This window comes from Esox lucius, chromosome 20 (assembly GCF_011004845.1).
Source record: "Esox lucius isolate fEsoLuc1 chromosome 20, fEsoLuc1.pri, whole genome shotgun sequence".
NCBI lineage: Eukaryota > Metazoa > Chordata > Actinopteri > Esociformes > Esocidae > Esox > Esox lucius.
The window spans coordinates 17,809,952-17,953,839 of NC_047588.1; the positions used below are offsets into that span (position 1 = coordinate 17,809,952).

Sequence of the window (143,888 nt, forward strand, 5' to 3'; positions counted from 1 at the left end):
GCGTTGTCATCACCATGCGACTGCAACGACAATGTGGGTATAGCATTTAAAGCCTGACCTTATATCAAGAAGAAAAAACAATTCCACAGCATACTAACCTGTTCATCATTAATCTCTTGGAGGATAATCTCATTTTTGCTGGCCCCTTGGACGAGGAGGAACTGAGGAAGAGGGCATCCGGGAGCAGGTATGGAAATGGGTATCCGAAATAGAGACACCCTGGGCTGCAAGAACGTTGTGCTAATGTGGATGCCATTGGTCGAAGTCAGTGACTGGGTGTTCGGTGGCCTGGATGGCATTTCAGTGGCCACCAGCGACCCTGCTGTGGTTGGGCTCGGAGAACTGCTCCCCAACAGTATCTCTTTAAAGCTTGTAGGCATCCTAGTTCTCCAGTTGTTCAGAGTGTAAGAGACAGGCCCGATCGCCTTCGCTTCCCCAAGTCGCCGGTCACGATCCGCTCCGTCATCGGTGTGGGTCACAGTCCCGCCAAGAGACACAGCGAGCGGCAGATCTGAACAGGTGCTGCCCGTGGCGACGTCCACATCCCCGTCACAGGCAGACGCCACGACCCTGTCCCCAGGATCCACCTCAGTGACCGTAGAGGTGGGCTCGTTCTCCCTGGCCGGACGGTCGGGCTCACTGGCCTGGCCTGACAGACTAGTGGGAAGGAGGCCTCTGTCACAGGGGGAGTCTGCCAGGGCTTTCACCGGGAGGACGGGGGCCGGGTTAACACAGGGAGACCCAATGAGGATCCTCAGGGGCTGACACCTACTCGGATGCAGGGCCACGGTTAAAGTTTGTGAGGATGCTAGGTTTGGGACAGAGTTGACCATGGCTGAACGAGGAGGGACATTCAGGGTGTCCGCAGAAGAGGATTGGGGGGAAGGTGAGAAGCAGTGCTTGCCGGGCGAGTATGCGTGGAACGTCCAGGATTTTCCATTCTTACCGCTTCGAGACTGTCTCGATCCAGGTGGCGGGGAAGCTTTGAACTTCCCGTAAAGTCTGGGTGTGGCCTTGGTTGGTGGTTGGGCAGATGGGGAAGTGGGAGACTGAACAGAGGAAAGCTGGGCGTCTGGGGGCACTAACGGCGACTGGACGGGACCCGCAGGGGCGTCTGCCGGCGGGGTAGGGTTCGATGGAACACAACACAGCGGATTAGGATCCAGGCAAGGCTTTGAAGGGGCTAATGTAGACAGGCAGGTCTTGGGGGGCACAGGACTGCTCACTGGAGGGTTGGAATGGGATGGATTACGAAGTGGCTGGTCCTGGGAGCGGGAGGCCTGGGAAGTAGAAGGCTGATTGAGGAGGCTGGGTGGGGCAGGGGAAAGACAAGGGACCTGGAGGACAGGGTTATGTGAAGGAGGAACCGAATGGATGGGCACGGGAGCAACATGGGAGGGGTTTTGGTCAAATGGACTATTCGGACTTTCTTGGGTTCTCTCAGGGTTTCTGGGGGACTCGTCCTTTCGAACATGTGATTTGGCAAAGGGGACAATATCCCCCACAACTTTACCTGGGGAAAAAGGGGGAGGATAAAAGGTTAGGATTGTTGTAGCATTGATTCATTTGTTACAACAAGGGACTGTGTGGTTAATCAGTGCTAGCATCAATCAGTGATATTGGTAATGACTGCTCTTATTCTCCCTTGTGATTCTTCGGTTGGAATGTGCTTACATTATTCCAACACAGAAAAGCAGCATTGAAAAATTACGTAATTCAAACGTTTTAGAAGAAAACCTAAATGAGTGAAACGTTTTGGAACAGGAAAATAGGAGACTTACAAAAGGAAGAAACATATTTCTTGAAGTCATCACTAATCACCAGCTGCAAACTAAGCATGGACTCTGGGGGTGCAGTGTTCTGAGATAAGATATGCTGCAACTGGGTTACAATCTGTGGAGAAAGGAGCATGTGAGTTCACGTAGCAATGATTATGAAGTGTGTTAGGGTGAGACGAGGGATAAGGCACTCAGATTCCCCAAGAGAAACAAAATTGTGGGTTAGCAGCCTTGCACATTCAGAACACGTGAGATCCTACCTGGCTTTTGCTGGAGAGCAGGGCAAAGAAGTCCTCCACATTCAGGGCTCTCTCTGCAAAGTCAGCAACATACTCCTGTCTTTCCCTCAGTCGGTTCAAGGCACTCCTTCTTGTCTCAATCCCCGCCACCTCTGAATCAAACATATTCTGGGCACACAAATAAGCGTTTTATCACCTCAGTGAAACACAGAACTGGTTTGGTTTGTTAATCTCGGGTCGCTGAAATACCTCTATGTAACTGTAGATTGATACAGCTCTCGATTTCAAGAGTTGGACAGTGGCAATAAGCATTCTTCTCAGGCTCTCCCTCAACTTAGACTTGAGTTCTATTATGTCCAGCAATCTGCAAGTAGGAGAAATCATTAAATATGTATAATGAATCGTGCATTGCACTTCAAAATGTAAGTTTTTGTAACAGTTTGAAGATGCAGTTTGGGAAAATCCAATACAAACTTCCAATTTTAGGCTGGATGAGTAATAGGTGTTTATGTGCGTAATCTATAAGTAGAATGACTATTAGGCTATATCTCAGTTAGCCATGAAACTCGATGACACAGGGAACCCATCACCACATACATGATATTGGACCTAATTTTCAGCAACCCTTTTATATTCAACAGTGCCACTTTTACAACCTGTGGCAAAAGTTGCAGACTGTATCCTTAACTCAATTTGCATTCCATAAAATATGTTGTATAGATTCTGCTACAAACCTTCACAAAATGTGTTAATGGATATACAGTTGTGCTCATAAGTTTGCATACCCTGGCAGAAATTGTGAAATTCTGGCATTGATTTAGATATTTTTTTCTACTTAAGAATAGCGATCATATAAAGCAATTTATTATGACATAGTTGTTTGGTGCCCTTTTAAATCATTATGATAGCAGAAATCATCCAAAATGGCCCTGATCAAAAGTTTACATACCTTCTTACAGACACAAAAGGTGAGACACGCAGGTGGAAAGGGCAATTAAAGGTGAATTTCCCACATGCGTGGCTTTTTAAATTGCAATAAGTGTCTGTGTATAAATAGTAAAAGAGTTTGTTAGCTCTCACGTGGAGGCAATGACCAGGCTAGATGCTGACCATGGGGAGCAAAAAATAACTGTCTAAAGACCTGCGTAACAAGGTAATAGAAATTCATAAAGATGGAAAAGGATATAAAAAGTCATCCAAAGCCTTGCAAATGCCAGTCAGTACTGTTCAATCACTTACTAAGAAGTGGATCATTTGGGGATCTCTTGATACCAAGCCAAAGTCAGGTAGACCAAGAAAGATTTCAGTCAGAAGAATTGTTCTGGATCCAAAGAAAAACCCACAAGTAACCTCAGGAGAAATACAGGTTGTTTCAAGGAGCACAATACGATACACTCTGTACTCTGTCATTGATGCTAAAGGGGGCAATACACAGTATTAAGACTTTTGAACAGGGGTCAGTTCATTATTTTCTTTGTTGCCATGTTTTGTTTTATGATTGTGCCATTCTGTTATGAATCCCATTAGAAATAAAATATATGTGTTTTGCTGCTCACTCATATATTCTTTAAAAATGGTACGTATGTATATACATACATACACACACACAAATACAATTCTCCAAGGGTATGCAAATGCTGGAGCACAACTGTAAAACATAAATTACATCTAGGTATTGGAGGAATGCGCCTAAGGACCAACAGGCCATACATATACTTATCTTGTTACATATAAACGTATAACTCAATGGACCTGCTATGGTAACTAAACCAAGCTAATCTTGCAAGTTTAAATATGCAACTGCAGACGCTAACCCACAAACCTCATTCCATTTATTCTGAGATGCAGAGGGCCGATGGGAAACAATAAGAATGATGCACTTACGTGACAAAAGGCTCATGCCCATATGACAAGAAACTCCTACTCCAACATTATATTTAAATACCAGTTTAACTAGTGTTTACCTGCCATCCATGTCCTGGAGGCTCTGCTTCACTGCCTCTCTCTGCTGCCACACTCTCTGCACCAGGAGCTGAAGCTGCTCTTTCTGGCTTACCAACGCTTCATGAAGGAACTGAAAACTGGATGGAATGGAAGAAAAGGCTCAAGAGAGCAGAAGACTACGGTCCCTTAAAAAAAAATTATATATATATATATATATATATATATATATATATATGACTGTATTTACAAGGAAGTAAACAAACATACCTGTGGTTCCTGTGATCCATAAGTTGACAGTCTCGACAGGTCAGCTGATTACAGGTCAAACAGAAGAGCTTGATTGGCTCATGTCTGTGGGTGACACAAAACTTTGTGGGGGTGGGGAATCCTGCAGAGGAATATCAAAAGATAAATTATGTTCACACGCCTGAATGTATTGACTGTGTCCTGGTGTGATAAACACATCTGAATCCTAGGGAGGCCCAGGTCTTCTCTCTGAACTAGTTATTCTAGATTTGTGAGGGCCAAATGGCCCCTTAAGTTTAGTAAAAATCTGAGGAACTGTGGACATTTGGCAAGCCGGTCAGAGTTTTTTAGGCTTAGGGTTAAGGTTCTGGCTATATTTTTGGATTTAGTTTGGGAAACTTTTTTCAATTGAACAACATTCTCCTTTCGTAAAACCAATGTGTGTCAAAGTGCAACGCCCAAGCAGAACATAAATATGACACTGTGTGTGAACAAGACCATATGCAGAAAAGCATTTAGTCTAATTCTACAGAAGTCTCTGTAAAGGACAACAATAGTGTTCAGAAGCATTGTACTGAGGAGGGTATATCATTGCAAACTGTAGATGTCAAGGACTGACCTGTTGGGGGTTGCAGTAGGATGGTATGGTCCCTGGTCACCTTCACCCTCCTGTGGGCTGATACGCACTCCGAACACAGTGCTTCTCGACACTCTATACACCAGCCACTCGCCACAAACCCCTCACAACAGGTACACTACAGTAAAGTAAACAGAATGAATGAGTTTTAATGAAAATAATCCAAATAAAATCAGAAATGCAACATGTAATGTCTTGGTTCTGTGTTTCATGAGCTAAAATGAAAGATCCCATTTTAATATTTACAAAAAGCCTATTTCCTATGGTGAAATCCAAAGATTCGAGACTAATTTATGCATTTAAATTGACTGATGAATTACATTACAATCTCTCACCTTGACATTACCATTCCAAAGTTCGTTGGATGAGTTTTTAAGAAAGACATTATCAGTGACTTCCAGAATGTTGAAGGGCAGGTCACAGGACGGACAAGCAGGGAATAGAGAGACATCTGTGGAAAGATAAAATTAGTGTGTGTGTGTGTGTGTGTGATTGGCAGTTTTCGGTATTTTGTCTGGCCTTCCTTCTAGACCTACATAATAAAAACGTGACCTTGTAGTTATAAGGTTCCGTCTGCCAGTCTAGTTCTAATAAACTCAGCATGAACATGTTGCATTAAACAAGTTTAGCTACGTCGTTTTTGACATCCTGCCACTACATTTGGAGCGACTGTTGTCGGAAATCAGCCTATAGTCGCTCACACTCTCTGTGATGCAACTTTCTCTCAGCTTCACATAAGTCTAGTTACTGCAGTTCCTGCGTCACTACAAGAGACTGCGGTCTATAGCTACTTATCAACAATAGCGAGCTAGCTTTGGAGAAAGATATTTAACGTTGCATTTGCTGCCCTGTTTAGCACCATGCCTTTCGTTTTATATGAAATAGCTAGTTGCTGATTCAGCTAACGGTAGTAACATTTTCAGAAAACCATGCTACTTTTCGAGACATTATCACACTTAAATACGATTACCGACCACATAACTCATTCATAACCGCCAAATTTGAAACAATACCTACTAGACAAGCGCACCAGTAAAGACAACAAGAAACAATTCATCTGGAGAACTACGCTAAATGTATATTATTCAAGGTTATTTATGAAATGTGGTAACCGTCTTTTTAAAGTACTCCTTCAATATTGTCATAGAAGACACAGACTCTCATCTGGGTCTTTAGCGCGAGCCACCATGTACTTTATTTTGGAGGTACAATGCAGATGTTATGGTCATTAATCAGCAATTGGGTATAAATAATTGCTAAAGACGGTTAACTTCATAATGATATGAGAAATCAAGGACTGATACGGTTCTCTTTACAAAATGTATCGTTTGAGTCTTAGAGAACTGCAACTTAAACTTACATGCAATAATTTTTATTTAGAAACAAGGATTATGTGATTGTATCAGTCATCTTTGCGATTCGCAGATATTAGTTATTGCAAAATCTTACGCCAAAACTTCAGGTCGCAAAACAAAAACCGTCGAGTTTAATCGGCTATATTATGTCACCAACCCCAGTCATGGTTTTTAAAAAGCTTGCTTTGTAATAGTACCTTTATTTATCTCTGACTTGTTCGTGGGCAGACATGCTTGACAAATTGAATGCAAACAAGGAAGCAGTTGGGGATGTCGCTCTTGATTCAAGGTAATCCCACATCGTACACATTTTCCATAGGTTCCTGATTCCTTCACTAATTTCGGGCCTCTTTCGGTCGGTATACTACCGCCACCTCCGCCATGGTTCATCTGTGTGGAAGAGTTGGACGGTAAAATAGCATTTAAGGAGAAAACCTGCCTTGCACTATTACCCATAATATTTTAATAATACAATATAGACATACCTCTGTTGATGATTGTTTTCACGAAAACCAGAATGCCTTTATCTTTCGATGTTGAGATATATCCTACCGTAAGATAAGCACTCGTGCTCCATAAAGTAGGCTAGATAGCATGACGCTACTCCGGATATTATCTCCGAAAGAAATAGAAGGACGGAAGAAGTTCAATTGGACATTGTACGGTTATTTTGAGCAAGGGGTTTTTACCTAACCACATAATCTAGCAACGGATTACCGATATTTCTGACATTACCACGTGGAATTAAAATATAATATCCAGTGGTGTCCTGTCTAGATACATTGTAAATTGAAGAGATACATTGTCTATTCTAGAGTAATCTACTTCCTATACACTTCCGTCATAGCCTGGAAACGAGGTTAATTCTAGAGTTGCTAGCTAGCTTGCCATGATAGGACAACAATCATGAGGCTAAACCAAAATATAACAAAATTAACGGTTTCATTCAAGTTATAAAAAAATGCAAAAAGTTGTCAACATTTCCGCATTTCACTTGTTGGATTTATGGAACCCCGAATGCTTATGCTATGCATAAAAGGTAAACATGACAATGTTAGGTTATTGCAGATATATCAATGATTAAAAACTTTTATTTAAAGTCACTGCTCCGCGAAAATTAAATGTTACTAATTAAAAAGTTACTATTCTGTTAACTAATATCCAACCAATGTTGTGGACTTGTAAGCACAAGCACTGTGTAAAACCAGAGTTAATCCCCAGTCTGGTCTACCCTAACCTTAACCCCTACCCTAACCTTAGCCCTTATCTGAATGTGACCCTAAGCATGAACTTAAATATGCAGTCCAAGACATTTTCAAATAACGTTTTCTTAAACCTCCCGTTTTGGGCTGTATGTGTAACATGATGTTTATATTGTAAAATAACTATCATGTCATAGAACATAAGGGACCCCATTGGTTCAACTGAGCCACATTAACAACAAGGCCATAAATCGATTTCTTCAGGGCAGATCAGCAAAATGTATTTCCTGTAAAAAAAAATACTTTTTAGCATACCTTTTAGTGTCTTTCACGAAAACATTTCACAACACTATTAGCCTACCTCGATATTTCAATGGTTTCCTTTTGTGGTTGTCAAAAAGTGTAGCAGGAGGGTTCAACTAACCTTGAATAGCTATTATCTCTTTGTGATTCGGTCAAAAACATTTTCTTAAATGTCCTTGTCTAGTTGCCTGTGTTTTCATTTAGAAAATGTGCCACTTTTAAAAGAGATACAGTGGATATAAAAAGTCTACACACCCTTTTTAAAATGCCAGGTTCTAGTGATGTAAAAGAATGAGACAAAGATAAATCATGTCAGAACTTTTTCCATCACAAAAACCTGCCATTTTAACAGGGGTGTGTAGACTTTTTATATCCACTAAAAATTGCAGAGTTTCCCCATCTGGTGTGAGATTTAGAATGTGCCATCTTTCATAGGCTCATTTATTTGAATTCATTTTTTGATGAGGAAAGACAATGAAACTAGAATTTGAAATAAACAGCTTTTAAGTGGGTTTCAAGTAAACACTATAAAAAATTCTAATCTAACCCAATTTTAGGGTGGAATGGGTGTCCACCCTGAATAGTTGCATGTCATGATAACACTCAGAGGTCTAACTGACTCAGTGCTAAAGGTTTTAAAACAAGAGATAAGATGCCAAATACAATTTGTTGGAATATTTCAGGAAGCAAATAATTGATATTTTAATAAAGAGCATTTAAAAAAAGTGTTTTTTGACAAACTAAAGGAGGAAAAGATAATATCTCCAAAGACAAGTTATTTTAACATTCTCATTTATAACAAAACAACCTACATAATAAACTTGACTGGAAGCCAGTCACATATTGAGGTATGCTAATTAGGGCTGGGTGATATAATCAATCACAGTATTGCAATAAGTGGACCCAATTACCTCGATAACAACATATCACAATAACTTTGTGTTAAAGTCTGAGTACAGATGTGCCATATTCCAATGCAGTTCAGGCATTCTGCTAACTAAATGAGTATAATTAACATTATGTACCTTGATAACAATATATTGTTATTAAGGTAATTGGGTCCACTTATCACAACACTGATGTTTGTTGTTATTGCCAAGCCTTAATGACAATAGTTGCAATCAAAAGGCCTCCTGCATTTGTGGGCAAAGAATTAACTGGAGAAATTAAAATACATAAAAAAAAAAAACCTCAAACTTGTGTCTTAAACCCTTAACAAAATGCTCAGGTATATGAACATATGGTAAATTTGAACATATGGAATTACTACAATGGGGAATAAAAACAATAGCACTTATATTGTAAGTAATCGTAGCTCAAATTTAAATCTAGAAATGCTGGGCAGTTACTTAAACCATCCAATAGGCCTAGTAAAACTCCAACGGCAGACAGCATTTGTATGATAATGAGGTGTGAACAGCAAGGGGGTAGGGGTCAGGATGTTAGAAGTATAAGATGAGCCCCATGATTGAGTGATTTTATGGGTGGGGTGTAAACGGTTTCTTAAAGTGGTAGGTTTCCCAAGAGAATGTTTGACCAGGTCCTCACTGTAGAATGCAGTTACATTTCATGGTTTTTTCCTGGTTCTTCTGCCCGTATTGAATGGTGGCCAGTGTCTGGACAAGGTTCCAAAAGTTATCAAAAGAGACCCCTTTTCCATCCTCCACTCCAATCTGCTGCAGCAGTTGGCTCAGATCTTGTTCATCTCCTGCTGCCTATTTGGAAAGAGTAGACAAATGTAACATAATTTATTGTTTATGGTTAAACAGTTCCATCCACATAGCTTTTAATAAGCCTTTACCCACCCTATCCATGGCCTAGTGGTTAGAGATTGGGTAGAATCTTATTAAAAAGCTTACTAGATTGAATCCTAGGGAAGGCAAGGGGGGGAAAACATCTGTTGTTTAGTCCCTGAGCCAGACAGTTAACTTCAATTGCTCCCGGGAGGGGGGGGGCCAAAGTGGCAACCTCCACACTAGACCTTGGAGACTGGGTGAATATAATATCCAGGTGGACTTACAACCTGATTCCAGTCCTCTCAAATCCACAACGTGATCAGTACATAAAGAGAATGCAAAAGGGCCATTTTGGATTGGACTTTTATTTGTTTTGTTGTGCAAAAGGGGTCCTTTCTCAGGCTCTACTTAATGCATTCTCATTTATTTTTCTTTCCCTGGTATAATAATTGATGTAGCATGAATGAATAGGTTAAAGCCAGGGATCAAATTCAGCTTAAATTCCCTTCAGTGATTATCGGAGAATATATCAAGGAAGGAAGGAAAGGACATTTTATAGTATTTGAGCAGAACAGTACTACACTGCTCAAAAAGATTAATGGAACACTTAAAATCACACATCGGGGGTCAATGAACGAAACACAAAGATCAAAACTCTTTACTGTAAATCTCTGTCTAATTCGTTGAGAACAAAATAACGTATGGTAACCAAAATCACCAACCGATTGAGGGCTGGATTCAAACTCACACCGAAAATCAGAGAAAACTATTTAAATCACAGGCTGTTCCAACTAGCCTGAATTTCATCACGGCAACTCATTATGTGATGCGACGACAGATGGTGACCTTGGGGGATCTCCACCTGGATCAGGGCATCAGTGAGCTTCTGGACAATCTGTGGAACAACCTGATGGGTTTGGATGCACCGACACATAACGTCCCAGAGGTTCTCAATTGGATTCACGTCTGGAAAACATGAGGTCCAGTCAATGGCATCAATACCTTTGTCATCCAGGAACTGCCTACACACTCTGGACACACGAAGCCGGGGATTGTCCTGCACCAGTAGGAACCCAGGGCCCACTGCACCAGCGTAAGGTCTGACGATGGGTCTAAGGATTTCATCCCTGTATCGTTGGCTAACACGTGGAGGTCTGTTCGACCCTTACAAGGAAATTCCTCCCCAGACCATCACTGACCCACCGTCAAACCGGTCATGCTGGATGATGTTGCAGGCAGCATAACGTTCATCATGGCTTCTCCAGACTCTTTCACGTCTGTCACATGAGCCCAGTGGGAACCTGCTCTCATCTGTGAAGAGAACGGGGCACCAATGGCAGACCTGCCAATTCTGGTGTTCTCTGGTGATTGCAATCGAGGTCCCACTAGACTCTAGTAGTGACTAGAGGATGTTGGGCCCTCATGGAGTCTGTTTCTGAAAGTTTGCTCAGAAACATGCACACCAGTAGCCCCAGGAGGTAATTTTGTAGGGCTCTGGCAGTGCTCCTCCTGTTCCTCTTCACACAAAGGAGCAGATACCGGTCCTGCTGCTGGGTTGATGCCCTTCTATGGCCCTGTCCAGCTCTCCTCATGTAACAGCCCGTCTCCTGGAATCTCCATGCTCTTGAGACTGTACCTGGGAGACACAGCAAACCTTCTTGCGATGGCATGTATGGATGTGCCATCCTGGAGGAGCTGGACTGCCTGTGCAAACTGAATGGGCTGCTGGTACCGCCTCATGCTACCAGTACTGAAAAGGACACTAGCAAAACTAGAGAATAATCAGTCAGGAAGGATAAGGAGAAAGCAATTGTCTGTGACCACCACAAGAAAAAACATTCCCTTTTTAAGGGTTGTCTTGCTGTTGCCTCTCCAGCGCAGCGGTTGTCACTTTCATTTGCACCAACAGGTGACATTGATTCACAATCGCTTATGCTTCCTAACTGGACAGATTGATATCCCTGAATATTCATGGACTTGGTGCTATACCGTGATGATTATGTGTTCCCTTAATTTTTTTGAGCAGTGTATATTGTGGGGTTCATTACCTTGACATGGGTTGGTAGCTGTGTAGAGACCAGTGTCTGAAACTCCTCCGTGGTTAGCACGTTGCCATTATTGGCTGAAGCACCATGGAACTTTGTTACCAGGGTGTTCAGTGCCAACTCCAGATCTGAATACTGGGGTGTAAGAGGTAATAGAAGGTTACAATTAAGAAAGTACACCACATTTTGTAAATAGTCCCCATTTTGGAAAGACAACATTATGTACAATAAAGTAGTTATGTTCAGTATTTGGTTTCATATTCTTTGCATGCAATGACTGCCTGAAGTCTGTGATACACACGCCACCAAAGTCTGGGTATCTTCCCTGGTGATGCTGTGCAATACACTGGTGATGCTCTCTATCTTCCCTGGTGATACACTGTAATACCCTGGTGGTGTTCTGTATCTTCCCTGGTGATACTCTGCCTTTTTGTTTTCAGTATGTGAATGGAATGCTCAATAGAATTCAGAACATACCACTTTTTGGAACTCCTTGGTATTCTTAACTCATCCAATACACAGGTCTTCCTTGGTCTATCAATCAATCAATCAATCGTATTTATAAAGCCCTTTTTACAACAGCAGTTGTCACAAAGTGCTTTACAGAGACACCTTAAACCCCAAGGAGCAAACAACAGTAGTGTTGAATTTCAGTGGCTAGGAAAAACTCCCTAAGAAGGTCGAATTTTAGGAAGAAACCTAGAGAGGACCCAGGCTCAGAGAGGTGACCAGTCCTCTTCTGGCTGTGAGCTGTCTACCAATTAACTTGCAATTGCTTAGCTCACCAGTGCTTCTTTCCTCTTAATGTACCAAACTTTTGATTTTAGAATGCCTAATTTTTTGAATTTTTTTCTGATTAATGCAGATTGATCTGCCATGTTGACCAGCTTACTTGCATTTACACTTACTTGGTCCTCCAATTTGTCAACAACAACATACTTTAAATGTCAATGCAAAGCATTTAATACAACATCATATTGACAGCTCACTTGTGCATGTATTAATGCTGCAAACAACCACGCCTGCTTCATGATAAACAGTTGTGATGCCAATTGTCCAATTGCTAAGATGGACTGCGTAAAACTTGCTGTAATTTCTAAGTGGTGCACCCAATATTGATGGAAATACACTACAATTAAAGCTGACAGTCTGTACTTTAAATCACTGTATCATTTTTAGTCATTGTATCATTTCAAATTTAATGACTGCAACTGATTGCCAAACAATACAACAAAAATGTGTCCCTGTCCAAATACTTTTGCATTTCACTGTCAGTTGTAAGTACACTAAAATGCACCACACAATCATGAGTAAGTTACTCATTTACAATGACATTAGGATCAGTATCCTTTGTAGTGCACACCTGATAGTAAAAATGTCACCCATACCACTGGCAACTAATGTTTACTCAAGAACAATACCACTACAATAAACTTCAGGTTTAGTCATTAACATTTGTTTAGGGCTTGCCATTTGACACACCCATGGAATCAAATTACCTGTACTTTTTTTTGTAGTATCAAAACTGTAGTATATTGAACTGCTATTACAACTTCTATATTCCAACAGATTTAAAATTGTGTGCACAATATCTGCTTCATCATGGAAAAATATATACTGCAGAATATCCATATCCATATTCAGAATGAAATGGAAATATTAAATGAATATTTAGGCCTACAAAATTCAGTTGAGCTGGTATGTTAATCTCCACAAATGTTTAATTAAACACCCATTCAAAATCTTAAAATCAGAATTTAAATTTAAACTCTTTACATTTAAAAGAGTTCTCATTCTATTAACCTGTACCCCAAAAAATATATTGATTTGTCCTATTTTCTTATTTGTTACCTAAACGTAATTTGAAAAAAAAAAAATTACACAACAAAAGGACTGAGAAGTCCTGAGGAGTTCAAACTGGCAGTTTGAAGGATGACCACGTAAACATGCTGATTCAAACTGAATATACATTCTGAATATACACCTATCGGATGCCAGGAGAACAGCTCCAATCCTTCTTGGAATACTGTCATATAAGTCCTGAAACTGTGTGTATTGGTATATTGCAGCATTCTTCAAGAAAAAAAACATACTACCATGCAGATCAATCTTTGGAGCCAATTACTCTGACAAGAGTAAGCTGCCCGCACTATTACAAACCCCCCCACCATGTTTAAGTTGGCAGCAGACATTGTAGGCTGGAGGCACCCTTTGTCCTTCTCCAAACATAAACCCGCCCAGATAAATAAGGTGGAAATAAGGTGAAAGATGATTAATCAGACAATACTTTTTTCAATTGCTCAGTTGTCCAGGTTTTGTGCTCTTTACACCAAGATAAACATCTTTGTGTGTTGGCCTTGGACACAAGCGTTTTCCAAATAGTAGCCCTAACATAAATTCAATTTCTGTGAAGTTCATGATGTACGGTTTTTGTACAGATGTATTAATTAGATTTATGTGGTCATTTTTAGGGCTGATTTTGAGGCTTTGAGGAACTATTCTGTTAAGTTTCTGTCTATCCCTGTAGCTCAGCTTCGACTTGTGACCACTGTTCCTTGTTGGTGATGCAATTTGTCCATGTTTTGGCATGCTGTCAGGATTTGAGACATTGAATAATTATGATGCACCTGCAATTTGGGCAACAACTATTTGTCCTATTTGTAATTTTATTTCCTCATGTTGCTTTGAAAGCTCAAATATCTAACTTAATTATCAGACCTATTTTACAGCTGACATATATGACACAGTTGTAACTGACAATCAACCTAATGTCCTCTGCTGCTGTGTTTTAAATTGTGATTTAGTTACTTAAAATGTCCTTTTTCATGTGGCGTTTCAGTTTTGTCCACCCCGTTTGTGCCAATGTGACCCACATGCCATCAAAACCACTTGCTTTAAAACTTTTACTTGGCTGAGGTATGATAGTCATTATACTTATAAATTATGCACATAACACATATTGGCCAAAACGTCATTAGTTATTCGCAAGGCACCAGACTGCATCTTTAATCGCGTTCATAATGCCTTGACTTGCAAACACCCAGCTATTCAGTTGTTAGCCCACACCATCACTAAAAAACAAAAAAGCTGCTTTTTAACATAATTGTTTCTGGAAGGAAATGTCTGTGCGTAATTACACACATTTCTTTATAACTTAGCCTATAAATCAATGTAATTCAGCTAATGATTGACTGATATTCAATTGTCCATATTCAAGCTGAACCCCTGTCCGTCGACGTTCTGACAGCGCTGACCTGGGTGTTGGCCACCACCATAGTAGTCTCTACTAATCACAGGTAGACTTTTTATTTTTATTATCCGAGCACTGAACTTTGGCATCTTAAAAACGCACAAACTGAACATATTCTGTCAGGCGACTAATGCTATGATTTCAGGGATTCGACCAATTCAAATAACATCTCAATTTTTTCCCCTGTCTATCGAAAGTGTGACGTTTCGGGGTGCTCGAACCTAAACGATTCCCTGTGCAGTCTGTTGCAGCGGGGCTATCGAGAACCATAGTGGATTAAAGTGATACTGGGATGAGTGCATTCCACGTCAAAATAAAATGCCCAAACCACACGGAGACTACTCCAAAATCAGAGTTAACGTTGACGTCACCGTTTGTTCAATAGGCTACATGCCGGTGCCAAATAATTAACGTTTATAACTTCACGGCATTCTTTGGTGTATTTGAATCACAAAAAATTCTGAAGATCAAAATTAAAATAATATAAAAATACAATTAAGTAAAGTAACAAGACACCAGAAAAGTTGAAATAGCTTTATATTTTTTACCTTCGTCGCCATTTGAATCAGCGTTTTAGGTTGGTCCAGTTATGAGGAAACGGTAAAGGAGCGGTGGTGATAAAACTTTTCTACTTAACGTCCCATAGACATCCTGGCTGGAATACGTATCCTCCCACACACAAAAAACAACCCATTACTGGATTCCACCTTCCGCATCAAACAAAGAATGTGAAGGCTAAGCAATGTTATTCCTAAGAAAAGTACTGAAATATAACCACGGCAATGTATAATGATGTAAGATGTAGATTTTTCAGTATACTTAACCTAGTCTTATACAAACCTGGTGTTCAATTTATTAAGAGTGGCAAGGTTCGTAATTCTCTGCAACTTCCCACAGAGACATACCACAATAACAAAAAAATATTGAGTCATTCTTTACTGTAAATCCTAAATATTGTAATTATCTCATAATCCTTGGTCAGTTTGTACATACATCCAATAACTCCCACTGACTTAACATTTTAGTATGAACGCAGTGCTTGAAGGCTTGTAATTCATGTAGTTGTAATACATTCCAATTGGCTCTAAACCAAGGGGGTGGGGTGACCCAAATCAAACGAGCTAATTTACACTTACAGCCACCCTATTTTCATCACATTCACTCATTAAAAATCATGGGTAAAAATGATGGGCCTTTCCTTGATAAAGAAGCAAATATCTTTAATAAGGAAATCAAAATCACTTAGCAAAACAAACTGGCATTTGCACACTTTTGACATTTTACTTCTATCACAGACTGCAGTGTTCTGAGCTGTGCACCTTCTGTTTTTTATGATCGTCAGTGAAGCTCATTGGCTGGTGGTTGAGAGTTACTGTCAACTCTGTGGACTATAACTGTCTTCAGGTATCCATCCTGGGAGTGGTCAGTACGGTCACATGTATTATTGTCAGGGAGGAAACTCTTGAAACCTTGGGTCTTGGTGGCTGAGAGGGACAATGTTGGGTGACCATAACAGTGGTCACAGTTTTGGTCACTAGATCCACAGTTGTCCTGTTCTGAGTAATCTTGGTAAGTCATATCTGGTTCACTGGAGGGGATCACAGGCAGAGACACATGCTCAAAATTGATACATCAGACTGTCATTATATAGAATTGTATGTACTTAAAATTTTTCAGATGGTGTAATTACATCAGATTATACACTATATGGCCAAAGGTACGTGGAGACCCGACCATCACACCTATATGAGCTTGATGGAAATCCCATTCCAAAAGCATGGGCATTAATATGGAGTTGGCCCCTCTTTCAAGTTCAAAGCTTTATCAAACATCAAATGCACCGAATAACACAGCATCATTCTGAACAGTGAAGTTCTTGTGACATGGCACACAACATCTACGCAGTTAGCAAAAAATAGAGCAATAATATACATAACAATGTAAACTAGCATCAAATTTAAAGTGAAGAATGGGGAATATGAACAATATGGGTAGAGGCATTGCTTTTCTAAATGAGTGTGATATGCCTATGAATGGTACATACAAAATAACATTCTAATGTACATTGAACGACATCAGAGCATTTGGAATGTTCATGTGTGATCAATATGATCATAGATCAGTGTTGCTGGTTGAGGAGCCTTATGGCCTGAGGGAAAAAACTGTGAGTCTGGAAGTGCGTGCCCTGATGCTCCGGTAGCGCCTACCAGACGGCAGCTGTGTGCAGAGACCATAGCCTGGGTGGCTGTAGTCTTTGGTGATGTTCCGTGCTTTTCTAAGGCATCGTGTATGGTAGATGCCTTGCACGGAGGGTAGATGGCAGCCGATGATGTGCTCCGCAGTCTTCTCCAACCTCTGGAGGGACTTGCAATTCACAGCGGAGCAGCTGCCGTACCAGGCAGTAATGCAGCCTGAGAGGATGCTCTCAATTGTGCTACTGTAGATGTTGGTGAGTTTTTTCAGACATGTCAAACGTCTTGAGTCTCCTCAGGAAGTATAGTTTTCACTGCCGAGTTTGCTTGACCAAGTGAGGTCATCTTTGATGAAAACACAGAGGAACTTGAAGTCAGAGACTCTCTCCACTTCAGCTCCATCGATGTGTATGGGGGCATGACCCCCCCTCAGCTGCTACCAGAAGTCCACAAACATTTCCTTAGTCTTGCATTGAGAGAAAGGTTGTTTTCCTGGCACCATGTAGCCAGGTTCTTTACCTTCTCACTTTAAGCGGTCTCATCATTGTTTGCAGCTATAAAGGCAACCACTCTTCTGGGAAAGCCTTCTGCAAGATTTGAGTGTCTCTGTGGGAATTTGTGACCATTCAGCCAAAAGAGCATTTGGCACTGATGTTGGAAAAGATGGCCTGGCTTGCAATCGCCATTCCAATTCATCCCAAAGGTGTTCAATGGGGTTGAGGTCAGGGCTCAGTGCAGACCACTCAAGTTCTTCCACACCAACCATGTCTTTATGGACCCCGCTTTGTGCACATTGGCACATTCATGCTAGAACAGGGCCTTCTACAAATTGTTGCCACAAATATGGATTGTCTAAAATGTATTTGTATTCAGTAACATTAAGATGACCCTTCACTGGAACTAATGGACCTAGCCCAAACCGTAAAGCACAGACCCAGACCATTATCCCTCCTCCACCAAACTTTAAAGTAGGCCCTATGCATTCCAATAGGTAGCGTTCTCCTGGCATCCGATACACCCAGATTCATCCATCAGACTGCCAGATAGTGAAGTGTGATTCATCACTCCAGAGAAAACATTTCACTGCTCCAGAGTCTAGTGGAGGCGTGCTTTATGCCACTCTAGCCAACACTTGGCATTGCACACGTTGATGTGAGGCTTGTGTACAGCTGCTTGGCCATGGAAACTAATTTAGTGAAGCTCCCAACGCACAGTTCTTGTGTTAATGGTGCTTTCAGAGGCAGTTTGGAACTGTGTGGTGAGTGATGCAATAGATGATAGGTGACTTTTACGTGCTGTGTGCTTCAGCACTTGATGGCCCCGCTCTGAGTTTGGGCGGCCTATGACTTTGTGGCTGGGCTGTTGTCGCTCCTAGACTCTTACACTTCACAATTATAGCACTTACCGTTGACCGGGGCAGATCTAGTAGGGCAGAAATTTGACAAACTTACTAGTGGCAGTGGTATCTTATGACAGTGCCACGTTTAAGTCACTGAGCTCTTCAGTACGACCCATTGTACTGCCAATGTTTTTCTATGGAGATTTCATGACCATGTGCTGGATTGTATGCACCAATGAGCAATGGGTGTGGCTGAAACAGCTGAACTCAATAATCAGTAAGGGTGTCCACAAACATTTGGCCATAATGTATGTTTCATTGTGTCAGATTACGTCATTATAATATGACATATTATGCAACTGTAATATCAGATTGTCATTTCCAATCAAAATATCTAATTACAATATCAGATTGTCAATATAGTTTGTAGGTTTATGATACATAGAGTGGTGATGATTCAGATCTTCCCTACCTGTGTTCAGAGCCGCTGGGGGCAGTGATATGACCACTACTTCCGTCACTGTCCCCGCTGTCTCCCTCCACCCGATCTACACCGCTGGCCCCACGCTGCACCCTGCTCTCTGAGGGCCGCCGCCGAATTATCATAGAGATTCTCCTCTTCATCAGTCTCCTGGTGCCTCTATCAGCGATGTGGGGGGAAGTCAGAGCGGCGGACCATAGGCTTAGCTGCTCATCGTCACTGGAGTCTCTGGAACGTTCCGGTTAGATAGTCTCAACTCCCTACTCCCAACTCCTGGTTCATTAACTCATTTGAATTCAATATTAGGACAAAATAAATAAATAGAGATGACGGGTATTGTATCTGTAGTGTAACCAGAGTGTAATATGATAGTTGAGTGGTCAGCTAGGGTAGTCTAACAGGTTTATCAGGCTTTGACAGCAGGATATCATAAGTAATGTATCCTTATGTAAGACTCACAGCTCCTCCTCATAGTCCTCCTGGAAGGTCAGGGGTCCCATACACAATGCACACAGCTGGCCTACACACTGAAAGCACTGCTTACAATATACCCCTGGGGATCATTAAAACAGCACATGCGTAAGAGTGGGAAAAAAAAGTATCCTCATTCTTAAACAACAAAAGAGACAACTGAAGAGATACCCATGTGTCTTTGAGAAATCCCTGAAAGTGTAGCAGAATTCTTATGCTTCTACACTGAGTCAACAGTTTTACAATGAACTCCCTTACTGTACACAGTAAGATCAAACTCCATTTTATTCCACAAAACATAGCTATTGTTATGGAACTTGTAAAATGGCAGTTAGAACATGAAAGGTAGTTAACTTTCCTGAGCTTGTAGAGTTTCTAAAGTTTGAAATGACCCATAAACATGAACAGAAGCAACATTAAAGCAAGGAATCAACCCAAAGTCCTGATTTAGGCTGCTGCACCTTTACATTGAGGAGTCAGGCATGTGACCATGCTGGGGTCCTCCTGTCCTGCTCCTCCCCTTCCACAAGCCATGCAGGAGACAGAAGACACCCCTAGAAACTGAGCCAGGTATGACCCACATGGGAGGCTAGAGAAAAGAACATGTCATTAGCTGGAACAACAATAGCGATGTGTACACACCTGTTGTCAATGAGGGTTTCATCTGTCACAGTCCTCGGCTAGATTGGACTAGTTAAAATACTAATGGTGAAAATATGGGGCGTTGATACGGTGGGGAGTTGTTTACAATTACATTTTGTGTCTTCATAGAGTTTTCTTTACCGCTTTGTTAGTGTCTGCAAAAAGTTGGTCCCCTCTGCGTCAGCCCTGCTCCTGGCTATAGACCTCAGCAGGGCTTTACCAAGAGATGTACGCTGGCACTGGATCTTACTGTGGAGAAGCTGCACCCTCTCCTGCCCCGAGCGGAGTCAAAAACACTGTCTTTACCTGCTCATTGTTATGTTGGACCAATAACATGTACAGTACCAGTCAAAAGTTTGGACACACCTACTCATTCAAGGGTATTTCTTTATTTTTACAATCTTCCACATTATTGAATCATAGTGAAGACATCAAAACTATGAAATAACACACAGAATCATGTAGTAACCAAACAGCCTTTCATACAGCCGATTCTTCAAAGCAGCCACCCTTTGCCTTAATGACTGCTTTGCACACTCTTTGCATTCTCTCAAACAGCTTCATGAGGTAATAACCTGGAATGCATTTCAAGCATTAACAAGTGTGCCTTGTTAAAAGTACATTTGTGTCTTTCCATTTTAATGCGTTTGATCCAACCCGTTGTGTTGTGACAAGGCAGGATTGGTATACAGAAGATGAACATTATATCTTTACTTCTGCAGTCCATATTATGGCAAGAACAGCGCAAAAGAGCAAAGAGAAACAACAGTCAATCATTAATTTAAGACATGAAGGTCAGTCAATCCGGAAAACTTCAAAAACATTTGCATAAACCGTCAAGTGCTTTGATGAAACTGACATCTAGTTTGCACTTATTAGGACTATCATTTATTTTTCAACAGGATCCCAAAACACACCTCCAGGCTGTGTAGTGGCTATTTGACCAAGAAGGAGAGTGATGGTGCTGCATCAGATGACCTGGCCTCCACAATCACCCAACCTCAACACAAATGAGATGCTTTGGGATGAGTTGGACTGCTGAGTAAAGGAAGAGCAGGCAACAAGTGCTTAGAATATGTGGGAACTCCTTCAAGACTGTTGGAAAAGCATTCCAGGTGACCAACTAATGATCCTGGTTGAGACCCTATCTTGTGAAATACCTTAAGAATCTACAGTATAAATGAATTTGTTTGTAAAAAATAAAGAAATAGCCTTGAATGAGAAGGTGTCCAAACTTTTGACTGGTACTGTAATGTGCACTGCAGCCTGGCTCAGTAGATTGTTTACTCTACTGGTATAATTATCCCCTGATCATGCTTTGTCAGTATCAGAGAGGAAATGGGATTGTCATGATGGCAATGAACGAACAATAGACAAATACATGGAGGTATGTGTGCACAGACAGTGAGGGAAAAAAGAATTTGATCCCCTGCTGATTTTGTATGTTTGCCCACTGACAAAGAAATTATCAGTCTATAATTTTAATGGTAGGTTTATTTGAACTGTGAGAGACACAATAACAACAAAAAAAACCAACATTTTATAAAGTGATTTGCATTTTAATGATTGAAATAAGTATTTGATCCCCTCTCAATCAAAAAGATTTCTGGCTCCCAGGTGTTTTTTATACAGGTAACGAGCTGAGATTAGGAGCACACTCTTAAAGGGAGTGCTCCTAATCTCAGCTTGTTACCTGTATAAATGACACCTGTCCACAGAAGCAACCAATCAGATTCCATGGCTAAGACCAAAGAGCTGTCCAAGGATGTTAGGGACAAGATCTACACAAGGCTACAAGACCATCGCCAAGCAGCTTGGTGAGAAGGTGACAACAGTTGGTGCGATTATTTGCAAATGGAAGAAACACAAAAGAACTGTCAATCTCCCTCGGTCTGGGGCTCCATGTAAGATCTCACCTCGTGGAGTTGCAATGATCATGAGAACGGTGAGGAATCAGCCCAGAACTACACAGGAGGATGTTGTCAATGATCTCAAGGCAGCTGGGACCATAGTCACCAAGAAAACAATAGGTAATAAGACTACGCCATGAAGGACTGAAATCCTGCAGCGCTATCAAGGTCCTGTCTGAAGTTGGCCAATGAACATCTGGATGATTCAGAGGAGAACTGGGTGAAAGTGTTTTGGTCAGATGAGACCAAAATCGAGCTCTTTGGCATCAACTCAACTCGCCGTGTTTGGAGGAGGAGGAATGCTGCCTATGACCCCAAGAACACCATCCCCACCATCAAACATGGAGGTGGAAACATTATGCTTGGGGTTTTTTTTTTTGCTAAGGGGACAGGAAAACTTCACTGCATCAAAGGGATTATGGACGGGGCCATGTTCTCGTCAAATCTTGGTTGAGAACCTCCTTCCCTCAGCCAGGGCATTGAAAATGGATCGTGGTTGGGTATTCCAGCATGACAATGACCCAAAACACTCGGCCAAGGCAACAAAGGAGTGGCTCAAGAAGAAGCACATTAAGGTCCTGGAGTGGCCTAGCCAGTCTCTAGACCTTAATCCCATAGAAAATCTGTGGAGTGAGCTGAAGGTTCGAGTTGCCAAACGTCAGCCTCAAAACCTTAATAACTTGGAGTGGGAAAAAAAATCCCTGCTGAGATGTGTGCAAACCTGGTGGCCATCTACAAGAAACATCTGACCTCTGTGATTGCCAACAAGGGTTATGCCACCAAGTACTAAGTCATGTTTTGCAGAGGGTTTGAATACTAATTTCACTAATTTAAATGTGAATTAATTCATAACATTTTCGACATGCGTTTTTCTGGATTTTTTTGGTTATTGTTGATATAATTTTTTGTTATTGTTGTTATTCTGTCTCTCACTGTTCAAATAAACCTACAATTAAAATTATGGACTGATCATGTCTTTGTCAGTGGGCAAACGTACAAATTCTGCAGGGGATCAAATCCTTTTCTCCCTCACTGTAGACTGCAGTACACAGATCTAGTGCTAATGCTGAACATTCTCTAGATGTTTTTTTCTAGTTCAATGTCTAGTAAAAAGCTGCTGGAATTGTCTATGAACATTGCCCCGCAATCTACAATGCTGTTGTTTTCATCTGGTTTACCCGTTATCTATCGTGGGCATGATAAAAATGTAACATGGTCACTTTGTAAGAACTCGATTTGCAGCCAAGTATTGTAGTGCAGTGCTCACTTACTGGTCCCCCTGAAGTCTTGACATCTTTTACATACTATGCAGGGTCAACAATACATGAACACTACATTATGTAGTTAAGGATGGTTCAAGATATTGGGAATATGCCCCTTCCTAATCCTCTACTTTCCCAGTCACTCTCCCAACAAACTATTTTTTGTGTGAAGACTGGAGGTCTACAGGTTGTCACTACACCAATGCTAATTAGCATTGCTGCAGCCTTTGACAGCAGCTTAGTATGGCATCCACAATTTTGTGTGACAGGGCATTACGTAAAGGGCCTCATGACTAATATCCATAACTATCACTTTAATGACAATCCACATTTGGACATATGGATATGTAATCTTCACTTCCAACACTATTGGCAGATAAAGATAAACTAATTACAACAAAATATTATATTTAGTCTTTTATTCATCAAAAATCAATATTAATGTAATTTTATAGTCAAAATAATAAATACTCCTAGGCAACATTTATAATATTTATGGAAAGCTAGACCTTTCGAAGTCACTCTCTAATATTTTTTTACAATTTGCAAATATCCATGTGTCCAAACTTTAAAGGGAGTGTACCTCTACATGAATATGTACATGTTTTGGTCAGCAAATATACTGTATATGTGGGAGGGGTTAGTCTAGTAGGACATTTTTGACCAAACAGGGAAAAAGAGGTGTGACAGGCTCATAACATACCCCTTCTCGTTTTGGGTGGTACCTGGCACACACAAGCCTACTTAAACGTTTCGCATAGCTACCAGCGAACACAATGAACATCGAGAGTCCATACAGGAATCCTGTGGCATACAAGAGACAATACCAAAACAAGTGATTTCGGCCACTGGATGTCAGTGTTAAACAGCACAAATCTTCCTCATAGCATTTCTCCATTATTTACCCCCAGTGAATGTACTCCACACCCCTAAGCCAAATATATGTTAATATTTGTGGAAAGTTGTGCCAAATAAGTCATTGTTATTTCTATCTGATGTCCAGCCCTAGTTTGTGTTACCTATGAGCATGTATCCTGAGTAGTCCGGCTTTGAAGGCTCCATCAGACACTTCTTACTCAGGACAGTAATGTTGACCTTCTGCAGAATGTCAAAGGAAGACACTACGTCCTTGAAGATATCTGAAGCATAGCCTGTGCCAGTCACCTTTACCACCACTATGACTGGTGCTACAAAGAATAGAAAATAGTATTTTAGCTAAGGTTGTCTGATAAAGATTTTGATGGATATACAATATAATTCAAATACGCAAAATACTGTAGTAGTTAATTGGAAACGGATGCCTAAAATAACATCACAAACAAATTAACTGGACAAATACATTTGTTGTAAAAACATATTTTCATGTTCAGTTTTTTATTCAGGTAAATAAAATAAATAAATATTAGCAATAACTGCATTCATTATACCTATTTTCTATTTCTGTATTTAACTACAGACCTGGGAGTTGCCACCATCATCCATTTCCCTGTTGTTCTGCCTCACCTCTGGCCACAATGTCCCCCTGGGCTTGGTGATGCACCAGGTCAAACATCCAGAACACCATCAGGTCCAGCGCAACCACCACAAAGCCTATGGCCATGTGCCTGAGGATGGACACTGCGCTGAGGGAAGCCACCCGCCACTCCCTGGCTGTCAGGTACACTGAGACTACAGGGCAGAAGGCATGGGGAGGAGAGGCTATGTGGGTGGTTCATCTGCCATGACATTGATGTATCAATGACCCTCTATTTTCACCTTTATCATCTTAAATTATTTTTGCTCTCTCCTCTTTAAACCTGTCCTGGTCCTCTCCTCTTTAAACCCTTCCTTGATCCTCTTTAAACCCTTCCTCGTCTTCTCCACTTTAAACCCTTCCCGGTTCCCATTAATCACATCCTGGTGGTCCCTCCTTTGAAACCCTTCCAGGTCCTCTCCTCTTACTGCTCTACTCACATGGTCTGATATAGGTACAGGCCTCTCGCTGGCTGAGTGGTAGGACAGTGGGTTTTCCTTCTCTAGCCAATTGCTGGTCAAGCTCCTCAAACTGTTCTGTTATGTAAGTGTTATCAAAGTCATCCTGGTGGAGGTACTTATGTTTGTACAGGACAGCCCTTCAAAACACACACACACACATGTACATTATATCTTTCCATGCCAGATCCTATTTGAGTGACCCATGAGAAAGAATAGAGACTTACTGGAGGTACATAAGTAGCAAGAGGAAGAGGCCTAAATAGGCTAGCAGCCCCATAACGCGCTGGAAACGTCCCAACTCCGATGAGACTTCCTTCATGAGTTCCTGTGACATCTGCTGCAGTGAAACACTACTGTTGACTTTCACGTCAAAGTGCATTGAGGCTGAGATGTTGAACTCAAACTCTTTCTTCATCTTCTCAAATGCCGCTATGGTTGCTTAGAGGAGAGCAAATTCAGAGGCAAGCACTTAAAGCAGTTAGAGCATCAGACCAGAAACTGAAAGGTAGCTAGATTGAATCCCAAACTGAAACATTCTGTTGTTATATCCTTGAGCAAGACATTGAACCCAAACTCTTGTCACTCTGGTTGGGAGCTTCAGCTAAATTGCTAAAATGTAAGACAGTGATGTGGCCCAAAATGGCCATGTACTCCCAGGCACAGCCAGAAGAGGACGGGCCACCCTGCCGAGTCCAGAACCTCTCTAGGTTTCTTCCGAGGTTCCGGCCCTACTAGGGAATTTTTGTTAGCCACTATGCATCAATTCCTACTTATTTGCTCTTATGGGTTTTTTAGAGTATCTGTACTAACACTTAGTGACAACTTAGTGCCTTCATAAAATAAATGTGATTGAGTAAAAACTATAATCATTTTACTTACAGGCAGCTATCTTGGTCTTCATGTGACCAACAATGTAAGAAGGGATTATACAAAACACCTGGCCAGCTGAAATAAGAAGGATGTATTAAGAATTACTGTCCTAGTTTCTATTAATGATTTAACCATTATTTTATTTATTTGACAAGTGTTTCATTACCATCACTAGCTCCATTCATGACCACATGCATGACCCATGTTATACGTGTATGTTTTATAGTTCCAGTCACACCAAACTTACCTTCACTCAGTGCAGTCAGGCAATCTGCCTGATTATACAAAATGTTTGGACTTATTCCAAGTCTAAATCTTACACCTGTTTCACAAGTTACATTTCCCTATCCACTTTAGAGAAGCAGGAAATGTATTTTATCTGTTCTTTCTCATGTTTGGGTTCGAACGTCTGCAGTGCTACGTTGGATCCTGGCCATGCTAGAGTAGCGGCAGATATGAAACAATAATTCATTTGAAAAGACAACAGGGAAGGCAGAGCGATGAAGGTTGACTCACAGCTGCTCCCCTCTGAGGGAATGTGAGACGAAACCTAAGAGTGGTGTGATTTCAGAGTTTTAACTAGGCCATGGCCCCTATCATGCACTACTCGGCTAAAGAATAACATTAAGCATAACAGAGCTGCCAGAGAGGGTGGTACTTTAGCTCCAGTGATGTCAACCTCACTACAACGGCTGATGTAGTTTTCCATGAACTATCATATCTGTAGCATTTTTTCAGTTAAAAAAGGAACGTTTCTACTGGGTTATACATTATGGTTATAATGGAGGGAATACAAAGTTGTCTGTTAAAATGGTTCAAAACAGAATGTTGAGCCAGGACTACCATAATGACAAAAAATATGGAACTATGAAATCTTAACTAAACCCAACACAAATACCTTACAATGATTGATGTACTGTTCATATTTCTTTTATTCTATAAATCCCCCCCTGCTTTATTCGGGTCATTAATTTATGGCACTGACAGTCAAAACAGCTATTCTACATCCACTGTTGACCGCTGAGAGACATCAGTGTGATTGAGGAGACTGAATGATAGAACAGCATCTCAACCAACCTCGAGTGAGCCCACAGAGGGGGCGAAACCCATCCATGATGTGACACAGGAAGTTGAACACGGACAAGAGCTCCATGCAGTCATCGCGAGCATCATCAAATAACTTGTTACATTTGCTGTAAGGGGTGCCCAGTTTTTCGTTACACACATCGCCAATGCCACCAAGGAAATGTAACACATTTCTCAAGGAACGAGCTGTAACAAGGGGCGAAGATTAATGGTTCATATAGAATTACATTTTTGAATAGAATAACATCACATACACGGTCTATGAATAATGACAGCGCTAAAATAGGCGAGCACAAAGACGTACCCAAGTGACGGACAGACTCAGTCAGGGCCTTGATGAAGTTCTGTACCCTCCCGGCCACAATGTGTGCATTTCTGGTCAACTCTTTTATCTTGTCCAGCACAGCTGCAACAAAAGGACATGAGGTGATAAGGTAATGGCATCTCACTCTGATAAATTATATGGAACAGGATTTGTAAAAGGATTCAGTCATCCACCATGTTGTCTTCATTCACCCTGCCCTTCTAGTTCAGCAGCCTTGAAGGAAACAATACTAGATCTAATTAGCTAGTTAACCATGACGGTGATTACAGCCATTTTGTGAGGATTTTATCAAACCGCTTCACTCACGGAGGAGAGGTGTAGCTACCCGCTCCATCAGCTGCTGGGTCTGGTTCATGGCCAGTTCGGCCCCACAGACCACGCTGTCGGCTGCACGGTCAAAGTTTTCCAAGGTATTTGTCATGGGACCCTGGACCAACATGGAGAAGATGAGGAACAGGAGAAAGTTCTTGCCCTTCACTATGAGGAAATCCATAAAAAGGTTTGTTAGTGGCAGTCCTTTTCACATTTTAAATGTGATCTCAGCTAGTGGGTGTCCTACTAGGAAAGGTAGAGGTGTCACCAGCTACTCAGGAGCCCTAAATATAAAATAACCTTTCTAGAGAATTTTAGGTCATACACATAGTCATACACGTAGTGTTTAAGCTAGATCCACCATTTACATTTTAAAATGGGCAAACTGGTCTGGAATGAATTGCTGTGAATCCCTCCCTTCCCAAAAAATTTTCCCTCCACTCCCAATTTGCAATTATAGTCTTGCTTCATTGCAGCAATTCCCAGAGGCATAGGGAGAGCCAAAATGAAAAGATGTTTCCTTCCTCGCCAAGCCATTCTTATCGCATTGGTCCGTATGGTAAAATGTGACATACACAAGTTAGACAAACAACTAGTACGCATACAGGAGTCTGCTATAACAGGCAATAAAAGTATGGAGTCAGAACAGTTCTTAACAACATTTGTGTAGGCAAAATGTGTGCTCACACCTGGTACAGATTTAACATGCCTGGGCTACAAATCTGAGATGTGCCTGCAGTTGATACATACTGTCTGGGATTTGTCTGGCTAAGCAGATGCTAATTCATACACTGTTAAAAACAATTAAGGGAACACTTAAATCACACATTGGGTCTCGATGAAGAAAATATATCAAAAATCAAAATCTTTACTGTACATTGTGTAATTCATTGAGAACCAAATGACGTAACAACGGTCAATGAATACCAAAATCACCAGCCGTTTGAGGTCTGGATTCAAACTCATACCGACAATCAAAGTAAACAATTGAAATCACAGGCTGTTCCAACTTGCGTGAATTTCATCACATCAACTCAAAATGTGACTCAGTAGTGTGTATGGCCTCAACGTGCCTGTATGCACTCCTGACAACGACAAGGTCTGATGATGGGTCTGATTTCATCCTGGTACCTAACAGTAGTCAGGGTACAGTTGGCTAGCATGTGGAGGTCTGTGTGACCCTCCAAGGATATGCCTCCCCACTCCATTACTGACCTACCGCCAAACTGGTCAAGCTGGATGATGCTGCAGGCAGCGTTACGTTCACCACAGCATCTCCAGACTCTTTCATGTCTGTCACATGTGCTCAGTGTGAAACTGCTCCCATCTGTGAAGTGAACGGGGCGCCAATTGCTGACCTGCCAATTCTGGTGTTCTCTGGCGGATGCCAATTGAGCTGCATGGTGCTGGGCTGTGAGCAAAGGTCCCACTAGAGGACGTTGGCCTGTTGCTTCTCCAGTGCACCTGTTGCCACTTTCATTTGCACCAAAACAGGTGACAATGATTCACAATCGCTTACTTGTTTCTTTAATTTTTTTTAGCAATGTTTTTGTAAGTCTTTATACTATCCAGTACAGCCAAGCAAACCTATTTGACACCATCCCAGCTAGGCAAATAGCCTGCAACACAGTCATGGAGGATGACCTTCCTGCTCCCAGGTAGGCTATACTAGGTAGGCTATACACCAAACAACCTGCTGCATCACAAGGCAAAAGGAACCTAGTGTTGCGGTTGAGTGCACAACCAGTTCTTGCACTAGTGGGCCAGAGCCAACAGAAAACAAGACTTAATTCACAACCATTAATACTTAAAGGAGCACTGTGTATAATCCTGTCTCAGAACACTGACAAGACTTGTCTCCTCATCTTCCCTTGCTGAACGAGACCGGTATAGTACTAGCTGGTCCAGAGTGGTTTAGGGTGGGAAGGAAGGATAGTACTGTGAGGGCCGGTTTCATAGACATGGATTACATCTAGTTTTTTTTTTTCTAGTTCAATAGAAACCTCCATTGAGCTTATTGTTTTAGTCCTAGACTAGGCTTAATTTGTGTCTGTGAAACTGGCCCTGAGTGTATAATGAGATATGAGATAAACGAGTATAATGAGATATCAAGTCAACGTAAACAGATAGACAGACTGGCGAGAAAGTTTAAAATTGGAATATGTCTGTCACTCTGATTAATTTTGTAAAAAAAACATTATTTGAAACATCAACTTAAAACATGAGCTGCAGATTTCTACTGATAATATTTGCTTGTTTTTATGCTAATAGTACATATTGCCCCTTTAATTAAATAGCAAAGACAACACTTATATGCACCTGTCGATTTTACCTGTTTACGTCATTGCATTGTAATCACACTGTAATCACACTGTTGGTTTCGTCAATCAGACCCACATTAAAAATCCCTCAGCCGTGTTATTCCCCTTCAGTTGGAAGCCCCTAACACAGCTAGACAAACCACATCCGGTATTGCAAATAGCCATAATCCCCTTATAATATATCTCTATGTTTTAATGTTTATTTGACTTACTGGGTAATGCAATGAATGCACAGCGCATACATGGCATGTCTTTTGGTATATGGTATTGTTAAACCAACAGTCTTACATCTGATGACGGCTACTCACTTGAACACAGCATCGGCATCATGAGCATTACATTTTCTCGCACGCGGATGGAAAGACCCATGCCAAACGCTATGAAGAACGCTATTGCTACCGTGGTGTACACGCAATACCAGAGGCCTTGGTTCTGTAAGAACAGCGCAGTCATCCCATACACAGAGGCGAGAAACAGGCCAAATAAAAACCCTCCAAAACTCCGCACGACCCCACGCAGACCAGGATCATGGGATGTCTTGGTTTTGCTGCTCCACCCACACCTAGGGAACCTATAGGAGAAATAAAACAGTTAATTATGCTGTATGCGTCTCAGTATGTCGATGGCATTTGGCATATTGTAAAGATATATGTATTTACCGATTGCAGAGCCCCCTCAAGAACTCCATTTGCACCAACCTTTAAAGAAATAGACATGCAATTATCATAGCTAGATGATTCCTGCAATGTTTTGCGGATTTCTAATGTATCATAATTAGAAAATTGTTTAAAAACAATGTATGAAACATCTGTATTCTGGCAGGCAGAATAGCTATTACGTGAGCTAGTGCCAATAGCAATAAAACCGTTATGTGTTATAGCTAGCAAATGTATATTAGCAAGCTACCGGAGGTGTCCTATTACTAGCCTTTGAACTAGCCAGATAAATAAAACTAGGCAAAAAAATATATTTAGCTAAATCTTCCCGCATTAACTAGATGAAATATTAAAACATGCCTATGGAAACATGTAGCTTGTCCCTAACGACGCGTCGTTGTTTCTTTTTTCTTTACCATTTGTGCACGCGCCAAAAACGGTTGCCAGGGACGCAACCAACGTTTAAATCTGTGTTCCTCTATACATTAATTGATTTAACTAGCAAATAAAATTATTTGTGTTTCCGAGAAAGCCCCGATCTCAATTGCGGTCAATGTAATGGCAACTTAAGCTAATAGCTAGCTAGCGAAGGCGCAATACGATATTATGGAGGTAAAAGTCGTATCGATCAAAAACGCGCGGACTATCAAATCAAAGGCACCCAATGCTGCGGTTTAAAACCTCTGTGGCGATACTGCATATAAAGTTAATCGGGCAACATACAATTTTTTTTTTTCATCTTTAGTTTTCAAGTCACAGCATCTATTGAGAATTAACCCACTAAATGGTTCAGGCAGCAGTCCTAAAACGAATGTTCAAACCATGTTACGTTTTAGAATAATTATGTGTAAATACATTTTTTTTCGTGTCAGGATGTTTTGGATTACTCACCAACCTTGTGTCCTTCCCCCTTTCAATGTCCTGCAAAATTTGCCTATTTTTTGGCAGTAACAATGGTTATTTTAAGTGACCTCCCAAGACTCAAAACACCACAATCCAGTGAGTATATTTCAGATTAGTATAGATTAAAGAATTTCGATACACAATTTCAAGGAAATTTGAACGTGTATACTGCGTTTATATGTTTTTTGTTTATGGTTTTGCCACAGCCTTGGAAAGGTTCAGTAGGTGGGTTCTCCCAACTTTTGGCCACCGCTTCCTCTTCAGTCAGCCCCAGGAGTTCCCAGTTGCTCGTTTCTTCATGGGGGCATTATTTGGTGCTGTCAGTGGTGCAGGTAAGGTTTACAGTTTGCAACAATATTTCACTTAGTAATTTTCCAGTGAACTGTATTGAAACCAGTGAGATCAGAGATGTGCTATCTATTGGCTATGTATTGAAGCCACCTTCTGACCATTTTGGCACTCTATTAAAGGGGTTTAATAGAGTTCGGGGGCTCAATGAGTTAAGGTTTTTGTTCGGGGGCTCAATGTGGGCGGTGTTTGACGCCACACTCGTTTGACCACGCCCACCGTTTTTTTTTTTTTTGGCCATCTAATGTTTGACAGTAACACAGCGAATATAAACACACACGTTAGTGCAAGGCACACAGTGAATACGAACGTATTTACATTTTGAAAATTGTTAGAAATACTGTATAAAGTGGTACCAGCACGTGTTAAAACGTTTGCTTCATGCTCAGGGGCGTTGGACTGGGGGGAAAAGGGGTACTAAGTATATAGGGCCCTAATGTGTAGAGGGGCCCTCAAAAATGTTTGAATCTTGAATAAAGTGGGGAAGGGCCCTCAGAGACCGCCTATGTACAGGGCCCAGAATTATGTGCTACATCCATGTTCATGCTATATATCAGAGGCAAGCTACTGATATTGTTACAGTGCAACAGACTTGTTATATTTGACCCCGCCAACACTGAGCCCCGCCCCGAACTGAACAGTGCAGTCAGTGGTACTTGGTAGTTCTAGCATAAATACAAACCCCTATCGGTAGTGATGGCCATTCAAGTCTTCATTACCGTTCTTATAGCAGCAGGATATTATGCTAGCAGCGCCAACTCAGATTTTCTTTTACAAAATAAAAGCCGTAATTGAAATATATAAGGAAATATAATTAACAATCATGTCTGTCAATGTCCGTTCATGTCTGTTTAATGTCCGTTCCAATGTTCTTCTTATCTGTTCTTTTTTATGGACTAGATTGTTAACGATATTGCCTTATATATTTCAATGGTGACTTTTATTGTGATAAAGAAAATCTGGGCATTATATCCTGCTGCTAAAATAATGCTAATGAAGCCTCGTTTGGCCATCACTACCTTTCCGCATATCCAGCGAAACAGCATTTAAAAAAAATATATCTTCTTGTACCGAGTAATAATGTGATCAAGTCATCAATGTTTTGTGAATATTAGTGACATAAAAATATTATCTAGCATGTCATTAATTATCACTTATGAAATTTCAGTGGAATAGTAATATATTCAGGTAGCAGGTTAGCGAGCTAATAAAATACGACCCCTTATTATCGGCCACCTAACTGTTTTGTTGAATTACAATGTATTTCCTTTTTATTTGTGTTATATCATAGTCTCTGAAGTGTCTACTAGAAAATTCTACCTTTTCTTGTCATGTCTGGTCGGTTGTGCAAATCAAACTTCACGACTTGGAATCTCCATACATGACATGGTTAAAATCCCCCCCTAAAAAATTTAACCTCCATACATTTCTATACAAAATAGTGGTGGTCTAGCTGAAAGGATACATTTAATAGCAAAATGTACCGTTGTTCTCTTGTGCATTTACATTTTGAACCTGAGAGGATTCTGTGGCCATTTGAAAAAGCCATGTTAGCAGGCATAAATTACCAGAAGACTGCAGTTAACATTTTAAGTTAAAAAGATATTAAAAAATAATATTTGGAGTGCCTGAGGGAATTCCCTATTTAAACTTTCTCGCCTGCCCGTCTATCAGTTTGAATTGACGTGTAATCTCCTATTTGCTTTCGAAACTCTCAGTACTGTTTAATATCAAATGTTCAGAAATGTGAAGCAGAGAGAGTGAACAAGAAAAGATTGGGCAAAACAAGCATCTATTACCCTACCGTACATGAGGAGTGTATAGAGAATATATGAATGTGCAGAACATGATTTGCATATCTGGATCAAAAATATAATTGTCCTCTTAAAGGGGCAATATGTAATATGTTTGCTGTAGGCCTACTACTTCAAGCATACATGCAAGCAAAAATGACCAGTACACATCTATAGTTAATGTTTTAAGTTAATATTTTATATAATGTTTTTCTACTAAATGTATCTGAGTGCCTGAGATACTCCTCTTTTAAACTTTCTTGCCGGTCCATCAATCAGTTTGCATTGACTTGTAATCTTGTTATACTCGCTTTAGACACTCACAGTACTATCCTTCCCACCCTAAACCACCTTGGACTAGCTAATACTACCATTTGGGTCTCATTCGGTAAGGGAAGACAAGGAAGAGACAAGTCATGTTATTGTTTAGAGGCAGGATTCTACACAGTGACACTTCAAGGACTAAGAAACATTTGTTTACCATTTTAAGGTGTGGGTACTCGAATAAACATGACATAGACAAATAAAAAATGTTCTGGCTTCAGGACAGAGATCTAGCTTCAGTCATACATCTTTTTTACATCATTCATTCAAAGCTTTTTGTGAATTCTCCTGTCCAGGGTTATTCCTGGGTCTCTTTCACAATGTCCCTATGAACAGCGTAAATAGGCTACTAGCAGGATATGCATTTGTTGGTGAGTAGATTGTGGTTAAACAATAAACATTGCTTTGAGTCAAAGATAATGGAAACACATTAAACATGCTCTGTGTGTTTTTCAGCTGTATGCATTCTAGGTGGGGCATTCTCATCCCAATTTCGATGTTCGGTCCTCCTGATGTTTCCCAGCATACTTGGTTCCCGTGGCAGGGCGTACCTCATGCTCTTTGTTGTCTATGGCCTCTATAGTGGTAAGATGGAAAAAAGCTCTGAAAATGTCTTATTGCCTTGCTACTTGTGAAATACACTACTATCTAGTGGAAACCAGAAACACTCTGTAATATGTGATTCATTTTGATGTGAATATCTGGGGTGCTGAAGTCCCCACAAAGACAGTAAACCTGAAAATCGGTCCACATAAGATTTTCTGGCATGTCCCCACTAGAGAAAATGCAGTTTCCAACAAACGTGTGTGTGTGTGTTCGCTCTTATCCTGTCAGGCCCAATCTCCAATATCCACCGTAATGTCCAGGATGTGTCTTTTTCTATGGGCTGCAACATAGAGCTCCAGATCAAACACAGCAAGGTCATGTGGAAGGTGGTGATGGACCCCTTCATGCAGGTGATGCAGAATATTGTGGTAAGTGGACCTTTAAATGGTGTGTGGTTCCCTACTGATTCCTATTGGTTTGTTTAACAAGAATAATTGTCATTTAATTAAAGGTTTCCTTAATGTTGTTACTGGGTCAGGAGGATAATAAGGAATTCACAAAGGAGGCTAGCAGCGTGAGCAGGAAGTTTCAGAGCATCAGGGATGAGGTAATGGGGCAGTATGGATATGACACCCTGGAACAGGGTCCTGTTACTGCGAAGAATAGCACGCAGGAATTGTACGCAGCCAAGACCTTGATGCGATGTGACTGTAAGTTTTGTTTTTGCGTGTGTACAGTCATGTGAAACAGAATGTAACCCCCTGGAAAGCTGTCTTTTTCACATAATTTGGACACTGACAATTTAGTTGTGATTGTACTGATATTCTTCACAGATGTGGTGGAGCAGGGGATAGAGCGCTGTCGTGAGTGGTTCGATGTCAAGTGGCAGGACTGCATGGAGGCCATTCAGGCCCCAGTCATCAACCACATACTGTGTGTTTCTATGAGGTTTCACTTCCTCTGTGACATAATGAGAGGTAGGGCTTAGCCCAGGAGTTTTAGTTAATTCAAATGAATTAGCCTACTTTTCTAATCCCAGTGATGTGTGCCTACTCTCTGAAAGTCATGACCCCCTGGTGCAGGGAAGAGATACCAGTGGAAGGGAACTTTGGGCAAACCTTTGACAAGCTCAACTTCTCCATTGACACACTATCAAGAGAATTCAGCACCACTGTGGTGCTCCAGGTACAACTCCTTTCTCTGTTCTCCAAGACAGATGAATATGGAAGGAAACATAAGAATAGAGTTACACAGAGTTAAGGGGTTTAGAAATGTTTCCCAGCTCAAAATACGTGTACAGTCATGTGAGAAAGTAACCCCATTTAACAAACAACTGAAAGGTTCTACTTTGCAATCATTTATTAATAAAAAATCAGCAGAAATGCAATTTCATAGTGCAGAAAAAGTAATGGGCATTAATAATCTTTGTTTAGAAGGCATTTGATAGTTTTTTTAAATCTTTGATCATGATGTGTTGGTACACACATTAAGTAGACTTCATGGATGTCTGGACCCTCAAAGCAGTCCAGTGTTTTGGTGCACTTGAATCTAATTTTAGCCATTTTATTTGATGGTAAAGGTAGGTGTGTACTAACTTTTTCCGCATAATTTTATTTGCATAGATGGTTTCAAAGTTATATTTTTGGTGTGATTTCTTTAATTGGGGTCCCATTATCAATGAATGTGGTTGGAATTTAACTCAGATATCCATATGTAAAAAAAGAAAGACAACTTTCCAGGGGGTGTGCTTACTTTTTCACATGACTGTATACCTTTCACTTTTGATTATACATCTTGCAATGCTTTAATGTTATGAACAGTTCTTGAGCTTCCACTTTTCCCACTCTTCATTGTGTGTGGTTGCATGTAGGAGCCGGAACAGCAGTCTGTGTTCGGGGTCACAGTCCTACAGGAAGAGTTCACAGAGCGTCTGAGTAAAGCCTTCCAGGAGACTAAAGTCATTCTGGACAAGATTCTAGTCTTCATCCAGCTCCTCCTCTCCTTCACCTTCATCACCATCTTCACAACGTGAGCACACTTAACCAGACAGCAACTCAGTTAGACATGATGCAGTGACATCCTGTGAATTTATGTTATTTATTACAGGGTTTGTGTCAGACATTCTGTGTCTTTGAGACACAGGCTATTAAATGTCTGTCAATGATGGGTTACAGAGTCCATACAGACAGTTTCTCAGTCCAGGTTAACAGCCAGCCAACGGTGGTCCTTTGGGGGTGAGGCCCTGCGTTGTACTCCCAGTCCAGGAGTACACAGGCTGCAGAAACTCCTGCCCCCCTCCCCAGGGACTAGTTATGCACTAGATTGCCTGCAGTTCTCGGATGTGGTTTTATTACTGTAAAGTGTTTATTTCCTGTCTGTTGTAATCCATGCTCTTTTCCTTTGAAGGGCATTTGGATATGTTAGGCAATACAACAAAGACATTCGCTTTGATAACATCTATATCACCACATACTTCAGGCAGATTGACGCCAGGAGAAAGAGAGCAGTAAGCGTACCAGGTTACAGCATGTTTCGCAAAATAGTCAGAGGTACTCAGTAGAACGAGGTGGTTTAAGGGAAATGGTCATTTAAAGAAAGGTAATTATGTATGCGTTTTGCTCTGCACACATATCAATTTGATTTGACTTCAGGACAAACGTTATCTGCTACCTTTGAAGAAAGTTGAGCGGGGTGAGTTCATCAACCCTCAAAGCCTGTCCATACATTCCAGTGAGCTTAAACTTGTGGTGAGTTCCCCCTCCTCTCTCCTGAGTAGATTTTTATCCAATTTCTTTCCCTAATGACTTGTTCATTACTCTTTGGCCATTGCTGACTTAAACCAATACTACAAACCCGATTCCAAAAAAGTTGGGACACTGTACAATTGTGAATAAAAACAGAATGCAATGATGTAGAAGTTTCAAATTTCAATATTTTATTCAGAATACAACATAGATGACATATCAAATGTTTCAACTGAGAAAATGTATCACTTTAAGGGAAAAATAAGTTTATTTTAAATTTCATGGCATAAACACATCTCAAAAAGGTTGGGACAAGGCCATGTTTACCACTGTGTGGCATCCCCTCTTCTTTTTATAACAGACTGCAAACGTCTGGGGACTGAGGAGACAAGTTCCTATTCAAGTTTATGAATAGGAATGTTGTCCCATTCTTGTCTAATACAGGCTTCTAGTTGCTCAACGCCAAATGTTTTCTATGGGTGAAAGATCTGGACTGCAGGCTGGCCATTTCGGTACCCAGATCCTTCTTCTATGCAGCCATGACATTGTAATTGATGCAGTATGTGGTCTGGCATTGTCATGTTGGAAAATGCAAGGTCTTCACTGAAAGAGACGACATCTGGATGGAAGCATATGTTGTTCTAGAACTTGGATATAACTGTCAGCATTGATGGTGCCTTTCCAGATGTGTAGGCTGCCCATGCCACACGCACTCATGCAACCCCATACCATCTGAACCGAGCGCTGATAACAGCTTGGGTTGTCCTTGTCCTCTTTAGTCCGAATGACATGGCGTCCCAGTTTTCCAAAATGAACTTCAAATTTTTATTTGTCTGACTACCGAACACTTTTCCACTTTGCCACAGTCCATTTTAAAAGATGCTTGGCCCAGAGAAAACGCCTGCGCTTCTGGATCCTGTTTAGTTAAGGCTTCTTTTTTGACCTATAGAGTTTTAGCCGGCAATGGCGAATGGCACGGTGTATTGTGTTCACCGACAATGTTTTCTGGAAGTATTCCTGAGCCCATGTTGTGATTTCCATTACAGTATCATTCCTGTATGTGATGCAGTGCCGTTGGAGGACCAATTTGCAACTTGACTTCTGAGAGACACTGCCACTCTGAGAGGCTCTTTTTATACCCAATCATGTTGCCAATTGACATAATAAGTTGCAAATTGGTCCTCCAGCTTTTCCTTATCTGTACATTTAACTTTTCTGGCCTCTTATTGCTACCTGTCCCAACTTTTTTGGAATGTGTGGCTCTCATGAAATCCAAAATGAGCCAATATTTGGCATGACATTACAAAATGTCTCACTTTCAACATTCGATATGTTATCTATATTCTATTGTCAATTAAATATAAGTTTATGAGATTTGTAAATTATTCCATTCCTTTTTTGTACAGTGTCCCAACTTTTGTAGATTTTGGCATTTAAGTGATTTTACTAGAAATCCAGGAAAAAAATTGTCAAATGGCCTGATTCTGGCTGTATCCATTTAAAGAGTTGAAAACAAGAATTGGGATTTAGCTATTTTATGGATGGACATCCCACCTAAGGGAAGTCAAGTCTCATCCCAGATCTGTGTTATTGGTTTCAGATGGCCAGCCTGCTGCAGGTCGTCTCTCTGGCTGTGTTCGTCTGTGTGCTTCTAGCCGTCGACATGGTCCTCTACCACATCTTTGACATAATCCGCAGACACACCTTCACAGAGTTCTCCCTCACCAGTGAGTGCCGCACCCTCCATCACATCATTACCACAGTGTAGTTGCGTTGACTAATGTTAATGTTATGTCTTATTCAGGTAGACACCATATAGACATTAACGTAGGCGGACAGTCCATGATGGCCAAGCTCCTGAGGAAGACCATCGGGGCCCTCAACTCTTCCTCTAACGTGGACATGCAGTCCAGTAACCAGCGTAGGTGGCCTTACGCTTATTCTGTCTCACAGTGCAGTTTCGGGTCTAGGACTGTTGTGCTAACATAATGATTGGCAGACTGTGTGTGTTGTGGCTAGCTAATCTACCCATCTTACTGGATGCACCGTGGCTCAGGGCTTGTCTAGGTAGCCCGGTCTTGTCGAGACAGTTTAGCCATTTGTCAGAGGCATAGAACACACACACTGGAGCATCAGCAACAGGGTGGCAACTAGGAGATACCCCACATCTGCAGTACACATCCAATACAATAGTAATATATTTTGTCACCAGGTGAGTAATACTATGAACACCTTCTCAGCAATGACCTGGGAGTAATTACAGTTACCGTCTTGCTCCAGGATAGAACCGGGGATGTTTTTCTTTTCACCTTGTCAGCTCTGGGATTTATATTCATATGTGCTTTTCAGAATGAAGTCGAACATAGACTCTGTAGTGAATACGGAGCAGCAGTTACAGCAACATAAACAGCAGTCCCCTCTCTCTTCCTTTTGTGTCAGACTGCCTGCCCCAGCCCAGGGCCATGACCACAGAAGACTACGTGTGGAGTTCTGTGCCCCTCCTGATGATGGCCCTAATGTGCTGCCTGCAGGTATACAGCAACCGACTGCGCAGGGTCATCTCTGCCTTCTACTTCCCCAAGGTGAGGACACGGACACACAGACATGCATACACACATATCTGTATATACACACACCTGTGAAAAATGAAAAATAAAAACCTTACAATAACCTGGTTGCATAAGTGTGCACACCCTCTTATAACTGGTGATGTGGCTGTGTTCAGAATTAACCAATCACATTCAATCTCATGTTAAATAGAAGTCATTACACACCTGCCATCATTTAAAGTTACTCTGATTAATCACAAATAAAGTTCAGCTGATTTTGCTGACATTTTCTTAGTTGCATCTCAGAGCAAAAGCCATGGTCCACAGAGAGCTTCCAAAGCATCTGAGGGATCTTATTGTTGGAAGATATCAGTCAGGATAAGGGTACAAAATAATTAGATATAATAATTAATAAGCATTAGATATACCATGGAACACAGTGAAGACAGTCGTCCTCAAAGTGGAGAAAATATGGCACAACAGAGACATTACCAAGAACTGTAATGTCTCTTCAAGTTCAAGTTCAAGTTCATTTATTCATATGGGACCTCTCACTCGGGCTGTAAACAATGACCTCGGTCTTATCATCATTTAGAGAGAAGAAATTTTGAGCCAGCCATGCCTTCACCTCCTCTAAGCATAGCAGAAGAGAGTTTAATGCTGCAGGATTGTTTCGCTTGATTGGAATGTAAATTTGAGTGTCGTCCGCATAAAAGTGAAATGATACACAGTGTTTCCTAAAAACTGCGCCCAGCGGTAGTATGTAGAGAGAAAATAGAGAGGGAGACAAAATGGAGCCCTGTGGAAGACCACAGCTCAGAGGTGCCATGGAGCAGGAGAAGTTGCCCATCTTTACTAAAAACTTTCTGTCAGAAAAGTAAGACTGGAACCATGACAAAACAGAGCCTTTTATGCCCACCCACGTCTCCAGTCTAGCTAACAGAGTAGTGTGGTCAACGGTGTCAAAAGCCGCCAAAAGATCTAAAAGAACTAGAACCACAGTGTCTCCAGAGTCAGTAGAGATATAAATGTCGTTTAGCACTCGCAGGAGAGCGGACTCAGTGCTGTGGGCAGTCCTAAACCCAGATTGAAAAACCTCATATATACAGTTGATCCAACACAATTTTCTCCAATAACTTGGAAATGAAAGGTAAGACAGAGATTGGCCGGTAATTTTTTAAAACAGAAGGATCCAGTGAAGGCTTCTTGAGCAGAGGAGTGACCGTAGCCACTTTAAAATTGGCCGGAACAGAGCCTGTGTTTAAACACTTGTTAATAAGAGATACCATACCTGGACCCACCGAGTTGATGATTAATTTTTAAGATCTCGGCTGAATGATATCATTTGGGCAAAACTTTAATGTCTCTTTTCATCTGGATGTCCCTCCAGTACTTTTAGAGTATTGTTAACATGAAAAGATGAGAAGAAAACTGGTCAGGGACGCTTCCAAGAGGCCTACAGCAACATTAAAGGAACTGCAGGAATATCTGGCAAGTACTGGCTGTGTGCTACATGTGACAACAATCTCATGTATTCTTCATATGAATGGGCTATTTTTGGGAATCATGGACACTGCGTCCTCCAAACTAAAGAGGAGAGGAACCATCTGGCTTGTAATCAGCGCACAGTTAAAAAGCCAGCATCTGTGATGGTATGGGAGTGCATTGGTGCACATGACATGGGTGACTTGCACATCTGTGAAGGCACCATTAATGCTGAACAATATATACAGGTTTTGGAGCAACATGTTCTGCCATGCAGACAATGTATTTTTCAGGGAAGGCCTTGCTAATTTCAGCAAGACAATGCCAAACCACATTCTGCACGTATCACAAAAGCATAGCTCCACAGTAAAATAGTCTGGGTGCTACACAGCCCTGCCTGCAGTCCAGACCTGTCACCCATTGAAATCATTTGGTGCAATATGAAATAAAAAATACAACAAAGGAGACCTCAAACTTTTGAGCAGCTGAAATCCTTTACCAGGCAAGAATGGGAATACATTTCACTAGCAAAACTACTGCAATTGATCTCCTCAATTCCCAGACACTTTTAGAGTATTGTTAACATGCCCCTGTCTCAACTTTTTTTTAAACGTGTTGCTGGCATGAAATTCAAAATGAGCATGTATTCTTTTCAAAAACAATACAATTTCTCACTTTCAACATTTGATATGTTGTCTTTGTACTATTTTCAAATAAATATAGGGATAAATGATTTGCACATAACTGGGTTCTGTTTTTATTTGCTTTTTATGCATCCCAGCTTTCTTGGAAACCGGGTAGTAGTAAAACAAACAACTTTCTCACATAGGCATTCACATAGGTACAATATGCTGGTAGCTTTAGGGTTAAGGCCTAGTTATGCACATTCTTGTTTGGCTCTAATTTATTTTAATTGTTCCAAATGAAGCAAGGGTTTTATGAAATTAACACCAATATCTTGTGCAGTTTCTCCATAAACATGTACTGTTTGTATGCATAGGAATGTGAAGAACTCTTGCCTAATTCATACATAAATTAATGTAATTAACATGTTCATGCCAACCTGAGCACCAAAGCTGGTTGAGGTATATTTCAGTGTATTCAAAGGATTTAGCACAACGTGTACACACAGTGAATGTGGCCATTTTTCTCCCAATCCAGAAAGAAATGTGCTGGCTTGTGTGTGTTGAGTAAAGCAGAGCTGAGAGAAGCTTACTGTAATAGCATTAGACACTAAGTATTCTGCTCTTTCTGAAGCCTTAGCTACAGTATTGCATTGAGAGGGTAAAGAAAGGCCTAATTAGAGGGTACGAGAGGGAGAAAGACTAAGAGATTCTTCCCTTGAATCAGGGATTGGTTTAGTCCTGGGACACCAGGTGAGTTGAGCATATAAAAAAGATAGGGGGCCTCTAGTGGCCAAAAGGCACTTTTTATCATGGACATTGCCATTGTAGACATGAAACATTTTAATGTTGTCATGAGGGTGGAACTCAACTTCTTTTTGCTGATCCTTCCTGCTGACTGGGTTGGAGTCATATCAAACTATCCTACAAAAGGGGAGGCAAAGCAGGAGGGGAAACTCAATAACTGGGTTGGAGTCATATCAAACTATCCTGCCAAAGAGGAGGCAAAGCAGGAGGGGAAACTCAATAACTGGGTTGGAGTCATATCAAACTATCCTGCCAAAGAGGAGGCAAAGCAGGAGGGGTAACTCAATAACTGTCAAACCTAGTTAAGATAAAAATGTATTGGTATTTTGATATGCAAGTCTTATTTTATCCAACAACAGTTTTGAAATGTTGTGGTTGTTACGAGTGTACCGAGAAGTATTATGCACGCCAGTGATACATGAAACTTTTCTCCCTGATATATTGTCCTGCCTGCACCACATTTGTTCAGTCAAAGTTAACTTCTTACATTTGTCATGTTATCTTCCAGTGATCTATCCCGCTAGATTAATGGCATAGCAACAGACTGGAATTGGCTATATAATGGATAACAGAGGAATCTCATACATATTATATTGAGTTGGATACATTAGATATAAGATGCCTACCAGACAACTTGAATTACAATAAATTGGCCTGGGAAAAGTCAACATAAGATATAACTAGATTGATAGAACAGCTATGTCTAGCTACGATTCACAAATTATGTTTTGGCTGGAGACAGAAGTGCAGAGCTGCGCCTTGAGATGACTTAGTAATAAGAACAGGAGCCAGGTGTGTGTGTTGTCTGGGTAGGGAGTGGAGATTAATTCCAATCCAATCATGGTAGCAGACTCAACCAGGACCGCAAACGTTTCTTTACCTATATCAAAACTTTGCCAATGGAGGTGTTTAGAGCAAAGATCGCTGAATATTAAAATGTGTAACAAATAACAAGACATATCTTCCATTCCAAAGAGATAAATAGGAAGGAGCTTGACACATGTCTGTTCAACTCTGTGGACAACAAATTCCATTAACACGACCATTTAATCCTTAGTTTTTATCTTAGGTTCCAACCACTTGACTACTATACATTAAAATGACAGATTCCTTCAATGGCAGTGGCTATACTCAGACACACTTCATAATAAGAGCTGTATAATTCTATTTGGGAGAGTGTAAGGAACTATGAAGTCTAAACATATCAGGAGGTGGGGAATCTGAGGACCGTAATAGCCCTGCTGCCTAAGGTCAACAAGGGTGGAACATGCCAGTGTTAAAGCACCTATGGAGTAACTGTAGAGGGCAGATTACCATAGTAAAGAGAGTGAATGATAACTCTCTGAGTGTCACTTAGCACTGAATCAGCTGAAGTGTCATTATGGTTTTTAGTCCTCCCTTCCTTAATACTCTCTGCAGGGGATTAGTTTCACAGATCAAGCAATATTAAGCTCCTGCCTCCTGCACATTCAGCATGTGGGCGAGAAGTGCAAGCGTGTGAAAGTGTGCAGAACGAAGGCGCCAACTGCCCCAGGGGAGTTCTGTTCTGCCCTGACCTCCGAATCATCCTCATGATGCACACTATTTGATATGGTATTAATACAGCACTGAAGTCCAGTTGCCCTGGTCAGGCTAATTCAGATATCTCCATCAGTAACAGAAACAATGGTCTGTCTTTATCTGTCCCTAGATTTGACTTCTCATCTAAATGTTTGCATTCATATCTCATGTCTGTGTCAGTCTGGTCTACTCACTTTATTTTCCTTTTACACCTTGTTATTTTTTTATTTCTTTACTGCCCCATCTCCCACAATCCCTTTGGATGTTGCTGTCTTTTTAGCGGGAGAAGAGGCGTACCCTGTTCCTCTACAACCTGCAGATCCAAAGACGCATCTCATACATCAAAAGGCAACGGAAACGACTCATGCAGCTAAGAACAAGACAGAAAACTGTATGTACCCTTTGTATTTAACTACTCTTTCATTTAAACACTGTTTATTTTAAAGCCTTTTATGTCCTCATTCACATTATAAGATGGCTCTTTGATTAGCTTTTGAGAACTTATGACTGAATGGCTATGGTGTCTTTAATTTGAAAGTCAAAAAGGCAGACTCCTTTTTCTGGAATGATTTCCAAGATAATTCAAAACAAACCTAGACAAACAAACTCTTTGGGACATTACCTCCCTCCTGCTCACCTTCCAGGACCATTTTCTCTCCGTCCGATCTTACTTTATTCTGTTCGGTCTTCTCCATTAATGCTTTTCATGCCCTGTGACCCGCCATAATTAGGACCAATATATTCCTCACTGATTTGTAAAGCTATTTGTCTCCCTGTCCTTACAACGCAGGTCCCACTCTCTCCATTCCTCAGTCTTTACTGTTCACCTCTTCTTCCTTCCAGGTGTTTTCTGGCGTGCTATTTAGACTGGAGAGCCTAGGCTACAGGCTGCGGAGGTGCTGGGTGTGTGGGGAGAGGCAGCGGGGTAACAGGGCCGTAGAGTGCACAGTCATAGGCTGCCAGGCGGCCTACTGCCCCCAGTGCTGGAGGGACCTGGGCCATCTCTGTTACGCCTGTCTCCCCAGTAGCAATTGGGACCCAGGGGAGAGCTGCTCAGACACAGAGGTTTACTATGTCCGTTAGGCTCTTAACCTAATCCCATGGAGACACAGTAAAGATATTTAGCATTAGCCCATTACAGATTTTGATTCTTAATCTTTAATAGCAATAGAAGCAGACTTAGAAAGAACAGTTCATCACCTACTGTTATCAATATTACAATATTCTATAATTATGTCTCTAAAGAAAAATGATCTATTTCATTGAATTCCTGACCACGATTGTATACCCTGTGACTAACTCATCTTGCTGCTAACTAGACCGTTATAGCTATCAAAATAGTTCTTAGCAGTGGTTATTTAGCAATACTGACGAATTACGCAACTGTGTAAGAAAATCCTTTTGGATGTTTGTGACAATATGATGATTTATCAGATTGGATAACATTTGCTAAACAATTACATAATGTTTGACTGTAATATATCTTCCAAATTTATAGCTTCTATTATTTTATAAATTGCATTTCTATTAGTATTTGTCATCAATCTATTTGAATATAATATAGAAATGATCTCTTCGAATAACTATAGAATGTGACTGCAGAGACGTTCAGTCAGTGAAGAGTTAAAGCCCAAAAGGAAATCCCGCCTATTACGAGGTTCTGAAATGCGATTACACCATCGCTATGAACACAGTCAGTCAGAGGCTTGTGTCCAGAAGACTTATACATATGCGAAACTGTGCCCTCCAAGAAATAGGATTTTCTGGAACATACTCCGGATTTTAACAACATTGCAGTGGACACCCAGTTATGGACAGGACACCCAGTTGTAGTTCAGTGTGAAGGTAACGCCGGTACTGGAAATAGGACGCGGCATAACTGAAGACTAGAAGCTATCGGGCTGGTCTCGTTTTTAGGCTTGTTAAGTGTGTTTCTGGTGTGGGATAATAGCGCAGGTGAATTCAATGAAGACGTCAGCTTATGTTTCTCTTAAAATAGTACGTTCTCTTACCCATGTCACACTTTAGCTGGTTTTGTTGATTTGCGGGTGCCTACTGTGTTATAGTATTTCGCTTGAAATGTTCCGCCGTAATTAGGACGTTGAAGTAGTAATATAGTCACCTCCGACAACCTGTTGCCTTTATACCGTTTCTGAATGCCTTTCACGGTTATAGCGCTGTTTTACAGTTTTTATGTGGATTAAACGATGGACAAAAGACAGTTTCACTTTTCAACAATGTTTCCACCTCGAGCACTGACTACGTTGTTGCTACTCCTGGCAGTAATATTTCTTGATACTCTCTCATTGACATTACCTATTAGCCGTTCGGGATTACTGGACGATGGCGACTCTTTGGAATATTTGCTGGAAGAAAGTAATACGAACTCCAATAAACAAGGGGGAAAGACATCTCAAAAGAACCTGTCTCATTTGAGCGCATCATCATCTTACATCTCACTTACAAGTATGTATTTCAGATTATGCGACTGCCATTAACCCTATACTGTATGTCCCAAGAACCCAGCATAAATTGGGTGTTTTCATTTATTTGACTTTCAGTGATCGACTTGTGCACCGCTTGTTTTAAGCCTCGCGATAAAGTGACTTAACGTTTCATTTTCAGAAAACCTAGGGTAACAAGTAGAACACAACAATGTTAAAGTTTAACAATGTTAAAGTTAACTCGTTTTATTGACAATTGTTCCTTCCTAAGTTAGTGGAATATGGATGTAATAGTGAAGAGTAACAATTGTGGAGTTTTTTCACAGCGACTATGTGGGCTTTCTGGAAGAAGTTCTAAAAAATGTTGTTGGTTAGAGACAAATTATTTGGGATAGATTCAGCTTTACATGGCTCTACCTCAGGACCTCTCAGGTACCAACAGATGCAAAAGAAATGAAAACTCCAATGCTACAACCTAGTAGTCTGTATCTTAAACACACAAGTTTTAATAGGGTTAAAAAGTCAGAATCAAACCACTGACTTATTGGGTTTATTTTATTTTAAATTGATGTTTGTATGTGGATGAGGCCAATCAAATTCACTCAAAACAATAATTGTCAATTAAATGCCAATTAAATTATTTTGGAGATTTTACTATAACCTAACGTGTATGAGGGGCTTTTAAATGTTTAAGGTAAGTCCTTACCTTTCTTTAGTACAACTGTGTCATTGTGGTGAGGAGTTCAAATCTGGGTCAAACAGTCCTAGTCAAGTCCTGGACTCGGGTTGTCCTGCAAAGTATAGACAGGGCTTCCATGTTGTTGCACTAAATTACTTCTCGCCTTCGGGATATGATAAGAATAGCTGGACAAGATGTGCTTCGAAATGGCATCTTGTCTAGTCTTCGACTCCCCTGAAGCTGCAAAGAACAAGCTGTGTTGAGGCACGGCGGTAATCGCTAATTGGACATTCTGAATTTAGAGTGAAGAAAAGTGGGTACATTTGGGAGGAGAAAAATAAAGAAAAATTGTGCTTTGAGACAATTCTAACTTATGTTTGGCTGACATTTTACTTTCTAAACAAATTTTGAAACAGACAAGATATGAGGATACAAAGCCAGATTGAACTCTTGAATTAATTTGACTTAAATTTGATTAGACAACCCTAAACATTAGTGTGTAGGGTTGAATAAATGGGATTGTCTAATTAATGCACCACAAGTCACCAACAGACACTTGGAAACACCTGGATGCCAGTGTGTTTAAGTGTTGTTATTTTCCAGTCAAGAGGTTGTCCAAAGGCACAGTGGATCTTGGTGGTCCTACTTCACAGGGTTCTGCTGTCCTGTAATATTACATATTGTAGTTATATAGAGGGGCTAGAGTGTTGGTATGTTTATTACACTGATAACACTACCTTTCTATTGTGTACACTTTAATTATTACTATGGAAATACACACCTACGTACAGTGTTGCTGGAAAGTATGTGAACACTACAGGATGGCCATTATTTTTGCAAAAAATATTAAAATCAACTCAAATGTATTTTCTTAACCGCAGTTTGTAACAAAGACATTCCAAATAAAGCACACAAACAAAAACACATTGTTTATTGAATATAAGTGTGAAGCCTTTAATTCAATAGCTAGTGACACCTCCACTTGGAATAAGCATCTCCTATATCCACTAATCACTCTCTGATGTCTTTACGAGGGATTTCTGCCCACTTCTTACAGAACTTGGCCAATTGAGAGAGGTTTGAGGGGTGTTTGGCATGTATTGCCTACTTCAGGTCCTGCAACAGCATACCGATTGGATTAAGGTCACCTTGACTAGGCCAATCTGAAACAAATCTTTCCCCTGAGTCATTCTTTTGAATATAGGATTTAAAATAAAATGTTTCATATGAGGCACACCATGTCACCTTTTATCTCTCAATATGTATGTGAAATCATAGATGTTTGTGCAATCTTTTAGTGTATCAAAGTAGTGCAGTTTTTGCATCATCTGTGTGATTAAATTGTTGACTGCATTTACAGTTTGTTTTGGTTTTGTTTTGTGCTATGTTTTGCCCAACTGAACGTGATTGGTAAATGATGACTGGAGTAACTCCACATGTTCTCATACATATGGAGGTAGTGTGGGAAGGCTACTGATAAGTGTGCACTGGGAATGAAAGTGGCCTGTATCGTTAAAGTACTTGCGTTAACTGCCAGCCAGCCAGTAATCAACAATCCTTATAAAAATGTGTAGTGCAGCCAGAAGTCATGTAATAAGTTGAATGAAGTCCACCTGATCTCATATTAAATCCACCCGTTTCTGGAAGGCCCCAGTGTATGGCAGAGAAAATATACAACCACAACATGAAGACTAAGTATATATAAAAAAATCTGTAACAAAGTTCTTGAATATGGAATATTCAACATTTCAAATATCACTTTTGTCAAAAAAGTCACATCGTATATTGAGGGCCGTGGTCAGAATTCTGATGTTCAAATCAGTAATTACATTTCACAAGCTTGTGCATTTAGGTACGTGCATTTAGGCAAGCTTATGTTCGCAAGTTTGTTCATTTAGTTTTTGCTTGCAAGTAATATGTGACAAGCTTGTACAATGAGGTTTGAACACACTTTTTAAAAGTTGCCATTCTGTTACAAAACATTTGTATAAATTCCACTTGAATTGCAAGCATATTTTATAACCAGATTTACAACGAGCAAATTCTGGCTGAAATGCACACGTTTGTTTCTGCACTCTCAGAATTTTGTCAGCTTTACTGTCTAACGAGAAGTTTTGTATTTCAAGGTTAGTAAGAGAACATTCGAGAGAGGGTTGGGCCTTCTAGTCTTGACCAATCAGTTAGATTGGCATTGCTACAACCAACACCATTAGGCGGATTCAAGATACGCCATTAAAAAGATATCCTACTTTGAACATCCCGAAGAGCACAGTTAAATCCATTACCGAAATGTTTTGAAGTAAATGGCACAAGCACAAGTCTGCAAAGTCAACACTGCTCATCTCGTTGAGAACAACAAACAAGTATGGTGGCAGCATCTTATGGGGGCACTTTAATTGGAAGAGGCTAGGCGACTTGTCAGGGCTGAGTGCAAGATGGACACAAATATAGAAATAAACTATTGGAAACCTGCATTTGATCCTAAATTCAAAGCCAAGGCTGTACTGGAGTGATTTCAAAACAATAAACTGAGTGTCCCATGATGGCCTAGTCAAAGTCCAGACCTCAAACTAATTGGGAATCTGTGGCAAGACATGACAGTTGCTGTTTCGACTTGAAACAGCTTCAGCAGTTTCTCAACTCTCAATAGCAATGGGCAAACATTGCAGGAACCACATTTGCAAAGCTGATAAAAACCCACAGATATAATTGCTGCCAAAGGTGTTTCTGAAACGTATAGACAGTGTGGGGGATACGTATTTCTATTAACTTCTTACATCTAAATACCCTTTGTACTATATCAAATGTATATTTGTTCCTTCAGAGTGTTGTGTGAATCAAAGAGAGAGTCCAAGTTCAACCTGTTTTCATTCTAGATTGTAACAAAATTAAGTGATGGGGGTGAATACTGGTATAATATACTTGTTATTGAAACCATAGTATGTGCATGATTCCAGTTGATACCATGGTACAGTATACATCATGTAATAGTTGCAATAGACCATATTCATGTGTTTGTAAGGGTAGCAACACAATTCTGCAGGTAGAACGCAATTTTCTAGAGGACATTTTATAACAATGACTCAGCGAATAAAGTTTTTTGTCACCCAACTAATAACGTTTTTGATCTGACATTGTGATAGTCATTTTAGAAGATTTTCAATGCTGTACGTGCTGGGCAGACCAGGGATATGCTGTCATTGGCAAATGACTACCCTTTACCCAGTTAATTGATTGGTTGGGGAAGGAGGTTGAACACTTTGGGAGGGGGGTTGTGTCAGGGGAAGAAGAACCCCACCTGCACCATCATCAGCCCTTGTTCAACATGAGAGCGACTTGTTGCATACAAAGTGAACAAACTACTCAGTGAGTTGATATGCCTTTACACTCAAGGGCTGGTCAAGGTATTGCATGTCAATCTTCTCTGAGCCTATCAGCCTGCAAAGATTATCAGTTGTGTCCTTTCAGAACCTCCAGGACCTCCGAGAGGATGCCAACGATTCCAGACCGGAACCACGGAATATAAGGCTGTTGAAAGCAATATTCCCTCATGCACAAGATTCAGTCTCATTGAGTACACCCTATTTGCAGTATATAATAGATCTCCATTGTTAATGTGAATTAACATAATATCTGCAATTTTTAAATGCAAGTAACCAAAATAAATGTAACTATGCCACAGTATTTTATTTTACTTTCTCCTACCAACAAATAATTGTTTTTTATGCCTCACTGAGTAATTAACTGAGAAATTAGTGATGGCTGTGGTACCAAATGTAATAGTTATGTTTGGCTACTCGTTAGGATTTTCTGCCTCTGTGACTTACACTAACAAATTAGGTGTGGCTTAAGTTATCAGTATCACTGTTCACAATGTACTGCCATTTAACAGGGTGTTGTTCCTTTAATGGTCTTGTTGAAGCATACTGTTTATAATATGAAAGTATCTTAAGGTTTAAGTGTGACATTCATTGGGGAAAACTGAGCTGCAGTTACCATATTTACAGCATATTAGCCTGTGCTTAGACTAGTCACATTAGAATTGACACTGTATTATACTGTACTTTTTCCAACCAGTGCACACTTATTTCACATTTGAAAAATGTCACACTATAATTTTTCTGTTTCCCTGTATGAAATACACCACTAGCTTGATTTTGATTCATTTGGGAAACCTAGGAAAATTTTGTTTTTGAGTTATTTTCCTATAATTCTAATTTACTTGCAATAACGCATTGTTGATGTTGTGTATGTATAATCATATTCCTGATATATCCCCATTTATGAAATTTACAAGGCTTCAGCTTTAATATTCTATTTCATATAAAGATAGCAATAATCACATGCTGTTTAAGACTCATTCTCAAGCAGATCCCCATTTCTTAAACTTCTCATCATTAGAAGGGTATAGCAAAGCTTCTGAATGTCATAGAGACAAAGATATTGGGTTGGGTTGTGCATTTTAATACTTGTTTATGTGTCATTATATATCTGCGGAAAATATTGAGAAAACAAATGTACCCTTGAATATAAGGAAAATCCTGCAGCCAACTATTAAACATTGCCAGCCTGTGTTCAGGGCCTAGCCCGTTGGTGTGAGCCAAAAGAAACTGGAATAGAATGTTTTGGTTTTCTTAAAACCTGAGTCATTGCTCACTAAACATCTAGGTGTATGAGCATTGGATGTGTTTCTTTCGGCACATTAACTACTTTCAAGGTGATGAATCATCTGAAATCAAGTTAGAAAGGACTTGAATTTCTCCTCTGAGTGTTATTATGAAAGGGGTCCACAGCACCAAAAGCATTTTAGAATCAATGCATTACAAAATGGAGGGCTTCTACAGTTTAGTATAGCATTTTACAGTATACCTCTGTTTACAACAGAATTGTATGTAGTGATATAATAATTATCAAGTCTACTATAGTATGCTGTAGTAATTTATAGTATGTATTTTTATAATGTGGACAGCTGGCATGATCCTGTTACTGATTGGATTGTGTTATTATTCTAAATTGTCCGTGCTTAAAATAGATTCTGACATTGACCTTTTTTCCTGGCAATTTAAAACTTCTAAATGAAAGTAGCATGCTAACTGTTTTTCCCGCCCTAAAATGGTATAATTTGTTAGTGTTTTATTAGTACTAAGGGATAAAGTTCAGAAATATAAAGGTTATCTAAATTTATTTTTGTCCCATAGGGAAGAAGGTTTCCATGACAACCAGGGATGGCTACTAGTTTGTCTGCTGTTCATACAGATGTTAATGGTCACTACTAATACAAAAAGACTGTGCCTGATGTTAGAGAATAAAAGTGATATTTTGCAGAACATAAAACCTAGATGTTCCTATTAACCCCATCTCTCCCTGTCCACAGGTCCAGAGCACCACCCAGGTAGTAGACACACCACACCACTGGAGAGAATTCGGCCATTTGTTCTCGTGGACGGACACAAAACAAGTCTTAGTAAAGCCTTGCAGGTGAGGCTGCAGACATCCACAGAATTTTGACTCAGCATTGAACTCACTACTGTGCGGCCATGCTTATTCCATTCCAAAGTCATCCATGTGACAAATGTTCTCCTTTCTGGGTGGAGTAAATGGTATGGGGGAATTCTTCAGGATATGATTTCAGACCGCCTGTCAGCTGCACAGGAAGTGTCCGGCCCCCCAGTCCCCCTCTTCAGATCATGGTTTTATTCAGGAAAGCTCCTTGTAAAATATGTCAACGCGCCTACTTCCTTCCTCTGTTATATTAGCACAAAAAAGGAAGCCAGACAGCAGACCAACCCGCCCCCCCCACCCCTACCCACACCCACACACCATTTTGCAGGAATGTCGACAATAAGATCATGACATTAATTATAACCAGTTACTGGATCTGAATGTTATCTTTCAAAAGGTTGAATCTCATTGGCTTAACAATCTTCATCAGGCAGCCAGATTGTTTATTGGTTTCAAAACCAACCAAGGCGTGGCACTGTCATACAAATAACACAGCGGTGTAAGCCTCCTTGGCTGAGAGGAAGACGAGTCAGTTCTCTTGCCTACAGTTATCCCCTGAACCACTGCAGTCGTTGCCGTATGAGGAATTCTTTTTCCTGAGGTAAGGTTAACACACGCTCAGCGTACCCCTCATGCTGACAAGCTTTGTGTCAGTATGAGGGTGTCTGTGTAAAGCTGTGTCTGTGTACAGCTGTGTGAATCTGGGCTACACGCTTCGTTCTTCCATCCTCATCCCTGACCTGTAATGTTTCATTTCCCAGTCCAGATTATTTGCATGACAATGAACTCGCCAACTCTAGCCATTTGAGACTAAAAATAGTTTTGCTCTAAGTTACACACATTTTTGTGTATTATGTTACACACATAATTGAATACATTGTTTTATATATTTACGCATTCTTTGTCTGACAAGGATTCTAAGGTGAACATTTTATAGGTGATTACCACTCAAGAACAAATGTATTGTAAAGCCCTGTTGTGGTCTTGATGGCAAGCAAAAAAGGGCCAGTGTTCAGGGTGCAGGACATTTTAAATAGATATGATTTGCCTTAATAAAACAAAACATTATTTTGTGGTGATTGACTGATGATAAGACCAGAAAAGACCATCAGATTCTCTGGGACAATTTAACAATATGTTGGGGTTGTGGGCGTTACAGTAGGAAGGAAAAGGCTGGGGAGACGGGTACATTGACGGAATAAGAGAGAAATGGCACTGACAGATGTCAGATTTGGGGCTCAAAACCCTGTCACCAGGAGCCATGTTTGGTTCATACGTCAGACTCTGGCACTCTGCCGACATACTTCCAACTTGCTCTTATTTTAATTCACATTAAAGCAATGCTACATGATTGGGCTAGTCCAATTAAGAACAAGATTTCCTATTTTCATTAACTTAACTGCAGATGTCTTCTGGTCGTTTATGTTTTTATTTGTGCTAGTACAGTCAAAATCTTACATAGGGACCCTATACATGTCTCATGTACACACTAAGTATTTAGATCCTTTGCCATGATAGTCCAAATTGGACCCAAGAGTCCTTTGATCATCCTTTCTCTAGATCTTTATTGGAGTTCACTTGTGGCCAAAACATTTAATTGGATATAATTTAGAAAGGCACACAAATATAAAGTCCCACACTTCACAGTGCATGTGAGAGCAAAAACAAGTCATGAAGTCCAAAGAACTTTCCATAGACCTCTGAGATTGTCTCGGGCATAGACCAAAACAAGTTTATAAAAAAAAGTCTAAAGCATTGAATGTTCCCAGAAGCAATTAGGCTCCATAATTTTGAAATAAATACATTTTGGAAACAATCAACAATCAAAACTCTTCCTAGAGCTTGCCGTCCAGCCAAACTAAGCCAAGAACCCTGTGGCCACTCTAAGAGCATCAGAATTTCTTTGCAGAGATGGGAGAGTCTACCAGATGGACAACCATCTCTGCAGCACTCCATCAATCAGGCCTTTATTGTAGAGTGGCTAGATGGAAAACATTCCTGATTAAAAGGCATATGACATGAACGCTGAAGGACTCTGCATGAGGAAAATATTCTCCAAGATTTATGTCTAGAGATAATAATGTACCACTCATCACCTGGTTATTACCATCCTTACGGTGAAGAATGGTGGTGGGAGCATCATGCTATAGGGATGCTTCTCAGCAACAGGGACTGGAAGACTAGTCAGGATTGAGGGAATGGTGAGCATAGCGAAATACAGGGGGTTCCTTGAAGAAAACCTGATGGGGAGACCCGAAGATCCCAGTTTACTAACGCTCCCCATCCAGTCTGAGGGAATCTACAAGGACGAATGGAAGAAACTGCACAAATCTAGATGTCCAAAGATGGCAAAGGAGGCATACCCGAAAAGACAAAGCTGTGATCTCCGCCAATAGCACTTGTATGTCGTACTCAATAAAGGGTCTGAAATACTTACGTGCATGAGATATTTCTTATTTTTTTAAACCATTGACATAAATTACTGAAAACATGTGAAGGGGTCTAAATACTTTCTGAACACACTATGTACATATTCACACTATGAAGCTGAAATAACACTCTATTGTTCTGACATTTTAAGTAAATTATGAAAATTCCAGTTTTGTGTTAAACCCTGGAATTTAAGCCTTTTCCAGTGTTCAGGAACTGTTGGGGTACTCACAATCATGGCAGTTCATGTAAATGCACTGCTCAAAAAAAATTAAGGGAACACTTAATCATCACAGTATAACACCATGTCAATTAAACTTCAGGGATATCAGTCTGTCCAGTCAGGAAGCATAAGCATTTGTGAATACATTTCACCTAATTTGGTGCACTGAAGAGGAACAGCAAGACAACCCCCAAAAAGGGAATAGTTTTGCAGGTGGTAGCCACAGACAATTGCACTCATCTTTTCCTTCCTGATTGATTCTTCTCTAGTTTTGTGTTTTACTAGTGTCCTCAGTGATGGTCTGGGGAGGAATATCCTTGGAGGGTCGCACAGATCTCCATGTGCTAGCCAACAGTACCCTGACTGCTGTTAGGTACCCGGGATGTAATCCTCAGACCCATCGTCAGACCTTACGCTGGTGCATTGGGCCATGGGTTCCTCCTGCTGCAGGGCAATACCCTGCCTCATGTGGTCAGAGTGTTTAGGCAGTTCCTAGATGACGAAGGGCCTGATGCCATTGACTGCCCCTCACGTTTCCCAGACCTGAATCCAATCAAGGACCTCTGCAATGTTATGTATTGGTGCATCAAATTCCGCTGAGTAGCGCCACAGACTATCCCCGAGCTCACTGAAACCCTGATCCAGGTCTGGGAGGAGATCCCCCAGGACACCATCCACTGTCTCATCAGGAGCATGCCCAGACGTTGTCAGGAGTGTATACATGCCCACACACCACTGAGTCACATTATGAGTTGCTGTGATGAAATTCACGGAAGTTGGAACAGCCTGTGATTTCAACTGTTCCGTAAATTTTTTTGAGCAATGTATCTTTACATTTGTTCCCTAACACCCACATGATTTCCACATTTTTTCAGTTAGTAAGTAAATGCAGTGGTTTATAATAAGCACTGATTTATCAAATGTTTTTATTCCAAAGGGACAGGGGCTTTTATTATTCTTACTCTGCTTACTATACATTTACCTTAGTCCAGTCATGTAATTTCTGAGAATCAACTTGACATGCGGACAGACTTACGCACACACTGATTTCTGGTGTGTAAGGCGAGGGAGTAAGCTTCACCTTAATACATCTTAAGAACAAGATCTTGGCTAATTTAAGGCCTATCACTCTGTGTTAGCAGTAATCATGTCTGCCACCCCACCCCCTTACCATGATGTTCAGACCACCACGTTTGTGTGTGTGAGTGTGGTGGGGGTTATTTTCTTAAACCAAGTATGACATTTTTTATAAAGTGTCCACCCACTCTGCCACACTTGAAGCCATGCAATTCCAAGTATGTTCTTGATGTGTGATCTGTCCTGGAATAGACAGTGGGATACTTCATACACTATGCCTTTGGGTTGACATTTTCCTAATTATCAACTACTTTTTGTCTCTGGACATAATTTAATTAGTCACCGTAAATATAAAGAACAAACTCCCATGCAAATTTAAACAGATAATGTTACTGACATTATGTTATGATGATGTGTTTTATTGCAGGATTATTGACATAATGTATTATTTTACTTGTCCATCAAAACATGTTTTTAATTTTGTGATTGGATAGCCTACCTTAGCAGATGTAGCTAAAGTGTTTCTCTTCTGTTTGTTGGACTAAGCCGGTTTAGGAATTGACCTGAGTTAAGCCCCAAAGGCCTGTTAACTAGATCATTAATTATTGCCCCGGAGGAATTAGAATCCTCGAGTACTACTCAGAGCCAAAGGGATGGTATTTGCAGTAGGCATGCTAATTGCTAAATGGGAATTTATCAATTTCTGGATATCCATGCACAGCAGTTAATTCACATCCAGTGGGATTGGTTTTCATTCTAGCACCTGCCGAATATAAACCATCTAGTGTTGTTTTTCTGGCAAAACAATATGAATCAGACAAGTTTTAGGGAGTTCTGGATTTGAATGCAATGTGTTTGTTCATTGTTCACTGCCTGTCACTGTAATGAAGAACAATATGCAAGTAATCATCCCCAGATACTGGACAGGCACACTCCAATGACTTGTCCAGACTTGATACATAAACTTGCTCCAGGTCTGCTGGGTCACAGATTAATTAAGTGAAAGTAACGCCACATACAGACATCTGAGGACCCAGCTGATTTGTAATTCCCTGCCTAACCTTTGAGCTGAAAGAGCTGAAGATGAATCTTGATTTGCGCTGTCCCTTGGTCCATCCATTACACCCATTCTGCCCCTCCTCCTCTCTCCTCCTCCTTGGTTTCTTCCTTCTACTGAGAGTGACAAATAGCCACGCCTCTGAATGGACCCCACCCAGCATTCATGTGACTGTGAGCTCATCTGGTTACTGGCAGGAGATCATGGTCTGGGACATTACCTCACTGAGGGAACAAGGGAGAGGAGGGGTGCATACGAGGGGAGAGGGTCTGCTACCAAGCGAGAAGAGGACAGGTAATGACAGAAGATCTGTACACAGTAATCAATAGGATAAAATGAATGTCAGAGTCAGGCATATGGAAAGAAGAAAGAAAAGAGAAATAAGGCAATGGACAAACAAAGCATAGAAAAGTTGGGGTTTTCTTGACTGGACTCCAGTTCTTTGGGTGTGATCCTCCATGAGAGCCATTAACCAATGCAGCTCTGTTCTGTAATGATCAGTGTTAGTATTTTGGACTCTAACTCAAGAACTACAATACCAAAACTATGGTTGAAGAGAGAGTGTGTGTAGTTCTCTTTTTTTATGGGTTTGTTTTTTTTATTCTGGAAAATTTCCATGACTGTTCAGTAACACAGACCCACCCAGTATAACGCAATCTCTCCCTCCCCACATACTGTGGTGAATGACCTCACCAAAGTCCTCTGATTATGAATTTCATAGAAACTAGAAATTGACCGAAGTCCTTTTCCCATTCAACTATATTACAGTCTCCCCTCAAATAGTACCTTTAACTTCTTGCATTATAACTTTCTAGGATGTGGAACCAGTCTTATGACAGTTATGTCATAACCTATTGCTTCTTTGGGAAGGGACACAGATGTGTGTGTCATATGAACCATGATGAAGATTGGTTAGGGGGTTTTGTCAGTGCTGAGCCACAAACTCTGACCCACTGACCTAACAAAATGTAGTTTTATTGAAGAACATAAATAATTCCATAACCAGGAATAATACTCTTGAGAGAACATACAACCCTGTTTCCAAAAAAGTTGGGACGTTGTGTAAAATGTGAAAAACAGAAAGAAAAAATTTGCAAATCATGTAAACCCTGTATTTAATAGATAATACTACAAAGACAACATATCAAATGTTGAAACTGAGAAATGTTACTGTATCTGGAAAAATATATGCCCACTTTGAAGTTGATGCCAGCAACATATTTCAGAAAAGCTGGGACAAGGGCAACAAAAGACTGGAAAATGTGTATATTACAAAAAAAACTAACATTTTACAACTAAGGCATGTGGCTTCGGCAGGACGTGGTGGGTGTGTTGGGTGAGAGTGAAGGAAATGTGCTACAAAGGAAGTCCCTTTATAAACGGTCTCTCAGGGCCTATGGGAGTAACCTTGGAAGATGGCCTGCACACTGATTCAGCTAATTTGGGCTGTGTACACAGGTGCCATGGCCAATCAAGAACTGCATGCTGCTCACATTTAGAGAGTTTGGGTTTATTTTTTTGAGAGCTAGCATGTGTAAGTATTGATAATGGCAGGGGAAGTGTTGACAGGACGTGTTGTGATAATGGAAGGTGTAAGTTTTGTCAGGTAGAGTTGTGATAATGGAAGGTGTAAGTATTGACAGAACGTTTTGTGAGAATGGGAGGTGTAAGTATTGACAGGAAGTGTGAGAATGGGAGGTGGAAGTGTTGACAGGAAGTGTTGTGATAATGGGAGGTGGTAATGTTGACAGGTAGTGTTGTGATAATGGGCGGTGGAAGTGTTGAGTGGTTGTGTTGTGAAAATGGGAGGTGGAAGTGTTGAGTGGTAGTGTTGTGATAATGTCACCTGTTCATTAAGGCACCCGTCTAGTACTAATCATGAATACCCAATGTTGCGACGTTAAGAGATTTCCAGTCAACTCTGAACAACAGTAGCAAACAAAGTAGTTGATGGAACATTTATGATTGAAAGTGTGTCAACAAAAAGCAAAACAATTCGTTTTAATTTGAAAATCCAATAGGTTCACTTACTATAAAATATTCATCCACTGACTTATGAATGTCATTATCACAGCTCACATCTTCATGTGTATGTTCATTTTCCCTTCACAGAATGGTCACCCAGACAAGCTACAATGCGGTCTTCAAATCGGAGGCAGCATCTATCTTTTGGACCTAGAGAAAAACTAGTAAGCTCCCTATCGGAGAACTTCAGAAAACATTACTTCATTCTGTTCGCTAAAAATGTCTGAGGAGCAGAAAATCCCTGATCTTAGAATGAGTAAAAAGTTGTAATTTTGCTGTCTCAAGGAAGACTTAGGACTGGCCTTGCAGACATGAAGTGGTCTAAACAAATGTAAATGAATGTGCTTTTCCTTGCAGTGATCTCCTGCCCAAGCCCCCCAATGTGTTCTACTATCTACCTAATGGTACTGGAGTTTCTTTAAAGGAGAGCCCGGTGGTACGTATTGAGCTAATGCCATTACTGTCACCATCATTGTCCTGTAGTTACCGTACCACACGTGTTGTGAATGTTCTGATGTTGTTACCTGATGACTCCTACTGAAATCTTCCACTTCACTCGTTTGCTGCACATTTCCTTCTGAGACATTTCTGTCACTGAGGTCAGCCTTTGTCAAACCCAGGTCTGTGGTCTGGGACCGATCAGTGGACAGATGCCCGCCCTTCTGCGGCATATCCCTCAAAATGATTGGAATGGATTTCTCTCAAACTACTGAAAGTGCCACTGATTTTATTTTTTTTACAATTTGGACCCTCACTGTCCTTACTTAACTTGATAGTTTTTTTTGCAAGGCTTTTATTAACAGTGGGAATCAGATCAGAGACAGGTGAAGTGAAGGGTAGAGATCGTATTGAACAAGGGTTTCAGGCTGGGTGCCACATGTGTGAATAGAGCCAGCTGTGTTACCACTAGACCATGGCTCCACATAATTTTTTCAGTGTATTAATACAGATAATGGAATTTTCGATGGGCTTAAACCTAATCTCTTGTGGACAGACTACTAAAACATTAATAGTACTCTAGATCCATCATGAACCAACTGTGTGAGATAACAAGCAGCGTTACTTGTGGTGCCTTGGGAACATCCAGAATTCCCAGGTGTTAGCATCTTTCACGTTCTGGAAGGGGAGATTTGGCACTTAGAGTTTCTGGAAATATTCGAACACAGCGTGGCGCTCTTTGTTCCAGTTCCGATCTCATCTCTTGCAAGACATTAGTTCTGGGCTAACCAAGATTATTACTATCTTAAAACAATGATGTGTTTTAGTACTAGATATAGAAAAAAAATCCCCAAAGATTGCCTTGCTTTGCTGGTCCATGGCTCAAAAAAGTTTGAAAAAGGCTGGTTTGTAAAACATAAAGCTTTCTCTGACTGAATCATCTGTAAACAATCAAAGTATCCAAGCCAATGATGAATTTTGTATTTCACTTAACCCACATGTATTTGGGTGTCTCTGGTTCCACCCCTGTGTTTCTGGGACCAATCAGATGGCATGATTGTCAAACATTCCACAGTGAGGTGTTCAAATAACAACTCGTTGCAAATAATCAGCTCATGTTTGAGGGGCAGGATCAATGAGTCTTCTATTATGTATGATTTTGACTTGTTTCCCTGGTTGTCTCCTAGACTCACTGTTACTACCATGGCTCAGTGAGGGGCTTCCCGCAGTCCAGGGTGGCTCTCAGTACCTGTTCTGGACTCAGGTAATAAGCACATCAGAGAGTGTCAAAACCCAGCCACTTTTCTGTCATACACTATGCAAAGACAAGAGCATGAAAACAATGTTCCCTTTAAAAATTAACCTATCAACAGTGTCCATGGTTGTACCACTTCCTATCTCTGATCTACAACAGCCCATATCCAGTTAGTGATTATGGCCTTGTTTCGGTACAGTAGTTCCACATCGTGTGGCCGAGTCAAAGACCGCAACCCGTTTCCTCCGGGGCGGATCGTGTCGTGCTTCTTATCACGCTGCTCACTTAATCAGGTGGTTTTGCTGAATCTGAACCCGCTCCATGACCAACGACCACAGTTACCCGACCACCAGGAGTTGCTAAAGGGCGATGTGACAGAGAAGCCCCCAGTGCCTCCAGCTGTTACATCTCAGCCGTGTGTCATGTTAATTTGATTGAGGAGTGTGCCGAATTGGAAAGTAGATTTAATTCAATTTCTTATTAATCAGAAAGTACACTGACGTGAACCAGGAATGGTAAATGAGGTATGAAGGACCCCTTATTCTGGGGGATAAAACATTTAAATGCAATTAATGTCCGAAACTACATTAATCTCAGTTTTGAGAAAGTGCAAGTAAAAAATAAATATAATTTCCCTAGCCCTGGCTTGGATATCTGAAGCCCGAGGTTATTATAGGAAGGAGGAGAACCTTCTGTCAGTGTTGATTTAGAGTTGTTTTTCTACCTAAACCAGAGGATTTAAGAACACTTAAACCCGGGTGGGTGGGCCGTGTAGTCATGTTGTTTAGAGTCATGTTTATGTAGCTGTGCTGATCTACTCACTTGCAGAGTCTTGCTCAGTGTCCTCACCTCAAGTTACTGTGTTTACTTGGAACTTATAAGGCATTTTGTGTTGCTGTTGAGTAAGTCTCTGTTTATTCTCCTCTCTCCCAGGGGCATGGTGGCCATCAACTCCACCCTTAGCTTCGAGCTGCTCCCTGAGGAGGACTATGAGAACCAGGAGAGGGCAGAGGAGAGCGGAGTGGCTGAGGAGGAGGGGATTCACCTGCTCTTCTCCACTAGGCCTCTAGAGAGGGCCAGTGCTGGTGGCTGTGGGGTGTCCCACACAGATGTACCCCTCATCCCCGTCCCACCACAAGTATCACACAGAGTGAGAGGGGCTCTGACTAATATGTCCTGGGATAGGAACTACTGGTGGTTTTGTCACTGCTGGAAATATTATACACATTGTCAACAACATGCTCCACGTTGACCCTTGTTTATTGAATTGTTTTGCAGAGTAAAAGGGACATTCTCTCAGAGACCAAGTACATAGAGCTGGTGCTTGTAGCTGACCACAAAGAGGTAATGTAAAACAATGCTAATGTATGACATTTTATGCAAAACCAAAAAATAGCTAAGCACCATCTTTTACTGATTTAGCAATTTTGAGTTGAGGAAGGATGAATGGTAATGGTGTCTTGAATTTCATTCATACCGTGCCTATAGAAAATAAACTGCCCCCCCCCCTTTTTTTTGTGTCAGTGCCTCAGAGTTTAATACATTTAAATGAGGATTAATTTCATTTATTATAATATGCACTTTTAAGAGTATTTTATTGTGTAAAGATATTATGTATTAAAAATACAAAACTGCTGAATTATAAATGGAACATTCTCCACCCTGTGCGGTAATACTTGGTTGAAAGCACCTCTGGCAGTCAGTTAAGCTGTGAGTCTCTTGGGGAAGCTGGCAACCAATTTTGCACATGTAGACTTGACAAAATCTTTGCAAAACTTTTCAAGCTTTGTCAGGATCCTTTGGGAATGTCGATAGACAGCAATCTTCTAGTCACGCCTTGTGTTTTCAATTGAATTTAGGTCAGTTGTCAAATGACATTTTCTTTTTTGTAGCTTGTAGCCAATCCATTATAGAGTAGCTTTGGATGTGTGCCTGGGGCCATTGTCATGCTGAAAGGTGAACTTTTGTCCAAATTTCAGCTTTTTTGCAAAGGGCAGCCAGTTTTTGTCAAGAGATATTCTGTACATTACATTCATACGGTACATTTATTTTACCTTTTATCCTGAGCCCCAGTGCCTGGCAATGCCCATAACTTCTGCCACCATGCTTCACAGCAGGATGGGTAAAGTGTTGTGTTAGGTTTTTCTGCAAACATTTAGGACAAAAAGTAAAATTTTTGTTGATTAGGACCACAACTCCTTTTGCCGCTTGGCTACAGAATCTCTTGATCATTTTTTTCACATAGTTCTAACAGGATTCAAGGGGAAAGCCTGTACCTTTTTCATTGGCCTCTTGGTAGCCTTTCGGATCAGTCTCTTACTTGATTGGCCATCTAGTTTGAGTGCCATACACCTTCCACTCGTCTTGACAGTGTTTCATCAATCGATATGCCTGTAGAATCTTTTTTATATCAATTTTCTAATCTGTGTCTTTCATAAAATATCTTTTTGCCGGACTGCGTAAGCGGAGCCGGCTAAGAAGAGCGAATGTCTCTGACTAAGTGAGTGACTGAGTGACTGATTACACCTTGTTAAATAGCGTAGTGGTTAGAGACGCGGGCTCCGGAACATCAGGTACCGCGTTCGCCTCCCGTTACAGTCAAAATGCATTATGCCTGAGGTTCAGGTCAGAAAAAACGCTGGTTACAACTTTACATAGCTACGTAATAGGAAGCCTAAAATAGAACGGTTCTGGTGGATATTGGGATTTGTTCAGGAAAGACAAACACTTCGCTGGCTTCACGATTCTCTTGTCTTTTTACTTGACAAAAAAGTGATTTATCATGAGTGATAGACATTCGAGGCTTCATTACCGTTCTTCTAGCAGCAGGATATTATGCTAGCAGTGCTAACTCAGATTTTCTTTTACAAAATAAAAGCCATCATTGAAATTTATAAGGAAATATAGTTAACAATCTTGTCTGTCAATCTAGTCTGTACATTTTATGTTATATGTCAGTTCCAGTGTTATTCTTGTCTGTTATTTTTCACAGACTAGATTGTTAACTATTTTGCCATATACATTTAAAGTATGGCTTTTATTGTGATAAAGAAAATCTGAGTGCTGCCAGCAAAATATCCTGCTGCTAAAATAACACGAATGAAGCCTTGAATGGCCATCACTAGTACATCCTAACGGCTTCCAGGTCATTGCTGTAAATTTGAATAGAATATACAGTCAAAGGTTTGCTCAAACTTACCAATTCAAGTGAATTGTTAAGTGTCCAAATGTTTGACTAGTACTGTATATATTAAGCATTTTGGTTTTTATTTAATCTTATTGAAGTGTGGTGTATTAGCATGGCTAAGACAACCATGTTCCCATTCAAGCTGCTGAGGACTGATGTTGCCCAGTCCTGACTTAGACCAAACTTTTATGCCCTGTCTCTGTTGTTCTAACCAATACTGTTATTTTCACAGTACCTTAACTACCAGAAAAACAACAAGACCATCATCTATCGAATGCTGGATGTGGCCAACCAAGTAGACTGGGTACAGAATCCATTTTGACATCATTTTTGTATTAGATAAGAGAGCCCTCATTTTACCACCAATTCTTACAGAATCATTGGGTATAAATAATACATTCCTTAATCTAGAAATATATCTATAAAAGGAGGATCCCAGCATTAAATGAGCTGTTTCTTATGGCAGTCTTGTCCTCATATTCCACCTCTTTTAGTTCTACCGGCCACTGAGTGTGCGGGTGGCTTTGACGGGGCTCGAAATCTGGAGTGATCAGGATAAGATTCAGGTGGACAAGAGTCCCACAGACACCCTCAACCGCTTTCTGGAATGGCGAACCAGAGAGTTGCTGCCCCGTCTGCGCCATGACAACGCTCAGCTTGTCATGTAAGTAGTCAAATGAGCTTGGTTGAAGCCTTTGCCTTTCCCTCATCAGTGCGACTCTTCTCAGTCAGGGGCGGCCCTCCCATCAGGCAAGATTAGGCAGCCATCTATGGTGGCATTTTAATTTGAGGCGGCATTTCGACAATCGGCCGCCTGCCTCCAGTGTGACAATTGGCTACCGCCCTCCGGCGCCTCTGATCGGTGGCATTTGTTTTGTCTTGCCTGGGACAGCAGAACGTCCAGGGCCAGCTCTGCCCATAGTGTAATGCCTCTGTGTTAATATGACATTTGTATATGTTTGTAATCTATCACAGGGGGGACTCTTTTGATGGAACCACGGTGGGAATGGCATCTCAGTCTTCAATGTGCTCTAAGGATCGGTCAGGAGGGGTCAATGTGGTGAGTTAGTTAGCTTAACTTAGCCCTGTTAGCGGAGCACAAGTAACTGTGGTGGCTAAGTAGTTAGAAGCTTGGACCAATATGTAACTGAAAGATTGCTGTTTTGAAACCTGAGTTGAAATATCTGACAAGGTGCTGTGGATAACAGCGTCTGTTGATTGACAATAATGGAAAGTGCATGTTCCTTAAGTGCACTATGAGTCTGTGTTGGGTGACTGACTCTGTCTCTGTCTCAGGATCACCTGGTCAGCGTACTGGGAGTGGCCTCCACTGTTGCCCACGAGTTGGGACATAACCTTGGCATGAGTCACGACACAGCGGACCGGCGCTGCCAGTGTCAGAACGAACCACGCCTGGGAGGCTGCATCATGGAGCCGTCCACAGGGTGAAGGAAATGGGCTATTGTGGGCTAGGCTTCATTCAGCTCTGTAATTGTGTGTGTGTGTGTGTGTGTGTGTTCTTCAGTCCTCACCCCGCTTTTTACCATATGTGTTGTTTCAGGCGTTTGATTTGAATCTCCTCATCCAGTGATCTACTGAATGTCTGTAATGTGGACTCCTTCCCTTGGCCCCCACTGCCCCCAGGTTCATGCCCGGCCAGCTGTTCAGCAGCTGCAGTGCCAGAGACCTGTCCCTCAGCCTCCTCCACGGTGGGGGGATGTGCCTGTTCAACGTGCCCCAGCCTGAGAAGCTGCTGGGCGGGCCACGCTGTGGAAACCTGTATGTGGAGAAGGGAGAGCAGTGTGACTGTGGCCTGCTGGACGTACGTATGGGGACAATACGATTGCTTTACAATGCCACTCTATGAAGTAAGGTTTTTTGGTTGGTTGTTTCATGGCAAATGAGTAATATAAATGTTGGCGTGTCCAGGAGTGTGATGATCCGTGCTGTAATGCCTCTACGTGTCAGCTGGTTCCCGGGGCCCAGTGCTCCTCAGATGGCATCTGTTGTGACAACTGCCAGGTGGGCTTCTTCCTGATGCTAACTGTCACTCATTCAACCTTGACATTGACCACTTCGGTCTTAATTCATTAGTGATCTGTCTGATTTGTATAAAATATATTACATGATCTGTCACATAGAGCTAAACTAAGTTCCCATTCAGATTCCCTGTAATGGTTTAGCACCCCCAACAGTGTCCGCAGCAGTTTTTCCAGGCATTGCTTAAACAGCTCCTCCACATTTTCAGTTTGAACCGTTCAGAAGAGAATCTCTCCAACGGACACTTTTTTGACCGTTTCTGTTACTTGTATTACAAGCCCACTTCAGAGAGAGTTGGGACGAGGTGTAAAACGTCAAGAAAAACAGAGTGCACCGATGTTCTAACCACCAGCTGTAGCAGACACACCCGTCACACACCCAACACACACACACCCATCACACACCCAACACACACACACACCCGTCACACACCCAACACACACACACCCGTCACACACCCAACACACACACACCCGTCACACACCCAACACACACACACACACCTGTTTTGAGTTAGTGATTATGAGGTTTCTCCTTTTCACCCGCCCCTCACAGGTTACTGTGTCCTGGTCTGTTGGACCGTGTGGTTCTGTTTCTCTTTATTAAATCCAAGAAACCTTGTTCTTCGTTCGGTGTTGTTTTGTTACTTTCATTTTTTGCCTCATCTTTTACGCACTCGCTGTCCTCGTACCTCACAGAAATGTTATTATTTTTTGAAAAATACATGCCCACTTTGAATTTGACACCAGCAACATATTTCAAAAAAGCTGTGACAGGGGCAACAAATAACTGGAAGACGTGGCGGAGCATCTCACAACTTATTAGGTTAATTGGCAACAGGTCAGTATTATGATTGGGTATAAAAAAAGCATCCCCAGAGGATGAGTCATTCAGATGTAAAACAACAACAACATTTGGTGCATTATGAAACGAAAAATACGACAAAGTAGATCCCGAACCCGTGAGCAGCTCCAATCCTGATAAACAGTCTTTTTTTACTCCCTCTGGTCAGCTGCGTTCAGGAGGATGGGTGTGTCGGGAGCCCTTGGGGGAGTGTGACCTCCCAGAGCACTGCACTGGTATCTCCCCCTACTGCCCCCCAAATGTCTTCCTTCAGAATGGCCAGCCGTGTGAAGACGGCTCCTCCTACTGCTACAGTGGGGTGTGTGTCAGCCTCGACACTCAGTGCCAGATGCTGTGGGGAGCAAGTGAGTTCAACTACTGGCCATATTGTCCAGACTCCATAACCCCTGGGAATGATGCCACTTTGGGAAGCTTGTGGCTAGATACTGTAGCTCGATTTGTTTCCTAGACATGGACCAAGTGATTTTAACCTTAGGGCTGAAGACTGACTGTCAACATAACTGGAACTTTGTCTTAAGAAATAGACGCTGCATAAAAATACAAATCAGTGCTATATGCAGGGTTAGTAAACAAGTGTTAATTTGCCGTAACCCGCAAGACTCACTCTTGGCATTGCTTTTCAGGCAGTATCCCTGTAGGGTTTTTATCCACTTTTAGCCATTCATAGCTGTTAACACTTTCTTTTATTTTTAGATTCCACCAAGGCTCCGCCTGTCTGCTTTTCCTCCGTCAACAAACAGGGCAACAAATTTGGCAACTGTGGCCAGATGCCCAACGGAACCTACATCCCCTGCACTAGCATGTAGGTCCCACCAGTTCATGGCTACGTTCTAGGAATGTTTTTACAATAGTGAAAATGAGTCTTTCAGGTGCTCCCTCCCTGTTTATGTCTTACTTCCATTTGGTGCCTAATGAACACAACCCATATGTGGCTGAAGGGGCGACAGAGAGCTTAGTGGTAAGATCATTGGGCCACTAACCCAAATGTTGCCGTGAATTTCTGACACGTCAAGCTGAAACATTTGCCCTCAAGCAAGGGACTCAACCTTAATTGCTGCAGTAAATTCGCTCTGTACACCGTAACACTGTAAAAACATCTCACCATTTTTCTGTCTCTCCAGAGACGTGCATTGTGGGAGGATCCAGTGCCAGGGAGGCAACGACCGCCCGTTGATAGGCACCAGCGCTGAGATTCTGACGACCAAAGTCAAATTCAACTACAGCGACTTCGTCTGCCGGGGGACCTACTTTGACCTCGGCGACGACGTCTCCGACCCTTCCATGGTGACCCAGGGCACGGCGTGCGGACCTGGCAAAGTGGGCCCCTCTTGCTCTGTGGCGATATACATTTACTCACCCTCTGGACTAGTGATCCAGGAGATGTTGGGATGCTGGTTCTGACCGTGTTGTGGTTGCGTTTCAGGCCTGCTGGAACCAGCGCTGTCAGGACGTGTCCGTGTTTGGGGTTGACGAGTGTCAGGACAAGTGTTCCGGACACGGGGTGAGTGGTCCTGCTGCCGGTCTGTTACGGGAGTCGTGCCGTCGGCCGCCACGGAGGGGCCACGGTGGTTTGACTCTGTCCTCTTCTCTGTCATTGTCAGGTGTGCAACAGCAACAAGAACTGCCACTGTGACGAGGGATGGGCTCCCCCGGACTGCAGATACGCGGGCCATGGAGGAAGTGTGGACAGTGGCCCCGCCAGAGCACCCAGAGGTGCAGCGCCCTCTCTCACCCACATCATAACTTGTAGATATACACTCCTCAGTCTTGCTGGGATTCTGGAGGAACTATGACACTGTGTGATTAAAAAGACGTGACAAATACAGAGTGACGTCCAGCCAAACTGCCTTCGTAATGACCCTAACATGAAGGAGCTCTCTGATACCTTCAGGATTGGATCCATCCCGTGTGGCCTTGCTGGTTATCTTCCTCTTCGTCCTGCCAGTGGTGCTCCTCTTCCTCGCTCTGCGTTTCCCCCACTGTTGTCGTAGACTGCTTTGCCTGGGTAGTGGCAGCCCCTTCCACAAGAGCACTGGACGCCAACAGAGCCGGTACGTCTCCAGCCTCAGGGGGCACCAGTGATGTGTTCATACTAGATACAGTGTTAAAGTGTATATATATATATATACACATTAACACTGTATCTGTAGCTTATGCACTACAGAAAACTCCTATATAGGAATTGTAGTGTTTTTCATGTGCTATAATGGCATGTATAGTTAGCAACAGACTGAAATGGCATGTATAGTTGTTTAGACTGAAATTTTACTTCCCAGGTTTGTCATCCTAAAATAAGTTTGTGTGCAAAGAGAAATTGTATCCACCTGTTCCTTTAAAACATCCATTACTAACTCCTACTAACTTAGCAAAGGTGATTCGGCCATAAGGAAAACACCATTATACATCCACTGGTGGATACAGTTACCTTAAGTTTGTAATGGCTGATTAAAGTTAAAATTGAAGCATGAATTACAGGTTCTCTTGGCCCATAAACTCAGTTTAGTGTGAGGAACTATCTACTCTGATGCTGAAAAAAGTGAAATTCTCCTTTAAAGTTAAAGTTAACTGTAATTTTCCTGCCCATTTTCTAATGTTGTCAGCGTGTCCCATAGTGAGAATTGGGACTTGGTGTTTGCTGCGGATCAGGTTAAAAGGTACTAAATGTTAAGGTGAAATTAGGGTAGAAAAGCCTGGAATTAGTTTCCAAATGCACGTCTGATTTGAGTCTTTGCGATGCATCGTTACTGAAGTGCAATATTAATTCTACCTAAGAGTTTCACAAAACTGCAGAGTCTTGCTTCCTAGAAATATCTTCAAACCTTGGCTGATATAATGAATCAGTATTCACAGAGTGGCATACTCAGTTTTGGTGCAACAGTGTATTTTTGTGTATGCATTAAACTAACGATGCATTAAGTGGGTACTAACTATGAACCTTTTACTAGGTAGGCTGAACCTTGGTTTGTGGAACCAGATTTGGAGTTTCTTTGTCCTTTATGGTCGCACACCAAGGTTATAATTGTTTAGTTGTTTAGAACAGTGTTTTTGCACCACAATGTGATTGTGATCATTCTGAAAAGTCTAAGTTCTGTCAGTGAATTTTATGAGTACTTTCCCAAATCCAATATTATACCACATCACTGATCTTTGACTCTTCAGAACCAGATCTGTTTCCATTGGTTGGAGCCATTGACCTACAGTATAAAGTACAATCCCTGGATAGATGAGAGTATATTTAGGCCAGTAAGAAAAAATAAAGCCACCAGGTTGCCGTTATTATACTCCTTTTTTCTGGCCAATATCCCAACATTAAAATAGATTTTTATGTAAGTATCAAAGTTATTTGTGTAAAATATTTACAATTATTTGACAGCTCATGGTACTGTTTAACTATAGCAAATCATGTAAGCAACACAGGCAAAAGGTTAAAATACAGTAGTTCAGCTGGGCTAGTTACCTTACAAAACAGTACAGTACTACAGCTAAGCTAGTTATCTTACAAAACAATACAGTACTTCAGCTAGGCTAGTTACATTACAAATGAATTCAGTACTTCAGCTAGGCTAGTAACATGACAAAATGATAACCCATATTTTTTTTTTATTAAACATTGATGAAGAGGTGATAAACGTATACAATAACTGATGTTCTTATGGATTTTCTGATGGTCCTTCCTCTGTTGAACACATTTTGGGGGGACATTGACAATGAAAACCAAAATACCCTTCCTATCATTTACATTGTTACAAAAACAAAAATATGTGAGAACAATTCATGTGAGTATTTATTTAATTTTTTTCATTTCGTAGTTATTATAACTGAGCTACCAACACTGAATTTTGGAGTGGAAATATGCTGGGACTCAAATCTGAAATTCACAATGCAAAAATGTAGACTACCGGACTGTGCTGAAGTCAACATATATGTGCCAAATTGTAACTTTAATTATTTAGCCCTATTAAAACCTAATGGGATTATGCATTAGTCTATCTTCTCCAGCTTTACATTTACAAACCAATATTATTGTGTTGCTTACTTAGATGTTTTTATTTTAAATTATATCAATCAAAAATAAAATGCGGTCACACTTGAACAAATACATTTTCTAAATGCATGTAAATACATAAGCGCTTGTACGTGTAAATTCTCTAAATTTTTGTTATTTCCTATTACTTGAGTATCCTGATGGTGGATGGGGACTGCAGAACAGTGCCCTCTGTCAGTCATCTACTGAATATATATATACATATATCTTATTGGTTATAATGCAATGAGTATTAACCAGTGTGTTGTAGTTGTGCAAATGTTATCTAATCCCGTGATCTATGCACCACTGTCATTATAACTTATGATGACTGTGCCTATCCTACCCTTGCTGATGTAACAGAACCCCCACATCCTCCTGGTATTGTTAGCATGTCAAAGTGAATGTATGCTCTCCCAGGACCCCGGCAACGGAGCGAGTTGATTCTCGTAATGAGGACCAGGTCCAGCCTTTGAGGTACCACTGGAGCCGCCAGAGTGACATCCAAATGACCCCTTCACTGCCTACCAACAAGGTACCATTGTGACCAACAGTGGCCACCCTTTCCTGGTCACTTAAACTGTATCTCCAGCTACTGCTGTTAGAAATACTTTTTGCATTGCCTCCTTCCTCCATCTCTCTCTGTGGCGCTGTCCTTTGACGTTTGTTGACCGTTTCTAAGTTGTAGATGGCTCTTGTTCAAGACTGGGATATTTTTCATGCTGAGGAGGACATGGCTGTATTTTAGTTGTACCATGATAGACTGGCCTAAAGAGCCACACCAATCATTTCCGGGAGTGTTATTGCTTAAATTGCATGTAACACCTATAGTGTATTTGGAAAGTGTTCAGACTCCTTCACCTTTTCCATCATTTTGTTATAGAATTGATTTGTATCCTCATCCGCCTACACTCAACACCCCATAAAGCAAATATATATAAAAAAAGATTTACCAGAAATATCACATTTACATAAGTATTCCCACCCTTTGCTTTGACACTCAGAATTGAGTTCAGTTGCCTCCTGTGTTTATTGATCCTTTTGATGTTTCTACAACTTTAGTGGAGTGCGTCTGTGGGAAATTCAGTTGATGAGACCTGATTTGGCAAGGCACACCCCTGTCTAGATCACGTCCCACAGTTGACAGTGCATGTCAGAGTAAAAACCAAACCATGAGGGTGAAGGAACTGTCCGTACTGCTCCGAGACAATATTGTGTTGAGTCACAGACCTGCAGCATTGAAGGTCCCCATATTGACCAAGCAAAAACAGAAAATGTTTTCAGAAATGTTTATTACATTTGAAAAAACGACATTCTTGTGTATGGGTTGATGAAGAAAAAAAAAAAATCATGCAATTTAGAATAAGGCTCTAATGTAACAAAATCTGGAAATATTTAAGGGTCTGAATTTTCTACGAATTCTCTGTAATAATGAGGTTTACAGTAACTATGTTTTTCAGTGACCTATTCATAATTTCATCTTAAACATATTAACAAGGTTTACAGTAACTATGTTTTTAAATAACTTATTCATAATTTAATCTTGCACCTATTAACAAGGTTTACACTAACTATGTTTTTAAGTAACCTATTCATGATTTAATCGAACCCCTGTTAACAAGGTTTACGGTAACTTTACGGAAGGTTTACGGAACCGCCAGGCCTTACAGTAACTCACTGGCACTAGAACTGCCAGGCCTTTCAGACCCCCGGTATCTGCCAGAGCCGAACGCCGTTTGGCATCATTATCTTATGAATCGTCCATATTAGCATACACATTCTCCCCTGCAGCATCACCATCCAGCCAGAGCATCAGTTCATCTACTGGGTCGTCAAACTATATAGAATATTCAAAAAAATTACTTATAGGTTTTGTTTAAAATAGTTAATGAATTCAAAGAATACAAGAATATGTTTGTATGAATGTCTTATCATATGAAAAAAAAGATTAAGAAAAGAATACAAAGGACGATTATTTCTAAGAACACAAGCTACAATATTTTAATTAGTTTATTAGGCCCTACAAATGTACAAAATTACACAGCCAATCTATAGGTGATATGAATTGTCTGTAGTTGACATAAGTCAATTTCTCCAATTGAATAGGCTATGTGAACGGCGCGTCTTTGCAGGTCCAGTGGGGCTGTTGAGTTGATTTCAATGCCAATGCATAGCTCTAGTCTGCTAGATTACTTCCATAAATGATTTGTCTATAGATTATATGAGTAAGTTATCGACCAAGAGGAGTTATTAGAAAAAGACAAGGTCAATTTCTCCAAATGAATAGGCTATGTGTATGGCCTGGGTACCATTAGCGGCTGCCTGGGTACCAACGCTAAGTGGCTGTTGGCCGATTAAGTCGGAAAACGGTGTAAAAAAACCCAAATAGTTTCTTAATAGTTTTCCATTTGTGAGTTTAGAATTCTGACAACGGAACAATGTAATATACAAAAAAGTCATGGAAGGAGGAGGGTGTAGCTTTCAAAATAGCTGTTTTATTTGAATTACAAACTCAAATGCCAATTGGCGTAGGCATTTGGCGGTTTTAGCGTTAAGTAACCTATTCGCAATTTCATCTTACACCAATTAACAAGGTTTAAAGTAACTATGTTCTTATGTAATGTATTCATCATTTCATCTCACACCTATTAACAAGATTTACAGGTAACCTTCTGAGAGTTGGATCGTTTCTGCTTGATTCTAATCTAACGTCAACTAACTCTCCAGAGCATGCTTTCCCTTGGCTGTCAAAACCCTTTGCCTCCTATTTTTTCTCCTATCAGGTTAAGGACAGACCTGCTCCACCTACTAAGCCACTCCCTCCTGACCCTGTCTTAAAACAAGCCCAGGTAACCTGGCATAGGCCTGCAAGAGGAGCTTCACAGATATCTGTGTGTGGGATGCAATGTGATCCCTATTAACTTATTAATAATAATGTGTTTATAGAAATACTTCTGTGTTATGGAACTAACTCTCTGTGTCTTAATTTATTGTATTGTATTGTAGCAAAGTTAGGTTTGTTCCTATTATATTCATACACTCACCTAAAGGATTATTAGGAACACCATACTAATACTGTGTTTGACCTCCTTTCGCCTTCAGAACTGCCTTAATTCTACGTGGCATTGATTCAACAAGGTGCTGAAAGCATTCTTTAGAAATGTTGGCCCATATTGATAGGATAGCATCTTGCAGTTGATGGAGATTTGTGGGATGCACATCCAGGGGACAAAGCTCCCGTTCCACCACATCCCAAAGATGCTCTATTGGGTTGAGATCTGGTGACTGTGGGGGCCATTTCAGTACAGTGAACTCATTGTCATGTTCAAGAAACCAATTTGAAATGATTCGAGCTTTGTGACATGGTGTATTATCCTGCTGGAAGTAGCCATCAGAGGATGGGTACATGGTGGTCATAAAGGGATGGACATGGTCAGAAACAATGCTCAGGTAGGCCGTGGCATTTAAACGATGCCCAATTGACACTAAGGGGCCTAAAGTGTGCCAAGAAAACATCCCCCACACCATTACACCACCACCACCAGCCTGCACAGTGGTAACAAGGCATGATGGATCCATGTTCTCATTCTGTTTACGCCAAATTCTGACTCTACCATCTGAATGTCTCAACAGAAATCGAGACTCATCAGACCAGGCAACATTCTTCCAGTCTTCAACTGTCCAATTTTGGTGAGCTCATGCAAATTGTAGCCTCTTTTTCCAATTTGTAGTGGAGATGAGTGGGGTCTTCTGCTGTTGTAGCCCATCCGCCTCAAGGTTGTGCGTGTTGTGGCTTCACAAATGCTTTGCTGGATACCTCGGTTGTAACGAGTGGTTATTTCAGTCAAAGTTGCTCTTCTATCAGCTTGAATCAGTCGGCCCATTCTCCTCTGACCTCTAGCATCAACAAGGCTTTTTCGCCCATAGGACTGCCGCATACTGGATGTTTTTCCCTTTTCACACCATTCTTTATAAACCCTAGAAATGGTTGTGCGTGAAAATGCCACGCTCCAAATTGCTTAAATCACCTTTCTTTCCCATTCTGACATTCAGTTTGGAGTTCAGGAGATTGTCTTGACCAGGACCACACCCCTAAATGCATTGAAGCAACTGCCATGTGATTGGTTGATTAGATAATTGCATTAATGAGAAATTGAACAGGTGTTCCTAATAATCCTTTAGGTGAGTGTATATCCGTTGTTATGTCTTTATAATGTTTGATTTCTGATTCCTGACAAAATATTGAACATCTGACATTGAGAATGTTTGTTGAATGGGCCTGAAGTGATGTTTCTTCTGTTCTCTACACTGCTTCAGTTGCCCAAGAAATATCCAGCCCCCACCAAGCCCCTGCCCCCCAGCCCCCCTAACAACCAGGCACCGTTAGAGGTTGCTGATAGTGACAAGGTATATATGTATTACTAGTAGTAGTAGCAGCAGTAGTAGTAGTAGTGGTAGTAGCAGCAGTAGAGTTTACAAAGACAACTGTCCGACACTCAAGACAGTAGTGAGCCTGTCATTTTGAAAAAGAACCATGCACATTTATCCCCAGCTCAGATCTGGAAGAGTAGGCTGTGTGTCAACACAATGGTTTAACTAATCAAAGAAGAACATGCTTCCCCATACCAGAGTCACATATAGAGAGACAGCCCACTGGATCTATTAACCTAAAGCATCAAGGGAAGAGGAAGCCAGATGAAACTAAGCAAAAATTCTGACAATTATCTCATTAATGACTGAATCTTCTGTGATAAAGCCTACAAAATGTGTTAGAAAATATTGTAGCATAGCAGCATATAGGTGCTTTTACCTTTTTACGTAATTTTACATGACTGTAGACTAAGTACAGTAATCACACTTTAATTCTGCACAAATAAATATCTAATTGACAGGCTACTTGGACACCAAAAATAAACAACCCTGTGTGGAATTCATTGATAGCCTAGGTGTAAGTGTGTGGGGAGATACATATAACCTAAAATATTAGTACCTACTGTATATAGTGCATACTAGTAATATTACCATAATACTGTACAGTATTATCCTTAAAAAGCTTTCCAGGTTTTAGCAGCAACTACTTCCTGCTATCATCACTAGGCAACCACAGACAAACCTGAATATTTTGGCTAATAGGGGATGCATGCAGGGTCAGACACACATCAAGATACAATACCATTAGTAATACCAAAACACTGATAAATATTGTAATTTCATTGTTTACAAATATTCCCCTGGACTAGATTTAAAAAATACGAAATCCTCCCACTGACAGAAATCAAAAAGCAAGACCTCCCTTATTTTTCTGTGGGTACTAATTACATACATTTCAAACACCATCATATTTACCTCTCATTATCATACTGCCATGACTGAAATGTATCATGTCTGTAGTTGTGTAATTCTTCATTATCATCCATCCATTTGTTGTTTGCGTAGAAATAAACATTAGGGTAAATGTTATTCTTCAGACATTATTTTTCAAATAGAAAAAGTTGAAAATATTGAAGTTCTGTGACAATTGTCTATAGAGTCTTATTCAGGACTGTTTAAATACTTCAGTAGTTACTTTGGTTGGTGTCTTCCAGCCCTCACTGTCACATTCTCTCCATCTACTTGTCCTGCTTTCCGTTCGTTATTCTAGCCTGCGTTGGGTCGGCCGGCTCCTCCCACCAAGCCTCTACCCCCTGACCCTGTGCTAACAGGCAGCCAGGTACCAGAGTAGAATGTAGACATGGTCGCATGGAGGCAGAGACAATGGGTGTGTTTGGTTGATTGACTGTGGTGGGGTTGAATAGTTGTTTGTCAAGTTGTGGTGAGATTGAATGATTGAATTGAGTTGTGTGGCTAATTGTTGGTCTCTGTAAGTGATTAATTAGATGCATTTAATGATTTAAAACAATTATTCTTAATAAATCAAGCTTTTATCCAAAATGTAATTTTAATAATAATCAAATATGCATGACATCTGATCAAAAGTAATTTTTATTCATGCAATCTTAAAATAACAGCCATCTGGATCTACCAACTGGTGCAGCAGTCTAAGGTCCCCTTTCATAGTGCCAAGTTGCCCACCACCATCTAGGTCGAAGCCTTGCCTATGTAGCTGCCTGATGTGTGGCTGGGAGCTCCCTGGGGCGATGTATGTTGGCGCAGCATCTCCCCATGTGGAATCGTCAATTGGGATTTCCTTGTCTCATTCGGCTCTAATGGCTAACTCTGGCAGGGTTGGGTGCTTGCCAAAGTTTAGGTTGTCAGTAAAGTCAGTGTTCTCATGCACCCTAATCTGATTGACTTCCTTGTTGGATGTGCAATGGGCCTGTTGGTATTTGCTGTGACAAGACAGGGTTATAAGTTCAAATGGATATCACATCATTTGGAGGGAGAAAAGGGGTTGGGAAATCAAAGGAGAACACATTTCAAAAAGGAATGAGCAGTTTAAAGGGAACGTAGAAACCAGTGAGATGCTATTTTTGCACATGATTTCACGCTTAGTGTTGTTTGTATCGTCAGCGTACAGTCAAGGCAGCACATCAACTGGAGGAACATCAACTAAACCAGAAGTTAACACAATAAAATCAACTTTTGGTCTAGAGCCATGTATTGTCTTTCCTGTGTTAGCGGAAACATGTTGCTCCTGCATTAGAACAAGACTTTTGAAATCAGCAAAAACTCTATTCTATTTATTTTATTTAACCTTTTATACAGGTGCTGGTCATATAATTAGAATATCAAAACAAAAAGTTGATTTATTTCAGTAATTCCATTAAAAAAGTGAAACTTGTATAATGTATGCATTCATTCCACACAGACTGATATATTTCAAGTGTTTTTTATTTCAATTTTGATGATTATAACTGACAACTAATGAAAAACCCAAATTCAGTATCTCAGAAAATTTGAATATTGTGAAAAGGTTCAATATTGAAGACACCTGGTGCCACACTCTAATCAGGTAATTAACCCAAAACACCTGCAAAGGCCTTTAAATGGTCTCTCAGTGTAGTTCTGTAGGCTACACAATTATGGGGAAGACTGCTGACTTGACAGCTGTCCAAAAGACAACTACTGACACCTTGCACAAGGAGGGCAAAACACAAAAGGTCATAGCTAAAGAGGCTGGCTGTTCACAGAGCTCTGTGTCCAAGCACATTAATAGAGAGGCGAAGGGAAGGAAAAGATGTGGTAGAAAAAAAGTGTATAAGCAGTAGGAATAACCGCACCCTGGAGACGATTGTGAAACAAAACCCATTCAAAGATGTGGGGGAGATTCACAAAGAGTGGACTGCAGCTGGAGTCAGTGCTTCAATAACCCCCACTCACAGACATATGCAAGACATGGGTTTCAGCTGTCGCATTCCTTGTGTCAAGCCACTCTTGAACAAGACACAGCGTCAGAAGCGTCTCGTCTGGCCCAAAGACAAAAAGGACTGGACTGCTGCTGAGTGGTCCAAAGTTATGTTCTCTAAATTTTGCATTTTCTTTTGGAAATCAAGGTCCCAGAGTCTGGAGGTAGAGAGGAGAGGCACAGAAGTCCAGTGTAAAGTTTCCACAGTGATGGTTTGGGTTGCCATGTCATCCACTGTGTTTTCTGAGGTCAACACAGCCGTCTACCAGGAAGTTTTTGAGCACTTCATGCTTCCTGCTGCTGACCAACTTTATGGAGATGCAGATTTCATTTTCCAACAGGACTTGGCACCTGCACACAGTGCCAAAGCTACCAGTACCTGGTTGAAGGACCATGGTATCCCTGTTCTTAATTGGCCAGCAAACTCGCCTGACCTTATCCCTATAGAAAATCTATGGGGTATTGTGAAGAGGAAGATGCGATACGCCAGACCCAACAATGCAGAAGAGCTGAAGGCCACTATCAGAGCAACCTGGGCTCTCATAACACCTGAGCAGTGCCACAGACTGATCGACTCCATGCCACGCCGCATTGCTGCAGTAATTCAGGCAAAAGGAGCCCCAACTAAGTATTGAGTGCTGTACATGCTCATACTTTTCATTTTCATACTTTTCAGTTGGCCAACATTTCTAAAAATAATTTTTTTGTACTGGTCTTAAGTAATATTCTAATTTTCTGAGATACTGAATTTGGGATTTTCATAAGTTGTCAGTTATAATCATCACAATTAAAAGAAATAAACATTTGAAATATATCAGTCTGTGTGCAATGAATAAATATAATATACAAGTTTCACTTTTTGAATGAAATTACTGAAATAAATAAACTTTTTGATGATATTCTAATTATATGACCAGCACCTGTATAATTGAACTGTAATTTAAACTGTTTCTGTTTTCTACAGGCCCCTGTACCACCCATGAAACCACCCGCCCCAAAGAAACCTCTGCCTGTGGACCCCCTGTCACATCCCACTGCCTCTGGCTACAGCACACCGCTGCGACATGGAGCTCCTAGAACCCCCACCCCCCGCGCTGCCTGTTCTGTAACAGCAGTACCTGCCAGGTACTTCAGGGTCTTTATCAGTCGCCTAAGTTGATGAATGTATTCAGTAGATGCCAGATGAATAGGCCGACGTACAAACACAGTGAGAAAGCATGGCAAAAGCTGGAGGTGACCTTGTTTTCTCCATCTGTATCCCTTGTCACATAGATGTGCCCCCCCACCTCCACATCGGACAACGCAACTCCGAAAGTTCAACTCAACGCCTCCGGTTTAACTGCCTAAGATCAACTAAACCACTGGAATTCTGGGATTCTCTTCAACTGCGTCTGACTGCACGAATTGCGATGGTTGGAATGGTTTTGATCATGGAGACTCCTTAGAGGCCGTCACAGAGCCTGGAAGCTCCCAATCCAGTGCTGCATTTTACACTCCCTGCCACTCTAAAATATTTCCCTGGTGTGTCTTTCTCCGGGGAGACTAAGGGAAGCCTTGGTCGGTTACCTGCTCCGTTGGAACAAGGGCTGCACCAGAACATAGAAGGTCTGGAATGTTCACAGACGTTATCGGTTGACTGTTGACTTGGATTGATTTAAAAAATGAACAACATGACAACTGCATATCATTCAACAGTATCTGGCAAATACAAAAAGTGGATTTTTACTCGAGAGATAATCATCTCAATAGACATTAAAGGCAGATTAATGTTTTTTTGCTTTTGCACATATGAATTTGCCCTATGATAATTCAGAACAGCTTATTACTCCCAGACTGACTGGACAACAATTTTGCACCAGTTTGTAATGTTTTATTTAAGTTATTGAGCTAATGCAGGCCTCAGGAAACAGGTCCTGACCTCCCCCAAGCATATCCACACTTTCATTCGATGCAATTATTCATTTTAACTCCATCACAGCTGTGTCATTGAGGGGGAGAACCTTTTATGTACATCTGCCTATTCATCTGTCTGATTAACACTACAGACTCTTAATGTCTCTGAACGTATTGACGTCCAACTTTAGGCATTCTCGATTGTCTCGGAATGTGTTGATTCAAAATGTAACTGTTGAGTCCCTTGTACCTTGGTTAACAGTTGTGCCATAGCAGTGTTGGCTCATATGAGTGAAGAGCAGTCTTAGATGAGGAGCTCTTTTTTTAAATGCATTTGCATACACTGTCTGGTTTGCAAGTGTGGCGGAAATAAGCTGTGGTATTCACTTCTTAAACCCAATTACTGGAAAAGCCAACCAACTGAATGTAAGAGAAATACTATTGGTTCATACTTGGAGTCACACAAACCATAATATGAGCATAACAAGTCCTTAAATGTTGTGTTACCAATACAGGGGCTATGTATACAGACACTATGTAGTTTTTGCCTGTGTTATGAACATTTCCCCTTGGAATACAGTCATTTGAAAACTTACTTTTTTAGGCATGGATATTTAAGCAGAATTCCAACCACATTCATTGATAAAGTTGACACAATTTTACAAATCAAAACAGAAATGCAATTTCCTTATGCAGAGTACACCACTAACTTTACATCACATAAAATTACAAAAATGTGAATTATATGGAACAAAACAGGTGCAAATAATTAGAACTTTGTTACAGAGTAACTTGGTAGGGTACAGCATTCCATATAGATTAGAAACTTGGTCCGGTTTGGTCTGAACGATATGGGTGTGTGGTAACTCATCATGCCACGATCAAACGACCTATCAGATGAACATGAGTCTGGGAAGGGTTACAAAGCAACCCCTCCCAGTACATCATCGAAGTACCTCAAAGTACATCATTCCACTGTCTGACATCTACAAACACAGAAAATTCCAGACCACTGACAATATACATAGGACAGGTCATCGAACCAAATCATTCGATAAGCTGACTAAAAGATGGTTGTATTAGTCTCTAAGGACCCCAGGGGAACATCAAGGGAAACAAAAGTTCCCTGTTACCACAATTAATCAAAGTGCGTGAGTCGACTGTCAGAAACTTGGCCTTCATAGGAGGTCAGAAAGTAAGAAGCATCGGCTCTCAAAATGAGTATCAAGACACAGGTGACATTTGTCAGATAACACCTGGGTAAACACCAAAACTACTGGAACAATGTGCTCTGGACAGATGAGAAAAGGGTGAAGTAGTTTGGACGTAATGAAGAAGACAAAAGCATTGCTTTTGAACAGAGAATTCTTGAGGAGAATGTGAGGCCGCCTGTCAAAAAGCTAAAGCTTAACTGAAAAGTTTTCTTACAACAGGACAATTATTCAAAGCATAAGCAAGCTACAAAAGAATGGCTCAAAATGAAGAAATGGAGGGTTATGGAATGGTCAAAGCCCAGATAGATCAAAATGCTGTGGGGGGACTTGAAACAATCCTTGCATGCAAGAAAGCCACAGTAATGTAAAGAAGAGTGGGAAAAAATTCCTCCCAGTTGACGTAACAGACTGATAGAGAGTTACAAGAAACAGCTACATTATTTCAGCCAAAGGGGGCAACAACAGTAATTCATGCAAGGGGTGTACTTATTTTGTCTGCACTATGAGATTGCATTTCTGTTGATTTTTTTATAAATAAATGTTTACAGAATATAACCGTTTAGTGTCATTCGTTAAATTAGGTTACATCGTAGGGTTAAAGTGAATATGACAAAGTCATATGTTCCAGAGTGTGTACTTCACATCACTGTATGTCTTGAAGTTTAAATGTCCATGTTTGTTTTGCATTTAAGATTGTTAAATGTGATGAATTCCAAGCCTTTATCCTTTTCAGGTTTGACATCCTCTTATAAAGACCAAGAGGACAGCATTTTGATAGCACTCCACACAGCAACATGAGTGAATACAGTATATAGCCAAATCATACTGGCCTGTTTAGTCAGAGAACTTGGTAGCAGGGATATGAAAGTATACTGATAATGAATGTTTTAAATGAGTGCTTTTACACAATATACACACAGTGGCTAGTTAATTAGGTACACCTGTCTAGTATTGGGTTGGTACTTTGCTTTCAGAACGCCCTGAATTCATCAGTGCCTGGATGTAGGTCCATGCTGACCTGACGCAGTGGCAGTGCACAGCTGCAGCAGATTGGAACCATTCTGAGACAGTATGTGACTTGTAACATGCCACATGATCCTGCTGGAAGTAGTTAGTTAAATAATTCATATTGAGGCTACATCCAGGAAACATTCTATCTACAAGTACGTCTGTTATCCAGAGTTTAAGTAGAATTGTAATGACAAAAAAGACACCTATTGCAAATGAATTTTACACTGCATGACTTTTATACTGTTATTTTCCGGTTTGTGGACCACCTGTTAGCTTGCACGATTCCTGCTATTCTCTCTTGACCTCAGTCATCAGCAAGCTGTTGCCCACAGGAGTCCTGCTGCCCCAGTGTGTATTGATTGTCATCCTATTCTTTGTTAAGCCAATTCCACAAAATTTGTTCTTTGAAAATGTCTAATCAGGGACTTATTTAGACTTGAGACAGCACATGGGTGCAATTAATGATGATGTAGAACAGAAAGCCAGCAGGTTCTAGACCTCGTAGGGTAAGAGTTGAAAACCCCTGCTCTAGACTGTGTTCTGTGAGAAAAGCCCTTGAGGACAGCTGGAAAGACGACACCAGACAATCATACCACACTCAGAGTTGTTTAGCGCACTTATTTCTCCAATTAAGTAACATTTAATAGAACAATAACTGAATGACTCGATTCCTATCTGCCTGCTTTATGCAACACACATGTGATTCATATTTTATCTATCAAATGCACCAAATAACATAGCTTCACTCTAAGCAATGAAATGCTTGTGACATGGCACATGGAATCTACACAGTATGCATTAAAACTGTACATTTTCTGTCTAGTGGAGAACATGGTGGTGGATCTAATTAACTGGCTAATGTACATTGTAAGCATTTTTGATTATTTCACTTTTACTGTAAATGACCATTATTTGTTATTCATTATTAAAGTTGTCAATATTTTTATTGTGAATACCTCTAAATGGCAGAGACATGAACACCTGATTTAAGCCTTCCATTGGTCCATCTGATTTACAGTGTTTCACTTTCTTTTCTGACCTTCCACAGAAAGTGATCTGTTCCAGTGTTCCAAAAACACACACAACAAAAATTTACTTTTAATTCATTCATGTCTTAAAATTGTAATGCCTCTGATAATCACTAAGAGATCCCTAATATGTTAAATTAATGGTCACTAGTTTTGTCGAAACAATTATTGTAGTGTCTTTTCAGAATATGTTTTTCTGCTTCTATCTAGGCTGTCGGCGGTTTTCCCACTCAACTGAAATGTTCACTGCTGCTGGGGAATATAAAGTAGGCTGTGTTAAAGTGGCTAGTTTTGTTGGCCATTTCATTAGCCTCTTTTATATAGCCCCTTTGGGGTACTTGAGAGAGACGAAGATGGTAATTGGATGATGAAAATAGCTTGCTGTAATGAATTGGTCAAGGCAGGGATGGGCTGGTTCCAGAAGCGGAGCGTAAGCGGTTTATTAGGAGAAGAACTCCTGACGGGGCAAGGCAAAGGACAGTCGGACAGGCAAGTGTCAAAACCACGAGAGGCAAACTAATACAAAATCACAGGACTAAAGACGGAGTCGAGGACAAAATCAGGCTAAGGTTGAACACAGGAATCAATACAAGAAATGCACTAGGTGAAAGCGAAAAACCAAAGTCTCAGTATGAATGACAGATGACAAACAATACCTCACAAAGGCTAGGGAGAACTGAACAGAACTAAATAGGGACATAAACCAGACACATGTGCACAGAATGAGGGTGATTGAGATCTGATGACTGGGGTGCGTTCAGGAGCAGTGGAGCGTGGATGCAGGGCGTCACACTTGCCTTCCAATTTGATAATACCTTGTCATACTCTATGTCAGGGGTGTCAAACCGGTTCCACGGAGGGCCGAGTGTCTGCAGGTCTTTGGGTTTTCCTTTAAATTGGTTCCCAGGTCAGACCTGAACAACCAGGTGGGGATAGAAATTAACCAATTAGTGAACTAATTAATCAATCAAGTACAAGGTGAGAGCGAAAACCTGCAGACACTCGGCCCTCCGTGGAACCGGTTTGACACCTGTGCTCTATGTAGTTTGTGTTAGTTTGTAGGCCTACACTACTTTTCAAATGTTTGGGGTTGTTTAGAACTTTGCTTGTTTTTGAAAGAAAAGCATTTTTGGGCCATTAAAATAACATCAAATTGAAATAAAGTGTAGACATTGTTAATGTTTTAAATGACTATTGTAGCTGGAAAAGGCAGATTTTCAATGTAATATCTACATAGTCGTACAGAGGCCCATTATCAGCAACCATCAGTCCTGTGTTCCAATGAGATTTTGTGTTTGCTAATCCAAGTTTATCATTTTAAAAGGCTAAATGATCATTAGAAAACCCTTTGGTGATTGTTAGCACCACTGAAAACTGTTGTGATGATTAGAGAAGCAGTAATAAAACTGGCCTTCTTTAGACTAGCTCAGCATGGGGGGGGTACATTCCTTTGATTTACAGTGAAGGAGAACTGACCCTACTCCCCTGGCACAATAATACAGCAGCATGTCCTGGGGGATCTCCTCCCAGACCTGGATCAGGGCATCAGTGAGCTCCTGGACAGTCTGTGGTGCTACTTGGCGGCATTGGATGCACCGATACATAATGTCCCAGAGGTTCTCAATTGGATTCAGGTCTGGGGAACGTGAGGGCCAATTAATGGCATCAATGTCTTCGTCATCCAGGAAATGCCTACACACTCTGGCCACATGAGGCCGGGCATTGTCCTGCACCAGGAGGAACCCACCAAACGAGTAATGCTGGATGATGTTGCCGACAGCATAACATTCCCCGCAGCATCTCGAGACTCCTGATTGTGACATGGTTAGTGCAAACCTGCTCTTATCTGTGAAACAGCTGGTATCCTGGTATCTCCTCTATGCTCATGAGACTGTACTGGGACACACAGCACACCTTTTTGCGACGACAGGTATGGACGTCCCATCCTGAAGGAGCTGAACTACCTGTGCCACCTGAATGGGCTGCAGGTACCGCCTCATGCTACCAGTAGTGACAAGGACACTAGCAAAACGCAAAGAAGAATCAGTCAGGAAGGATAGGGAGAGAGCAATTGTCTGTGGCCACCACCTGCAAAACCATTCCCTTTTTGGGGGTTGTCTTGCTGTTGTGTCTTCAGTGCACCTGTTATCACTTTCATTTGCACCAAAACAGATGATATTGATTCTCAATCCTAACTGGACAGATTGATGTCCTTGTTATACTGTGATGATTATGTGTTCCCTTTATTTTATTTGTGCAGTGTATATCATTGTGTTTGTCCTGTGCCTTGTGGATTATTGTCTTTGTATGGTTTGTTTCATTCTTAAATATATGTACCAATTACTCCGTTGTCTTTGTGTTTCATCTGCGTTTGAGTTAATCTCCGGGAAAACGCGACAGTAGGACTGTAAAAATCTTATGGCCCCTTATTAAATCATGTGAACAAATTCCAAACATCTCAAACAAAAACCTATGTAGTTTTATACATTATAATATATTTAAATATACAACCCCATTTCAAAGTTAGGACGCTACTTAAAATGTTAATAAAAACAGAATGCAATGATGTGCAAATCACTTATCCCTGTATATAACTAAAAATAGTACAACAACAACAAATAAAATGTTGAAACTGAAATGTTATTGTTTTTAGAAAAATACATGCCCATTTTGATTTATGCCATGAATACCACTGTTACATCACCTGTTCTTTCAACAATACTCTGTAAGCGTTTGGGAACTAAGGAGACCATTTGTCGTATGTAACGTGAGGCGGTAGTGGAGGAACCAGGCGCAGGCGAATATACTTTATGTAGTTGTGTTTAATGAAAAAACAAACACCGAGCATTCAAAACAAACTGAAGGAAAAACAAAGGGGCTGAATCTGTGAACAGCAAACCGGAAACACTCACCGGTTACATGTAGCACACTGACAGCAAACAACAATGATCGACAAATGTGGGGCGCAGAGGGGAAACATTTAAACACAAACTAACAAGATGATTGGGACCTGGTGTGAATAGTTGAAGTCATGTGACACGAAGACAAGTCCGGGATGTGTTTGTGGAGTGATGGGAACTGGATGTGTATGGGATGGTGGGCGCTGATCCTCACTGCACCGTGACACTGCAGTTTTGAAAGTGAAATGTTTTCCCATTCTTGCTTGATCTAAGTTTTCAGCTTCTCAACAGTTCGGGGTCACCTTTGTCGTATTTTTCATTTTATAATGCGCCAAATGTTTTCAATGGGTGACATGTATAGACTGCAGGCATGCAACCAGACTCTTTTACTACAGAGCCATGCTGTTGTAATATGAGCTGAATGTGGTTTGGCATTGCCTTGCCGAAATAAGCAAGGGCTTCCTTGCATAAGACGATGTCTGGATGGCAGCATATGTTGCTCCAAATCCTATATATATTGTTCAGCATTAATGGTGCCTTCAGAGATGTGCAAGTCACCCATGCCATGTGCACTAATGCACCCCCATACCATAATGGATGCTAGCTTTTGAATTGTGTGCTGATAAAAAGCCGGATGGTCCCTCTCCTGTTTAGCCCGGAGGACGCAGCATCCATGATTCCCCCCCCAAAAAATATATTTAGATTATTCAGACCACAGGACAGTTTTCCACTTCGCCTCAGTCCAACTTAAATGAGCTTGGGCTCAAAGAAGGCAGCGGCATCCGGATCTTGTATATATTCGGTTTCTTCTTTGCATGGTAGAGTTTTAACTTTAATTTGTGGATGCAGTGATGTACTGTGTTCACAGAAAATGGTTTCCAGAAGTGTTCCTGAGCCCATGCAGTGATTTTCACTACAGAACCGTGTCTGTTTTTAATGCAGTACCACCTGGGGGCCGGAAGTGCATGGCCATTCAATATTGGTTTTCAGTCTTGACCCTTACGTACAGAGATTTCTTTGGATGCTCTGAATCTTTTAATGATTTTATGTACCATAGATGATGATATCCACAAACTCTTAGCATTTAACAAAGTTGTTCTTAAATTGTTGCAATATGTGCCCTTGTAGTCTTTCACAGAGTGGTGAACCCCTTCCCAATCCTCACTTCTGACAGACTCATCCTCTCTGGAATGATCTTTTAATACCCAATCATGTTACTGACCTGTTGCCAATTGACCTAAGTAGTTGTGTGCTATTCCACCACGTTTAGTTTTTTAGAATTACACAACTTTTCCAGTCTTCTGTTGCCTCTGTCCCACCTTTTTTGAAACGTGTTGCTGCCATCAAATTCAAAGTGGGCACATATAATAAAATAATAAAATGTCTCTATTTCAACATTTGATATGTCTTTGTACTATTTTCCATTGAGTATATGATTTAAATAATTTGCAAATCATTGGATTCTGGTTTTATTTACATTAAAACATGTATGATGTGGGTATGTTACAATTTTTTAATTCCCCATACCTATCCGCCTGATCCGCACGGAGTTAGTTGCGGCTGAAACAAGATGGGAATGGCTTTTGCTTGACTGCTGCGATGGTAATGAGCAGCTCCAGTCCACGCAAGAGTCTTATTTGTTGAACATAAGTTTTGAATAATAACTGCGAATAAGCAGTTAATTGCATGATTTTTTGCGTATAGTTATAAATGTATGTTTCTTCTCATGCTACCAGCACCTTCATCAGATTTTCTGTGCGCGTTTCTAACATTTGTGGGTCGAAGCACAGCACTCTTCCAGTGCTGCCACTCCTTGAAAAGAACGATGCAATTTAATGACTAATTAAAATTGACCAAACTAATAATGAGTCCATAATAAGAATCATCGAGTCAGTAAAACGTATACTGCGGCATTACTACCCCATACTGCACTTCACAACAGTCCACATGCGTTTGGTGATGACGAGAGGAAATCCGACAGTGCCAATGCGTTGCAGCCCCTTTGTAGCAGGTAACAAAGTTGAATTCACATTGAACATACAGTCATACTCACGTCATTTAAGTGAAGAAATCCTCTTTAATAACAGGTATCACATCCTCCATAACCTCTTACTGTTGGGTTAAGAGCACTTCCATCATGGTACATGTGAACTTTGCCGGCAGTCTATCTGCTCTACTGGGGCTTCTCCTGACCAACTCCCTGGGGTTGGAACCTTCACGGATATCTTTCCCCCTCGGTTAGTAGATGACAACGATTTCTCCCTTCATGCATACATGTATTTGCTTGTCATGTCTATTTTGCAAAGCTGTAGGATTAAAAAATGGCAGATAATATTAAGTTAATGTTAGAAGTCAGTATTTCAAATAGGTTACTAATAGTAGTAGCCAGCATAAGCATCCGTTCTGGAGGATATTTCATTTTGCGAATTATGTTCTGCTTGCTCTAGACAGAATACTATGAGGGCACAATAGATAGATACTAAAGATATGCAGTAGGAGAGCCATACTTGCATACTGGCAAACATCGAAATTATTCTTGCTATATTTGTCTTTAGGTGCGCTTGCTTGCCTGCCCAATCATTGATTCATAGTCTTGGCGTCCACATACTTTTGGCCATATAGTGCATTCTTTTATACTAACAATTATTAGAGAACAAAAAACAAATTATAGGTGTTACTGGCAAAACTGTTTTCAGTTATTTGGGCTTCTTATCCTTGTAGGGATATTATTACCATAGAATTCTTGAAAATGTTATTCTTATTCTGTGCTTACGTTATTTACTGCCCTCTTCTATTCAAACCACAAGTTTAAATAGGTTCAAGTCCAGATTTGATAATGCTATGTGACATATTGTTTTATTTTTCACCTATGAATTGTCTCTCCTTGGAATTCCTTACCTTTCAAAATAGTGATGATGACAGATGGATTGATTTAGCAGTGAAACAGGAAGCAAATGCAATTCTTAAACTGAGACTTACTTTAAGGTGCACTGTTTAGAATCCTGCCGCAAAATCTGTGCTGAACATAAAGAATTTCACATCTTATCCTTCTCTACCCTTACCAAATGAGACCGGAATATTTGTACCTAGTCCTGGAGGGGTAGTACTGTTAAGATCTATAGTGAGTATGAGGAGAGCTTGTCAGTGCAAACTGATAGATGACTGGCAAGAAAGTTTACATGGGTAATATCTAAGGCACACAAAAATTGTTGAAAGGTTAGCTTAAAACATTATCTGTAAATGTCTTCAGATCATTAATGCTGTTCCTTTTTGTATAGTAGTACATTAAACATCTTACATATGGCCTCTTTTAGAAAGATACATTTTATTGCAGGTTAATTTTGTTTGTTAAAAATCTTCAGGAGTGCCAATCAAGTTGAGACCGATATTTAATTATAATCTTATTATTACACCTATCTTTTTTGCTGAGCATACAATAAAGTAATCAATCCCCTGAAAAAACAATTGGGCAGACCAGTTGGTAGAGACAAATGAGCCAAACAACATTGTGAAACCTCTTTGTGATTCTTTTATATAATGCCTCTTTCATTGAAACAAAAATCTATACAAGCCACATGTCACATTCAGAAAATTATACTAACATACATACACATACATCTTCTTCCGCTTCATCCGGGGCCGGGTCGCGGGGGCAGCAGTCTAAGCAGGGATGCCCAGACTTCCCTCTCCCCAGACACTTCCTCCAGCTCTTCCGGGGGGACACCGAGGCGTTCCCAGGCCAGCCGGGAGACATAGTCCCTCCAGCGTGTCCTAGGTCTTCCCCGGGGTCTCCTCCCGGTGGGACGGGACCGGAACACCTTCCCAGGAAGGCGTTCCGGAGGCATCCGAAACAGATGCCCAAGCCACCTCAGCTGACCCCTCTCGATGTGGAGGAGCAGCGGCTCTACTCTGAGCTCCTCCCGGGTGACCAAGCTTCTCACCCTATCTCTAAGGGATCGCCCAGCCACCCTGCGGAGAAAGCTCATTTCGGCCGCCTGTATCCGGGATCTTGTCCTTTCGGTCATGACCCAAAGCTCATGACCATAGGTGAGAGTAGGAACGTAGATTGACCGGTAAATCGAGAGCTTTGCCTTGCGGCTCAGCTCTTTCTTCACCACGACAGACCGATACATCGACCGCATTACTGCAGAAGCTGCACCGATCCGTCTGTCAATCTCCCGTTCCATCCTTCCCTCACTCGTGAACAAGACCCCTAGATACTTAAACTCCTCCACTTGAGGCAGGCACTCTCCACCAACCTGAAGTGAGCAGGCCACCCTTTTCCGACTGAGGACCATGGCCTCGGATTTGGAGGTACTGATTCTCATCCCCACCGCTTCACACTCGGCTGCAAACCGTCCCAGCGCATGCTGAAGGTCCTGGTTTGAAGAAGCCAACACGACAACATCATCCGCAAAGAGCAGAGACGAAATCGTGTGGTCCCCGAACCTGACACCCTCCGGCCCCTGGCTGCGCCTAGAAATTCTGTCCATAAAAATTATGAACAGCACCGGTGACAAAGGGCAGCCCTGCCGGAGTCCAACATGCACTGGGAACAAGTCTGACTTACTGCCGGCAATGCGGACCAAGCTCCTGCTTCGGTCGTACAGGGACCTGACAGCCCTTAGCAAAGGACCCAGGACCCCATATTCCCGAAGCACTCTCCACAGGATGCCGCGAGGGACACAGTCGAATGCCTTCTCCAAATCCACAAAACACATGTGGATTGGTTGGGCAAACTCCCATGAACCCTCCAACACCCCGTAGAGGGTATAGAGCTGGTCCAGTGTTCCACGGCCCGGACGAAAACCAGACTGTTCCTCCTGAATCCGAGGTTCTACTATCGGCCGTATTCTCCTCTCCAGAACCCTGGCATAGACTTTCCCGGGGAGGCTGAGAAGTGTGATCCCCCTGTAGTTGGAACACACCCTCCGGTCCCCCTTCTTAAAAAGAGGGACCACCACCCCGGTCTGCCATCCCAAAGGCACTGTCCCCGACCGCCACGCGATGTTGCACAGGCGTGTCAACCAAGACAGCCCCACAACATCCAGAGACTTGAGGTACTCAGGGCGGATCTCATCCACCCCCGGTGCCTTGCCACCAAGGAGTTTCTTGACCACCTCGGTGACTTCAGCCCGGGTGATGGACGAGTCCACCTCTGAGCCCTCATCCTCTGCTTCCTCAATGGAAGATGTGACGGCGGGATTGAGGAGATCCTCGAAGTACTCCTTCCACCGCCCGACGACATCCCCAGTTGAGGTCAACAGCTGCCCACCTCTACTGTAAACAGCGTTGGTAGGGCACTGTTTCCCTCTCCTGAGGCGCCGGACGGTTTGCCAGAATCTCTTCGAGGCCAGCCGATAGTCCTTCTCCATGGCCTCACCGAACTCCTCCCAGGCCCGAGTTTTTGCCTCCACAACCACCCGGGCTGCAGTCCGCTTGGCCAGTCGGTACCCGTCAGCTGCCTCAGGAGTCCCACAAGCCAACCAGGCCTGATAGCACTCCTTCTTCAGCTTGACGGCATCCCTTACTTCCGGTGTCCACCACCGGGTTCGGGGATTGCCGCCTCGACAGGCACCGGAGACCTTACGTCCACAGCTCCGAACGGCCGCTTCGACAATGGCGGTGGAGAACATGGTCCACTCGGACTCAATATCTCCAGCCTCCCTCGGGATCCAGTCGAAGCTCTGTCGGAGGTGGGAGTTAAAGATCTCTCTGACAGGAGACTCGGCCAGACGTTCCCAGCAGACCCTTACAGTACGCTTGGGCCTGCCGAGTCTGTCCAGCTTCCTCCCCCGCCATCGGATCCAACTCACCACCAGGTGGTGATCAGTTGACAGCTCCGCCCCTCTCTTCACCCGAGTGTCCAAGACATACGGCCGCAGGTCAGATGAAACGACAACAAAGTCGATCATCGACCTGCGGCCTAGGGTGTCCTGGTGCCATGTGCACTGATGGACACCCTTATGCTTGAACATGGTGTTCGTTATGGAAAAACTGTGACTAGCACAGAAGTCCAATAACTGAACACCACTCGGGTTCAGATCAGGGGGGCCGTTCCTCCCAATCACACCCCTCCAGGTGTCACTGTCGTTGCCCACGTGGGCGTTGAAGTCCCCCAGTAGAACGATAGAGTCCCCAGTTGGAGCACTTTCCAGCACCCCTCCCAGAGACTCCAAGAAGGTCGGGTACTCTGCACTGCCGTTCGGCCCATAGGCACAAACAACAGTGAGAGCCCTATCCCCGACCCGAAGGCGCAGGGAAACGACCCTCTCGTTCACCGGGGTAAACTCCAACACATGGCGGCAGAGCTGGGGAGCTATAAGCAAACCCACACCAGCCCGCCGCCTCTCACCATGGGCAACTCCAGAGTGGTGAAGAGTCCATCATCTCTTAAGGAGTGTGGTTCCAGAGCCCAAGCCGTGCGTAGAGGTGATTCCGACTACCTCCAGTCGGAACCTCTCGACCTCACGCACTATCTCAGGCTCCTTCCCCGCCAGCGAGGTGACGTTCCACGTCCCTAGAGCTAGTTTCCGTGTCCAGGGATCGGGTTGCCTAGGCCCCTGCCTTCGACTGCCGCCCGATCCTCTACGCACCGACCCCTTATGGTCCCTCCTGTGGGTGGTGAGCCCACGGGAAGGCGGCCCCACGTCGCTCCTTCGGGCTATGCCCGGCCGGGCCCCATGGGGAAAGGCCCGGCCACCAGGCGCTCGCGTGCGAGCCCCAACCCCGGGCCTGGCTCCAGGGTGGGGCCCCGGCTGCGCCATACCGGGCGACGTCACGGAACTCAAATAATTTTTCATCATTAAGGGGTGTTTTGAAAATTATACTAACAGAAATGAAAAGTCTTCTCTTCACTTAAACCCTTTCTGGTATTACACGTAGCTCCTTGTAGCAGGGAAGGTATCACAGTGGTAGCAGCGTTAGCCCTGAATTGAGAAGCAACACCAGAGTTTTAACGACCCCCCCAGGTGCCTCTGTGTGTGCCTGATTGACTCTTACCTACGTGCTGGCCTGTTACCTACGTGCTGGCCTGTTACCTACGTGCTGGCCTGTTACCTACGTGCTGGCCTGTTACCTACGTGCTAGACTATTATCTACCTGCTGGCCTGTTACTTACGTGCTGGACTGTTACTTACATGCTGGCCTTTTACCTACGTGTTGGCTTGTTACCTACGTGCTGGCCTGTTACCTACCTGCTGCCCTGTTACCTACGTGCTGCCCTGTTACCTACGTGTTGCCCTGTTACCTACGTGCTGGCCTGTTACCTACCTGCTGGCCTGTTACCTACGTGCTGGACTATTATCTGCCTGCCCGCCTGTTACCTATGTGATGGACTGTTACCTACGTGCTGGCCTGTTACCTACGTGCTGCCCTGTTACCTACGTGCTGGCCTGTTACCTACCTGCTGCCCTGTTACCTACGTGCTGCCCTGTTACCTACGTGTTGCCCTGTTACCTACGTGCTGGCCTGTTACCTACCTGCTGGCCTGTTACCTACGTGCTGGACTATTATCTGCCTGCCCGCCTGTTACCTATGTGATGGACTGTTACCTACGTGCTGGCCTGTTACCTACGTGCTGGCCTGTTACCTACGTGCTGGCCTTTTACCTACCTGCTGGACTGGGTTACCCCTGGGTCTTAAAATCTGCACACGTTATTCTTTTGTTACAGTCTTTTCTGTTGATCTTTGTCAAACATGTCAGGAGTTTCCGTGGTGACTATACATCTGTACTTGTTGGGTTTGCTCACAGTTTTAGATGAAAGACTGTGACCACACTCAGAGACGTCTTCATAGCTCAAACCAGATCTTAAATTAGATTATGCACAGCACTACACGGGGAAAGGTGAGGCCACATCGAAGTTGAGGCAGGTTTGATCATTAGGTTGTTTATTCTGACATCAATGTGCAGTTTCAGTTGCGGTAAAAAGAGATGAGAAAATAATCTGTATTTCAACTTGTAAATGTGACCAGTACTTGCAGTGCAATGTAACTTTGTAGTGGGGGCTGGTTGTGGGATAAATTCATAGTACTGGCTTACAGAAGAGAAGGGTATCAAAAACATTGATATCCATGATCTGGTGTGGATGTCCACATAACAGATTAACATGATAGACATATCATTTTCATTTATCTGTCCTTTCAGAAAGTCCAGGGAGACCTCTTCTATTCTTCAGCAAGCCAGGCATTAAACACACCACCACAATGTTGTTAAGCGATGATGGATGCACTCTGTTCATAGGGGCACAAGATGTCCTGCTCTCATTGGATGTCAGCCAGCCCAATGTCATTACTATGAAGACCAAGGTGGGTACATCAGGGTAGAAGAGGCAGTTATTCATATATTTTTAATTAGTGATTCATTAATAAAATTTTCCAACACTCTTATGGATATTCTCTCTGTTTCTTATGTAGATGGTGTGGAAGCCATCTCCAGCTGATCTTGATATTTGTACACAGAAGGGCAAGACACGAATGGTACTGGGAAGTGTACTGGGAAAGATGGTTGAATCTCAGGAATTTGGAGGGATGGAGTTAAAAGGGACTTGAGGAGGGTGTTGGGGTTAGCTTTTGTGTTTAAACATTATCGTATGGGGCTGGGTTGGGTCTGGGCATGAGGCTGATCATTTACTGTGGAGGTAAAGTGTTTTCTGTATGTGTGTGTGTGTGTGTATGAAATGAAATTCAAAGCCATGGTTGACATAACATATACAGTAGGCCAGAATAATTCAGGGAATGAGGTAATATTGCCAGCAGAGTTCACTTAAAATGCAACGGTGAGACAACAACCAGCCAGTGACTCCGCCCCGAATACTACACTTAATCATAGACCGTGTTGAAGAGATGTCTACTTTTTAGTAGACACCTGAAAGTTGGCCCTGAGTCTGCATTTTTAACCTTAACTGGCAGATCATTCCACACTAGTGGCGCTCTATGAGAGAAACCCCTGCCTCCGGCTGTTTGTTTAGAAATTCTTGGTACAATTAGAAGGCCTGCATCATGCAATCTTAGGTTATGTGTAGGAATGTATGGCTGGATAATTTCAGGGAGATAAGAAGGAGGGGGGGCATGGTGTCTGCTAGTAGCTTGTGCAACAGGCTCAATTGTGCAGAGGGTAGCTCCTCCTACATTCCCTTATAGAGGGCTGAGAATGGCCAGTGTTTAGGGCTAGTTAGCCAAAGATGGGTAAGGTCCCACCTCTGAAACAGGGACAACCTACAGTAAGACAGAGACTGCCGTGCGCCTGGCCACATCATATATACATACTGAGGTACCCACACACACATGAATGAAGAAGAAAATTAACAAAGAAAACAAGAATGTCTTGAAATATGTTAATGAGGAGGAACACTGCTGTGCAGGCCTGTGATTGCCAATGGAAATGAGGTGGGGCCTTACTTTGGTGGACTCTGTTCCCCTCTTGAGTCTGGCTTTCCACCGACTCACAGCCTGGTGTTTTTGTCCTGGGTTGTGGGGTCTGGTGCCTGCTAAGCATTGCGTTGCTGTGTTCGGCCCTGTCCATTGTATATGTACAAAACATTTATTATGAAGTTGATTTTGGGTGTCTGTCTGCGAAGGGGGGGTTTGTGTGAGGGTGTGACAGATAGGCAATGTCTGCTTGATTACAGCTGATTTACAACCACCCACAGAAAAAAGAATGGTTTTCGCTGGGGTGATCATCATGCACTTGAATGTACTTGCCTTCTGAACAAACTGGGGACAACGGTCACCTCTTTGATATCTGCCCATTGTATATATTGTTTTCAGACAGACTGCCCCAACTTTGTGCGAGTGCTGCTACCCATCAATTCCACCCACTTGTATGCCTGCGGAACGTTTGCCTACAATCCCCATGATTCCTACATTGTAAGACTACAGTTCTCCAGTTGCCTTATGCCTTTTATTGGACAGATGCAGACTATTATTTTTTATTATCAAACTTAAAGCAACTTAAAAAACGTAAAACTTCCTGATACCCTTTCTCAGTTATACAATAGTGTTATAAATGTCTCCCTCACATCACTCTTACTATGTCTCTCTCCCGTTCTCTCATGTCCTCAGGACACACACACTCTCACCATGGCAAAAATCCCAAGCAACTTAAATGATGCAAGAGGCCGATGTCCGTTTAACCCATATCAAAGAAACACAGCCATTGTTGTTGGTGAGATCGTTAACAGACAGTTGGAGCTGATATAGTGTCTACATGCCGATGCCACATAATACATCATACTGCCTTGATGGAGATGCCAAATGACTGCTGTGAAAATCACAACACCTCCAAAAAATGCTGAACTTTTTTTAAATTGAGACGCAGTCTACATCATATTTTGTTCTTGACACTCAGATTCCGCAATTTTGAAAGTAATTCTGAACTTTTCTTATAGGTGGTGAGCTTTTCACAGGCACTACACATGATTTCTTGGGTAGGACGCCAATAATCTCCCGCCATCTCAGTAAAGATGGTCGTCCAGACGTTAGCCAGGACACTTCAGTCACCTTGGATGGTGAGTTGTCATTATCAAATACATACGTACATAATAAAATATCAACAACTGGCTAATTTTCACTTTGTGGCCTTTTTATAATTAAGGTAGAAATAGTGCATCAATTTAGAATTTTTAAATTCAATATTGAATTTGATTTATATTAAATGAAATGCTCTTTAAAGAAGAGCATTTCACTATATTATGTTAGATTATTCAGAAAAAGATGAGACCATCTCTTATATACATTTTTAGCTGGTGGTGGCTAAATGTACCCAATGTTTTGTAATGGCTATTTAAAGTAAACTTGTCCAACTATTCCACACAGCGCGTGGAACCCTAACCCACAAGTTGGTCTTAGTGGGAGTGACATTGCTGAGTATTTCTGTCTATGGATAATGTTAACAAATTATACTGAATTGAATCAACATTTTTAATATGGCAGGTGTAATTAGGATCACCGAAATTTGGAAAATCAATGTCATCGCTATGTCTGCAGTGCCTTATTTGCAAATTCAGTCACCTGACTTGAGACTGAAGTACTCTGTTTTTATTTTGCTTAGAACTCCTGATTGATATTTCATCATTGTCTCATTTTAATACATCTAAAGATATGCTTTTGATATTTGCACTTCCCGCCCACATTTGAATATGTACAGCCATTACTTGCCATTCACTGATTCAGCAAAACTGATCAGATACTATTTTCCACGTAATATAGGAAAAAATTTGAATATAAGACAAATAAACAATTTAATGAAAAGTGACAAAAGTTTGTATCCACTCTGTGTCACTTTGTCATAGTAGGTACACCCTTCATCCCTGCAAATCAAAATGTCTCCAGTTTTTTGTTTTGAAAAGCATTTCTGAAGATTATTATTTACTTCATGTAATTAGTGAGTTGTCTGTACCTCATTTTAAGTACAATTCTGTTACCCAACATTTAATATCAATGTCATATTAAGATATTATAGAACCAGGATTTAAATATTTTATAGAGCCCCTGCCATTTTACTTTGCTACACTTGCCGATGTAGAAAAAACTATTCTGTGTTCAAATTACATTACCTTTATCCCAGTTGCCTGAGAGGATGTGGAATGGACTGTGTTTCAGATCCCATTTTTGTCAGTTCTGCATCTGACCCTAGCGAGGGGAAGGTATACTTCTTCTTCAGTGAAGCGAGTGAACACAGATTTCTGGATGACTTCAGAGTGTCACGGGTTGCCCAGGTCTGCAAGGTGAGTAGTAGCAGTGTAGTGGGTTCACACAGAAAGTAACATTCCTTATTGAACTTGGAAACAAATCCTCATGAACTGATGGAGTTTAGGTTCTGGAGGTATATCCATAAAAGTCTCAAAAAGGTTTTACTAAAAAAAGGTATTACTAAATAAAGATGTGGTCTTTGGGTGTTTTAGGATGACATTGGTGGAAAGCGCATTCTGCAAAAACGCTGGACTTCGTTTGCTAAGGCTGAACTCCTCTGTAAGCCTCCCAAAGAGCTGCCATTCAATATCATCGAGGACGTGTTCACCTTTGCTCCATCAGAGGGCGACTCAACACAAGATATTTTTTTCTATGGTGTCTTCACATCCCAGTGGTGAGCAAAAAGTATTGACAGACTGCATAACTTAAATGCAATATGTGTATTGAAATGAACAAAAAATATTAAATAATTAGGAAAATGTGACATGCAAAAATTTTCAATACAAAGCTTAAAATTACCATTTTGCTAATTGTCCCATTTCCCCAATATTCACCTAATGTTTCTGCCTTCTCTCACATATATTTCCTGTTGGTCTTCTACCCTTCACTTTGTTCGACTCCCCTCCCAGGGCACTGGCTTCAGGGCAGTCTGCTGTGTGTATTTTCCATCTCAGGGACATCAAAGATGTATTTACTGGGAATTACAAGATATTCAAAGAAAACCAATGGAGTGATCGTATTGACAAGAAAAGCAACATAGGCAAGGTGTAGATGGGCATTGTCCTACAGTGTATAAATATAAGTTAGGCTATTTGTGAATGATGTCTTTCTAAGCCTTACCTTTTTTTACAGGGTGGCTATGATTGATATACACTAACATTCAAAACTTTGGAGCAACTTAGAAATGTCCTTGTGTTCGAATGAAAAGCAAATTTTTGTCCATTAAATAAACATTAAATTGATCAGAAATACAGTGTAGACATTGTTAATGTTGTAAATATCTGCTGAAGCTGGAAACAGCAGATTTTCAATGGAAAATCTACACAGGCGTACAGAGGCCCATTATCAGCAACCATGGGTCCTGTGTTCCAATCGCACGTTGTGTTTGCTAATCCAGGTTATCATTTTAAAAGGCTAATTGATCATTAGAAAACCCTTGTAATTATGTTAGCATTGTAGATTTTTTTTAGTTTTCCTTCAAAAACAGAGACATTTCTAAGTGACCCCAAACGTTTGAACAGTTGTGTATTTAGTTGTAGATTTAATGACCAAATACTCTACTTTTGTTATTAGTGTGGGTTGGATAACGCCTCAGACACCACACTAATGGCAGTTAGGGAAAGTTTCCTTGCCAGTAGAAGTGTGCGTCCAAGAGGTGGTGTACCAGTCATCATCTCTCCCAACCAACGCTACAGTAGGGTTGCGGCACTGCAAACACAAGCTGCCAATGGTCAAGTCTACAACATACTCTTCCTGCTTAGTGGTACGTCAGAATTATTTCTGCAACTGGACGTTGTCTTGGTCTGTAAATCATGTCTAATAGAAAATATCTTCCCAAGTTTGAAATTATTCTGTCAAAATACAATTTATTTCTGTTGTAACTTTGTTCCTCCTTCTGTTGGTCAGAGTCTGGGTTTCTCCACAAGGTTGTGCTCTTGGAAAAAGGTCCTCACATCATAGAAGAGGTCCAAGTATTCAGACAACCACAACTGGTGAAAAACATCATTCTCTCCAACTCCAAGGTACCATTTGTTTAGCTGTTCAACCCTAATGTTTGCTGCCCCACCCTTTCTCCTCGATAGGCATCTATTTTCATACTGTGGAAAATGTTTGGTCTTATGTCCACTAAAACACTCACATTTCAGGGTGTACTTTTTGTGGGGACCTCTGAAGGGGTGACCCAGGTGCCTGTGTCCCAGTGCAATTCTTACAAGAGCTGTGCCCAATGTGTTCTGGCACGAGACCCCCTTTGTGGCTGGGACCCTGCCAGTGGTCGCTGTGCTCGTGTGTCCGCCACTTCAGACAGTGTGTAAGTGCACCTGTAGACCTTCAGATTCATCAATGGGATTCAGATTCATCAAACCAGCACATACTGCTGGTTTCCCATTACATTTCCATGATTAAAGAAATACGTCTCAGTCTAACATTTATGTAAGTGTTTGTGCAATGAAGAGAACACAGGCAGGGCTCTAATGTTAATGGACATCTCTCTTATCTTTCCATGTCTGTTTCCCTTGCTCCATCTTTGCCCGGGTGTTGTTACTGTCAGATGGCAGGATGTGGAACATGGCACAGCGGAAAAGACGTGTCAAGGTTCCCTCCCAGTTGCACCGCTGCCAGGTATCAACACAATTTGACATAGGAGTTTGGGGATTATACAATAATTAGCCAGTAATAAGTCATAATATTTAAATCAAGACTGTAGTCGATGTGTAACTCACAAATGTTTCTATGCTCTCATTCTATCCCCAGTGGAAGTGTACACAGATCTAAATGAAGTAGTGAAGTTGAAATGTTCAAAAACCTCCAATCTGGCAACCCTATATTGGAAGTCATCCAAAGCCAGCCCTCTACCCAAACACCTCTTCTTCACCTCTAGAGACGAGGGTCTGGTCTTTCTGGCAACACCTGACACCCTTGGAATCTACCACTGTGTCTCTGTGGAGCAGGGTTATGAGGAGATAGCGACTATCTACTATGTGAGACAGCGTGTCTCTCCTCGGATCATTGATACTCAATCAGCTGAAGTCCGGACCACCACAACCATCCAGAGGACCACAGAGGCTAAAGACCAGATGACCACCATGTTGGAGATTCCAAGAGAAACTGAGGGAGAGTTAGATCTCATAACATTGGTGGAGGATGCAGTCATCAACACTAAAGTAGACACCACCAGCAAGATCAGCCAGTCCTCAGACACCCAGACCATTACAGAGAACCTAGAAGACATGGTCAACCGCAGTGAAGCCCAAACAGCCAAGAGTTACCATAGTGAACTGGTGGCAGTATCGTTTCTCCTGAGTTTATGTGTCTGTTTGCTGGGGCTGGGGCTCTTTTGGTGGAGCCAGCAGGGCAAATGGAAGTGTGTCCCGCAGGACATTCCAGAGGGAGCAAACAGTGCAGAAAATGAACCCATGAAATGAGCCCTCTCTGTCTTGCAACATTTTCATATCCCATTCTGAAGTCGGCCGAATAGACTACAAGATCTCTCGATCAAGTCTCAGTGTTGTTACTTTTTGAAGCTCATTCTCTGTAATTTTGTAACTGTTTCCATTACTTCCATTACTTCCAACAAACGTTTTTAACTGACAGGTCTAACCATGGAAAGATGGAAGGTGGGCAGGTGGAGATCAGATTAAGTTGTAACACTTAGGTGCATGAGAAGGCAGATATGCTGTGTTAGCAACACACACAATTCTGATAAACCAGTAAAAACATGTTCAAATGCTCTGTATGTACTGTGCATCCAAATGTAGCCAAGGGTGTCCAGGTCTGCATCAGTCCCTCATTGGAAGGAGAGGATGGAAATATATTTTTTACAGCCCTCCAGAACTGACATTTGTTAAGGGATTTCTTGAACTGATATATTCTTAATTCTATAAATGTATAAAGGAATTACTGGTTTAAGTATTAGGTTCATGAAATGGTAAATAGTCCCCATGTTTAGATAAGAAAAGGAACGTGGGAGAGGGGGATCCGGTTCCTGTCTATTTGTTTATGGTCATCATTGAATGGAATCAGTAAATCATTGGGTCCTCCATCAATCTTTCAATCTATCTGTTTAAATCATCACTGTATCCTTTATTTGTCCAGGTGGTGTGTCATTTCTTCAGTCTTGTCACATGAAAAGATATACTCAAATATTTACAAAAAATGTGAGGGGTATACTCACTTTTGTGAGATACTGTAAATACTTTGTCATGTCCAAGTCATCTACTGGTTGATTGGAAATCTTGATTGCAGATCATGTGAGTGAAAAGATATTAGTGTCACTGGCGAAACCACCAGGGTGGCAGCTGCCATCCTACAAAAATGTCATGCCACCCCAGTTGTCAGGAGTGTCTGCTATATAAAATGTTATTGAATAGTATTATATTTTTTTTCTACTTTCTTTGTCAATCTCTATGGTAACCCATTCCAATATATTTTTGTCCCCCCCTCCCCATAAAATGCTTGAGTCCCGGAGTCTGTCAGCTCCTGTCCCCGTGCTGCTCCCCCCCTTCCAGTGATAAGACCGGGCATCAGTCCATGTCATGATACTCTTAGCAACTGAGCAGTCAAGATCTCACTAGCCTAGCTTTAATGAAAGAAGGTACTGCTGCACATCTTTCCTAAATATACGATACAAAATGTAATCTTGTAAATTTATCTTGCATTAGCAGCAGCCATTTATTATAGTTTAGATATGTCTGATATCATCTACTAGCTTATGTAATGCAATCGTCAATATTATTGGTAAAGTTTGCATGCTAGAACATTTGTGGATGAATTGCCATGTAATGCTTGTCCTGATAGCTAGCAAAGGGGCACTGAACAATATTTATGTAGCTTGCTATAGATAATTACATGGTTAATATCATCTGTAGAGAAAGTTAAGGTTCATCTACAATAATTCTAAATTAGACATTTATATAACATCAACAAAATTTGATGTGTGGTCATATGTGATTAACAGTTTATATTTAAATTCATTCATCCATTCATCTTCTTCCACTTATCCGGGGCCGGGTCGCGGGGGCAGCAGTCTAAGCAGAGATGCCCAGACTTCCCTCTCCCTAGACACTTCCTCTAGCTCTTCCGGGGGGACACCGAGGCGTTCCCAGGCCAGCCGGGAGACATAGTCCCTCCAGCATGTCCTAGGTCTTCCCCGGGGTCTCCTCCCGGTGGGACGGGCCCAGAACACCTTCCCCGGAAGGCGTCCAGGAGGCATCCGGAACAGATGCCCAAGCCACCTCAGCTGACACCTCTCGATGTGGAGGAGCAGCGGCTCTACTCTGAGCTCCTCCCGGGTGACCGAGCTTCTCACCCTATCTCTAAGGGATCGCCCAGCCACCCTGCGGAGAAAGCTCATTTTGGCCACCTGTATCCGGGATCTTGTCCTTTCGGTCATGACCCAAAGCTCATGACCATAGGTGAGAGTAGGAACATAGATTGACCGGTAAATCGAGAGCTTTGCCTTGCGGCTCAGCTCTTTCTTCACCACGACAGACCGACACATCGACCGCATTACTGCAGAAGCTGCACCGATCTGTCTGTCAATCTCCCGTTCCATCCTTCCCTCACTCGTGAACAAGACTCCTAGATACTTAAACTCCTCCACTTGAGGCAAGAACTCTCCACCAACCTGAAGTGGGCAAGCCATCCTTTTCCGACTGAGGACCATGGCCTCGGATTTGGAGGTACTGATTTTCATCCCAACCGCTTTATACTCAGCTGCAGACCGTCCCAGTGCATGCTGAAGGTCCTGGTTTGAAGGGGCCAACACGACAACATCATCCGCAAAGAGCAGAGACGAAATCGTGTGGTCCCCATACCTGACACCCTCTGGCTCCTGGCTGCGCCTAGAAATTCTGTCCATAAAAATTACGAACAGAACCGGCGACAAAGGTCCCCCTTCTTAAAAAGAGGGACTAGCACCCCAGTCTGCCATCCCAGAGGCACTGTCCCCGACCGCCACGCGATGCTGCAGAGGCGTGTCAACCAAGACAGCCCCACAACATCCAGAGACTTGAGGTACTCAGGGCGGATCTCATCCACCCCCGGTGCCTTGCCACCGAGGAGTTTCTTGACTACCTCAGTGACTTCAGCCCGGGTGATGGAGTCCACCTCTGAGCCCTCAGCCTCTGCTTCCTCAATGGAAGACGTGACGGCGGGATTAAGGAGATCCTTGAAGTACTCCTTCCACCGCCCGACGACTGTAAAAAGCGTTGGTAGGGCACTGTTTCCCTCTCCTGAGGCGCCGGACGGTTTGCCAGAATCTCTTCGAGGCCAGCCGATAATCCTTCTCCATGGCCTCACCGAACTCCTCCCACGCCCAAGTTTTTGCCTCCCCAACCACCCGGGCTGCAGTCCGCTTGGCCTGCTGGTACCCGTCAGCTGCCTCAGGAGTCCCACAAGCCAACCAGGCCTGATAGGCTTGACGGCATCCCTTACTTCCGGTGTCAACAGGCACCGCAGACCTTACGGCCACAGCTCTGAGCGGCCGCTTCGACAATGGAGGTGGAGAACATGGTCCACTCGGATTCAATATCTCCAGCCTCCCTCGGGATCCAGTCGAAGCTCTGCCGGAGGTGGGAGTTAAAGATCTCTCTGACAGGAGACTCCGCCAGACGTTCCCAGCAGACCCTTACAGTACACTTGGGTTTGCCGAGTCGGTCCAGCTTCCTCCCCCGCCATTGGATCCAACTCACCACCAGGTGGTGATCAGTTGACAGCTCCGCCCCTCTCTTTACCCGAGTGTCCAAGACATACGGCCGCAGGTCAGATGAAACGACAACAAAGTCGATCATCGACCTATGGCCTAGGGTGTCCTGGTGCCACGTGCACTGATGGACACCCTTATGCTTGAACATGGTGTTCGTTATGGACAAACTGTGACTAGCACAGAAGTCCAATAACTGAACACCGCTCGGGTTCAGATCAGGGGGGCCATTCCTCCCAATCACGGCCCTCCAGGTGTCACTGTCGTTGCCCACGTGGGCGTTGAAGTCCCCCAGTAGAACGATGGAGTCCCCAGTCGGAGCATTTTCCAGCACCCCAGAGACTCCAAGAAGGTTGAGTACTCTGCACTGCCGTTCGGCCTGTAGGCACAAACAACAGTGAGAGATCTATCCCCGACCCGTAGGCGCAGGGAAACGACCCTCTCGTTCACCGGGGTAAACTCCAACACATGGCGGCAGAGCTGGGGGGCTATAAGCAAACCCAGACCAGCCCGCCGCCTCTCACCATGGGCAACTCCAGAGTGGTGAAGAGTCCATCCTCTCTCAAGGAGTGTGGTTCTAGAGCCCAAGCCGTGCGTAGAGGTGATTCCGACTATCTCTAGTCGGAACCTCTCAACCTCACGCACAATCTCAGGCTCCTTCCCCACCAGCGAGGTGACGTTCCACGTCCCTAGAACTAGTTTCTGTGTCCAGGGATCGGGTTGTCGAGGCCCCCGCCTTCGACTGCCGCCTGATCCTCTATGCACTGACCCCTTATGGTCCCTCCTGCAGGTGGTGAGCCCACGGGAAGGCGGCCCCACGTCGCTCCTTCGGGCTGAGCCCGGCCGGACCCCGTGGGGAAAGGCCCGGCCACCAGGCGATCGCATATGAGCCCCAACCCCGGGCCTGGCTCCAGGGTGGGGCCCCGGCTGCGCCATACCAGCAGTTTTTGAACCGCTCTTAGTCTGACCCGTCGCCCAGGACCTGTTTGCCTTGGGAGACCCTACCAGGGGCATATAGCCCCAGACAACATAGCTCCTAAGGTCACTCGGGTACTCAAACCCCTCCACAACGTTAAGGTGGCAGTTTAAATTGTATTTAAATTGTTTTAGTATATTAAATTACCACTCTATAACCTCAGTAGCCTATATTTAGTGTTTGTGTATTATTTGAAGCAATATGAAGCGTTCATTTTCAGGATGCATTGATTTATGCTTCTGCACTTGGCAGAATAATATAAACAATGTGTCCAAGTAAAATACTGCATTTTTCCCCTCAATTTGTAAATTGCATATATAATACTTAGGGAACTCACAACACTCAGAGATTTTGAACACAAAACACGCAGAGAAACTTTGAACACATAATCATAAAGTGTAGTTCATGTTTGATATTTGTTAGCAAGACATTACATTGTCCATTTTCAGTAGCTGGATTTGTATAAATAAAGTGGGCATAATCAACAATAGAATGATATGCCACTCTTGAATTTCAACTTGCCACCCCATGTAACATTTTCTAGAAACGCAACTGATTAGTGTTCTGGATAAGGGCTCTGCACTCTGTTTTCCTGTATGATAAAAACCTACATGAATAAATTAATACATTTTTGTATGTCATTTTAAATTATGTGGCAAAAAATGTTAACGTTATCAAGTCCGTATTTTCCAGTATTGCTCTATTTGTATCCGATTTTATGTAACATATTTTACTGTAATGCTTTTATTTTGAAGGGAAACAGCCGACTCCACTCATGTTGCACTATGCTAATGTTCAGTGTTAACTGCTCGGACACCAACACAAGCATAGGTGTTACTTATGTAGTAGTCAGCCAGCTATCCACCCACCTAAACTAGATCAGTGGGCAGAACAGGATTTTCGTTTATGCATGATCCACTAAGATAGCTAACAAAGGCAGAAACCGTTTTCATGTTTTTGTTAATAGGACAGTTAACTGCGGTAACTACTAGCTTGCTAGCCATTTAGAAAATACTGCTTAATGATTATAACAGTTTGCTAAAGCTAGCTTGGCTGAAATTCCTTAAAATGCAGTGGCATGTCATGGCATGCTTTAGTAGTCGTATTATCGTTTTAACAAATGTGTAGTAATATTAGCAAAACTGCACTGCTATTGTTATTGCAATCCGAATTATAATCGCTGGCTGGATTTTCGTATACATTGTTTAGTAGTTACATCAGCTAGCTAACGTTAAATGTGTCGGCTGCATTAACTTATCAATAAGGAGAATTACCACAATGGATAAGGTCAAGAAAATACTGGTTCATCTATCGAAGAATAATGTCGCCCCGCAATGTGCCCGTTTTGTGCAGGTCGGTTGTGCCTATGCTACGTAATGTTTGTTGTTACTGTATGCAAGTAAATGTCACGTGGACTTTTAACTTCGACTGAACTAATACGTTATTGTACAGTTTTACGTATTGGTAATGGCCTTAGTTGGGCCCCTGACGGGTGAAATATTTAAATATTTTCCACACATGGAAATTGCATTTCTGTTCATTTGTATGGTTTGGAAGTGTCATTTGTTGAATTAGGTCTTTATCTGTAAATAGAGATTAGAATAAAAAATAGAATACCCATATGCTAAAATAGCACTGTATTTGAATTGTATCTGAAACTATTCGTTGTGTTTTAGAGCATAACAGGGTATTTTACAGAGACTCTTGATGATGAGGTGGAGGTTAAGTGTTCTTTGGAGAACAATCGTTTTATCCTGTGTGATTGCGAGAAGGGGAGAGGAATTCCCCTAAAGGTAAGCTCAAGCTTACTCAATACATGAGAATCAGAAGTACTTTTTATTTGCTAAATACGTTTACACCTTGAAATGTCTCGAACGTCATTGGCTTGATTTTTACAAATATTGTGTGTTTGAGGTACCTTTCTATAGAGATCCAGAATTCAAGCTACTTCATCATGCTGATTGGCTAGTCTGAAATTTGGCTTGGGGGTTGTACAACACCATTTCATAACTAAACCACTTGCATCAAATCTGCAATTTGTGCAAGTATGCAAAGCATGGTGTTACATCTTCATGTTTACTGTAGTTATTGTAGTATTTGATGTGGCTTTGTGTAACTCATAGAATTTTTTTTTTGTTCACTGACAAAAACAAATATTTTGTTTTCTTAGAGGGCATCCTTTTGCCCCTTCAAGTACCTGTCTGTCGCAGAGGCAGCTGAGATCCCATTGGACGTTCAGAGCCGTGGAGTGGATGTTGGTGTTGCTATCCTTTTACAATCAGCCAATCAGAAGGTGTTGTTAACACGACGGGCGTCCAATCTCCGCATTTTTCCCAATGTCTGGGTTCCACCAGGTATGAAATAATTCTGCTAAGTGTTGTTGCATAAATCTGGTATCTTTCCCCAAAACCCCAAATGTCCCAGAAATCCTGTTTGGAGGATACTGATTTCCTAATTATTTCCTTTTGATTCTGGGAATCTTCCAATTGGATTTTCTAGGAGGGAAATTCACTTTTGTGGATGGGAAATTAAATACTGTTTTTGGAGCACCAGCAACCTTTCAATAATGATAAGGAATGCCATATAAAGAAACCTTGAGAAGATAGTTAACCTTAGTGTTGTGCTTATTTTTCTTTTCAGGTGGCCATGTGGAACTGGATGAGCGGGTAATGTTTCAACTTGCTATAATAGTAAAGCTTGATTTGATGAATGAGCTGAACATGTTTTTTTTCTTCCACTGCTAGTGTCTTGAGTGTGTTTCCTTTCAGCCTAATCCTGCTTGGCCCATGTGTTTGCCTTATGTCTTGCTTTTTTCAGCTCTTGGATGCAGGGCTGAGGGAACTGAGGGAGGAGACAGGACTGAGATTAGACCCTGGAGATGTCTCAGCTCAACTGCTGGGGCTCTGGGAGGTTGGGAACCAATGTCCTTCTATGTGGCACACCACTTCTAGGCCCTGAACTTAGTTTGTTTAATCACTGTTTTATGTAAATGCATTGAAAGATGCCTGATGGCCTCTGGTTTTCACACATACAGATTCTGATTTGTCTGGCAGCCATTTCTACTAATGTTGTCTCAAGTGTTTATTCTGTTTGTCTCTTCACAGTCAGTTTTCCCACCCATGCTGACACGAGGGATGCCACAAAGGCACCATGTAGTCACCTACATGCTCCTGAACACCTCCCTCACGCACCAGCAGCTCCAGGTGCCTACCTTTCCTGGCCTACCTTCTTGTTTGTTAGTAAAAATCAAATAGACACACAAAGACACATCAAAGAGAATGGTTCTCAGTGCAGCTAACCCAATTAGTCAAATGGTTGGTTGTTTGGTCGTGAGACTCTTCGCTGACTAATATTTTTATAGTTGAGCCTTACTTCTTGGACTCAAAACACTTTCTTTCTCCTAGGCCTCTCTACACCCAGAGTTAGCTGAAGTCAGTGGCTGTCTGTGGGTGGATGCCTCGCTGGTCAAGGCCATCGTGTCGGCCGTAGATGGAGAAGAAGATTCTGGGACACAGCTGGAAGGCCTGCCTCCTACTATAAGGTATATGATAATCACTTCCACTTTGCCATCACCTAACAATAGAATGTACTCAAAACATTAACAGACATCAAAATAAGAGATTAGTTACCATTGACCACTGTGAGAAATTCTACTTGGCTGATTTCCTTTTTACATAAAGATTGCATGCTTTCTCCCCATGCAGTATTTTTTTATTGTATGTTTTTAATATATATCTTCAGTTGTCTTTGTCTTTTATTTATTGACAGCAGGGAAAGATAGGAGAGGTTTTGGTAAAAGAGCATTGGGCTACCTCATGCAGTGTTTATAATTCTGTTTTTTAAGTGATCAATTTATGTTCTACAGAAAATATAGTTTTAATAATATATCAGTGAGACTCCTATGGCCCTTGAAATTATCAGTCTGATGGTGTGGCTGTTCTGGAACCATTTTGAAGATTTTTAGCTCCCCTGATAGGATGGTCTAGAGCCCGTTGCACATGTTTTTTTCTTGTACAGTAACAGCTCATACACCCACTTTTTTAACAATGTACAGTGTCGAAAGATACAACCCCGTTTCCCAAAAATGTGGGACGATGCGTAAAATGTAAATAAAAACCCAATCAATCAATCAAATGTATTTATAAAGCCCTTTTTAAATCAGCAGTTGTCACAAAGTGCTTTTACAAAACACCCAGCCTGAAATCCCAAGGAGCAAGCAACAACAGTTTTGTAGCACAGTGGCTAGTTAAAACTCCTGTTCTGGCTGTGCTGGGTGAACACTGTAAGAGTACAAGTTGTAATAATTAATAAATGCATGTGGGCTGAGTCCAGAGTCTATTAAACCTAATCCAGGTCAGAAGCATGACCAGACGGACAGGGACAACCCAGGAGGGAGGGGTCAGCAGAGTGGCAGCTGGAATCGTCAAGTATCTTCTTGAACGGCAGCACAACCAGGAGGACTTTGGACAGGGACAGTTTGGACAGGGACAAGGATTTACAATGGAGAAGGCGAACTGACCCTACTCCCCCGGCACAATAATATAGCAGTGTAACATTTTGGGTCAGAGACAGGGGGCTCCAATGCAATGATGTGCAAATAATCTAAACCTTATGTTCAATAGAAAATAGTACAAAGACAATATATCAAATGTTGAAACTGAGGCATTTTATTGTTTCTTGTAAAATATATTCCCACTTTGAATTTGATGCCAGCAACAAGTTTAAAAAAGGATGGAACAGAGGCAACAAAAGACTGGAGAAGTTGTGTAATGCTAAAAACTAAACATGGTGTAATATCACAGAAGAAATTAGGTCAATTTGCAACAGGTCAGTAACATGATTGGGTATTAAAAGAGAATTCCAGAGAGGATGGGTCTGGAGAAATCTCTGTATGCCAGGGACAAGGCTGAAAACCAATAATGGATGGCTGTGATCTTCGGGCCCTCCGACAGCTCTGCATTAAAAACAGAGACAATTCTGTAATGGAAATCGCTGTATGGGCTCAGGAACACTTCCAAAAATCATTGTCTGTGAACACAGTATGTTGCTGCATCCACAAATGCAAGTTAAAACTCTACCATGCAAGAAGAAACCATATAGAGTGGGGAGAACAAGTATTTGATACACTGCCGATTTTGCAGGTTTTCCTACTTACAAAGCATGTAGAGGTCTGTCATTTTTATCATAGGTACACTTCAACTGAGAGACGCAATCTAAAAAAAATTCCAGAAAATCACATTGTATGATTTTTAAATAATTCATTTGCATTTTATTGCATGACATAAGTATTTGATCACCTACTGGTGTGAACCAGGACCTCATGTCCTCAATAGTTTAAAACGGGAGGAGACTGGGAAAATTCAGAAAATGCATTCTTCATATCAACAACGATTTATAGTGGGAAAGGAGAACTGACCCAATCCCCCAGCACAATAATATAGCAGCATAAGACCTTGGAACTGAGACGGGGGGGTCCGGCGACACTGTGGCTCTACCCGGGGGAGGCCCCGGACAGGGCCCAACAGGCAGGAAATCAATCCACCCACATTGCCAGGCATCAACCAAAGGGACACCCACCAACCGCCACCACCCTGAATGAGGGCCGGGTATTGCCAGCAGAGTACAGCCCAATTGCACAAGTGCGCAATAGAGGGACAACAACAAGCCAGTGACTATTCCCCCGAAAGGCATTGAAGGAAGGGCATCCCAGTGACGATGAGAGCCCACCTGGCAAGACAGCAAGGGTGGACAGTATCAAGCCTTCCGGTTACCTTCACGCCCCCGGGTTTTGGAGCAACATATGCTGCCATCTAGACAACGCCTTTTCAGGGAATGCCTTGTTTATTTCAGCAAGACACTGCTAAACCACATTCTGCACATTAGAACAGCTTGGCTCCATCGTAAAAGAGTCATTTTGCGCATTATGAAACGGAAGATACGACAAAGGAGACACCAAACTGTTGAGCTGCTGCCATCCTGTATTAACCAAGAATGAGAATACACTGCTCAAATAAATCACAGTATAGCACCAAGTCAATTAAACTTCAGGGATATCAATCTGTCCAGTTAGGAAGCAAAAGTGATTGTAAATCAAGGTCACAAGTTTTGGTGCAAATGAAAGTGACAAGTGCACTGAAGAGGCAACAGCAAGACAACCCCCAAAAAGGGAATGGTTTTGCAGGTGGTGGCCACAGACAGTTGCTCTCTCCTGACTGATTCTTCTCTAGTTTTGAATAAATCACAGTATAGCACCAAGTCAATTAAACTTCAGGGATATCAATCTGTCCAGTTAGGAAGCAAAAGTGATTGTAAATCAAGGTCACAAGTTTTGGTGCAAATGAAAGTGACAAGTGCACTGAATTCTTCTGATTCTTCTCTAGTTTTGAATTGCTAGTGTCTTTGTCACTACTGGTAGCATGAGGCATTACCTGCAGCCCATTGTACAGGTAGTCCAGCTCCTCCAGGATGGCACATCCATACGTGCTGTCACAAGAAGGTTTGCTATGTCTCCCAGTACAGTCTCAAAAGCATGGAGGAGACAAGTGTGCATGTTTCCGACCAAATGGTCAGAACAGACTCCATGAGGGCCTGACGTCCTCTAGTGGGACCTTAGCTCACAGCCCAGCCCCGTGGCCAAGTAGCCCAGCTCTCACTTGGGGCCAAACCCCGGACTTTGGGCGGTGTTTGCGGCTTGAAGCGTTACGTGCTGTGAAAATGCCATTGACTCAATAGAAAAACGGAGTGCTGAGACCAAGACGTAGCCTGCAGAACCTATAACTACACAACATTCTCTCAGAATTCTGCCAAATCCTTCCATTAGAGGTGGATGGTTTTGAAAGAATACTTATTCAACTAAATAATGAATACACTGGCTTACAGTTGCAGTGTCACAAGTGTAGGTGGAGGAGCCAGTCGTGGGAGTTAAGCATAAATCACCGGTGTAGCCCTGGTACTGGGGTAATGCACTAGTGGAAATGCGGCATAGAAGTTTCCCTTCTGGGGCTATGTCTTAATAGCAGCAGGGGGGGCTCCTGTTCTTTATATTCTACAGATGAACAGGACTCTAGTGCCTTATTTTGGGGAGCCAAGTTAACCAAAGGCCCCGATTTAGTAACTGTCCGGGTTGATATACATCAGCCTTTGACCGGGTTGTCTGAGCAACCGACATTCTATGGTTTTATGTGCCTCCTGGAGCCATTGGTGTGCAACCTTGCAACGGTTCTTTATATGTACACTGCAGATAATAATTCTGTCACTTTTATATTCTGGAACAGAGTATAAGCTTGAACTTATACTCTGAGCAATTCTCAGGACAGTACTCTGTTGGTCTCTGGCTTGTTTTGACGATTGTTCCCGTGGATCCACAAAATTAAACTTGAAATAATCAACTGTTATACAAATGACTGAGCAGTTTCATAAATAAATTGCGAACATTTTCCATCTTCCACAATTTGGAGGGTCACACAGACCTCCATGTGCTAGCCAACGGTACCTTAACTGCTGTTATGTTCCCAGGATGAAATCCTCAGACCCATCATCAGACCGTATGCTGGTGCAGTGGGCCCTGGGTTCCTCCTGGTACAGGACAATGCCCAGCCTCATGTGGCCAGAGTGTGTAGGCAGTTCCTGGATGACAAAGGCACTGATGCCATTGACTGGCCCTCACGTTCCCCAGACCTGAATGCAATTGAGAACCTCTGGGACGTAGTATGTCATTATGTATCAGTGTATCCGCTGCCGCCAAGTAGCGCCACAGACTGTCCAGGAGCTCACAGATGCCCTGATCCAGGTCTGGGAGGAGATCCCACAGGACACCATCTGCTGTCTCTTCAGGAGCATGCCCAGACATTGTCGGGAGTACATATAGGTATGTGGGGGCCACACACTACTGAGTCACTTTATGAGTTGCTGTAATGAAATTCACGCAAGTTGGAACGGACTGTGCTTTTAATTGTTTACTTTAATTTCAATGTGAGTTTGAATCCAGCCTTCAATCAGTTGGTGATTTTGGTTTCCATTGACCATTGTTATGTCATTTTATTTCTCAACAAATTACACAATGTACAGCAAAGATTTTGATCTTTAATATATTTTGTTTGAGACCTGATGTATGATTTAAGTGTTCTCGTTATGTTTTTGAACTGTGTACATTTCACTTTCATAACTACTGCACTTGGACTTCTCAGTTCCAAAACGTATTTTTCCAAAAACAATAACATTTCTCAGTTTCAGCATTTGATATGTTGTCTTTGTAATATTTTCAATTCAATATAGGGATAAGAATGATTTGCACGTCATTGCAGTCTGGTTTTATTAGAATTTTACACAGCGTCTGTAATAAAATCAGGTTTTCTTACTGTGCTCGGCAAACTCGACTCAATAACATTGGCTCCATGTTTTTAGCCAGTAAAAACACTTGTTTTTCAAGTTTCTCTGTTTGTAGTTTTCCACTGAAAAACGTTGAATGTCAAATAGAGAAATAAAGTTATAGTCAATCCCAAACATGTCTATGTAACCAGTGTCATCATGTACCTCATTTGTAAATATGAATTTACACCAACCTATATACCCCCTGGTTGGCCCTAATAAATCTAAAACTACAGTGTCGGGTAGTGAGAAAAACATGAATGTTGTTCCCCGACTGGGTCTTTAACATGTTGCAATTTGATTTCTCTGGTGTTGGTTCTCCAGTGTGTTAGAGGTCTCCGCAGAAGGTGGACTCAGTGAATCCGTTCTGCCGTTTTCTGTTTTGTGTAATCGGGCGCCGACTAACGGAGAGGACGTGGAGCGGGTCAGCACTGGAACTAAATACGCCCTGCAGCTTTGGCTCAAGAACCTGGAGGGTCAGGGGACCCGGTGTTAGCGGTCTCCACTAGACATGAATGTCTGGCCCGAGTCCGTAGAGAATGAACTCTCTTACAGACACTCCCAAGTGTTCTTTGGGGGGGATGGAGCACCGATGTGCGAGTGGCTGTGAGTATGGGATGTTTCCCTCTCTACCGTGTCCGTTCTAACCTTGTGATGAAGGTGTCTTAGTGGAGGATGAAATCCCGTTGTGGAGTTTGCCTTAACCAGTGAAGGTTACTTAAGGTAAGCTGTCATCTTGAAGACAGGGACAGATTGCTTAATAATTGGGTCGATTTTAACAGCGACACCTTTTTTTATTTGGTTGTTTGAAGGCTTTGCATGAGCTGTCCATGGTCTTGTGTGTAGGAACAGTTTTTATTGCCAGGTTGTTAGTGATGAAATGTGATGAGCAAAGTAGATATACACTGTAAATGCTTTCATGTTAATTGTCCTTTGTTTGTGCCTTTTTAAGCCACAAGATGGCAATGCATACACATTGTTTTATGCTCATTTCAAAATGTGAAATCATGAATTATTAATAACAATGTGTAGAACTTCCCTAGTTGATTAAAGGTTAAAAAGTAATAAAATATTACTTCTCTTAATTATTTTCCTAAAATATCAAACAGTGTTACTGTACTCAGAATGTCTTTTCAACTATTGATATACAATATTTATTGCTTCTGGGCATTCAATGTTTTTTTAAAGACTACGTTTGCATATATATATATGAAGTGGTAAATGTGTTTGTACAGTGTCTCATGAATGTCTTTACCCAGCTAACACCTTCCCACGTTGCTATAACATGAAATCAAAATGGATTGAATTAAGAGTTTTTGGTACTAATCAACGCAATTTTTTTTTACAAATGTAAAAATAAAGTAATCTACAAATTGTTCTAAAGGAATTACAAATTCAAAACAGAAAGTAACTGATTGCATAAGTATTTACTTGTTTTAGTCCATATTTGGCCGCAGTTACAGCCACAAGTTTAATTGGATAAGTCTCTACCAGCTTTGCACACCTGGACACAGCATTTTTTGCAAAATTGCTCAAGCTCCCTCAAGTTGGAATGAAATAAAGACTTGCCACATTCTCAATTGGATTGAGGTCCGTCCTTTCATTAACCCACCCCAGAGCAGCTCTGAAATCCCAGGTCTCTTGTATTTCATTCCAGAATTTCTCTGTACTTTTCTATATCAATTATTCCCTCTAGGTCCTGATACGGAATAGCCTCCCCATATCATGATGCTACTCTCACCACTCTTCACAATAGAAATACATCGCTTCATGATGGACAATGTTTGGTGTTAGCTCCCTGGGTATTTTTGCATTTTGCCTAGTGTGCATATTCCAGCTCAGCCGTGGAAGACTAACTCTTGGTTAACTCCTGACTAGTGTCCTTCTCAACCAGATACTTTGACAGCCTGTTATAGACAGAATGGCAGTTTTGCCATATTCTATCCGTTCCTTTATAATGGAATTGTACTACAGGGGTTATTGAATTCAATGCCTTAAATGTTCTTATATCCTACCCCTGACTGGGGTTTCTGAAGAACCTTATTCCTGATTTGATTTGAATGAACAGTACACTACCATTCAATGGTTTGGGGTTGCTAAGAAATGTCCTTGAATTAAATCTGTTTGAATAGGAAATATAGAAAAATAAATAGGAAATATAGTCTTCGACAAGGTCAGAGATAATTTTTAATTTAAATAATAGTGTCCTACCATCTATTCTTTTGTCAGAGAATCCTCCATTTGCAGCAATTACAGCCTTGCAGACCTTAGGCATTCTAGTTGTCAATTTATTGAGGTAATTGGAAGGGATTTCACCCCATGCTTCCTGAAGCCCCTCCAACAAGTTGAAGCACTTCTTACATACCATACAGTCAAGCTGTTCCCACAACAGCTCAATAGGGTTGAGATCCAGTGACTGTGCCTGTGTACAACTGTGTACAACCCTGTTGCCAAAAATGATGGGTTTGCTGTGTAAAATATAAAGAAAAAGAGATAGCAATGATGTGCCAATCATTTAAACTCTATATTCAATAGAAAATAGTCCAAAGACAACATATTGAATGTAGAAACTGAGAAGTGTTATTGTTTCTTGAAAAATATATGCCCAACTTTGAATTTTATGCCAGCAGCACAATAAAAAAAGCTGCGGCAAGGGCAACAAAAAACTGGAAAATGTATGTAATGGTAAAAATTAAAACCAGGTAGAACATCTCACAACTAATTAGGTTTATTGGCAACAGGTCAGTAACATTGGGTATAAAGAGAGCATGCCTGAGAGGATGAGTCTCTCAGAAGGGGAAGAGTTCACCGCTCTGTACTGCACAGGCAAATAGTGCAACAATTTAAAAATAACATTGCAAAGAGTTTGGGTAGAGAGTTAGATGTGTCTCAATATATCTTGAAAATATATTTATCACAACTCACAAATAAAAATGAGATTTGTAAATGGGAAACATTTATTTTAAATAAAAACATCTGTAAATATGTAAACATGTTTCACAAATATAAATGCATCTGGCTTGTCCATCTGCTGTTGAGCAGCTGAAATCTAATTTCAAGCAAGAATGGGAATACATTTCACTTACAGAACTAAAGCAGTTGGTCTCCTCACTTCCCAAAAACTTACAGAGTTTTGTTATTAAAAGAAGAGGTGATGTAACACAGTGGTAAACATACACCTGTCCCAACTTGTTTAAAATGTGTTGCTGGCATCAAATTCAAAATGGGCATGTTTTTCCACAAACAATACTTTGTCTCCGTTTCAACATTTGATATGTTGCCTTTGTACTATTTTCAATTAAACATATTAAATATGAATTGCATTCATCATTGCATTCCATTTTTATTTGAATCTGCAGTTTCCAGCTACAATAGTCATTTACAACATAAACAATGTCTACACTGTATTTCTGATTAATTAGATGTTAATTTTATGGACCAAATAAATAGCTTTTCTTTCAAAAACAAGGACATTTCTAAGTGACCCCAAAGGTTTTGAATGGTAGTGTACGTTTTTCTTCATGATGTACAGTAGTGTGAGGAATTATACAAACCAACTTTGGAACTTTCCAGGAACCGGTGTATTTAACCTGAAATCATATGTAAAACCTTGATAACACCAAGGTGGATTCCAACTAATATCATGACTTCTAAAAACAATTGGTTGCACCTCAGCTCTTTCAGGTGTGTCATTGTAAAGGGGTGAACACTTAGGCCACAGGTGTCAAACCGGTTCCACGGAGGGCCGAGTGTCTGCAGGTTTTCGCTCTCACCTTGTACCTGATTGATTAATTAGTTCACTAATTGGTTAATTTCTACCCCCACCTGGTTGTTCAGGTCTGACCTGGGAACCAATTTAAAGGAAAACCCAAAGACCTGCAGACACTCGGCCCTCCGTGGAACCGGTTTGACACCCCTGACTTAGGCAATCCAATATTTTCTGTTTTTATATTTGTTTTTAATTTAGAATGATTTACAGATTTTCTTTCACATTGACATTATGGATTTGTTTTTGTGTTGATCAGTGACTTTTGATTTCATGTTGTTACATAAGAAAATGTGGTAAAGTCCAAGGGGGTGATTACTATGTCATATCAAAACAGAACTTTTTTTCTCACCCGTACCTTGATTAACATAATCCACAGTGTGGGAATCTCACCCTTGGATACAATCCCCTAACAGGGACGAATGCTTACTTTGGTTAGGTAATATTCCTATTAAGGTTTTAAAGCAGTGGATTTGTAGAATGCAACATTAGTATTCCATAATGACATAATACTGTTTATTCCTACATTGTGTGACTGGGTGGGTCAGCTATTTTTGTAGGATTTAACAGCAAGTTTTACTGTTCAGCATTGTTATGGTTGATGTTAAAATGCATGATGTTTTACTGCAAATCAGCAATGTAGAAAGTTTGTTATGGAGGCATTGTCGGTGGGGAGTAGGTTACAGTGGGTTTTGCCATAATATATACTAAGTTATGTTTCCTACAGTAAATATAAATGATGAAATTGATAAAACATGGCTGAGCTTTGTAATTTGTACTGTGCAGTATAGTTACACCGCTTACCACTGGAGTCTATGGGAAGCAATGAGCTTGGTGCCAATAAAAACCACATCACCAGATTCTTTGTTTGACTGTTTGCTTGAGAAAATAAAACAAAGAAATATGTTTCAAACAATAATACAGACTTACACATTCACACAGTTAAAAACTGTTACTCCAAAGGCATCCAACCCTCCTACTGAATGAGTAGATGCTAGGGCCGATGACATTTTGGGCTAATGGGCCAAACCAATGGAGCCATGCTCAGTACCAATACATTGAATTAGCAACATTTGTTAACATCAATAACAATGGAATGTGCTTCCGTATTTTATATACATATGGCTCCTACATACGATGTATGACACAATCAAGGACAGTTCACATCATAAAGTAGTCATAATCAACAACAAAATCTATTTCTCTAATTATAATTCATAAAATGTGCACCTAGCTATAACATTACATAATCTTCATCAGATCCTGACCTATCCCATTTTTACCAAACTGTATGGGCCTTTACCATGTAGGTAATCAATGGCACCTGTTATCAGGAGTACCACACCCTGTCTGCCTATAGAACTGGACATGACATATGACATGAGGCTACATGTCCTTGTGAAATATCTGTATTTGTGATATGATATTACTAACTAGGTCATTTTTATTTGATTTGTTTCTTCGTCATGGTGTGTCAATGGTGTAGGTTTACGTGAGTCACTCAAAGACGTTGGTGGCTGCTGAAATACTGTATGGTGTCTAAGAAAGTATTCACAACCCGGTTACGCTACAGTCTTAGATTAAAATGGATTACCTTTATTTTTTCTTCATCAATCTACATACAATTCCCCATAATGACCAAGCAAAAACAGGTTTTTAGAAATGTTTGCAAGTTTATAAAAAATCTGCATTTTACATTTAAGTAAGTATCCAGCTTTGCTGTGACACTTGAAATTGAGCTGACGTGTATATTATTTCTATTAATAATCTTTGAGATGTTTCTACCACTTCATTGGAGTCCTTCTGTGGTAGAATCAAATGCTTGAACATGATTTAGAAAGGCACACACCTGTGTAAATTAAATTCCACAGTTGACAATGCATGACCTGACATACATTTGAGTGATTCTGATTAGCCCTAGCTACAGTCCACTGTTCCCGTAAGGTTGCATATTTTAGTATTTTAGACATAGCCAATGTCCAAAATGTATGACATGAGAAGGGAAAGCTCATCAGGAAAGCTACCTAGAGACCAACAACAACCCTAAATTAAGGAGCTGCAAGAATCTATGGCAGAAACTGGGCACTCTGCATAGTACAAACATTGTTCGTATTCCCCACAAGTTAAAGCTGTTGGGTGGGGAGTTAAGATGGAAAGTGTTACAAAAACTAGAATCCCATCTTGTATACATTCCCTGAAAATGTGGGAAATGTTTTTATCTTTTGGTAGGTACACCGTACCAAAATAATAAAAAATGGTGGTGGTGGCGGCATCCTGCTATGGGTCTGTTTCTCTTCAGCAGGAAAATGGACTCTGGTCAGGGCAAATGGATCAATAAATAGCCCCAAAATTCACAGTATCTTTGACAAAACCCTGTTGCCCTCTACCAGAATGTTAAAGTGAAATGAATAATGTCCCAATCAGAGCCCATACCTCAATGCTGTATAAAGTATTTGGACTGACTTAAAATGGACTATGCACTGGAGATCCCACACAATTTGACTGAGCTTGAAAGTGGAATGATTCTGATGTTCTAGGTTAACAGGGACCTGTCCAAACAGGCCTACTCCTATAATCCAAGCAAAGTTGCTTCTACAAAGTATAATTTATCATGTGTGCACACTTACAGAACCAAGGCATTGGCATTTTTTAAAATTATTATTATTTTCCAAAGATATTATCTATTTTGTGTTTCACTTAAATATTGTTGGTTACAGGTTATTATTTAATGTGCAAAGGTGTCTGACATAATTTGTCTTGATTTCAGCCTTTTACAAAATCTGTATTCTCAATAGAGGTGTGAGATCAGGCCCGGCTCCAGGATGAGATGACTGAAAGGGCATTTTTTATAAATGAGGGGGCATATCTAATTCATATACCATTTGCCGTATCTATGGGGAAACAAAACTGGGGGGGCACAGATTGTCTGGAGGGGCAATGCCCCCCTTTGCTCCCCAGTGGATCCAGGCCTGTGATCCGCTGTATCATTACAGTATATCCACAAGCGTGGTTACACCATTAGCAAATAACTTACAATAAATTACATCCTATATTTGTCCTTCTGTATTGTATTGTACATTTGTATTTGAGGTTGATTGCTTTTTAAGCCCAGCCAACTGACAAGTCATTTTCTTTGTTGGCATAATCAAACAATGACGTCAATATATCGTATTTGTTTTGGTTGAACATTTATCTGTGATTATATTTGTGCTTTACAGTATTAGTAATGGCAACCACTGTGATGTTTTTCTGCACAACGCAGAACTGAAAAAACACCTCAAGCAGTTTGAATTCAAATGTTGTTTGTTAGTCAGACATTGAAGAAATATTTTAATTACCAATGCCACTTCACTTGGTACCTGGTTATAATGAAAGTAATTTATTTAATAATAATAAACAGGACATCTATCTGTCGACAACTAATGTTAATAAAACAAATGGCGGTGTACATAAAATACATTCTGAATGTCCTATTACATTAACTGCATTTGAGTAATTCTTCATTTTTTGGAGTCTACTTTCTTTCTTGAATTTTTAGTGGACTTGAAGCATGATCATGTGATTTGAATACAATAACTTATTTAGAATGCCACACCCAGTCTAACAGTAAAGTGTTTGCAGTGCTGATTTTCCACACACGTAGAGAACCCTGTGCTATGAAAATCTGCTTTCTAAGAATGGAAATGCTCACTTAACTGTCACTTAAGCAGAGCAATCAGGATAGGGCAGGGATGTTTTTATACTGTCAAAATTGTTAACCCTGATTGCCCCCAATGGTGCACATAAACAACTCCACACACCTCAACAATTTTATTTAGGTCAAATCAGGAAGCTGGACCTTTCCTTTTCCCTAGTCACAGAAGTGTTAAACAGTGTCTTCCCAGATGGAATCAACTAAAGAAATGTCCAACATGTCATGATACAATTCTGGACCTTGTTTACTGCTATATAAAAAGGGGCATACCCCACTGTGGAACTTAGACCCTGTAATGCTTCATCTAATCTTTATGATTAGACAGAAAATGGCCTATCAGCCCGCTTGTTGAACATTCAGTGCTGAAATGGACTGATGCAAATTGCTGTTCTGTTATTCCCTGCTTTCACTGACATATTCAGTGTCACTAGATTGACTACTGTTCTTGCCTGTTTCGAATTATCCATCATTGTTCCCATCCCCCAGAAATAGCTGTCCTTTCTGAATGACCACAGACCTCTAGCCATATTCATTTCAATGTCTAATCCGTTACCAACTCAATACCATTAGCACCTCCCTCAAAGCACTGCTGTTGGCCCACTGAGCCAACGGATACATGGGCGATGCTATCAACATGAGCTCCACTCAGAAACGACTACATTCTTCAACAACTTGACAACCTAAAGACTTATGTAAGAACAATATGTGTAACTTTGGTATCAACGCCATCATCACAGAATTAAGACAAACTTTCCCAGTGTATCACCAGCTTTCTGATCAACAGAACACTCCCTGTGAACACACATTTTCAAGACTTCATCCCTCAGCACTGAAGCACCACACAAATACTGTAACTGTGTTCAACTGTAAATCCATGTACATTATTCACTGCATGCACAATTATTAGGCAAGTGAGTATTCTGATCATATTATTAGTTCTATGAACATTTTCCAACTCCAAACCATATAAACTTGAATGCTCATTGAATTGAATCATTTTCAGGTGATATGTGTTTGTGTAATGAGGGAAGGTGTGGGTGTACATAATTATTAGGCAGCTTCATGGCCTCAGGTAAAATTGGCCAAATAATAGATTTAACTGACACTGAAAAGTCATTGTAAATTGTAAAATGCCTTTGAGACGGATGCAACATTCTTGAAATGGCTAAACTATTGAGGCGTGACCACCGGACACTCAAACGTTTTGTTGCGCATAGTCATCTGGGGTGCAAAAAATGCATGGAGAAGAAAAGACGCAAATTAACTGCAAAAGACCTGAGAAGAATTAAACGTGAAGCTACCAGGAACCAATTATCCTCCAGCGTCTCCATATTTCAGAACTGCAACCTACCTGGAGTGTCCAGAAGTACAAGGTGTCAAGTGCTCAGAGACAAGGTCAAGAATGCTGAAAGAAGACCACCACTGAATAAGATTCACATGTTGAAGTGTGTAGATTGGGCAAAAAATTACCTGAAGGCAGATTTTTCAAATGTTTTATGGACAGATGAAATAGGACTCTGGATGGACCAGATGGTTGGGCCCGTGGCTGGATCACTGAAGGTCACGGCATCACTTGGTGCCAGCAAGGTGGAGGAGGGTTACTGGTATGGGCTGCTATCATTAAGGATGACGTAGTTGGATCTTTTCGAGTTGAAGAACTGAAACTGAACTCCCATACCTACTGCCAGTTTCTGGAAGATAGGTTCTTCAAGCAGTGGTCCAGGAAGAAGTCCTCAACATTTAAGAAGGCCAAGTTCTTTATGCAGGACAATGCCCCATCACATGTATTCAAGTACTCGACTACTTGGATAGCAAGCAAGGGCTTCACAGATGCCTGAATAATGACCTGGCCCCCTTCCTTATCTGACTTAAATCCTATTGTGGACCCTTCTCAAATGTGAGATTTACTGTCAGGGAAGACAGTACACCTCTTTGAACAGCATTTGGGAGGCTGTGATTGTTGGTTCAACGAAAGTTGATCGTGAACAGATCAAGAAACTGACAGACTGCATGGATGGAAGGCTCATGGCTGTTATTGAAAAGAAAGTTGGCTATATCGGTCACTGAATATTTTTAAAAGGCCAGAAATGTTATTTAATTTTTCATTTTCTGTTACTTATTTGCTGCACTTACTCTAAAAATGTTGAATAAACAAGTGAGTTGGAGAAATTATTTTTGTAATTTAGTTGCCTAATAATTCTGCTCACTAATTGTTGCCTAATTATTGTGCACACAATGTATTCCCCTGAGAAAGATCAGAACAAATTTTTCCTTAGTTAAACATTCAGGTTTGAGGTTTAATGATATTTTGGATTGACTGAGAGCATTGTTTGTTCAACAATAAAATAAATCTTGAGGAATACGATTTGCCTAATAATTGTGCACGCAGTGTCCCACTAGACATCTGGCCCTCATGCCACCCCCATGGAGTCTGTTTCTGACAGTTCGGTCAAGAACATGCACACCAGTAGCCCACTATACAGTGGGGAGAACAAGTATTTGATACACTGAGGATTTTGCAGGTTTTCCCACTTACAAAGCATGTAGGAGTCTGTAATTTTGATCATAGGTACAACTGTGAGTGACGGAATCTAAAACCAAAATCCAGAAAATCACTTTGTATGATTTTTATTGCATTACATAAGTATCAGAGAAGCAGAACTTAATATTTGTTACAGAAACCTTTGTTTGCAATTACAGAGAACATACGTTTTCTGTAGTTTTTGACCACTCCTTAGTTGTCCTGGCTGTGTGTTTTGGGTTGTTGTCATGCTGGAAGACCCAGCCACGACCCATCTTCAATGCTCTTACTGAGGGAAGGAGGTTGTTGGCCAAGATCTCGCAATACACGGCCCCATCCATCCTCCCCTCAATACGGTGCAGTCGTCCTGTCCCCTTTGCAGAAAAGCATCCCCAAAGAATGATGTTTCCACCTCCATGCTTCACGGTTGGTATGATGTTCTTGGGGTTGTACTCATCCTTCTTCTTCCTCCAAACACGGCGAGTGGAGTTTAGACCAAAAAGCTCTATTTTTGTCTCATCAGACCACATTCCTCCTCTGGATCATCCAGATGGTCATTGGCAAACTTCAGACGGGCCTGGACATGCATTGGCTTGAGCAGGGGGACCTTGCGTGTGCTGCAGGATTTTAATCCATGATGACGTACTGTGTTACTAATGGTTTTCTTTGAGACTGTGGTCCCAGCTCTCTTCAGGTCATTGACCAGGTCCTCCCGTGTAGTTCTGGGCTGATCCCTCACCTTCCTCATGATCATTGATGCACCACGAGGTGAAATCTTGCATGGAGCCCCAGACTGAGGGAGATTGACCGTCATCTTGAACTTCTTCCATTTTCTAATAATTGCGCCAACAGTTGTTGCCTTCTCACCAAGCTGCTTGCCTATTGTCCTATAGCCCATCCCAGCCTTGTGCAGGTCTACAATTTTATCCCTGATGTCCTTACACAGCTCTCTGGTCTTGGCCATTTTGGAAGGTTGGAGTCTGTTTGATTGAGTGTGTGGACAGGTGTCTTTTATACAGGTAACGAGTTCAAACAGGTGCAGTTAATACAGGTAATGAGTGGAGAACAGGAGGGCTTCTTAAAGAAAAACTAACAGGTCTGTGAGAGCTGGAATTCTTACTGACTGGTAGGTGATCAAATACTTATGTCATGCAATAAAATGCAAATTAATTATTTAAAAATCATACAATGTGATTTTCTGGATAATTTTTTTAGATTGATAAAAATGACAGACCTCTACAGGCTTTGTAAGTAGGAAAACCTGCACAATCGGCAGTGTATCAAATACTTGTTTTCCCCACTCTAGGTCATTTTGTAGGGCTCTGGCAGTGCTCCTACTGTTCCTCCTCGCACAAAGGAGCAGATACTGGCCCTGCTTCTGGGTTGATGCCCTTCTACGGATCTGTCCAGTTCTTCTACGGCCTCCATGCTCTTGAGACTGTACTGACACAGCCAACTTTCTTGTGACAGCACGTATGGATGTGCCATTCTGGAGAAGCTGGACTACCTGTGCAACCTGAATGGGCTGCAGGTACCGCATCAGGCTACTAGTAGTGACAAGGGCACTAGCAAAATGCTAAACTTGAGAAGAATCAGTCGGGAAGGATAAGGAGAGAGCAATTGTCTGTGGCCACAGAATAAAAACTTTTTTCTAATTCTATTACCAGCAGCAATTCCTTTCAGTGCTGATTATGCTGAAACTGTCTACCCTGTTACTTTGTTTGCCAACTAAAAAGCAAAAAATATAACTAATGTCCACATTTAGCCTTTTTTTCCAATTCTGTTCTCTGAATAATGTAGTTACTTTGGTAGGAGCCTTTTTGATTTACTTTCTGTTTCCTTTTTATGTCGATTTTGTTTTACTAGGGTTAGGGGTCAGGTTAAGGGGTTAGATATAAGTTCAAAGGTAAACCAGTAGTAGGCAGGCAGGGGTGAAGATGGAAATGCATATTTTTTCTTTTGCTTCGAACAGATAGGACTGTTCATCGTCACCTTCATCATTACCACAGTGATACAACAGCTTTACATCTGTCGATATAAATGGGAACATCACTCAAATGTATTTTACAACTGGAAAATAAATCATTTGCATGTCAAGAACACTTTCTATCATTCATGTGTCAAGTGGCAAATCAAAGCTTATAACAGCAACTACAACACCATTTCACACAAATAAACAAATGCCAGTAGATGAAGGCAGGCTTAGACACAAACAGAGACATGTCTTTCCAGGGGAGACTGGTCATTAGGGGCAGGTGGGACACAGCCCCACCTGTTGTCAACAGAAAGAACTGCAACAAAATTGTTATTTTTATTTCTTGAAGATTACTTCCTATAATTTATTATCTATGAATATAGCATCTTCCTAAATTGAATATCATTTGTGTTAGGATTTTATTTCATATTCATTCGTCCCTGCCTTGCTGCTTCAGACTACGTCTTGCCGATTCAAGTTCGCAGTAGTAGGCCATAGACTAAGCGTAAATGTGGGGCTAGCCCCTCTCTCACAATGCAATGTACATTGTATGTGTGAAAATATGAATACCCATGCTCAGAATGTTAGTGTGATCAATGTAGATCACACAAATTTGATGGCAAGTGGGGCTGACAGCCGGTAGCCCCACTACAGCGTCATTTCGTATTTCAGACCTGATTGGCTATCTGTCTGTCTGGCGCCAACATTAGTTGGAAAGAAGAGTGAGAAGGGTAGAATGTTTTTGCTTGTTTGATAGCTTCACAAACACCAGATAGCTTGAGAAAATGAATAAAGTGTATTTCATCCTCAAGCACCAATTAGAAACCCTTCATTTGGAGGAGAAACTTGAAGTAAAGTGATTGGTACCCATCAGCCATGGGATATTGTCATCACTCAAACTGCTGGTAAAAGTAACCGCGGGTTTACCGTGGAGTGGTTTTTGAAGAAAAAGGCACTCTTCTGATTTCCATATCTGCTATTTGGTGAAGATAGTACTTGGTCGAGGACGGGTTACAAAGATTTAAAACATCTTTCTGAGAGGATTGCAAAACACGAGAGCAGCGGGAGTCATCTGGACAATGCTGTGAAATTGGGCTTAATTGGAAGGGTAAATGTCGCAGCCCAAGTTGACAGTGCATACAGGTGCTCCATTGAGCAGCCTAACAAACAGGTGGAGGAAAACCGGTACGTTCTCAGTCGGATCATGACGTATTAAACTGTGTGGAAAATGTGAAACCGGACTGTGGGGGCACGACAGTCAGTGGACTTCCTGAATCCTGGAATATTCAGAAGCACTATGACGCTCAGCCCATCTTCAAAGGGACATCTAACACTGTACAAAATGAACTGTTAGACTGTATATGTGAAGTGTACAGGGAGGAAATAGCCAAGCAAGTAGAAGAGACATCATTTGTTGCCATACAGGGCGATGAGACAACTGATGTCTCCTGTAAATCACAAATGGTGGTTGTGTTGCGATATATGTTGCCTGACAATACAGTGACAGAGAGGTTTTTAGAGTTTATAGAAGTCAAACATAAAACTGGACTCCGCCTCTAATAGCATCAAGAGTGTGCTGGAACCACTGAAGCTGGGTGTAATGAGTGGAAATGTCCCAGGGGTACAGACGCTTATGAAAGAGACATGCCAGTTTGTTCACTGCTATGCTCACCAGCTGAACCTGAGCTTGCAGCAAGTTTGTTCAGCAAGGGTTTATACAACATTCTGTAAAGACAGAGCATCGATGCATGTGGGATTAGCAGTGCGCTCACCCGTTTCAAGGAGAATGTCCAGAATATGCGGAAGCAAACTGATGAATGGGCTGCCACCGTTCACGATGGAACAGACGAGCCAGGCCCGATGAGTAACCAAAACAGCGCCGGTGATGAAGAAGGCATTCGACACAGTCATCTCCCAGGTGGAGCAGAGGTTTTCAAGAAGTGACCACCTGATCGCTGCCAAGCTGGTTGACAGCTCGCTCTTCCCACAATTTGTCCTGTCATTCCCTACATCTGCGCTTGACTGTGCGGTGAAACTATGGCCTCTAGAAAACAAAGGATTAAGTCTGAGCTGACCACTCTGTACCGCCACACTGAGCTTCACACTGGTAAGACGGCCATGTCTCTGTTATGATCTATCCATGAAAACAACCTAGAGGAGACTTTTGCTGAGGCCGTCACTCTGCTGAAAATTATCATAACATCACCTATGATGATATCCGAGTCAGAGAGGAACTTTTCCACCTTGAAGTGGGTAAAAACCTTCCCTGGCAATACCACGGGACAGCCACGAATCAACGCATTGGCCATGTTGTCCATCGAAAGCCAGCTGATTCAGCAGCTACATGACTTAATTCCAAAAAAAGTCATCAAATGTTTGCCCAGAGGAAGATCTGCCATGCCACCTTTGTCTTCAAGTGAGCCCTCAGCCTTGGTGAGTGAAAGCATATTTTATCATCCTGCCTTTGTGGTGCTGGTCCGTGCATTGGTCATAGTTTTGTGCTGGATCGATTGATATAGATGGTGACGAGTGTCATTGTGTCCATGCTTATCTATTAAGGTTGTCATGAATGGATCTGTATCCCTAAAAAGTTGTCTTTCAGCTTTGTTGTGGCCTTCAGTGGTGTTGAGCTCATTGCTGTTCGTGTATGGCCCTGTAGGCACATTTGTTCTGAGTTTGGTTGCATTCCTAATTTAGGTTTGTAAATGTGACAGTGGTAATTTTACATGTGTGTGAGAGAGGAGAGCAATTACACAAGAAGGTCTCTCTCTCTCTCTCCAGTATGTGTACTACAACACCTGGTAGAAGCAACCAGCTCGGTCGTTTGTGGAGCCATGCTTTTTGTTGGTGTTAAATATACACATCAGTAGCAAGAGGGAGTTTTGTAGCTTCAATGGTATGTATCCTATATTTTGAAATGGTTTGTGCCCCACCAATTTTTTACATATAAAAACACCACTGTGTCTTTCTGCCCCAGCTTCAGTTATCCTGATGAACAGTATCACACAACTTGTTTACAAACAATGCCTGCAGCATGAAACACTGCATCCCACAGCTGGCTTGTCTCTGAAGCAAAGCAAGGCCAGTTCCTGGATAGGAGATCAAATGCTGCTTGTGGTTGTGTTGCAGGGTCTGTAGGGGGCATTGCAATACAGTAAGTAAAGGGGACATTGCCCTGCATAGGGTGTCATCTTTTAGATGAGGCATGAAACAGGTGTCCTGGCTCTGTGGTGTTGTGGAAATTCTTGAACTGATGTATACTTGGTCTTATACATGTATGAATGGGTTACTAGTTAAAGGTACTGAGTCCCCATGTTCAGATTAGAAAAGGAATGTGGGGGGATCTGGGGTTTTGCCTAAGGGGCATCCTTTACCGGCACCAGCGGATTAGAGGGTTACTCGTAAATCAGTAAATCTGTATAACCCTTAGTATCTATCTGTTGGTTGTCCAAACATTGTGATTCCTCAGGAGTTGAGAAGGTTACCCAAGCCTATCCCCTTGTGTGAAGCCCAGGACATGTGATAGAACAAAGGGAATGTGTTTTATTGACATAAGATAGATGGACAACAACTTACCACACCCCTTTTAACTGTAATAAATACGGACTGTTCACTGTCATGGACACATTTTCTTACCAATATGGCTACCTAATCATCCCCAGCTTTCAGTTGACTCATTCGTCTCATCTCCTACCCGTGGAAGTTTTCCCCAGGTTGTTTCATTAAATGTGTTCTCCGTCAACTTACCTGGCAAAATTATAGTAAAATGAAAAACAAATGCATCCAATCTAATGCCTAAAAACTACACTGAGGTTGAAATTTGTATTACATCTTTATTTTAAAACAGATTTTAAATAAAATGTTTATAACAACTATACACAGTGACTCCAAATATTTCTAGACAGTTGATTCTTACTGATTTACTTACATTTACTAATATTTTTGTGTTTTACTTATTGGGTTGGATATTTGTGGAATAGTTTTCTATATGGTATGTTAGCATCCCTAAAATATCTTGTCCAGTGGTTAGAAGAAATGATGAAATCCAGATCTGTAGCAGAATTGTGCTTCCCAACTTATCGATATACACTTTTTGGCCTCCTTTACTAATCTACGATCAACAGTGTTTTTCTTTTTTATTACGATCAACATTCTTCTTTTTTTATGTGATGCTTGCCTCCAGTAAAGACTGAACAATAAAAATCAACCCATTACCAGTTAGAGCCCAAAATGGTTGATCAAGGTTGACCCAAAATTAATAGTCCCAGTGCATATATGCTGATTAAATCCATATATCAATATTAATACATATGCTGTTAATAATTAACAAAATAACATTAGAACCAAATAAATACAATAAAAGTTGATATTCCATTCAGTGAGAAGAAGGCCAACATGATTCCAATTAAGATGTCCAAAATAAAATAACTGTGCACTGAATTCTCATTGATCCCATGCACTTAACTTCAAAAGATAATTTCATTTGGTCTTCTTACCCTAGTGCTTGGAGGTTCTGGTTGAAACAAAGGCATGAAAGTTAGTCAAAAAACAATCACTTATAAAAATAGAAAATTAACTTGACAACGAAAGACAATGTATACAGAAACACATGAAAAATGTAGTGATTTGGGTATTCCTAGAAAGTAATTTTTTTAATCAATTTGTGCTGTATGTTGACATCTCTACGCATGGAGATCTGTTCATCTAAAATGTCATATTGCTACCATCTCCCTCAAGTCTAACATGTCATATTGCTACCATCTCCCTCAAGTCTAACATGTCATATTGCTACCATCTCCATCAAGTCTAACATGTCATATTGCTACCATCTCCATCAAGTCTAACATGTCATATTGCTACCATCTCCCTAAAGTCTAACATGTCATATTGCTACCATCTCCATCAAGTCTAACATGTCATATTGCTACCATCTCCCTAAAGTCTAACATGTCATATTGCTACCATCTCCCTCAAGTCTAACATGTCATATTGCTACCATCTCCATCAAGTCTAAAATGAAAGAAACCATTCAGTTGAGGTTGTCTCTTGGGATTAAACACTTTAATGTGACAAACATGCAAACAAATTCCACCTACCCTTATGTTAGAACTTCATAGTGAGCTCACTTGTTCACTATGTAAGTCCCTGTTCTGTTTTTGGATGGTGCGTCCATTTCCTCCTGTATCAGTGAAAATATTCATTGTTAAGGAGGTAAAACCATATGTTAAGGAGATACTGCACACTATATTTTATAAGGAAAAACATTTTGCAGTCTGATTTTGAGTGGTAGATTAGAATATGTTTATCTGTCGCCAGGGACAGTTGACATTAGAGGCAGCCTTGTTTTGGGAGTCCATCTCTAAGGTTGACAGATCATTATGCAATGACCTCACTGTATACATAAATACATTGAATCAAATACACATCTCTACTGGAAAAACCTTAGCATGAAATCTTTGCCAGCAGCAACAGAATGAATTTAAAAACATACCTATATACAGTTGTGCTCAAAAGTTTGCATACCCATGAAGAATTGGTAATACATGTACCATTTGTAAAGAAAACGTGTTTTGCCTGCTCACTCATCTTTTTTTCTTATGGGATTCACATTGAACTGTATGTCATAGCAGAATTGCACAATCAAAAAACAAGACATGGCAACAAAGAAAAAAATAAACTGACCCCTGTTCAAAAGTCTGCATACCCTTAGTTCTTAATACTGTGTAGCTCCCTATTCGTCTTGGCAAAATGCCTCCAGGTCATGCAGTCTTTGGTCGTCTTGCATGAACCACACATTTGAGATCTCCCCAGAGTGGCTCGATGATATTAAGGTCAGGAGATTGTGATGGCCAGGGGCGACTTGTCATTAGGGGCAGGTTGTCAACAGAAAGAACTGCAACAAAATTATGTTCTTTTTATTTTTCGAAGATTACTTCCTATAAATTATTATCTATGAATATAGCATCTTCCTAAATTGCATATCATTTGTGTTAGGATTTTATTTCATGTTCATTGGTCCCTGCCTTGCTGCTTCAGACTACGTTCTGCCGATTTGAGTTTGCAGTAGTAGGCCATAGGCTAAGCTTGAATGTGGGGCTAGCCCCTCTCTCACAATGCAATGTACATTGTATGTGTGAAAATATGAATACCCATGCTCAGAATGTTTGTGTGATCAATGTAGATCACACAAATTTGATGGCAAGTGGGGCTGACAGCCGGTAGCCCCACTACAGCGTCATTTCGTATTTCAGACCTGATTGGCTATCTGTTTATCTGGCGCCAACATTAGTCGGCAAAAAGAGCAAGGAGGATAGATCAGTGGCGTAGTTTGCCCTGGGCGTCTGGGGTTATAGCTCAGATTCTTTTATAAATAGCCCCGGATTTCAAATGGAAAACTAATAATAAAATATAAAAATGGCTCCTGATCTGTTCATCTATAATTTAGATCACGCATTATGACAATGTGGACGTGTAGCCCGCTAGCATGTACATCAAACTTTTCAGCATGTACATTCAAAACCCTGTACTTTCTGTCCCGGGCGAGGCGGGAAGGTGGGCTAAGCCCCAAATGTATTGGGATCCTAGAGATGCCTCTGGGGTAGATTGTCTTAGCTAGCTTGTTAGCTTCACAAACGCCAGATAACTTGAGAAAATTAATAAAGTGGATTTCATACTCGAGCACCGGTTTGAAACACTTAATTTGGAGGTGAAACTTGAAGTAAAGTGACTTGGTACCCATCAGCCACAGGATATTGTTATCACTCAAACTGCTGGTAAAATTAACCGCGGGATTAACGTGGAGTGGTTTTTGAAGATAAAGTGGCTAACGGTTAGCATACAAAAGAAGGCACTCTTCTGTTTTCCATGTCTGCTATTTGGTGGAGATGGTACTTAGTCGAGGACTGAAGCTGGGTGTAATGAGTGGAAATGTCCCAGGGGTACAGACGCTTATGAAAGAGACATGCCCAGTTTGTTCACTGCTATGCTCACCAGCTGAACCTGAGCTTGCAGCAAGTTTGTTTAGCAAGGATGAGAAGTTTTTTTTTGCAGATTTAACTGCTTTTGCCACCTTTTTCTCTGGCGCTCCAAACCGTGTTGCAGCACTTGCTTAGGCAACACAAAGACGCATTCCAAGGCCACCCGCTGTACGATGGAACTTTAAAAGTAGAACTGTCAATGCAGTTTGGGAAAACCACACTGCGCTGCTCCTGTGTATGGAGGACATACTCACACAACCAGGATGGGATGAGGCCACCATAAGTGAGGCATATGGCCTGTCAAAAAAACTCTGGGACTGAGCCTTTCTGCAGCTGATGGAATTTATTTTTGTTCCTTATGCCAGATGTTTATGTTTTATACAACATTCTGTAATGTTGTATAAAACATTACAGAGCATCGATGCATTTGGGATTAGCAGTGCGCTCACCCGTTTCAAGGAGAATGTCCAGAATATGTGGAAGCAGACTGATGAATGGGCTGCCAGCGTTCACGATGGAACAGACGAGCCAGGCCCGATGAGTAACCAACACAGCGCTGGTGGTGAAGGAGGCATTCGACACAGTCATCTCCCAGGTGGAGCAGAGGTTTTCAAGAAGTGACCACCTGATCGCTGCCAAGCTGGTTGACAGCTCGCTCTTCCCACAATTTGTCCTGTCATTCCCTACACCTGCGCTTGACTGTGCGGTGAAACTATGGCCTCTAGAAAACAAAGGATTAAGTCTGAGCTGACCACTCTGTACCGCCACACTGAGCTTCACACTGGTAAGACAGCCATGTCTCTGTTAAGATCCATCCATGAGAACAACCTAGAGGAGGCTTTTGCTGAGACCGTCACTCTGCTGAAAATTATCATAGCAACACCTATGATGACATCCAAGTCAGAGAGGAACTTTTCTACCTTGAAGAGGGTAAAAACCTTCACTCGCAATACCATGGGACAGCTGCGACTCAACGCATTGGCCATGTTGTCCATCGAAAGCCAGCTGATTCAGCAGCTACATGACTTAATTCCAAAAAAAGTCATCAAATGTTTGCCCAGAGGAAGAGCTGCCATGCCACCTTTGTCTTCAAGTGAGCCCTCAGCCTTGGTGAGTGAAAGCATATTTTATCATCCTGCCTTTGTGGTGCTGGTCCGTGCATTGGTCATAGTTTTGTGCTTGATATATCGATTGATATAGCTGGTGACGAGTGTCAGTGTTTCCATGCTATATTTTGAAATGGTTTGTGCCCCAAAAATCTTTTCACCATTGTCGTGCTGGAAAGTCCAAGAGCTTCCCATGCACAGCTTCTGTGCAGAGGAATGCAAATTGTCTGCCACTATTTTCTGATAACATGTTGCATTAATTTTGTCATACATTTTCACATGATTCCCCGTGCTTTTAGAGCTCACACACCCCCAGAACATTAGTGAGCCACCACCATGCTTCACTGTGGGGATGGTATTCTGTTCACTATAGGCCTTGTTGACCCCTCTCCAAACATAGCATGGTTGCGACCATAATGCTCTGTTTTGGTCTTGTCACTCCAATTTACAGTGTGGCTGAAGTTGCTCCTTGAAACAATCACAACATCTTCTTCCAGAGCCAATATTTCTCCTGAGGTTACCTGTGGGTTTTTCTTTGTATACCGAACAATTCTTCTGGCAGTTTTGGATGAAATCTTTCTTGGTCTACCTGACCGTGGCTTGGTATCAAGAGATCTTTGAATTTTCAACTTCTTAATAAATGATTGAACAATACTGACTGGCATTGCAAGGCTTTGGATATCTTTTTATATCCTTTTCCATCTTTATAAAGTTCCATTACCTTGTTATGCAGGTCTTTTGACAGTTATTTTCTGTTCTCCATGGTTCAATATCTAGCCTGCTCAGTGCATCCATGTGAGAGCTAACAAACTCATTGACTATTCATACACAGACACTAATTGCAATTTAAAATGCCACAAGTGTGGGAAATTCACCTTTAATTGCCATTTTTACCTGTGTATGTCACCTTTTGTGTCTGTAACAAGGCCAAACAAAGGTATGTAAACTTTTGATCAGGGACATTTGGGTGATTTCTGTTATCATTATGATTTAAAAAGGAGCCAAACACATGCATGATCTGTCATATTTTCAAAGAATTTCACAATTTCTGCCACGGTATGCAAACATATGAGCAACTGTAAATATCAGTCACATGAAATGCATAAACACAGATATCCAACATAATCATTCAATCAAAGCAATGGAAATGAATATTATACATTTCCAAAACGTTTGAAACATCAGAATCGTCTTTATTTGCTTATTACATTATCACATACCCAGAATGTTACATGGGGTACAGGTGCCCGCTATTGGTAGGCAACATATAGGGTAAGACAACATAAATTAAACCAAAGACTTAAACACAAACAGGACCAATGTCCAGAACACCAAGTGCCAACTTGTATTAACACCACAAAAAAATTACATTGATTCCCTCGTTTACTGCTTCTCATATGTTTGAAGTATCATTACCACCCAGTCAATGGTCTCTTTGTTTGGTGTTAAGAGAGAGAGCACTGTGTCCAACATTAGTGAATCCCATGCTATTTGTATTCAGCTTCACTTTCATTACTTGTTCAATATGAAAACATTTCTAGGATGTACACTGCCTTTTATCACTGAAACAAAGATGTTGCTAGTCATTCAGAGTGACACATGCCTATAGCAGGATTTCAAACTGTGAGTTTGGATGGTAAATTGCGTCATCCCATGATGCATGATTAAGGCTATATGCTGAAAGCCTTAATGGTCAGTGATTGCTTTCAATTGCTTGTCTGGTCTACCAAGAACATTGCCTAAGTGTGCAAGTTGCTTTGGGTTGGAGTGTAGCTTGGGACCCCTTTTTGATGCTACAGAGTGAGTTAGGCTGATGGAATCTCTTTGAGGAAGGCTAGGATTTCCCACGCCTCAGGTTACCCTGGTCAAAGACGGCAGGGCACAAAGAAACATTTATCTGGCATTGAGGCAGAGCGGCTAGTCTTAGTAACCATAGCCAACGTTCTCTCTCGAGTCTGGAGAATCTGAGCCAGTGTGTGTGCCTCACTATCAAGACATAGGACTTACATAGGGTATGCTGTTGGTCACGTCGAAGCGGCTGTGTGTGGAGTACATTGGGATGTCTCCCCCGTGGTTGATCTGGTCGTATGTGCTGTAACTTCTGTTTCTCTGGCTACAGCACCACCAGACAAGCTAAAGATCAGGAAAACAGAAGAATCATAGTATCTTTATAATGGCCCCCACACCATGGCATTACTACTATGATTATCACAGTTTCTGTTTTCTAACAGGGCTATCAATATTTCTTTTTTCTAGCATGGTTATCACTGTTTCTGTTTTCTAGCATGGTTATCAAAGTTACTGTTTTCTAGCAAGGTTATCACTATTTCTGAGAAAAAAGCTGTTTTATATTGTGTTCAGAAAGAAAAAAATCCAGTTTTCTGTGTTTTGTACTCACCAGCAATATTAAAAGAACAAGGAGAAGTAACAAGATCAGTGCAGCTAAAACCAGTAGAGCTATCCCCCATCCCGGGACCCCCGCTCCCCCAGCCATAGCAATAGGACCACCGGTGGTGATTAAGGTCTTAGTTGTGTTGGTAGTTTCTCGAGGACTTCTGGTGGTGATTAAGGTCTTAGTTGTGTTGATAGTTTCTCCTGGACTACTGGTGGTGTTTTTGCTCTTAGTTGTTTTGGTAGTTTCTCCAGGACTACTGATTGTGTTTATGCTCTTAGGTGTTTTGGTAGTCTCTCCAGGACGACTGGTGGTGTTTATGCTCTTAGGTGTTTTGGTAGTCTCTCCAGGACTACTGGAGGTGTTTATGCTCTTAGTTGTTTTGGTAGTCTCTCCAGGACTACTGGTGGTGGTTAAGGTCTTAGTTGTTTTGGTAGTCTCTCCAGGACTACTGGAGGTGTTTATGCTCTTAGTTGTTTTGATAATCTCTCCAGGACTACTGGTGGTGTTTATGCTCTTAGTTGTTTTGATAGTCTCTCCAGGACTACTGGTGGTGTTTATGCTCTTAGGTGTTTTGGTAGTCTCTCCAGGACTACTGGAGGTGTTTATGCTCTTAGGTGTTTTGGTAGTCTCTCCAGGACTACTGTTGGTGTTTATGCTCTTTGTTGTTTTGGTAGTCTCTCCAGGACTACTGGTGATGTTTATGCTCTTAGTTGTTTTGGTAGTCTCTCCAGGACTACTGGAGGTGTTTATGCTCTTAGGTGTTTTGGTAGTCTCTCCAGGACTACTGTTGGTGTTTATGCTCTTAGTTGTTTTGGTAGTTTCTCTAGGAATAGTTGAACCTTCCATTCCATTGTTTGGTTTAGGAGTAATCGTGGTGGTTTCCAACTTGGTGATGTTGCCAGATAAATTAGTTTCATTAGGTGTATTTGCCTGCCTGGGCCTTCGGTTAGCAATTGCTGGGACAGCTGGGTTATGTGGTGGTGTGGACGTTATGATGGCAGTTAAAGGTCCTACTTGAAGTAGTGTGGCCTCAAGTGGAAGTTGACCTAAGATATTAACAAAATATTTGTGATTATGGTTCTATTATATATTATTTCCAACAGTTTTCAAGCTGTATTTGCAATACAGGTGATATTTCTTTTACAAGTGATATTTCTTATTTGCATTGAAATTGTTGATGTATTCTTTACCTTCAGGAAAGGTGACATCTCGGTCAATTGTTTTTGATGGATATGTTTGGATATTATTGGTAAATGTACTTTTGATCAAATTTGAATGTATGTAGTTGGTACTCCTAAACATTAATGTGGAGTTTGCAATGACTGATCCATTGCTGCAAAAAATGAAATGAGAACAACCTTAATAAACAGTTGCAATGGATAAATATAAATATATATATATATATATATATATATATATATATTGTTTAAATGAGTAGTTGAACATTATACTGAATAGTATATTTTTTTTGTCAATTTCAACATTAGACCTTACCTGAAGATCATGTTAATTATTCCCTCGTATTTTCCATACGATAATGGGCTGTAGACAACATACAGCTGAAAACCAAAGACACAGATCTGCTATTATCATGGCACACATTTACTTACCATACACACTGCCATAGTTTTGAAATGTTCTTGACTAGAGAGGTTGATCATCCAGTCTGAATCCATTATAGCATGCCTTTCACACGATGAAGGCAAAATTGACTTGAAACAAACAAGCAGCGGAAAGATGGCTGCAGTGCAGGCCTGGTTGATTAGGAACTGGGTACCCAATTTCTGGTCATGGCAATGAGCTGCAAACATCAGGAAATTACTGCATCCAAAGTATACTGTATGTAAGCAAGCAAGCAAGTTTATTTATAAAGCATAAGTCATACATAGGAGCAATTCAATGTGCTTTACAAAGAAAAAAAACGAATCTAAAAAAAAAAATAGAATAAAAACAAATAATAAAAACAATATAACATCATAATAATAAAACATAGAATAATAAAATATAAATAGAATAAAAACAAAACAAAAACTTGACTATTAGATTCCATGAGGAAGCTATAAAACAGTGTGGTTAAGTTTAAGCGCTCAGTTATAGGAGCGTGAAAAGAGAAAATTGGATTTAAAAATTGATATGTTTGGGGCACGACTAAGATCTTCTGGTCGTTTATTCCAGTTGTGTGCAGCATAACTGCTAAATGCAGCTTCCCCATATATAGTATGGACTCTGGGCTCTACTAACTGAACTGAGTTCATGGATCTAAGAGCCCTGCTTGGTTTATACTCTACAAACATATCAGAAATGTATTTGGAGTCTAAACCATTCAGTGATTAATAGACTAAAAGCACCACTTTAAAATGTATTCTGTAACATACTGGAAGCCAGTGCAAAGATTAAGAACCGGAGTGACGTGCTCTGTTCTCTTGGTCCTGGTTAATATTCTAGCAGCAGCATTCTGAATGAGCTGCAGCTGTTTTACAGTATTTTTGGGGAGTCCAGATAAGAGGCCATTACAGTAATCAACCCTACTAAAGATAAAAGCATGGATGATGGTCTTTTTGGGACACCAAGCCCTTGATTCTGGCTATCTTTTTAAGATGATACAGTAGAATGCTGTATTAGTGAAGGCTTTGTTATGACTATCGAACGTGAGGTGAGTCTGTCACTAGACCAAGATTACGCACTTGGTCCCTGGTTTTTAGCGCCTGAGAATCCAGCTCTTTACTAGTTCTCTTATTTTTGTTGCCAAACAAAATAATCTCTGTGGCCCAGAGGTAGCATATAGAGATTGAACAGAGGTGGTCAGAGAACTGATCCCTGGGGAATTCTGCATGTCATAGATGCGACAAATTACTAAATATTACTACTTTTTTCTTATTTGTTATGCTGTCTACCTGTCAAAATACATTTGGTCCCCTTACAGTATGTATGTAGATACCATTTGGGAACTCTGTAACCGTTTGGGAACTAAGGAGACCAATTGCTGTAGTTTTGAAAGTGAAATGTTTTCCTATTCTTGCTTGATATAGGATTTCAGCAGCTCAACAGTTCGGGGACTCCTTTGTTGTATTTTTTGTTTCATAATGCCTCAAATGTTTTCAATGGGTGACAGGTCTGGACTGCAGACAGGCCAGTTAAGCACCCAGACTCTTTTACCACGGAGCCATGCTGCTGTAATACGTGCAGAATGTGGTTGGCATTGTCTTGCTGAAATATACGTGTTCTGAGTAGCAGCATATGTTGCTCCAAAACCTGTATATATTGTTCCGCGTTAATAGGGTCTTCACAGATGTGCAAATCACCCATGCCTTGTGCGCTAATGCACCCCCAGGCCCAGAGAAGGGGGCAGTGGTTCTGGATCTTGTTTATGTATGGTTTCTTCTTAGCATGGTAGAATGCTAACTTGCATTTGTGGATGCAGCGATGTAGTGTTCCCAGACAATGGTTTTCGAAAGTGTTCCTGAGCCCATGCAGTGATGTCTACTAAAGGATCCTGTCTGTTTTTAATGCAATGCCGTCTGAACGCTGGAAGATCACAATCATCAAATATTGGTTTTCGGCCTTGTCCCTTGCATACAGAGTTGTCTCCGGATTCTCTGAATCTTTTAATCATATTATGTACCATAGATGACGAGATCCCCCAATTCTTAGCAATTTTACATTGAGAAACGTTATTCTTAAATTGTGGCACTACTTGCCCGCACAGTCTTTCACAGAGTGACGAACCCCTCCCCATCCTCACTTCTGACAGACCCATCTTCTCTGGAATTATTTTATAATATCCAGTCATGTTATTGACCTGTTGCCAATTAATCTAATTAATTGTAAGATGTTCCACTAGGTTTAGTTTTTTTGTGTGGCTGGCATCAAATTCAAAGTGGGCATATATTTTTCAATAAACAATAACACGTCTCAGTTTCAACGATTGATATGTTGTATTGGAACAGTTTTCTATTGAAAATAGGGTAAAAAAGAAATTCACATCATTGTATTCTGTCTTTATTTACGGATTATGTAGCGTCCCAACTTTTTTGGAAATGTGGTTATAGTAGCCAATCTTCATTACAGTAGGCTCTATGAGGACAGCAGAGATGGTGTATGAATCCCTGCGCACAGTATGAGCCACATAAGCGTAGATGCTTGTGGAAGACAGAGTAAAGATCCAGAAATAAATACAGAAAAAGTCACAATATGCTACCAAAGCTTATTTTGGAACTATAATCACTGCTTAACTGAAGATCTGCAGACTCTCTTGATCAGTACAAAATCACCTCGTCTTACCATCTGCTCTACTTGTTTTTTCAGCTGCATGTAGTCCTCAGAGTTTTCATTCTTCAGAGTCTCTGTGAAAATCTTGTTGGTGATTCTGATGCATAAGTAGTAGGTGGAAGGCAGAGCTGGGTTAGTCTTTTCGGCGTTGCTGGGTGTGGCCCTCCGTAAACGGGGAACTGGCACAACGTCAGCAAAGAAAAGAAGAGCTGTGCAGGAGAGGGGAAAACAGAAGAATATTGAAGTATTAGCAAAAATCCTGAAGCATGTTGAGTAAATGTTCCAGTATGTTTGATTTAAAAAAAAGAAATCCACCTGGATAATTCATGTCAGAATGAAAAACATTGTCTGGGGAATGAATATGTGTTTTAAAACAGATGTCTCTATATATTCATAATGTCATTGTAAATTATGGTGGTATCTATAAACACTCAGAGTTGAGATCAGAACATTTACAGTCATATAAACGTTTATGGTTATTTTTTAAATGTTTGTTCAAAAAGTAACAGGTTTTCTATGTTGGCCGTTTAATCTCAGATAATCTCAGAAGTATTAAGCAGTACAGGCACAAGCTCAACTGGCCTAAAAGCAAACACATTCACAGGTACATCTGAATGTTTACTGAAAAGGGTACTTTTTCTCTTTTTTGTCATATGTAATTCTCACCGCATTAATTATTTTGTTAGAAATATTTTTTAACAAAAAGAATAAGCTACTAGCAAACATTGTGAAAACCAATCCCACACTGTGTGACATCCTTCCCCTCAGTCAGGCTGGTTGACACAAGTGGGAAGAATGTTTTTGATGTTGAACTAAGGCATGATGATTAACAGGGTTTCCATTTAACCATAAACTTCTGGTCTTTCTCCTAATTCTGGTAGATGGTACTAAGAAATATACAGGACAGGAAATGTCTTTACTACAGTGGTAATAGTTGTCTTTAAATTGTCACTTTGAATGGAAAGAGGGTCACCACCTGTGATCTTTTTAGTACCCAGAAAATACAATAATGTCCCATTATTAAAATCAAAGAAACTCAAAGCCTAAGTGTATTCTCAGCCCAGGATAAAAGTGGTTTTGTCTAATCCTAGACTCATTGTTCCAGCGAGGTCATATGTAAATCCATAACACTAGACTTACAATATAATTGGAAGTCATTTATTAACATTGAGACTTTGTTTATAATCATTTTAATCGTTTAAAGAAGAACTGCCAGATGTCAATATATTTTGAACGGTTTTAACTCCGGTAAGGGATATCACTTGTGTCAAGACAGAAACTAAAAGTAGAATAGTACAAAATAATAAGCCCAACAGTCATCAAGAAGGCCCCATATATTCCAGGGTGTCAATGTATTTTAAATATATATATGTACATACATTATGTGTTATTGGATACGTTTTGTAAAATAATACTCTACATTGATTAAAAGATATGCGATTTACTATATTTAATTTATATGGGTGTGGTATATGCCAATATGTAACCTCTTACGGTTGTAACCAACAAAAAGGCCTTTAACTATGGTATATTGGCCATATAATACAAACATAAGAGGTGCATAATTGCTATTATAAAACAGTTACTAACACTAAACCACAGCACTTCTTTGTCTAAACCACAGTAAATAGATACATATATGATAGACATGTAGGTATAGATTTGTTTTGTGTCATACCTGAAACAGCCAAAGTAAAAATAACTCCAAATGTGATTGATTTGTTCTTCATGATGTAAGTAAAAAGTTAGGAAAAGATTTCTAAAAGAAAATCCAAATACACCCACTGGGAGTTGGGAATAGGATTAGATCCAAAAGGTTATCTGATGTTAAAGTATTTCTGTCTAAAAGAAATGTTCTTTTATCAGTAGATAACTGTGCAGGTAGGACAGGTGATATGGTGAGGGGCGGACCTGACATGTCAGGAGAGCATGTTGAAAGAAAATGCAAAGACAGACATTCCTGATGTATGATGCCACCCTGTGGCCAGAACGATAGTTTTTCGCAATATCAAGGCACAAATATAACATGAGACAAAAGAAGCAGCCTGACCCAAGCTACTATTAATTAAACTGATTCATATATGACAAGGTTTACTGGCTGCCACTGAAGTTGGCATGAGGCAAAAACAGCATCAAAAACTTAAAACCAGCCTTTAGTTTGGATATGATAGCATAATTCGGTTTTATGTAGATGCTTTACGGACTATCAATAGCATTTCAATTAACTATGTACTAACCCTAACCTAAAACCTCATTCTAGATCTCACCTTAACCCAGTAGCGCATCTATAATCATTTTGACTATACAAATATAGTGTAACCCATAATTCTAAAAAGCTGCAGTAACTTTAGTTCACTAGTGTATAGAATCACACATGCATATAACATCAGGAAATCTTACATTTGCTTAATTCACAACTTCCATTGTAGCATTGGGGAAGTTGAACTTTTGGGTTCTGTTCTGAAAACTGATGACTTTGTGGTCTATGAATTAAGGTCAGTCGGTGGTATAACCTACTTACAAATCTGAAACGTAAGCAGGTAATTTTTTGCTTAGGTGAGACAAGTGAGAAAGGTATTTTGTTGTACTGTAACCATGCAATGCCTCCTTGCTCTTTCCTGTAGCTGATTTGGTATTGTCATTCACATTCAGTTTGTTATTCTGAGGTCAGAGTAGGTCAGATTTTTTTATCTGTAGTGAAAATAAGATAAGACAGAAGTCACTTTTACAGTTGAGTCCTACATTACAGCAAACCAATGTTATGTCAAATGTGCATTATGAAATGAATGGGAAATATTTGTAAGCAAAATCAAAAAAAGGAAATACTGTATGTTGC

General features: G+C 41.3%; 7 protein-coding genes and 1 long non-coding RNA gene across 11 annotated transcripts in view; 5 read left to right on the forward strand and 3 right to left on the reverse strand.

Annotated features, from left to right (window-relative positions):
- The window catches only part of trim33l (tripartite motif containing 33, like), a 10,104-nt gene extending 3,018 nt beyond the window's left edge, over positions 1-7,086 (reverse strand). Inside the window, exons 1-11 of the mRNA XM_010901248.5 lie at positions 6,685-7,086; positions 6,397-6,589; positions 5,180-5,295; positions 4,827-4,962; positions 4,229-4,349; positions 3,982-4,098; positions 2,267-2,381; positions 2,039-2,185; positions 1,782-1,893; positions 99-1,513; positions 1-20 (exon numbers count right to left, since the gene is read on the reverse strand). The exon at positions 1-20 is cut by the window's left edge and continues 180 nt beyond it. Coding sequence (XP_010899550.1) covers positions 1-20; positions 99-1,513; positions 1,782-1,893; positions 2,039-2,185; positions 2,267-2,381; positions 3,982-4,098; positions 4,229-4,349; positions 4,827-4,962; positions 5,180-5,295; positions 6,397-6,589 — 2,492 coding nt within the window. The 5' untranslated portion in view covers positions 6,685-7,086. The remainder of the gene's footprint in view (positions 21-98; positions 1,514-1,781; positions 1,894-2,038; positions 2,186-2,266; positions 2,382-3,981; positions 4,099-4,228; positions 4,350-4,826; positions 4,963-5,179; positions 5,296-6,396; positions 6,590-6,684) is intronic.
- Positions 7,087-15,996: 8,910 nt separating this feature from the next.
- On the reverse strand, positions 15,997-31,067 carry dcst2 (DC-STAMP domain containing 2). Of its 3 annotated transcripts, XR_002195759.2 has the most exons (16): positions 30,993-31,067; positions 30,580-30,618; positions 30,229-30,491; positions 27,594-27,764; positions 27,267-27,368; positions 26,954-27,148; positions 25,886-25,951; positions 25,231-25,435; positions 24,986-25,143; positions 24,536-24,700; positions 24,052-24,219; positions 20,002-20,166; positions 19,680-19,807; positions 19,207-19,300; positions 18,739-18,975; positions 15,997-16,323 (listed from the first exon to the last, which is right to left on the reverse strand). XR_002195759.2 is itself a non-coding variant. In XM_020041285.3 (11 exons), the coding sequence occupies exons 1-11, from the start codon at positions 30,606-30,608 to the stop codon at positions 20,107-20,109; spliced, it is 1,548 nt and encodes a 515-aa protein (XP_019896844.1). In that variant the 3' UTR covers positions 20,024-20,106. The 3 variants fall into 3 exon arrangements, 1 of the variants encoding a protein (XP_019896844.1); XR_002195760.2 differs by lacking the exons at positions 30,580-30,618; positions 30,993-31,067 and having other exon boundaries at positions 27,594-27,714; positions 30,229-30,306; XM_020041285.3 differs by lacking the exons at positions 15,997-16,323; positions 18,739-18,975; positions 19,207-19,300; positions 19,680-19,807; positions 30,993-31,067 and having other exon boundaries at positions 20,024-20,132; positions 30,580-30,608.
- Positions 31,068-31,505: 438 nt separating this feature from the next.
- dcst1 (DC-STAMP domain containing 1) lies at positions 31,506-37,130 on the forward strand. The gene is made up of 10 exons (XM_020041286.3): positions 31,506-31,575; positions 31,686-31,811; positions 34,241-34,315; positions 34,401-34,529; positions 34,779-34,918; positions 35,002-35,200; positions 35,324-35,467; positions 35,554-35,675; positions 36,361-36,518; positions 36,897-37,130. The coding sequence occupies exons 1-10, from the start codon at positions 31,530-31,532 to the stop codon at positions 37,048-37,050; spliced, it is 1,293 nt and encodes a 430-aa protein (XP_019896845.1). The 5' UTR covers positions 31,506-31,529; the 3' UTR covers positions 37,051-37,130.
- A 1,704-nt stretch (positions 37,131-38,834) lies between these two features.
- adam15 (ADAM metallopeptidase domain 15) lies at positions 38,835-82,060 on the forward strand. Its single transcript, XM_020040827.2, has 28 exons — positions 38,835-38,961; positions 39,039-39,159; positions 39,674-39,816; positions 44,539-44,649; positions 52,756-52,859; positions 59,783-59,859; positions 60,053-60,131; positions 61,321-61,397; positions 62,322-62,538; positions 62,667-62,732; positions 64,808-64,879; positions 65,070-65,239; positions 65,551-65,635; positions 65,872-66,020; positions 66,220-66,397; positions 66,505-66,597; positions 67,628-67,823; positions 68,173-68,281; positions 68,601-68,796; positions 68,903-68,980; positions 69,081-69,192; positions 69,371-69,530; positions 71,924-72,038; positions 74,287-74,352; positions 75,821-75,910; positions 77,145-77,213; positions 79,813-79,973; positions 80,121-82,060. Exons 1-28 carry the CDS (start codon positions 38,835-38,837, stop codon positions 80,185-80,187), a joined length of 3,288 nt encoding a protein of 1,095 aa, XP_019896386.2. The 3' UTR covers positions 80,188-82,060.
- LOC109614813 lies at positions 45,714-51,080 on the forward strand. Its single transcript, XR_002195761.2, has 3 exons — positions 45,714-46,103; positions 46,582-46,724; positions 50,850-51,080. It is a non-coding gene; the product is annotated as an uncharacterized LOC109614813 (long non-coding RNA).
- A 6,939-nt stretch (positions 82,061-88,999) lies between the features above and the next one.
- On the forward strand, positions 89,000-102,580 carry LOC105028490 (semaphorin-4A). Its single transcript, XM_020041021.2, has 14 exons — positions 89,000-89,131; positions 95,041-95,201; positions 95,310-95,372; positions 96,663-96,761; positions 96,957-97,059; positions 97,283-97,402; positions 98,496-98,620; positions 98,798-98,979; positions 99,260-99,350; positions 99,879-100,068; positions 100,212-100,327; positions 100,451-100,614; positions 100,855-100,925; positions 101,058-102,580. The coding sequence occupies exons 1-14, from the start codon at positions 89,032-89,034 to the stop codon at positions 101,726-101,728; spliced, it is 2,256 nt and encodes a 751-aa protein (XP_019896580.2). The 5' UTR covers positions 89,000-89,031; the 3' UTR covers positions 101,729-102,580.
- Positions 102,581-106,774: 4,194 nt separating this feature from the next.
- nudt17 (nudix (nucleoside diphosphate linked moiety X)-type motif 17) lies at positions 106,775-115,932 on the forward strand. 2 transcript variants are annotated; one of them, XM_010901250.4, is made up of 8 exons: positions 106,775-107,335; positions 107,659-107,775; positions 108,153-108,336; positions 108,623-108,648; positions 108,800-108,892; positions 109,087-109,185; positions 109,387-109,523; positions 114,674-115,932. In XM_010901250.4, the coding sequence occupies exons 1-8, from the start codon at positions 107,261-107,263 to the stop codon at positions 114,843-114,845; spliced, it is 903 nt and encodes a 300-aa protein (XP_010899552.1). In that variant the 5' UTR covers positions 106,775-107,260; the 3' UTR covers positions 114,846-115,932. The 2 variants fall into 2 exon arrangements, with proteins under 2 accessions (XP_010899552.1, XP_010899553.1); XM_010901251.4 differs by lacking the exon at positions 114,674-115,932 and adding an exon at positions 110,336-110,630.
- Positions 115,933-130,136: 14,204 nt separating this feature from the next.
- LOC105028491 (mucin-2) lies at positions 130,137-138,336 on the reverse strand. Its single transcript, XM_034289117.1, has 6 exons — positions 138,278-138,336; positions 137,974-138,116; positions 136,787-137,829; positions 136,396-136,521; positions 131,402-131,484; positions 130,137-130,818 (listed from the first exon to the last, which is right to left on the reverse strand). The coding sequence occupies exons 1-5, from the start codon at positions 138,286-138,288 to the stop codon at positions 131,428-131,430; spliced, it is 1,380 nt and encodes a 459-aa protein (XP_034145008.1). The 5' UTR covers positions 138,289-138,336; the 3' UTR covers positions 130,137-130,818; positions 131,402-131,427.
- Between the last annotated feature and the right edge of the window lie 5,552 nt (positions 138,337-143,888).

Bases quoted from the DNA above. Each gene is read 5' to 3' on its own strand.
- dcst2 (XM_020041285.3), bottom strand. From the start codon at position 30,608: ATGGAGTTCTTGAGGGGGCTCTGCAATCG. The intron at 25,952-26,953 runs GTTGGTTGAGAT...TTCTTATTTCAG, and splicing joins CCTCTGTGGGCTCACTCGAG to CTGGCCAGGTGTTTTGTATA. The intron at 24,220-24,535 runs GTGAGGCAGAAC...TATTCTTTGTAG, and splicing joins GGGGGACATTGTGGCCAGAG to CACCAGTCATAGTGGTGGTA.
- dcst1 (XM_020041286.3), top strand. From the start codon at position 31,530: ATGGTTATTTTAAGTGACCTCCCAAGACTCAAAACACCACAATCCA. The intron at 34,919-35,001 runs GTAAGTGGACCT...ATTTAATTAAAG, and splicing joins AGGTGATGCAGAATATTGTG to GTTTCCTTAATGTTGTTACT. The intron at 35,201-35,323 runs GTAAGTTTTGTT...TATTCTTCACAG, and splicing joins GACCTTGATGCGATGTGACT to ATGTGGTGGAGCAGGGGATA.
- adam15 (XM_020040827.2), top strand. From the start codon at position 38,835: ATGGCCAGCCTGCTGCAGGTCGTCTCTCTGGCTGTGTTCGTCTGTGTG. The intron at 66,598-67,627 runs GTGGGCTTCTTC...CCCTCTGGTCAG, and splicing joins TCTGTTGTGACAACTGCCAG to CTGCGTTCAGGAGGATGGGT. The intron at 68,797-68,902 runs GTGGGCCCCTCT...GTTGCGTTTCAG, and splicing joins CGGCGTGCGGACCTGGCAAA to GCCTGCTGGAACCAGCGCTG.
- LOC105028490 (XM_020041021.2), top strand. From the start codon at position 89,032: ATGGTACATGTGAACTTTGCCGGCAGTCTATCTGCTCTACTGGGGCTT. The intron at 100,615-100,854 runs GTAAGTGCACCT...TGTTACTGTCAG, and splicing joins TCCGCCACTTCAGACAGTGT to ATGGCAGGATGTGGAACATG. The intron at 100,926-101,057 runs GTATCAACACAA...TTCTATCCCCAG, and splicing joins CCCAGTTGCACCGCTGCCAG to TGGAAGTGTACACAGATCTA.
- nudt17 (XM_010901250.4), top strand. From the start codon at position 107,261: ATGGATAAGGTCAAGAAAATACTGGTTCATCTATCGAAGAATAATGTC. The intron at 109,186-109,386 runs GTGCCTACCTTT...TCTTTCTCCTAG, and splicing joins TCACGCACCAGCAGCTCCAG to GCCTCTCTACACCCAGAGTT. The intron at 109,524-114,673 runs GTATATGATAAT...TTGGTTCTCCAG, and splicing joins GGCCTGCCTCCTACTATAAG to TGTGTTAGAGGTCTCCGCAG.
- LOC105028491 (XM_034289117.1), bottom strand. The intron at 136,522-136,786 runs GTGAGTACAAAA...CCTGATCTTTAG, and splicing joins TTGTTCTTTTAATATTGCTG to CTTGTCTGGTGGTGCTGTAG. The intron at 131,485-136,395 runs GTAAGTCCTATG...TCACTGATACAG, and splicing joins TGACCAACAGCATACCCTAT to GAGGAAATGGACGCACCATC.